General features: G+C 45.8%; 4 protein-coding genes across 4 annotated transcripts; 3 read left to right on the top strand and 1 right to left on the bottom strand.

The window, feature by feature from the left end:
- The first annotated feature begins 17,852 nt into the window (after nt 1-17,852).
- On the top strand, nt 17,853-33,756 carry LOC116645606 (aldo-keto reductase family 1 member C15-like). The gene is given in 10 exon segments (XM_032425942.1): nt 17,853-17,939; nt 22,363-22,530; nt 23,349-23,437; nt 23,439-23,463; nt 24,350-24,427; nt 25,466-25,588; nt 28,322-28,431; nt 29,907-30,072; nt 31,897-31,979; nt 33,714-33,756. Coding segments are annotated over 10 exon segments (972 nt in total).
- Nucleotides 33,757-56,331: 22,575 nt separating this feature from the next.
- LOC116645613 (aldo-keto reductase family 1 member C1 homolog) lies at nt 56,332-80,935 on the top strand. The gene is made up of 11 exons (XM_032425958.1): nt 56,332-56,390; nt 65,352-65,474; nt 67,433-67,600; nt 71,666-71,782; nt 72,467-72,544; nt 73,749-73,871; nt 76,739-76,848; nt 77,541-77,706; nt 78,230-78,309; nt 80,395-80,397; nt 80,590-80,935. Exons 2-11 carry the CDS (start codon nt 65,388-65,390, stop codon nt 80,630-80,632), a joined length of 975 nt encoding a protein of 324 aa, XP_032281849.1. The 5' UTR covers nt 56,332-56,390; nt 65,352-65,387; the 3' UTR covers nt 80,633-80,935.
- Nucleotides 80,936-85,711: 4,776 nt separating this feature from the next.
- Nucleotides 85,712-99,720, bottom strand: AKR1E2 (aldo-keto reductase family 1 member E2). Its single transcript, XM_032425753.1, has 10 exons — nt 99,600-99,720; nt 95,992-96,159; nt 94,040-94,156; nt 93,817-93,894; nt 92,014-92,136; nt 90,006-90,103; nt 88,079-88,151; nt 87,446-87,529; nt 86,339-86,421; nt 85,712-86,087 (listed from the first exon to the last, which is right to left on the bottom strand). Exons 1-10 carry the CDS (start codon nt 99,636-99,638, stop codon nt 86,045-86,047), a joined length of 906 nt encoding a protein of 301 aa, XP_032281644.1. The 5' UTR covers nt 99,639-99,720; the 3' UTR covers nt 85,712-86,044.
- A 12,957-nt stretch (nt 99,721-112,677) lies between these two features.
- On the top strand, nt 112,678-113,506 carry LOC116645552 (malignant T-cell-amplified sequence 1-like). Its single transcript, XM_032425857.1, has one exon. The coding sequence runs from the start codon at nt 112,816-112,818 to the stop codon at nt 113,359-113,361; it is 546 nt and encodes a 181-aa protein (XP_032281748.1). The 5' UTR covers nt 112,678-112,815; the 3' UTR covers nt 113,362-113,506.
- The last annotated feature ends 30,673 nt before the right edge of the window (nt 113,507-144,179 follow it).

Genomic DNA, 144,179 nt, shown 5'->3' with positions numbered 1-144,179 from the left:
CCAGGCTACTCTTCCCAGCTCAAGATCCTTAACTTAACTCACATCTTCAGACTTCTTTTTACTATATAAGGAAATGTATTCCAGGTTTCTGGAATTAGGATGTGGACATCCTTGGGAGAGCATTTTTCTGCCTACCACGAAGTTAACACAACTTTTTTATTCTGTAGTAATGCCTGAGCCTCTTTAACAAGGCATCAGTAGCAAGAGCTGGGGCAGGTTAGTAAGGACTGTGATTTCAAAGGAGGGGTGAAGATAGACAACATTGGGGATATCTGTAACAACTGAGAGAGGGTAGAGAAATGTTGACTCTGTTCGTGAGTCAGAAGGCCTGTGAAAATCACTGTGGTTTGTTTTCTATAGTTATAATTGAAAGAAAGGTGAGCTGCAGTTAAAGCTTAGTGAATGCAAGGATGTCGTTTATTCCCTTTTAAGTTTATGGACACCCTGAACTCTGTCTGCATGTGGTCTGCCAGCCCCAGATGAAGAAAGTGCTCTAGTATGTGTCCCAGAGATGAGGTGAGCCTGACGGATAGGGGCGTGTCAGAGACAGGTGAGGCTCATCAACACAGAGTGCATCGAGATGTTTATAAATTGGGAGATGTTTATAGATCGCACGTGAACTTGTCTGCTTCCAATAGCACTTGTCAAAATATCCTGTTTCAGCTGGTGCATGGTGAGCTTTCAATGAGTCCCACCGGTGGTTACTATCATATTGAGGTGCAAGGTCAAGAGAGAAAGGGGAGAGGGAGGAATGGTGAAGAAGGCCATCCTCACCAAAGTGACGATAAGCCAGGCCCGGCCCTGACACGGGTCTCCAATCCTGGGGAGAGCATTGCCTAAATTTTGGTGCTTCCGTGTCTCCCCCACTTCCCATCCTGTGAGCATCATCCAGAGCCAAAGATAGAGGTGGAGGTTTCGTCATTGTTGTCACCTTGTGAAGGCCGTGAAGAAGTAGGATGAGTCAAGATGACTATGTCATCTGAGTGTGTACCATCCTGGGGCAGCGGCTCCAACCAAAACATCAGCCTTGTCCAGATTGGGGAGAGTCATGGGAGTGAAACTAAATGTAGTTCTTGGGGGAGAAATGCACTCTGATGGCCCTGGAGGCTCTCTTCTGTCTTTGGAAGCTGGAGACCCCATGGGAGTAAGGCCTCGCTAGATGGTCTCCCACACACTCCCACTCTCTTCCCCTATTAACACGCAGAGCCTCACGGGGTAGGTGTCCCTGCGGGGCTTCTCCAAGACATGTCCATCCCCTGTGTTGGCCTTAGTGTGCTTCTCTGTGGGGTCGCGAGGGCCCAGCGGTCGGTCCACTGTGCTCTCCTACTGCTTTGCTCTTAAGGTTCTTTTAATGACCTGATACAGACGTTGCATGCTAATGAGTGTCCTTGCCCCTTCTGCTCCAGCTCTCCTGGGGGGAGGAAGAGGAGAGGAAAAAGTATGGCTGCTCAGTGTAGTGGTATCCACAGTTGGGTGGACTCTCTTGATTGACTGAATCTCATCAACAGCTATTTAGAAAAGGAGAGGGAAAGCACACAGACAGCCTTCACTTGTGGAGTGCAGAGATCCCATGCTTAGGAACCCTCTTACTTCGAACCTCTGTACAGATTTTTGTGTGTTCAGGTATTTTTTTACATGTTAATGGCCTGTCCCTCATTTTCCCCAGGTGAGTCATATTTCCTCTGGTGAGCAATAGAGAAGTGATTATTTCATTTACTTTATTTCTAGGATCTTTCCAAGGGAAAGTGGGTCTGTGAAATGTTTAGTGGCTCAGAAATTGATCTGAGGTATAAATTAGCACCGGGGGTGGGGTGGGGTGGGGGAGTGGGGACGCCTGGGGGGCTCAGTCAGTTAAGCGTCTGCCTTAGGCTTAGGTCATGATCCCAGGGTCCTGGGATTGAGCCCCATGTCTTCGGGTTCCCTGCTCAGTGGGGATTCTGCTCCCTCTCCCTCTGCCCTTTCCCCTGCCCACGCTCTCTCTCTCTCAAATAAATAAATAGAAAATCTTTAAAAAAATTAGCACAGCTGGAAGGTAATGAAGCGAGCTTCCCATGCAGCCAGCCTGGATAGAAGAAAATAAAGCCATCTTTACGATGCACATGGAGTGTTCCCCACCCTGGACTTACTGCCTGAATTTATTCATCCCACAGATGCTCACCAGGCACTCACTCATGCCAACCAACCATTGTTTTGAAGGTTTCCTCAGAATTAGAGCTGGAAGAAACACTCAGCCCTTTGCATGGACCAAACTGTTCTGTAGTCTTTCTTTTCCATCATCCCGTCAGTCTTCATCTATTTCTCCACTCTGAAATTCCAGCATTCCAATGAACAAATCCCAATTATCTCTCAGAAGGACACTGGCTTGCAGGAATTTGGATTGTTTTTTATTTGAGCTATGTCATAATCTTCTGTGTTTTAGATTGCACACTCCTAGGGGCAAGGACCGTGCTTTATGGTTGGTTGGATTTCGAAAGCCTAGCAGGAGATGCGCTCCCTGACCCCCACCTTTGTTACGTGGCTGTCTGTGCTGCCTCTTACCTGGGGACGGCAAAAGGTGGGGGACTGGGATCCTGCAGCTAGTTCCCTCTGCCGGCCCCTAGCTGTGGGACCTGGGGCAACACACCCGGCATTTCAATTTCCTTATGTGTGAAATACGCCAGCTGAAGGGAGTTTGGGAAGAGTCTCTAGGTTTCCTCAAACTCTACCTCTCTATGGTCCCAACCCTGGGCTAGTGCAATGCCAAAGCCACACACTAGAGGGAAGCATTGACTAAAATGTGCTGAGAAGCTCTCCTTCGCCGGAACGTATCTTGCAAGTTTAGTTTGCTGAGTGTTTAAACCAAGTAGACTCTTACAGAGAGGGTTTCTATTATGGATTCTGCCAATTAGAAGCACTCACGGGTGATTTGGAGGGCAGAAGCTATCGTCCAATGGCTTTTGGTTGTTGTCTGCTGGGCGTTAAAGTAACAGGTGGCAGGCTGCAGCCTCTGGCTTCCGAGGTGACCACAGGCAGTTGTGATGCGGAGGCTGCATCCGGGGGACCACCTTGCGGCTGTTTTGCGCTGTGAGGACCGACTCACTGGCGGGTGTGACTGCTTTGGTGTCCAGGGCACTGCGGTCCGTGGCAGTGGGTCCCTGATCCCTGGATGACGCAGCTGTGGAGGTGTGTTCTTGAACTCCAGAGTCGCCAAGGCCGCCTCCTGAAGGCCGGCTCTCTGACTGGGGACACCCCTGGGGAGCATCAGTTCTTGGGCTCATTCCTGGAGATCATGTCGAGATCCCATTTTCTGGCCCTGCCAGTGCTTTTCTGAGCACCCGATTCTTTGCATCGTTTCTGCCCAAAATGCACGGAAGGTTTCTGTTTCTGGCACGGAACGTGGCTAGTACGGAATTTGAGCTCACGGGCGAGGCAGGGTTCTGAGGCTGCAGAGACACGGACACACTCGAGTGTGTGTGTGCTGTGCTGTCTGTCCCCCGAGTCTCTTCCCTCTGCCGCAGGGGAAGAAAATGTAAGTCGGTTTTCCTTTCCAGGCTTTAAAATCAACAAAAGTAAGACCTAAATATTTAGGGTTAAATATTAAATACCCTACTTTATACCACTGCTTACTTGGCAGAGGTACCCCGTTGTTGACTTGGTGGGTAGCCTTCCACATCTTTACGCCAATTTACGTAACACAGAACACCCTGTGTGCATGTATATACCCTACGTGTATGTACAAAGCCCGAAGGTTGGTATAGAGCCAGGCTGTGTAGACACATTACTCCGAATGTGCTCTTGCCATTAGCCTATCACATTCGTTTCAGGGCTCCCCAGTACGGTTTGAACCATGATTTTCTTAAACGGAACTTTACTGATATATTTCAATTCATTTTTTGTGACTTTTTACAAACAATGCAGCGAAGCGTATCTTTGCTTATCATTGGACACGTGTAGATATTTCTGCGAGATGGGCCTTTTAGAAGTGAGATAGCTCGGTCAAAGGAAAAGAGCATTTTAAACTTAAATTGAGGTCACATCACCTTTAAAAGCACTGGTGACAACTTAGCCCTTCCAACAAAGGTCAGAGAGATCTTTGTAATGTGCTCAGCTTCCATGTGTTATCCTAAATGTTGTTTATTTATATACTCCTGTTTTCCTTAGTCAGACTTTCTAGATATGATGTCTTTCAAAAACTTTAGTCTAAGTTACCAGGACAAATCTGCATTACTTCTCTTTCCTGTTTCATTACTGGGATTTAATCCTATTCGTTCTTCCCTCTTTCTTCTTCTGTCTCTAAGTTTGTATTGTTATCCTTTTTGTCCCTCCTTTTGTTGTTTGTTTTTCTTTTTGTTTTTGATTGCTTGTTGGGGAGTTAGCTTTTTTTTTTTTTTTTTTTTTTGTGATTTTGTTTTGTTAGGGAATTTGGCCTGTATGAGTTCTGTTTTATAAGTTTCTCCTTTTCCCCTAACACGTGGCTGATCCGATCAGGTGATGCCAGGGCATCCAGCTTCATACGTGCAGACTTCTCCATCCCACTCACCCATTTCTGGGATCCCTGGCTACAACGCAGCAGGAGCTCCAGGGACTCCCCCCAACCTCCTGAGGGAAACCCGGAGTCTGGCCAAGGGCTGAGTGTCCAAAGCCAGCAGGGCAGGGGCTGGGCATCTCAGGTGAATGGGGTCCTTTGTGCTGTGGGCCTTGTTCTTTTCCTTCACTGCAGTGAGACATTCCCACGTGTATGTATGGGAGAGGAATTTAAGGATAGGAGCGAGTGAGCCCTGCTCAGGTTCCTGGGAATAAACACCTTCTCAAATTCAGTCTTTATCAGAGCTCTGCTTTGGACAGCCAGGGACTCGCCCAGATGGATAGAGTTGTATATAATGATGAGAGAGCAAAAGGCAAGCTGAGGGCAGAGCACGAGCTGACATCCCGCAACCCACCCCCTTAAGGTGGGATATCTGTTATGTTCCTCGGGCACTCCTTACCGCCTAGGAACAAAGGCCAGGGAAAAACAAATGGTCAGCTGACAAAGATCCCAGTCGTGTAGGGCATGAAACTCCACTGTAGTTTGTCACTGTCTTAATGATTTACAAGTAAAACACAACCTTACTAATAGACCTCCAGGAACCTATAGACTCAATTTCCTGGAGCCCTAACATCACCTTCGCCTCCCAAGGACAGAAAACCCTACATAATCAGTCACCCCGCACAACCCCAGGGCAGCAGCTCTTTCTGCCCACGGGTCCTGTCCCTGTGCTAGAATAAAACCACCTTTTTGCACCAAAAACATCTCAAGAATTCTTTCCTGACCGTTGTGCTCAACGATCCTGCATTACATAATATCCTCAATTACACTGTTAAAATAATAAAACCCAACCAAGTAAATTCAAACATCTAATCGGCTTTATTACATGATTCATAAATCGGACAGCACCCAAACAGACAGTAGAGACTTGTACATAATGGAAGGTTTTTGTAGAAGGAGGGTGGGGGCAAGAAAGTTATTAGCAAAAGAAAAGGGTTGGTTCCAGGCAAGGCCCTTTCTGGGAGGAGAAGGGTCTTATTACGCAGATGACTCATCTTTCTTTGTGGGGTGGAGAGGACCCGAGGTGGCAGACCCATGGGCCCAGACAGAAAAATCCGTGAGGGGCCCCATTCTTGGGGAAGGCGAAACTGCTGGTTCTATATGAAGCCCCAGTTTGGGAACTCATCTACATGACACCGTTTTGGACCTGTGGATTTGTTTGTTTGTTTGTTTGTTTGTTTTTTAACAACACGATACAGTTTTTCTTACTTTTTCATTCCTCGACTCTGAACGAGCCTTAAAACTGGGAAAGCCCAGCCACCTGAGGCCAATCGGGGCTTAAAGGTGTTCTTGAAGCTGGCGTGAGTGCGACACACTTTGGGATGATGATAATCATAGTTAACACTTAATAGCGTTGTCGAGGCACGTGTCACACGTGTGGAGGAGCTCAGGTGACGCCTCCCCAAAGTACGCCACTTTGGCATAAGGATTGTTTTGAGCTGAAGGCAGCTGAGAAGCAGGCACAAGAAAAGCTCTCTGCCAGCCCCACCCCCACCAGGAAGGACAGCAGGTTCTTAATCACCAGAGACACTTCTAGACCCTCACCAGCCTGGAGACCAGGGGGGTCTACACAACAACCCCACTGACTTTTAGCCTTTACTCCCCCTTGGTTCCCCAGAGATTCCCCTATATGTACCTCTCCACTTGTCTCTGTCTTGTCCCTTCTTTACAAAATGTATTGTTCTTCTGCTAAAATGCTCTACAAGCTTGAGTTCTAACCACCCTTCCGGGTTACTAATTCCTGAGGTCCCCCAGGTGGACATTGCTCCAGACACCTGTGTTGACAGACTCTGCTTGTTTTTCTCATGTTAATCTGTGTTTTGTTAATCTAATTTGCAGGACCCCAGCCAGAGAATTTACCAGGGTAAAGGGAAAAAGTTACCACAATTTTCCTCCCCAACACATTCTGTCAACGTTAGCTAATATCGCCATTATTTTAAAGCATTTCGATTCTGGCTGAATATTCAGCTCCTTTTAAACACTCATGCTCTGTGGTTAGAAGATGACCAGGAGGTGTCCAGTCGACAGGACTGAGGCAAATGTGACACCGCTGTATTACTCTAGCCAGCAAATATTTCCTGAGTTCATAGTCCATGCCTTGCACTGAGCTCGGCAGTAAAGATCGAATCTCAAATGGTGAACAGAGCTCACATTGGTAAGAAGTCTACCTCACGTGAGGCATGGGCTGTGAACCGCAAAGCTAGAGCCCAAGTCTGTGCTCACGGTTACTGTCCATAACATAGGATCTCAGCTACGGGCCTGAGAGTATCGATGGCTCTGGAAATTGTCATCGGCGGAGAGGCGGGAGAGTGTTGAGGACAAGCACATTGGTTCTAAATTCAGACGATAACAAAAACACAGCCTTCTATGTTTACCACATGCTCAAAACTGTCCCGAGGATCATACAGGCACTGATGTATCCTTGAACATCACTACTTTACGAATCAAGGAACTGAGACCAGGTCACACAGTTAGGAGGTGACAGAGCCCCGATATGCACCTGGGCCGTGTGGCTCATGCTTTTCACCCTACATTAGCTTCTGGTTCCAGGAAAGTAGCACGTCACATTTGGTATTCTGCCCTGCTTATGCAACCGAAAAGCAAAGGCAGTGAAAAAGAAGCAGACTGTCTGGGACCCAGCCTTCCGGAATCACCCATGGGCACAGACAACAAATGAGGAAACAAAGCAGAGAAGAAGGCTACTTTCTCTGGCTTGGGGACTAGGAAGGGACAGCACCTGGATATTGCTGGGAAATAGTTTGGCAGTTTCTTGACAAGTTAAACATATACTTATCATAGAGGAATTCCATCCCTGTGTATTGGAGGCATCTACCCAAGACAAATGAGAACATGTTTAAGACAGACTTGGGCACAAATGTGCATCATGAAATGGTTATTTATAATAGCCCCAAAGTAGCAACGATCCAAACACCCTTAACGGGTGGATGGAGAAACACAGTGTGGTCCTCCCCTATCATGGGACATTTCTCAATGATAAAAGGGAACAAACTGTTGGTAAATGCAGTGACATGGATGAATCTCAAAAATATTTTGGCAGGTGAAAGAAGCCCAACATAAAAGGCTACATATTGTATGATTCCATTTATACGAAATTTGTGGGAGAGGCCAACCTCTGCAAGCAGGAGGGAGGTTAGAGGTTGTGTTGAGCTGGGGTATGGGAGAAAGAATTGCCTTCCAATGGGCACAGGGAGACTCCTTGGGGGTGATGGAAGGGTTCAGAAACAGGTTAGTGGTGTTGATTGCAAAACTCTATATATTTACTCAAACTCCTTGGAAATACATTTAGAATGGATGAATTTCATGATGCGTAAATTATACCTCAATAAAGCTTCTGAAAAATACCAAATAGAGCTATTATTATTACTATTCCTATCATTCCAGGATTGATCTAACCTTCCTGTGGTGGGAAATCCAGGAATGAGTATGGTCCCTGTGTACCAGCACCTGCCATGCAGACTCTGCTCTTGGTCTGGACGGGCACTCTTGGGTTTGGGGCAAGAGACCTGGTCTCCTTAAGAGTGTGTCTCTTGATTACTCTTTTTTGGATGCTGGGGGCCTCCTCTCTTTCCTCAGCTCATGCATTGTAACAAGGCCTGGGAAAGAAGAAAGCTCAAGGGTGCTGAATCAGCTTGCTTTTTGGTATTAAAGGGGCAGCTCCAACCTCTGAAGTCTGAGTGTCTTCATTTTGTGGCTCATCCTCCAGAAACCAGCACAAATTCCATGATATGGGTTCTTAGGAGAACTGTGCTGAAGAATGTGGGATCTTAGACCCGTCCAAACTCTGCACTTGAGTACGGGCAGATAGACTCAGCCTGTAGGCGCCCCCCTCCTAGCCAGGTGTGCAGATGACAGAGTCATAGGCACTGCAGCTGCCCGTGTTTTTCTGTGATGTAATTATGGTGTAATCCTTGGTCTTCTGAGCCGCGGTTTGGGAAGGAGTTGACCCCTGGGACTACAGGCCTTAAGATCCAGCAATAATTACTCCTATGTCTATATTTCAAAGGAGATTAGGGATAGCATTTTGCATATAAGAGGGAAGGTAAATATTTGTTGAACTGAGGTCTGAACAGGACACGTTATGTGGCCCCCCCTGTGCTAATCCCAACTTTGGCAAAGGTGACCTGAATCTGGTGAATGCTAACGAATTTTAGCAGATTTGCAGGAGCTCTAACACATTCTAGTTACCTCACTCCGTTCCCTCTCTCACACCTGCATAATCTGACGTTCGGGCCCCATCTGCGTGGAGTACAGAAGAAGGCAATATTTCATCAATACCCAGTTTAGGGGGTGCGGCCAGGAGCAGCCTGGCTGGTTGAATGACGTTACACCACCAGCCCCAGAACACCCCTCACCCCCTTGTCATGGCCATGGTGGCCCGGGAGGCTTGGCCACTATGTCTGTGCCCTGATTTTCCTGTCTGCAGGTTTCCAGCTGGTTTGGGTACTGGGAGGGACTGGTGAGAGCATAGAAACAGAGGGGGGTGTGGGGGTGTTTCCTCTCCTTTTCTGGGGGATGCAGGCTCAGCCTCCACTTACCAGCCCTTCTAGCTCCGATCCACCCGGCTCACGGTGACTGCAGCTTCTGCCAGGGACCCCCAACCCCGGGCTTCCTAACTGTCCTCCCCCTTGTTTTCTTTACCCAGGGGGGCAGCAAGGAGGGGCTTCCTAGTTTTACTCATCACTGGGCTGCTTCCTTGTTCCTTAGTCGGCTTCCCAGATGCTCCCACTATTTGAATACCCTGCATGAAGTTTCCTCGGTGTAAATAACCAGTACCCTTTCTTTCTCGTGGCTGCTTCCTGGCTGAAGCTGCCCCTCGACGTCTCCAGCAATCTTTGTTCCTTCCCTGTGGCTGCCACGCCAGCCTGCCTTACTGCTGATTTCTCTGTGACTCGGGTGTCACTCAGCCAGGCACAGCTGTTCCTGCTGAAAGCTTTCACCGGCCTTGAGGGCAGGGAAGAAAAATGCTTCGCCACTCTGTTCCCTGTGTGAGATGGGCCCGTCCGTTTCCCAGAGTCAAGCGGAGTTTTAAGGAGTTAATAAGGATTTAGAGACAGTCGCACAGAACAGGGAATACGTCAACACCCGCAAATGTGGCTAATCCCAGAGCTCAATTTCATTCATTCCACAAAGATTTGCTGAGCACCAGCCATGTGCTAGGGAGCCTCTTCTAGGCGCGGAGTTTACAGTGTTGAACAATTCAATGCATGTGAACTCAACGGCAGCAAATAAATAGATAAGACCCTTTCAGAGAGTAGCAGTTGTTCTGCAGAAATTAAAGCAGGGTGTGAGACGGGGAGAGGCCGTGGAGAGCGGGGAGTTAGTTCTGGCTAGAGTGAGTGATGGAGCAGAGAAGACCTCTCCAAGAAGGTGGCTCTGGAGTGGAGCCCCAAGTGGCCAGAAGTGGGGCGCGGGGTGGGGCGGGTACTTGGGTCTGGGATATAAGTCTTGGTACAACTCAGATGCTCTCCTGGGCGAGAACTTGGCAAGAGCAGAGTGCCCTTAGACCAGGGAGTATGTCTAAGGAGAGCCCACCTAGAGCTGGAGCCTCTGCTTGTGGGGGCAGACCTGGGACAGGCGGCCCATGGGACCCCAACATGAGGGCGCTGGCTGGCATGGAGACCTGGCCCAGGAGGGAGGGGCTGCTTGCCAAACACGGGCAGGCTGCTGAGGATGACCCTGCTCACGGGGCTCCATGAGCAGCAGGTGTGGCTTAACCAGGCTCTTCAGGGGCCCCTGTACGAGCCTCCAAGGCTATCTTTTGGTCTGCTGTTTGTACGGGTGGTGAAGTAGGGGTGGAGTAGGTTGTCCCAGCCCGTGAGGCAAAGTTTCCTTTTGTTGCTTCACAATGGATTCCTACCTGTTCAGGGAGGATTATATACGTGCTTTATTCCCATACCCAGTTAATACTTTTCTCCTAATCCTGGCCACCCTTTCCTTCAGAATCTCAGGGACCTAATTGTATTTTGCTCTCCCTTTGCTCAAATCCCCTATAAATCCCCCTCTGCTCAGCTGTGTGTCAATAATGATTGTCCTTCCTTCCAGCAAAGTGTTTTCCAACAATCCAGCTTTTTCTCAGATGGCTCTTGATACTGAAGAGCTGGGATATTTCTTTTTCCTTTGGGGTGCCTGACTTGGTAGGGGAAGGAGAAATCCCTCATTCCGTCATCCTCTCTGCTGGGCCCTCATAGAGAAAAACCAAAAACCAACAGGGATCTCCCTCGGTAGAGCCGGAAGATGATGACAGCCGGGATTTGCTCTGAGAGGAGAACGAATCTCAGTCTGGGGGATCAGGTTCCTGTGGTTAGCAGTTCCTGGCTTCCATGGGAAATAGAAGAGGGAGAACGTGAGATGGGGGGGAAAGTGCACCAACATCCAGAAAAGTGAAACATGGGGAGGGCAGGTTCTCAGGGAAAGAGAGAGGTGAGGAGTCTGTGATACAGATCAAGAAATATCACAATGAGGGCCGCCTGGGTGGCTCAGTCGGTTAAGCATCTGCCTTCGGCTCAGGTCATGATCTCAGGGTCCTGAGATCGAACCCCGCATGGGGCTCCTTGTTCAGCGGAGAGCCTGCTTCTCCCTCTCCCTAACCTGCTGCTCCCCCTGCTTGTGCTCTCTCTTTCTCTGCCAAATAAATAAAATCTTTAAAAAAATTTAAAAAAAGAAGAAATATCACAATGAACTTCCTTCATACTTAGTGAGGATCTGGAGTAACTACTTCTCTTGACTTTTGATATACCTCAAAGGTGCCTCATCCCCCCAGCTCCCATTGCTTAACCTAACTTGTTCCCCTCCAGAAAACAAAGCAAAACAATAAATAAGCCAACCATCTAGACCCTATGAAGTGATGCACATTTTCTTTCGGATAGAATGGGATTACAAAAGCAACTGAACACATAAGTCTTGTTCTCCAGAGAGTCCCCACGTGGACGAGGGTGGGTCCAGATAAGGGTAAACCATGTCTACAGGGATCACAAGGAAGAGATCCTGTCAGAGGGCAAGAGGAGTCAATAAGAAAATAGGAGTCATAAAGATTCCGGGCGAGAAACTGAGGAGGCTTGGGGGGATGCTCGCTAGGGACAGAGCTGTGTCTCCCAGAGGCTCTAGGTTGAAGTTCTAACCCCCCATCTGACCGTATTTGGAGTTGGAGCCTCTAGGGAGGTGATTAAGGTAAATAAGGTCATGAAGGTGGAGCCCTGATCCAAGAAGGCTGGTGTGCTCGTGAGGATGACATGTGAGGATGAATGAGTTCTTTTTATAATTTAGTTATTAACCCTGTATCAAATTTGTCGATGGTTTCCTCTACCGTGCAGAAGCTTCTTAGTTTAATGTGTTTATTGTTTATATTTGTTTATTTTTTATTTTGTTGCTTGTGCTCTGGGTGTCATATCCATAAAACAATTGCCAAGGTCAAGAAAGGTTTTTCCCTATGTTTTCTTCTAAGAGTTTTATGGTTTCAAGCCCTACATTTAAGTCTTTAATTCATTTTCAGTTAATTTTTGTGAGCTGTGTGAGATAAGGGTCCAGTTTCATTTTTTTTGGCTTCTGGTATCCAGTTTTCCCAGAACCGTTTATTGAAAAGGCTGTCTTTTCCCCATTGAGAATTCTTGGCTCCCTTGTCAAATACTAGTTGTCTATATATGTGTGGGTTTATTTCTGGGCTCTCGATTCTTTTCTATCGGTCTGTGTGTTTGTTTTTATGCCAGTACCATACTGTTTTGATTATTATAACTTTGTAATATAGTTTGTAATCAGGAAGTGCAATGTCTTCAGCTTTGTTCTTCTTCCTCAAGATTGCTTTGAGTTTTTTGTTTTTGGGGTTTTTTTTGTTTGTTTGTTTTTGTTCTCATGGGTCCGCATGAATTTTAAAATTGTTTTTTCTATTTCTGTAAGAAATATCTTTGGAATCTTGATAGAGATTGCACAGAATCTACTTTGGGTGGTATGGACATTTTAACAATATTAATTCCTCCAATCCATGAACACAGGATATGTTTCCATTTATTTGTATCTTGTTTAATTTTTTTAAATCAATGTCTTATAGTTTTCTGGGTACAGATCTTTCACCTCCTTGAGTAAATTATTTCATAAGTATATTATTTTTTTGATGCTCTTATAAATGACATTATTTTATTTATTTATTTTTTGGTTAATTCATTGTTAATGTATAGAAATGCAACTGATTTTGCACATTGGCATTTGTGTCTTCAACTGTACTGAATTTGTTGATTACTTCTAACAGTTTTTTGGAGTCTTTACAATTTTTCATATGTAAGATCATGTCATTTGCAAACAGAGACAATTTTACTTCTTTTTTTCTGATTTAGAAAGTGCCTTTTATTTCTTTTTTCTTGCCTAATAGCTCTGACTAGGACTTCCAGTACTATGTTGAATAGGAGTGGTGAGAGTAGTACCGTGTCTTCTTCCTGATTTCAGAGGAAAAGCTTTTGACCTTTCCCCATTGAGTATGATGTGAGCTGTGGGCTTGTCATATATGGCCCTTTTATGTTGAGATATATTCCCTCTATACCTAATTCATTGAGAAATTTTATCATGAATGGATGTTGAATTTTGTCACATGCTTTTTCTGCATCTTTTAAAATGATCATGAGATTTTATCTTTCATCTACTAACGTGATGTATAACATTTATTAGTTTATGTATTTTGAACCATCCTTGCATCCCAGGGATGAATCTCACTTGATCATGGTGTATCCCTTTAATGTGTTGTGAACTTGGTTTGCTAATATTTCCTTATGAATTTTTGTGTCTATGTTCATCAGAGACACTGACCTGTAGTTTTCTTTTCTTATTGTGTCCTTATGTGGCTTTGGTACCAGGGTCAAGCTGGCCTAATAAAATGAGTTTGAGAGTGTTCTGTCCTTTTTAATTTTTTAGAAGAGTTTGAGAAGAACTGGTGTTAATTCATCTTTACATGTTTGATGGAATTTGCCCATGAAGCCATCTGTTCTTGAGCTTTTCTTTGTCCAGAGGTTTTTGATTACCGATTTGACCTTTGTATTCATTATTTATCTGATCAGATTTTCTTTTTTTTTTTAAAGATTTTATTTATTTGATAGAGAGAGCACAAGTAGGCAGAGCGGCAGGCAGAGGGAGAGGGAGAAGCAGGTTCCTCGCTGAGCAGAAGTCTGATGTGGGGCTCAATCCCAGGACCCTGGGATCATGACCTGAGCTGAAGGCAGACGCTTAACTGACTGAGCCACCCAGGCGCCCCTGATCAGATTTTCTATTTCTTCATGATTCAGCCTCAGTAGGTTGTACCTTTCCAGGAATTTATCCATTTCTTCTAGGTTGTCCAGTGTGTTGATGTAGAGTTGTTTATAGCAGTCTCTTATGATCCTTTGTATTTCTGTGGTATCAGTTGTAATGTCTTCTCTTTCATTTATAATATTATTTATGTAGGTTCTGTTTTTTATTGGTTAGTTTACTTAAAGTTTTGCCACTTTTGTTAACATTTTTCTTAAAGGGCTGGGACCCTCTCTCTTTGAAATGTAAACATCAGAGAAGACAGGTTTCTGTCCCTCTGGGCACCTTGCTCCAGGCTATAATTGCCTGTTGTCATAGAGGTTTCATTTTTCCTTCAGAAAAAGTCAGTTAATTAGCACAGATGGTTCTCCCAGTTACCATGCAAATTTAGAATTGAACTATACAATAATGCATTGCAAATGGTGGTATTAAGCCCTCTTACCTGAGGACAAGCTATCATTTATCTTGAAGATATATCTACTTGTTTATATAAAGGGATGAGATTTCTTTCCAGTCTTTGTAACCTTATTAGCAGATTACCTGCGATGTTCATTGCAGTCTGGTTTAATGTACATTCAATAATAAAACCATTTACTTTCTTTTCTGCATGCATGCAGAGGAGTTTTCTGTGTTGGCAGGAGATTTTACTTTTAATTTTTCCCTGAACATGATTGAAGAGAAGCTTGACAGTCAGTGTCCCAAACAAGGTAAAGGAAGATTGCCATTTGATGTAACCATGGGCCCATCCCTTCTACCTTCAGTGACATAATAAAGGACACAGAGCTACCTTCCCCTTCCAGAGTCCTCACTGGGGACTATCCAGTAATGCCCAGTGACATGGACACGTGGAACCCCGTTTGCTCTCGTTCCTACCCTCATCTGACTGAGTGAGCCATGCCAGCGTTGGCCTCCAGAACCACCTGGAGAATTGAGAAACCCCTCCTTCCTGTAGAAAGCTAAAAACAATGCATGGCATATCTGATTAGTACCTGGCATTGCACTCTGTAGGAAATACAAGGGGAGTGAGACTTTGACCTACCTGCGTATTTGGTATCAGGAATTTCTGCTTTGCTGCTATCAGAAATGCCACCCCAACCCTCTTTGCAAAATACTGCTGACTCACAGTGACCAGAGGCTTTTGGTGGCATGTTAGAACTGCTGAAAACACAAACCTAGCTTGTCTGTGCTCACTCGGAGCCACACGGCTTCTCTCTTTTGATCCCAGCTTATTGGAAAGAAGCTCATAAAATGAGGGCCATTCTTTTTTAAATCATTCTGTTTTTTGCACTGTTCTAATAGTGTTTCCGAGGCTGGTGTCCACCTTCTCAGGAGGCAGGGAGTGGGGCCACTGGCCAAGGGTCTCTTGGTACACTTACGTTTTTAGGGCTTACAGTTTAGTACGTTTGCATTTGGCATAGGAACTAGAGAAGGTACAGGAAAAGAATAAATGGCAGTTCTAGAAGTAGCAGACATTACCCTGGAAATGGCATGGGGAAACAGTGCACCCCCTGAAGATACCTCGATAATTGAGGGCCAGAGCTGGGGAACCCCTCATCTCTCCCACCCCCAGCTGCACATGACTACACAGAGGCAAAGACTTATAGCCACAGCAAGGGCTGGGTAAGGAGAACAGATTGGAAATGACTTGTGTATGAATATGTGTGTGAGAAAGTTAAGAGTTTTGTTGAGCAAAATCCTTCCTCAAGAAAATATATTTGTACAATCTTTTTCCTTGAACTGTAAGATTTCTTAGGTCCTACAGTTGAAAATGCACTGTGGTCCTCTAAAGGGATATTGAGTCAGAGTCCATCCATGTCTCATTTTGTCCTTAGGGCTAGGTTAGCTCTCCCCTGAAACTTACAGCGAGCAGCCTCCTCCAGGGAACACAATTGTTCCTGTGCACAGTTAGGCTGTGGTGGCCCTCGGCCACCATGGCCAACATGCTTGCATTGAATTGAAACTTTCCTCCATCATAAGCACTAGATCACCAAGGTCTCTTGGGAAACAGGCAGAGTAAAGAAGAAATACATTTTGTGGTAAAACAAACCTCTTGTTGACTCCAGAAAAGACTTTCTCTCAGCACATCTTTTAACCTCCTCAAGTCCAGCACTTTCTCATGACTTCCAGAAAGCTATCCAACTGTGTGTTGTTCACTAACCCCAACTCTGCCTCTTTTCCAGGGACTGATTCACAGAGAGGACCACTCCTTCTTGCCCCTTCCCCTGAGGCTTTCCCACCCAGCGTAACTTCTCCGTGTGGGCTCCCTCCCGGGCTGTGGCAGTGCCCGCCCTCTCCCGTTGAGTCATGCATCCGACGCTTGCCCTCCAGTGGGGAATAAGACAATTTGCCTTCTTCCTTTCTTGTTTCCTTCTGTCAGTTTTTCCTTTCAGTATCCAGCTCCCCAAGTTTCGAGAGAGAAGCAGGCATCCCCTGTATGGTGCATGATGGTTACTTTTTCACCTGGCAGGAATGTGATAGTTTACCATAGAGGAAAAAATTCTCTGCTGCTATCAATTCTCAAGATGTCTGGATTCAATAGAGGGGGTTTCTCTGTCTAAGGTGAGCCCTCTGCTCCCTGGGCCACCACGTCTCCTTTGTCAGTTGTCAAGAAAAAGTTCCAGAGCTCTGCCTGTGGCTAGCAAGGCCCTCACTGCTCTGTGCACAACCTCCCACCGCCTCTTGCCAGGATAACGTCAGAATTGCTGTCATCTGCTCCTCACCCCAGCTTATGTCTGTCATCCGAAGAGCCCGGGACTCCCAGCTCATCCCAGTCCCCTAAACCTTCTTCCCTGCGCTCTGTCCCTCCTACTTCATGAGCATGGCTCACTCCTGGCTCACTTGAAAGCCCTCCTAGTGTTCCCTCTGGAACTGGGGCTCCACCCATTGTCACAAAATTCTAAATCCTGGACTTCTGTCCGCATACCCCCCCCTTCCCTTTCTTTCTAGCCCAAACATGTTTCCTCCTCATGGATGCCGCTTTCCTGGCAGTGTGGAGATGGGGGTGGTGGCCCCCTGGAAACAGCCATGTCTCAGGCCACCTCTCATGGTTGTGGTCCCTAGCCTCCACCCTCACCATCATTCAGTCTCATTCCTTGAAGATTTTAACTCCTAGTTCTGGCTCATTCTGTAATACTGTTTCTCTCTTCATTCCTGGCGTTTTCAACATCCGTGCAGATACTACATCTGTGCTCTGGCGTCTTGTCTCCCCCACCGTCCCTGTTATAATGTAGGTTCTTTCCCTTTTTATCTTTATTTTTTTTATTTATTTATTCATGAGAGTCAGAGAGACAGAGAGGCAGAGGCAGAGAGAGAAGCAGGTTCCCCGCCTAGCAGGGAGCCCGATACAGGACTCGATCCCAGGACCCTGGGATCATGACCTGAGCTGAAGGCAGACGCTCAACCATCTGAGCCACCCAGGCGCCCAGTTCTTTCCCTTTTATACAACACTCTTCAACCTCTACCTCATGTCTCTCTACTTTCCTGGTTCAATTCCTTCACAGATCTTTCTCCATTCACCACCTCTAATTCCCGTTCTCTCACCCCACGGGGGTTTTCAGCCTTATCATCCCACTAAAACCGTTTTACTCAGGTCACTGGTGACTTCCATGATGCTAAATTTAATAGTGAAATGCTCAGTCCTTGACTGGTATAACCTACCAGCAGCATCTGCCATGGTTGGTACTCTACCCTTCTTAAATTATTTTTTATAACTAGGATCAATTAGTGAGCAATGCTGAAGAGAAAATTCAAACTCCCGTGACTTGCGTGACATTTCTGGGTGCAGTTCCTGCAAGAGATGTCTGCAGGGACCTGAAAGAAAGACATGAAAGTCATTGGATTGATTCCAGTTTCATCTTTCAATAGCTGGAATCTGTAAGGCCAGCCCCACCTATCTCATTGTTGTTGGTAGCAATAAAGGACACTGGAGCCTTGTCTTCTCTTGGCTCTCTGTCAGGGAAAGGGAGGAGAGACAGAGCCAGATTAGCCAGGACTATGGACAGTGATGGACCTCAACCGGAGTTGTTCCATGAAACTGAATGATGGGCACATCATGCCTGTGCTCGGGTTTGGCACTCTTGCTTCTAATGATGTAGGTGGAACCCAGGTGACCGGAGGGTTGAACATGAACAGCCCTGGAAGGGTGGTCAGCAGACATGCACCCCATGCCTCGTGCACTCCGGGTGATGAATCCTGGCAGGACTCATTTGGGTCTTCATTTCATGATCTCTAACTTTGCACTAAGTGGGATGGCGAGCTGTTGATTCTGGGGATCCAGAGGTGATCATTTTGAGGGTGGATTATTATTTATTATTATTATTATTATTTATTATTTTACTGCAATGCATACTGAATGCTTACTGTGTATTTTAAGTGCTTTCCATGCATTATTATTATTTTTTTAATTCCTCGACAACACTCCTGGGTAAGTGCTATTATTCTTTCTTATTTCTCACCTGTTTAAAATCTGAGCTGGGGCTGCCCCTCCTGCCGCCACCTGCTGCCTCGGTCAAAGCCACTCTGCTCTTTGTTAGAAGCTCCTGATGGGCAGTGGGTGCAGGGGGCAGGATGACATGACTGCTTCATAACCACTTTGCTGTAGGTTCATTGGCGCATCACCAAAATCTTTCATCCTAGGAGAACCTGCTGTTATTTCAAGCAGTAGGTTAGTGCCTGAACTATCACCAGCTAATGGCTCTCAGACAAGGCCAGTTTGTTTGCATGACATAATTATCTCGTGTCCACCATTATAGCTTAAGCAGAGGGTATGTTCTTCCATATTTATATCCAACCTACTGTTGTTAAAGACAGAAAAGTGCCACAGAGGATAGAATCAAAACAGCCCATTATCTCCACACTGACCCAAAGTAACACGTGCCTGTGCTTTGTATGGTGCAAAAGGTACAGAGTAAGATGGGAACTTCTCTTCCACCCTGAGCAGAGTTCTTTTTCTGAATGTGACCCCCCCAGCCCCACACTAGTGTCCTGTGGGTCATGGCAGAAGGAAGAAGCATGTTCCAGCATCTGTGCATGCAATTTCTTTCACTGAGGCAAGTGTCTTTTCAGCCTCACCTAGCCCCCTGTATGTGAAGCCAGTGTGTGCATTTTATCAGAGGCTGAGATAAATATTAGAATAAATAAACGAGCATTTGACACAGTGGGCAGAAAGGAATAATACCCCTTCTGATCTCATGAGTGAGGCTCTCAAGAAAGTACAGGTGGAATATGTCATTATTAATGAATAAATCAATTAACCAATTCAACAGTCATGATTAAGCTTCTACTTGGTGTTAAAATCTACCCCAGCGGTGGTGAGAGTTTGCACAGAAGATAGCTCCATGTCTTCGGGGCTTCGACAGCCAGAGGAAGACGCCTGATGCCCGGGACAACAGCCACTTAAAAAGGTTCAATGTTAGATCGCTAGGTGCCAGGAGAAGTGAGGGGTTCAGAAAGAGGAGGCTGATGGGAGCTGGGATGTGCTGGGAAGGCTTCCAGGAGGAGGTGAGCTGAGCTTAAGTGAGGCTGGAAGTCAGACTCAGACATTCTAACGGGCAGTGTGACGGCTCCATTTCAGTAGAAGAGGCCATTCCAGCATGACTGGAATCTCGAATGGCTGGCAGAGGGACGAGGAATACTCTGGCGGCCCGCAGACCCAGTTGGTGCAGCGGAGAGTGTCCCCTGTATAAGTCTTGGTTTTGTAGTTGTTGTAAAGACAGATCTTTAATGACAACATCATGAATAATTTTGAAATATTGTTCCAACTTTTTAAAAAGATTCCAGTCATGCGTCACTTCCGCTGCTCTAGGCTGCTGGCCTAACGGGGCAATCACTGAGGGGTCCGAGCACCTGCTTCCTGTGCCCTTGTCCAGTGGTACTTGCTCAAATTTTCCATTCACAGTTATTACCAGGTACAGAAGCACCCAGGGCTGCCCTAGTGACTTCTCTGAATTCCAGACATCCTCCTCCCTGCCGCCATTATACAGAGACCACTCTCTCTACTTCTGAAAAACAGGTGGCCGCCAGGGCATTAGTTAGGTGGAACCCTTACTAGGTCACCTGGTTGAAGGTTTCCCTCCTGGGAACCAGGATCATGAATCTGGCGCATCCTGAAGCTGAGCAAACGGGCAACAGAAACTCCCCAAGCGGATAACTAGGAGTGGGGATGATAGTGTGTGGCAGGTGCGGTTGTCCCACCCGTACGCTCCCCGTGAACCCCTGGCGCTTAGCCTGACTTCCAGCTGCCCGCATTTGCATCTCCTCACCTGAACGCCAGGGACTTACACAAAGCCTCCAGGAGCAGCCCGTAGCAATTTACTGACTGGAATTATCTAGGAACATTCTCGGTCCCTCGCTTCTTGGGAGCTATATGTTTCCCATGGGCATGGGGTTCATAGTGGCAACTGTGATAGAGCAGTGTTTACTGGCTCTCTTCCTTCTCCCACTTGCTCACACCCCTACTGGTGTACCCTTTGCCCCTCCAGTAAATTACTTGCTTTGGGATCCTTGCCTCGGTTTCACCATCTGGAGGAACCCACACTAATTCAAAGAGGCCACTTGTATTTCTAGCCCTTGGTCACTGAATCAGGTATGAGGATCGTGGCACCACATGATTGTTACTAGTTCAAAGTAATATATCGCATCTTCAATGACAGTGTCCTAAACCTACAGTGTCCTTCCTTGCAACCTGGCTCTTGCGGTTGTACCCTCAAGAAGCCGTTCGACATTCTGTCATGCCCGTCGCTTCTTGATGATGCAGTATCTTCAGAGAACCAATGCATTCTGTGGTCAGGAGCTCATTGGTGCATATCCTTCACTATAAAGGGGTCCAAGCGCTAGTGCATGAGATCCTGTAATGACGAGCCAAACTCTCTGAGAGCTCTTACATCGTAATGCTGGCCGAGGGACTGTGAAGGGGACATACATAGAAACTCATCCATAGAACGTGGTAGTCTCAGTAAAGATGAATTCCTTGCTTCCCTCCCCACTGGGGTGGAGTGTTTAATACAATCAACTTGCCACTCAGGGGCTGGCTTGCCTCCTCGAGGAATGGTACCTTACCAAGACTCGGTGTCAGTCTCTGCTGCTGCTGACGGGCCACACATTTACAAACAGTGGGGTCTAAAAGAGCTCTAGTGAGAAGTAGCACATGAAGTTGGCCCAGGCGCAGTCTTAATCCCTTCCAGCATGTCTGTTCCATTCATGGGCCCATAGTGTGAGGCCTGCAGTGGTCAGGTAGAGAGGCGAAGTCGCGTCCAGTGGTCAACACATCTTCTCTACCTGATGACTGAGAACCTCTCCCAAAGACTCTGGTGGCCACAGAAAGTCCCAGGCAGAGTCGTGGGTGCTTCCAGCTGGAAGACTTTGGGTGAGTGTGCACGGATATGTTTAGTGCCAAGTTCATAGAATGACAATTGTGTCACAATGATGGGCATCATGTAGTATATTTCTCCTTTAATTCTCTCTCAATCTCCCTAAAAATCAGCCATTATTTTCCTTTAATCCAATTGGTATACTATTGATTTGCTTTTTGTCAGCTTTACTGAGGTAAAATTCACAAAATTGTAAGATATTTAAACTGCACGACATGATTATTTGATATATGTATACATGGTGAGAATATTCGTCCCATCAAGTCTAACACATCCCTCACTTCACATATTTATGCCTTCATTTCTTTTCTGGTGAGAACATTTATCTTCTGTCTTCTTAACAAATTTCAATTCTACAGGACGGTGTTATCAACAATAGTTGTTACCATGATATACATGAGTTCCTCAGACCTTGTTTTATAGTTGAAAGTTGGCACCATTTTACTAATGTTTCCCCATTTCCCCAACTCCTGGCCCCTGGCAATCCCTTTTCTACTTTCTGTTTCTAGGAAATGGAATTTTTTTTTCAGATCCCATATATAAGTGACGCCATGCAGTAGTTGTCTTTCTCTGTCTGTCTGCCTTATCTCACTTAGCATAGGTTCATCCATTTGTTGCAAATGGAGGATTTCTTTCTTTAAAGCTGAATAATATTCTGTTGTGTGATATATACATATAAAGAAAATGTGATATATATATACATATATATGTATATGTGTATACATATATATGTATATATATATAATTGGATGGAGAATGGCTATTATGGCCTCATTTTCAATTCTAAACCAAAAATACATGCCGTCCCTTTTATCCTGTCTCTGTCTCCTGTAACCATATCTATGTACATCTATATACTTAGAAGTTCTCTCTAGTGTCAGAAGCTTTCCTCTTAGTAACTTCCATACAACGAATTCCTTATTGAGTGAGAGTTGATTTTCTGTGGTCCTTGGTGAAGCCTGTTTCACTAACTCCTCTGAGATGAGAGGTCTGTGCCCCCAGAGTACAGGTTTGTTACCGAGGCTTGCATTACCCCCCCAGGGGAGCAGGGGACACGCAGAAATAGCTGGCCAACATGCCATTAAGGAAATACATTACTTCTCTGTGTCAGGTGGATTACCAGCCCTCCTAATTTATATTTTATAGATTCCTAAAAGCAAGGCTGGTGAGGCCACCAAAGTGGCGATTGACGTAGGTTTCCGACACTTCGATGCAGCATATGTCTATCAAAATGAGGAGGAAGTCGGCAAGGCCATTCGAGAGAAGATTGCTGAAGGCACCGTGAAGAGAGAGGACACATTCTACACCACCAAGGTGCTGTGGGCCAGTGATGGGAAGTCACTGCTAGATACATTATCTTGCAAAACACAAAAAACAACCTTTGGTCTTGGTTTGAATAATTTATGTACCTTCTCACATCGTAGGGACCCATTGTAGAAAAGTAGAGAACGAAAAAAGCTTGCTTTGCTTGAAGCATGTGAGAGGTAGGAGAGCAGACCGCATTCACACGTGAAACATGATTAGTAATATGTATGTTTTTTATCCATTGTATGGCTCAGCTGAGCCACCACAGGTGGGGTCCACTCCTTTTATTCTTCAGCAGATTCTCTCAGGACATATCCATGTGTGGTTGACCTAGTATTCACAGAAGGGAGCCTGACTCAAAAATAGGTTCTTCAAGTCAGCATTGAATTTCCTGAGATTTGTAAAATGTTCTTAGGTGGAAAACGGTGCTTCCAATGTCAAGAGAGCAGGGGTCTCTACAGAATGACCCTATGAGTGTCTCCATCAGGGACACCCTGTTTCTAGAAAGTGGCAGAATTCCTTCCAGGCAGATTCTGTTCCCCTTGCATGACACTTCCTGACTCTCCCTTCAGAGATGACTTTTCTGACCTGTGGGATGTTTGGGCTGCTCTCCCTGGCCCATCCAAGTTCATTCAGTTTTCCTACCATCACTCGAATACAGCTCAGTGCCCCTGAAGGACCCCAGTCACACCAAGTGATGAATTTAGTCCCGGCGTTTCTTATTTTTAGACCACCCCAGTGACTTGCTACTCACTTCTCAATCTTGTAACTGAGATGCTTAATTTTGGTCCCCAAATGTGTGAAATCACTTCTTTTGGTCACTGCAGCTTTGGACTACTTTCCGTTGCCCGGAATTGGTTCGACCAGCCCTGGAAAGATCACTGAAGGCACTTCAGCTGGACTTTGTGGATCTCTTCATTACATTTGCCACTCGCCATGAAGGTCAGCTTCTGCTTTTCCTTGTTATGCCCATCACTGCTGCCACACCTCGTTTCCTCCTTCCTGATAGATTGTCGGGGTTCTGACTGAGAGGTAGGCTTGGGTGTGGTGCATAGAATTGCTCCATGACTTATGACTCTTGTTGACACTTCTGTCATCTCACCACTGAGATTTTTTTTCCTCATCCCATAGCCTGCAGAATGATTGAAATTCAATGATCTCTTTGTCTCTACCTCAAAGAGTTGAGGACAGTGCCCTACACGTCTAAGTGATGTGCTCCTGTCTGTGGTCCCTTAGCGATCAGTGTCCTCAAGAACGTTAAGTTATAACTGACTGCATTGATATGGGAAACCCCTACCTCTGTAGGGGAAGAGTCCCTCCCATATGGACCTCTCAGCCCAATCATGATATGGTACCGTGGGTTGGTCCTCACTGCACCCCTGGGCTTCTTTGGGCTTCGCTGATCCAACCTCTCATCAGAGTGGACATTCACTGACCATGTCTGGTAACCTCACCATCTCTGACAGGTTGTCATAAACTGAAGCTGAAACACATTGCTTATTAGTAAAGGGAGTTCCTATCATCCAAACCAGCCTGTCCTTGTGAAATCAATTCCAACAGTACGAAAACTGATTCTTGGCAGTTTAGGGGTGTGTGTGGATAGGAGGGAGAGGAGGTACTTAGTTACAGTCTCTCCTGATTCTTGTTCTCCTCCCTCTCCCCATTTCTTCTCCACAACACACACACACCTGCATGCACAAATTCACACATACACTCTCATCAGTAATCACAACTTTTCAAAGGTCATGTGACCAAGCTCCTTAGGCACCAGAAAGGTCATTCTTTAAACAAACCTTCTTCCTCCTTCTCTCTCCTCTCCGTATTCCAGCCTGGGGAGGAGCTTATGCCCAAGGATGCCAACGGGGAGGTTATTTTACAGACGGTGGACCTGTGTGACACGTGGGCAGTAAGTATGGCTACTAGACCCGAGAGGCACTGTGCAGTGAGGTAGAGGTCACTGGGTGGGGAGTCAGGAGACATGGGTTCTGGCTCCATCAATTGTCTGCTTTCAGACAGGTGGCTGAGCCTCGACGTACATCAGTGTTCTCATCTATACAGCAAGGGCGTTGAACAGGATGGCCTCTTAGGTCTATTTTTAATCTAACTTCTGTGGTTCTAAGTGGAGGTTTCTTTGCTCCATGGATCAGGTTGAATCTGCCAGCCCCATAAGGGGGATTGTCAGCAGCAAGCTCAAAAGGAGGTAGAGCTCTATCCAGCACAAGTAAATGCACCCACAGAGGGAGGGAAGGACTGCTGTCTGACTTAGCAGAAGGGTGGGCTGTAGGAGCGAAGCTTGCCCTTGTGTACCCCATTCCATACACTTTTTTCACCATTCAAGGAAAGAGGAAGCAGAAGGATCTTCCTTTGGTGGAAAACCTGAGAGTTCCTCTTTGTCCTTGACCCTGATACCATTTGTTAAAGAACTGTTATGGGCTTTTTTTTTTTTTTTTAAAGATTTTATTTATTTATTTGACAGAGAGAGAGACACAGCAAGAGAGGGAACACAAGCAGGGGAGTGGGAGAGGGAGAAGCAGGCTTCCCGCGGAGCAGGGAGCCCGATGCGGGGCTCGATCCCAGGACCTGGAATCATGACCTGAGCCGAAGGCAGACGCTTAACGACTGAGCCACCCAGGCGCCCCAAAGAACTGTTATGGGCTTAATAGCAAAACAGGTGCTGCGGAAGAGAGCGGGGAGCTGAAGGGCAACTTAAAAGCTTTTCAATGTCTATTTGTTGTCCTGGTTGTGCATGTTAATGGACTCAAGGAAACAAAACGTGTACATAGCGAATAAAGTATCATAGGAAATAATATATGTAAATGATAAAACTGGTTCAGTCAAATCATTATATATGTTAAAAACAGATTTCCTAGTTTTGAAATGTTCAATGTCAAATGCAAGGGCCAAAGTACACTAAAGATTTGCCTCATGTTTCCCTCCTCCCCAGGCCATGGAGCAGTGTAAAGATGCAGGTTTAACCAAGTCCATTGGGGTATCCAATTTCAACCACAAGCAGCTGGAAATGATCCTGAACAAACCAGGGCTCAAGTACAAGCCTGTCTGCAACCAGGTGAGCCCACAGCCCACAGGAGACTACCTTGCTTCCTGCCCTTCATACCCTCTTCCTTAATGTATGGGACCCAAATTTCTGGCTCATGTCCACTGCATAGGGGATTGTTCCTTTTATTACAAGAGGAAATGCCAAAGGATGAACAGGTTGAGGGCAGTGGGAAGGGTATGATTTCTACTTCTCAGATTCCTCTGAGACGTCCAAATGGGAGATGCTGAGTTGGCAGATGGCAGTGCTGGTCTGGAGCTCAGGAAGTCGGTCAGGGCTGGAGGTGCAGATTTTGGAGTCCTTGCTTTATGGGTGGTAATTAAACTCACAGAAATGGATTAGCGTTTCTGGGAGCAAATTTCCAGTTTATTCTGAGATAGGATAAACTGGAAGGGCAGGAAAGTCAACATTTAATTAAGGATCAGGCAAAGGGGCACTGGTTAGGAGACTGAATATGAGTTGCTAAGTTGGGAGAGAGAACATGGTGGAAGCCAAAGGAGAGGGTTGAAAAGGTTTGAGTGAGTCATCGGGGTGGGGGGGGCAGTCCTTGGTGAGGAGCAGCCAGTCTAAATAGGGGTAGAAAATGCCACTGGACTTCATGACACGGGCTGCATGGGAAAGCCCACAGGAGCAGTGGCGGGGCAGTGAGAGAGGAGCTGAGAAGAGAAGGAAAGAAGTGGAGAGTGAGGAAAGGGAGAAGTCATAATTAAAAGAAATAATTTTAAAAAATAACTCTCAACACCCAAAAAACAAATAATCCAATCAAGAAATGGGCAGAAGACATGAACAGACATTTCTCCAAAGAAGACATCCAAATGGTCAACAGACACATGAAAAATGCTCCACATTGCTCGGCATCAGGGAAATCCAAATCAAAACCTCAATGAGATACCACCTCACACCATTCAGAATGGCTAAAATTAACAAGGCAGGAAACGACAGATGTTGGCGGGGATGTGGAGAAAGGGGAACCCTCCTACACTGTTGGTGGGAATGCAAGCTGGTGCAGCCACTCTGGAAAACAGTATGGAGGTTCCTCAAAAAGTTGAAAATAGAGCTACCCTATGATCCAGCAATTGCACCACTGGGTATTTATCTCACAGTTACAGATGTAGTGATCCAAAGGGGTACATGCAGCCCGATGTTCATAGTAGCAATGTCCACAATAGCCAAACTGTGGAAGGAGCCGAGATGTCCTTTGACAGATGAATGGATAAAGATGTGGTTCATAAATCCAATGGAATATTACTCAGATATCAGAAAGAATGAATACTTACCATTTACATCGATGTGAATGGAACTGGAGGGGATTATGCTAAGTGAAACAAGTCAATCAGAGAAAGACAATTATCATATGGTTTCACTCATATGTGGAACATAAGAAATGGTGCAGAGGATCATAGGGGAAGGGAAGGAAGACTGGATGGGAAGAAATCAGAGAGGGAGACAAACCATGAGAGACTTACTCTGGGAAACAAACTGAGGGTTGCTGGAGGGGAGGTAGTTGGGCAGATGAGGTAACTGGGTGATGGCATTAAGGAGGGCACGTGATGTGATGAGCACTGGGTGTTATATGCAACTGATGAATTACTGGACACTACATCTGAAACTAATGATGTACTATATGTTGGCTAATTGAATTAAAAATAACGCCATATGTTGCCAATTTTCAAACACTATTATATTGTAAAGTTTTATAGCCCTTTTGTAAAAGAGCTTGAAAATGAGGCAAGAAACCATTCACATATTTATACTCTTCATCTTAGTTATTTTACTTCTAGGAATCTATTTGCAGAAAATAATTTAAAATGTGTTAAAATATGTCCTTCGGTCCTTCCTTCCTTCCCTTTGTCTTCCTCCTCCTCCTCTTTATCTCTCAATTTATTTGTGAAAGAAACTAAGCCTTTTTTCTTTTAAATTTTCCCACACAACTGGTTTTACCGACTGATGCCTGTGATACAGTTTGACATGTTACTCCGTCTTTTGTGCTTCCTGTAAACTGGAGGTTAGGTCTAAAGATGTGATCATATACACATGTCATCGTGAATTCATGAGTTTTAACAGATGGGATGTTTTCCCATCCAGTGCAGTTGCCGTTCTTATCCATGAGCAAATGGTTCACGATTTTGGTCAGCAGAAGCCTCCTCTTCCTCTTTGTCTTACCCATCTTCTTTACTCTCAGGACTGTAGGATGTTCTAGGATCAATTTGTAGCTTTTTTGTTCAGACCTGGAATCATCCAGGTTTCTAAGGAATCTTGGTTTCTTTTAGTAGGAAATGGCATTTAGAGGCCACAACCTGAGCATAATGGTCTCTAATCATTTTAAATACTAATAAAAAAATGAGAAGAGGGGCAACTGGGTGCCTTAGTCAGTAAAGCATCCCATTCTTGATCTCAGCTCAGTCTTGATATCAGGGTCGTGAGTTCAAGCCCTGCATTGGGCTCTGCATTGGGTGTGGAGCCTACAGAAGAAGAAGAAAAAGGGAAGAAGGGGAATAAGGAGAAGAAGAAGGAGGAGGAGGAGGAGGAGAACAGGAAGGGGAGGAGGAGGAAGAAGAAGAAAATTGTTTAATTACATTTGAAAATTGATAGCATCTGAAGGTATTTCAGAAGGACATGAGAAAAATAATCTGAAAATATAGTATATATGTTAATAGAGTATCAGATATTTCTTCAAAGGACTTTCCAAATTTACGTGTCATTGGCTTATATATTTTGACATCTTTTGGTCTTGGCAATTTACAGGTGGAATGTCATCCTTACCTCAACCAGAGCAAACTCCTGGAGTTCTGCAAGTCCAAGGACATCATTCTTGTTGCCTATAGTGCCCTGGGATCCCAAAAGGACCCAACCTGGTAATGAGAATATCAAAGTGAACCTATGTCAACAACTCTATGATGACAAAACACTTTTATTAACATTTTAATGTGGAAAGATTCAAACATCAGAAAGTAAACATGATCATGTAGCGAGTTCCCATGTACCATCACCGAGCTTCAAAAATCACCCACCTTCTTACAATCTTGCTTCATCCATGCGTCCATCTATTCCAAACTCCACTCCAAATGGTATTTATTAAGTTATTAATAATGTTGTTTATTAATTTGATGGTAAAATTTGCACAGCATATCATGCATAACTCTTAGCTGTATAATTTTGACAAATGGATGTACAGTATAACCCACACCCCTACCATGATACAGAAACTTGCTATCTCCTAAGACCATTCTTTTGTGTTTCTTCCCAGAAAGTTCTTCCTCACCATCTTTTTTTTAAAGTATTTATTTTAATTCCAGTTAGTTAACACACAGTGTTATGTTAGTTTCGAGTGTACAATACAGTGAGTCAACACTTCCATACAACACCTGGTGCTTATCACAGCAAGTGCCCTCCTTCATCCCCGTCACCTGTTTCCACCCTCCCTCCATCCCCCCTCCCCTCTGGTGACCATCAGTTTGTTCTCTGCAGTTAAGAGTCTGTTTCTTCATTTATCTCTTTCTCTCTCTCTTACTTTTTCCCCTTTGCTTCTTTGTTTCTTAAATTCCACATGAGTGAAATCATCAGGTATTTGTCTTTCTCTGACTGACTTATTTCACTTAACATTATACTCCCTAGCTCCATCCATGTCATTGCAAATAGCAAGATTTCATTCTTTTTTATGGCTGAGTAATATTCCATTGTATATATACACCACCTCTTCTTTATCCATTCATCAGCCAATGGACACTTGGGCTGATTCTGTATCTTGGCTATTGTAAATAATGCTGCTATAAGCATAGGGGTGCATGTATCCCTTTGAATTAGTGTTCTTGTATTCTTGGGTAAATACCCAGAAGTACAATTGCTGGATCGTAAGCCAGTTTTATTTTTAACTTTTTGAGGAACCCCCATAATGTTTTCTTCCTTACCATTTTTTCTGATTTCCTTTTTCAATTTGGATTAGTTTGGTATGTTTTAGGACTTCATAAATAAAAGAAGTCATAGAGTACACACTCTTTGTGTCCAGCTTCTTTGGCTTAGCTTAGTATCTGTGGAATGTATCTGTGTTGTTGCAAGTGTCTAGTTTATTCTTGTTTGCTGCTGTGTAATATTTCATTGTATGGGCACATATCCCACAAGTTGTTTCTCTAGTCATCTGTTGATGGAAACATTAATTGTTTCCAGTTTGGTGTAATCATGAATGAATCCCTATGAATATTCACGAAACTCTCTTTTAATCGTACCATATTATACCCACTGCTCTCAATCGTCTGGAGAATCTGGGGAAAGGTGACAGTACACTCTAGATGTTCAGTCCCACACCCTTCAAATCTGTGTTTTTTGTTCTCAGGGTGGCAGGGGGTAGCCCATCCTTCTTGGAAGAGCCAATCTTGAATGCCATTGCCAAGAAACACAACAGAAACCCAGGCCAGGTGGCCCTGTGCTTCCAGCCGCAGCGGGGGGTGGTGGTCCTGGCCAAGAGCTTCAACGAGAAGAGACTCAAAGAGAACTCTGAGGTATAGGCACAGCGGTATTTTTCCAAAGTGAGGAATGGGTGCTGTGTTGGGGACTATCTCTCTTGCTTTTCAGCAAGTGCCCATGTGCATTCATTCCCAGGCATCTCTCCCTGTGTGCCACGGGGCAGCTAGGCAGGTAGGAGAGAGAGTACGAGCCTGAGTCCTAGGCTTTATGGTCTTTAGTTCTGGCTTTACCTCTTCCTAATTTTGTGACCCTGAGCACATTTTACCTCTATGCTCCTTACAGGAGGCCTTCCATGCAGTAAAGAACTTTTAAAACCCTGGTTCCTCTCTTTTACCTTCTCCACCTGATGAACTCCAATGTATATTTCAATATCAAACCCAAGTAGGATTAGCTGCTCTGTTAAACCATCAGCAGTTTGACCACCATAGCACTTGGCATGGCTGTGTGGGTTTTTCCTTATTAAACTCAAATTGCTTGTTTATATGTCAGTGTGCTCTCCAGGCTGTGAGACCCTAAATGTCGTGACCCTCTCTGGGTCATCTTATAACACCTTGTCCCCAGCAGAGCTCCCGGCAGGTAGGAAGCTAGGTATAAGTTTATGGACTGGCCAAATTAACAAATGAATGAGTAGTGTTGCCCTAAACCCTCTCTCATATATCTCCTGGTGCCTCAGAACAGTAGTATTCTTCAGCTTACTTTGTTGTGAACTCCAGCGAATTGTGAAAAACTGTGGGAGCCCTAGCCCGTCCTAATGACAACAAAGATTTCATCCTGAGTATAGTATTTGCACAAGATGATATTGTGGAGCATATTATTTAAAAGCATTTGCTCCAAAACCTTGAAGCCATAGATTTAGTTCATTCAATTTATGGAAATATCCAATAGGTAAATCTAATCTCATTGTTAAACCAATCAGAAAAAGATCCCATTTTATTTTTCAATTCAACTCAATATATTAATACATATCCCCATGACAACATATCACTTCTGGAGTATATTTGTAACATGAATGATAGATGGATGGAGAGATGATAGATAATAGATAGATAGATGATAGATAGATAGGTGGAGAGGTAGAGGCACCGAGTTTTCTGTGAAATCATCCCCTGGATGAAATAATGAGTTTCCTGCTTTAATATTTCTTACCAAAGATCTGTCTGCTTTGCTATTAATTCCCTCTCAATTAGGTGCTATGTATCTTCAAATAAAAAATCTGGACGTAAGTAAGAGAGACTTTATTCAAAAGGGAGAACTGTCTGGATGTAAGATCAATCCCTAAGTGTCTCAGAGATCAATCAGAAAGATTTTTCTCTTACAGGGAAGAGCAAACACAACTAGGAAGAGAATGGTGTTTGGGGTTGGAATGAGCAGGTGGTTGACTGAACCGCAGATCAGGAAATGCCTTTTTCTGAAGTCAACAGATTCTTGAAGAGGCCTTTACAGGGGAGCTGCTCTTCCTTCCAGTGCTTGCTTAAGCTCAAGCTTGTGTCAAATTGTAGGTGGTTCTGGGGAAGGAAAAGCCTGATTACAGTTTGGTTGATTTTGTCCAGATTGTCCAGCTGTCCCTTTGGTTGGACAAAAAGGATTTTTTTTTCTTTTCTGTTGCAAGCAATTCACTTAGAACGATTTGGGATTGTGTGTTATGAGCCTTTTGTGGAGTGGAGCAGCAGAGAGGGGGTGGAGAAGAACGGGGTGGGAGGTGAACTCGGGCCAGCACCCCTAGGAGCTGATGGCAGGGATTGCCCCCCTCCCAGTGCACCCCTTTCCCACCCCCCTGCCCAGCTGTAAAGAACTGAAGCTCCCAGGTAGAAGCCAGCTGCGTTGGAGAGAGTTCAATTTAGTTCTTTCCTTCCTTTCAGGTTTTTGACTTTGAATTGACTCCAGAAGACATGAAAGCAATTGAAGGCCTCAACAGAAATTTCCGATATTTCAAACTACTATTGTAAGTGACTTGTATGTTGTATTTCACGGGTCGTTGGTTGTTTTCTGCGGTGTGGAGGTCAGCAGAGGAACTACACTCCCCTAAATCGGGAACAAAGGCCCGATTTCCACATAGCAGTGAAACTGGAGCTTCCCGTAGACTGCAGACTGGAGGTTTACTCCGGAGCTCAGGGTCTGACCTGACGGCATTGTGAGCAGGGACCCAGAACACCGGGAGCACAACTGCTAATGTTTGCATCATCGGGAATTCACTGCTTTCCTGCCCTAGTCTTGTGCCTGGCGTACCCCCACTCGGGGCTGACTGACCCATTAGACACAGAAGGCTCAGTGCCCACGGTCCACTCTACTTCTGGGGGGCCTATGGAAATGCTTCGTCTTTAATTCTTTTTAAAATCAGGAGAAAAAAGGATTCCATTAATAATGACTACGTAATAATGAGTCCCGCCTGGATTCTATTTATCCTAACACAATTGTAAAATGTAATGTTAATATTTTTATGGAGGAGTGTGGCCCACGAAGGCAAATGTACATTTTTTCCTTGGCGGGTATTTTTTTTTTTTTTTTAAGATTTTGTTTATTTACTCATGATAGACAGAGAGAGAGAGAGAGAAAGAGAGAGAGGTAGAGGGAGAAGCAGGCTTCCCGCAGAGCAGGGAGCCCGATGCGGGACTCCATCCCAGGACCCCAGGATCATGACCTGTGCCGAAGGCAGACGCTTAACCATCTGAACCACCCAGGCACCCCTTGGCGGGTATTCTTTTCCCTGTTTCTTTCAGATCCATTTGTTTCAAATGCATCTTTTTGTTGGCTTTTTCTCAGCTGTGTAATGTCACTGAACTGAATTATAAATGGGTCATGAAATTAATTGACCCTCAAGTTGGTGACTCATGTGTCCCCAGTGGTATACAGATAAGATTCTTTGGATTTCTCTGGTTTCTTGAGTCAAGACGGACTCCCGAGTTGCCTTTGTCCATCAGGAGGTGATCCTCTGGGAGCCCCTGCTTCCTTTGACTTTGACTTATTCATATTCCAGTTGTTCAGTTAGACTGCAGGGGGGTCTCAGGATGGAGGAGAAGGAAGACTAGTCAAATTGACAGGTGTTCGCAAGGGAGTTTAAAGATAAGGGGATTAAGATTTTAGTTACAGAATAAGAATTTAGTTTCGAACGAAAGATTGTCAGTAATACTGATTACTGAACAACAAGTATTCTCTTAAATTCTAAATTAGGAAGACAGTAATCACATTTTGTAGGTATGGTTATTTAGGTGTACATATTATCTCCTCAATAGACTGGGAGTTCCTTAATAGAAGGACCCTGTGTTGTCGAGAGAGCTCCTTATATATTTGCTGAACGCATGCGTAAAAAAACAAAAACAAAACAAAAAAGCAGCAAAATCCTCACTGTGACTATTCTCACCAATACGGGCCGGTTCCACCTGGGGATGAAGTGACCACAATATTCATGCCCCAGTACTTACCCTTCTTGTAAACTGCCACCTAGATCAGGCTCTGTGTCTGTATTACAGGTGCACGTGCACCGGGCATGCAGGTGGACTCTGCTCGGGGCTCGGGAGCTTCAGTGCGCGTGCGCCCCAGGGGACAAGAGGTTTGGTGGGGGGGGCGGTGTGTGGCTGCGGACTTGGAGGTTTTAGCCCGGCCTGCCTGCGTACCCAAAGAAACCCTCTGGAACCCTGGGAGGCAGAGTAACAAGTTCATGTCCTTCCTTCTCTTTCAGTGCTGTGGATCATCCTCATTACCCGTTTTCTGAAGAATACTGACCATGAGCTATCACCATTTGCTCTAGCAGAAATTCTCAACTTCCAGGGCTTGGAGAGGACTTCTGTGCGTGGTGAAGGTGATTAAAAGGAGTGTCTGTGGCTTTAGGCTGTTTGCCTTTCTTTCTTTCCCTTTTTCTTTCTTTCTTCCTTCCTTCCTTTCTTTCTTTCTTTCTTTCTTTCTTTCTCTTTCTTTCTTTCTTTCTTTCTTTTTCTTTCTTTCTTAAAAATATAAAACAATAAAGACTTCAAAATAAGCACGTTGTTTTTTCCTGATGATTAAAATGATACATAAAGGGGTGCCTGGGTGGCTCAGTTGTTAAGCGTCTGCCTTCGGCTCAGGTCATGATCCCAGAGTCCTGGGATTGAGCCCCGCTCCCTGCTCTGTGGGAATCCTGCTTCTCCCTCTCCCACTCCCCCTGTATGTGTTCCTTCTCTCACTTTGTCTCTCTCTGTCAAATAAATAAGTTAAAAATCTTAAAAAAAGATACATAAAAATTACAGAAGATTTGGGAAGTAAAGACAAAGGATAGAGAATACAGATAACCTATAATTAGCCCTTTTAAAAACACTTAGTTTTGGGGCGCCTGGGTGGCTCAGTTGGTTAAGCGGCTGCCTTCGGCTCAGGTCATGATCCTGGAGTCCCTGGATCGAGTCCCGCATCGGGCTCCCTTCTCGGCAGGGAGTCTGCTTCTCCCTCTGACCCTCCCCCCTCTCATGTACTCTCTCTCTCTCTCTCATTCTCTCTGTCTCAAATAAATAAATAAAATCTTTAAAAAAAAAACAAAACAAAAAAAAACACTTAGTTTTAAAACAAGTAAAAAAAAATAAAAATATTTAACTTTTGGTACATTTTCCTTCGTGATTTTCTTATATGTGTATGTGTTTATTTACAAAATTGAAATAATCTTCAACATACACACTGTATAATTTTTTTTAGTTAGCATAGTCTTTTTCCAAGATATTAAAATATTATTAAAAAGTTCCAGTATTATATTTGGCTTATGGTAAAGCAATGCATCTCAGTAATTAATTTCTCTATTGTCTTACCTGTGTTTTGGCATCGTGATTCGTTCTTGTGAATTTTGCCTTTCATCTATTTATTCATGCAGCACAACTTATTGATCATCCTTTGTTTGCTAGACATTGTTTTATCGGTAAATAAAACAGATGAGAATGAAATTAAAGTGGGAAATGTCTTGAGTTTGTAGTCTAGTGGAGGAAGAATTTCATGAGTGAAATAAGGGGTGTTTAGTTGTTAGAAATGGGTGAGTGGGAGAGAATTCTGCGCAGTCTCTCACGTTTCTGTACTCCTCAGAAGCAGGGGCACTGGCTACCCTTCATTCCACACTATTCTTTTTTTTCAAGAAGTTTGTACAGCAAATGGCCTTGGAATATAGAGATCATGGCCCCCACCAGGGAAATGGAAGGCTGTTTACAGCCTAGTGATATAAAGCAAATGTTTCCCTCCAGAGAAAGGGCAGGGATGTTTAGTCCCTACTGTACCTGATCCAGATTCCCTAGACTCAAGATTTTCCTCCCATAATTCAACCCACTGTGTGTTTAGGTATCACCTGGTCCCCTTCACTTCACCCTGTGGAAACGGGGGCTCAAGGAACCAGCAAAACAAACCTTACCATGGTACACATTTTTTGCAATATATACATATATCAAATCCCCATATCATAAACCTTATGCTTACACAATGTTATATGTCAGCGGTATCTCAACAAAGCTGGAAAAGATGCTGTTACTTTAGCTATAGCTTTTACTGTGAGTAATAAGCTGTCCTTTTTCTACCAGCGTCCATGAAACCAGGGCAAGCTAATTTGTTAGCTTGCAAAACCATCCTTGATGGTTCTTGACAGTGATTTGAAGAAAAATGAAGCAGGGAAGGAGAATCATAGTAGTGGAGAGGGAGAGCATTTGGCGCTCTTATAATACGGTTAGAGAAGATTCCACTGAGAAGGTGACTCTTGAGCAAAAATTAAGGCAAGAGAGTGAACTTTGTGGGAATGTGGGAGAGTATTCCTGGACATGGACCAGAAAATGCTAAGGCCAAGAAGAAAGAGTGTTTCTATACTATTTAAGCGACAACAAGTGGGCTGGTGTGCATGAAGTTTAGTGAGCAAAGGAGATAGAAGTAGAAGATGAGGTCCTGACGGCCAACAGAGAGAGGGTATGTCATCCAGGCTTTGAAAGGACTTTGGTTCCAAGAGAAATGGGAAAAGATACTGTGGGTTCTGAGCAGAGAAGCTACTTGTGCTGACACATTTTAAAAGGATCACCTGGGTGTTCACGTCGAGGAGGAAGAGAAGCCTGTTTCAGGGCTCCATGTAAAAATTAAGATAAGAGATAATGTTGGCTTAGACCATAATGTGAGCAGTAAATGTGGTCAGAAGTTGTTAGAATGGGATATATTTTATGGATAGAGTCAACAAGGCTGTCTAACATACTGGACATATGGTGAAGGGAAAGAAAAGAATCACAGTTGACTCCAGACATTTGCAGTTAAGGAACTGGGAGGAAGGAGTTGCTATTTTCTCAGAGGAAGATGATGTAGGAGGGGCAGATTTTTGTGGGAAGATGATGAGCTCAATTTGAAACATGTGTGTTTGAGGTACCTATTAGGTATCCAAGTGAAGAAGCCACACAGAGACTTGAACATACAAGTCTACAGTTAAGGGAGAGGTCTAGACCAAAGATATGTATTTGGGATTCGTCAGAATAGAGGTGCCACTTAAAGCCATGGAAGGAGCTGGTCAAAGATTAGATGGTGTGAGTGAGCGTGAAGAGAAGCACCATGAGGGATCCCATTGTTAAGAGGTGTGTGGGGAAAAAAGTGGAGGAGACAGGAAAGGAGGCTGAGAAGGACGGGCCAGTGAGGTGGGAGGGAAACGGAGGAGATTTTTCTGTTCTGGAAGCAAAGAAGGAACAGTTTCAAGAAGAGTCAGATGCTACTAACAGTATAGGTAAGACAAGGACTGAAAATGGACCACTGGATTTGGCAATTGACCTTAACAAGGTCAAGAGCAGTTTTGTTTTTTTTTAAAGATTTTATTTATTTATTTGAGAAAGAGAGAGAATGTGCACAAGCAGGTGGAAGGGCAGAGGGAGAGGGAGAAGCAGACTCCCCGCTGAGCAGGGAGAACAATGCTCTTAGGAACAATCTAGTAAAGAGCGAACATTGATGACCCAGGAGAGGGGTAGAATTGCGAATGATATCTGTATCAGTTTCCTGTTGCTGCTATAACAGATCACCACAAGTTTGGTGACATGAAAGAACATAGTTGTATTGTCTCACACTTCTGGAGTTCAGAAGTTCAAAATCGGGTTCAATGGGCTAAAATCAAAGTGTCTGTGTGCCTTCATTCCTTCTTGAGGTTGTAGGGGAGAATCCATTTCCTTGCCTTTTCCAGCTTCTGGAAGATACCTTCTTCCCTTGTCTTTTGGGCTCTTCCTCCATCTTCAAAGCCAGCTGCATAGCATCTTCCAATCTCTTATCTATGCTTCTGTCCCCACTTCTGATGGCAACCCTCCCCGGTCCCACTTATAAGGACTTTGTGATTACATTTGACCTCCCCAGATATTCCAGGAAAATCCTCTCATCTCATGATCCTTAATCACATTTGAAAAGTTCCTTTTGCCACACAGGGTAGCATACTCACAGGCTTCAGGGATTGGGGCATGGACATTTTTGAGGCCATTATTCAGTCTACTGCACTACCTCTGTGGTTAATTTGAGGCAACTAAGCCATAGTTTCCTAATCCTTCCAATAGAATAATTATATCACCAGCCGGCAAGTACTGAAGCTCTAGACTTTCGTCCCAGATTATCAAGTGGAAAGCAACATTAATAAAAAACAAAAACAACTGTTCTTTTAAGGTTGGCATCTTCTTGACCCCATTATCTTACCCACTTTTTGGCAACACTCCCTTTGTTCTCTTAGTTTATAATTCCTTCCCAGGGTGTGTTAACATCATCCTTGTTCATGCAGACGACACAAGCTTCTCAGTTTTTTGATGTTCTCAACTCCAGAGAGGCTCTCCTTGTACTGAGACCACACTAGGTAACTACCCCCATGGCGGTATCTGTGAAACCCTCACGCTGACATGGTCCACACCAGTCCCTTCTCCTACTGTTGTTTTTCCTGTACCTCCGTCCATCAAGTTCTGATTCATCATAGGGGCAGCCGATGAGACTCTCCCCTTTCTATCCTTCAGCTCCCATTGGAGTTAACATATTCAAATTAGGCTAAAGGGATACATTAAGTTGAAATTTATCAGATGTCACGCATTCTCTCTACATTTCTGCTTCAAACAGATTTGCCTCCTGGCTTGTTCATGTCTTTATCAGTCCTTGTATCAATCATACAAGACAAGTGTGCCTACAACCAAGACAAATTCTCTGCTTTTATTTTATCTAAAGCTGAGACTCCAACTCCTCCAGAGATTCTTAATCATCTGCTCTGTAGTAAAGCCTTGGTGTCAGTATGTTGTGAAAGCTCAATATGCAGTTCCAAGTGAGGCCAAGGTTGGAAACCTCTAATATCATGATTATATTCTCACTGTGCCTTCCTAATACCCATTTTACTTCAAATGATTGATTTAGGTCACTCTTGTTAATTCTGATTCACTTGACATGTAATCACTTTGGGAAGAGGACTGGCCAATGACAAGGGAGAGGAACTGTGTTGGGGGGCTTTTAAGGACTTGTTCCCACTTCTTAACACAGGTGGCCCCTCTCCTGCTGCTGGCTGTGTCCTATTGCCACTGGATGTCTGGATCTGCTGTGCTGGCTGTACCCAGCTCAAGGATGATGCCGATGCCCAGAGGAAGGAAGAGCTCAGAATATCAGAAGGGGACCTGGACCCCCCATGGATGACACCCAGTGCTTGCCTTGCCTCTGGACTTCTTGTTAGGAAGGTAACACATTTCCGTGGGGTTTAAGCCAATGGGAGGCTGGTTTTCTTGACCTGGTTGTATCCTAACCAAAATAGACATCAAAGTTAACAACCTTCTCTTGACGACTCCCCTGCACCACACACCTTGCTGGCAGTTTGGAATCTGCAAAAATTGCTGAGTCATCCTTCAAGAGCATGAACCCCAGGGAATTGGAAGGGTTTGACAATATTAAACTAAAAAATTATGCAGAAGATGCGGTGGTCCCCCAAAGAGCCTTGGATTTCTCCTTCACTTATCTTGAGGTCACATTTGGGACACATTTTGTTCTTCCAATGGAACGCACTTCATGACACACTAGTGAGTGAAGTCGATTTTACTTAAAACTCCATGGGTTATGGATTTCATCAAATACCATACTTACCATTTCATAAATATCTCTTTAAATATCTCTGTTCTTTCTCCCCAAATTCCCCCCAGGCCAATAGCAGTGCCTCACACCCTCTCTACACACTACCTCTCTTTCTTATCCTTCTGTCCATACAGCTTCCCATTTTCCAAAGCAGTGCGTTTCTGACCTTTGGTCTGCACCCTCCTACCATACGTCTGTCAAGTTCAAGCGCATTGTTTTTGTTCACCCAGAATGCAACGTTCGTTACCCAGTCCCACTTCAGAGAATTCATTAAAGGAAACAGGTCACTTTCTAGAGACAAATACTGCTAGCCACATAATTTTATTTATTTTTTAAACCATGTCAATATACCCTTTGTTGGGCAAGCATTTGCTGTTCTCTGTACACTGACAGTTCTCACCTAGGGAGTGAGTGAGGAGAAACTAAAATCAATTATTTGTGGCACACCTGCATTACTTACTTATGACTCACAGAGGCCCTCTGCTATCTCCTTCTTTCATTCCTGCATTCCTACTTCCTCTCTTCTCCCTTCCTCATGCCCCTCTCTTAGCTCTCTCCTATGGGACTAGGAAATCCTCAGATCTCTTGACAGTTCTCCCGTTCAGCCTGATTGTATACAGCTGGGGAAAGTTGGAATCCACACCAGTTCCTTTAACCCAGACTGGTCAAGCAAACAGCCCTACAGATCAGCCAGTTTCTCCAGGGAGCCCTGGGACGCTGGAAGATTCTAGCTGGTCACCGGATTAATAGGGGAACGTCCAGCCTGGGCCCTCTGTGATAGAGCCCCCCCAAAGCTACATGTGTTCTCTTTCTGGGGGTTTGTAGTCCAGGACACTGAACTTACTTCTTTATCTTCATTAAAACCGTAATCAGAAGTTCTACCTATTTTATTCTATTAGAAATTCTAATACTATTCTATCCTAACTCTTGCAGATAGTTCACTGATCCTCGTTATTTATAAGGCAATCCTAAAATAGCCTCCCGTTTAGTAATAAATGCAATAACGTCTGGAAAGGACTTAGCTTAATGGCACATTGACACTCAGATGTTGGTAAATATTTTTGCTAATATTTTATTAATATAGAGATGAATGAAGACAAAGGTAAGGAAATAATGCAAAGAGAGAGAGAATGGTGATCAGTCGGTAATTCTTACAAAAAAGTAGATATTCCAATAATAAGCAATCATTTTTCTATCACATTTTATTCTGGGTCACTACTCTGTATAAAGATCTCCTTACTTTACAGTAAGCCCTTCGGACATGGGGCCTGATTTTTATGTGACATTCTTTCCATTTCTGATATGTTGCATATGGTGGGCAGTTAATAAATAATTAATGAATTTTAAAAATGGGAAATGAAATTGCTATCAGTAACACGTATCACTCCAAAGTATGTATTAGTGCCAAGCAAGTGGCTGGACTTGTCCCATTCAAAACAAGGCAGAATCAGCCTCTTCTTCCACTGAGTATTTGAAATAAAAAGGACAGGCTTTCTGCCATTGCTTTACTGACAGATGTAGCTCAGGTGAGAAATATATTTGAATATTTGACTCTGTGTGTCCTGTGTATTCAGTGCTGGGCAGGGAATATGATTTGAATAATTTAATTATTATTTTTTAAAAACCACATTGATTATAAACTCATGTTTGTGAAAGACAGAAAGGCAGACTTCACAACCAGCTAGGTAATAAAATGTTTAACTTTTACTTTTTTTGAGATTTTATTTATTTATTTGAGAGAGACGGAGTCATTGAACCAGTATGACACATTGTTCTTTCCCATTTGGGTGCTGCTGGTCACTATAACCGTCTCCACTTCTAATGAATATTAACACAGGATCCTTTGACTTCTACCTGAAGCCCTGTGTGTGGCGAGCGGTGTGGGAACGTCTCAGATGTTGGTGAGCGTGGGGTCAGTCCATGCTGTTTAGTGCACACTCAGAGCGAAACCCAGAGGGGAGGAGGGGAGGGCGCTAAGCCTTTGTCCCTTTCGGTAAATATTAAAGAATTGTTTTCTTTAAAGACTCTTAGCTCCTCCAGCCCTCTGTCTTGTGTGTTTTGTTTCCTTCTAACTCATTAGAGCCCCAAACTGGTTTGGCCAGTTTGGGTTTGGGGTGGGGAAGAAGGGATAATAAAATGACACAGTGTCACAGATGTTCCTGGGGTGGGGTGGGTAGTTTTCATCCTCCAGGAAGTAGCAGTTGGCAGATACTCCTCAGTATCTTAGGCCCTTCCAGGAACAGGGAGATGCGTGGCATTCGGTCCTGACAGGGGCACACTGGATGACCAGCCGCCCCTGGGCTCCTTCCAGCAGTGCACAGAGCAAAGGGGATGAGATGCCTCCCGTGAGCCAGCGGCCCAGGGCGCGGGAGGGGAACCAGCCCCAAAGGATGCGTGGGACTCAGGTGGACAGAAGGCTGAGGAAGGAGTTGAGCACAGATCTGCTTGGGAAATGGTGGCAAATGCCTCTTTTGATACTTCTATCCTGCAGAAAAAGGGCAGCCCTCCACAGTCTTTTACCAAAGAGCCAGAGCTGACTGTCGGGGCTTGACTGTCATGTCCATCCAGGTAACAGTGGTGACTTGCTGGGGGTAGCGGGGCGGGAAGTCGAGGGAACCACTCACCGATCAGGCTGCCCTTGCTAAGGAACAAAAATGTAACAGAGTGCATTTTAAAGATCTAACTGGCTTTATTAAATGATTCATGAATCAGGCAGCATCCCATCTAGCAAACAGAAAGGAGCTCCATCAAGATGCAGAAAAGCAAGAGTTTTTAAATGTAGAGAGGGAGCAGAAAAAAGGGAATTAATGGTGAAGAACCCAGTGTTTTAGGCAAGGTCGCCCTCCTAAAGGGAATGGAAGGGTCTATCAGTAAATCTCCTGGTGACCAGGAAGTTTCCACATTGACCAGTTAGAGGTCACATTCCTGAGGGGTTGAAACTGCAGTTAGGTAGGGTAGTGAGTCTTGGTTTACTGACTTGGGGCCTAACCTACGTGGCTCCATGATGCCCTGGGGTTTTAATACCGTGCATACTAATTCCACATTTACCTAATTTTCTTAGGTCCAACAAATATTAATTTGATATACTTGATCCCTTTAAACATTCCAAACACAAAATAAGGCATACTTGCAAATACAAAGTGCAAACTATTCCTAAGCCATTAAATATTTTCGATAAAGCCAATATTTATATGGCTAATACATTTAGTAACTCCAGTTTGCCTGAATTTTAAAACACCGTTTGAAAATACATGCATGCAAAATAGCACACTGCTTCCTGCAAGTGTTAATTTTTAGGAACAGCTTTTACCAAAAAATGTACATTTATGTTCTATAATTTTTAAGACTATGTTAACTTTTAGGAACATCTTTTACAAAAAATATACATTACTTTCTATAATATTTATTTTTTAAAGATTTATTTATTTATTTATTTATTTGAGAGAGAGAGAGTGCTTGAGCAGGAGGAGGGGCAGAGGGAGAGGGAGAAGCAGACTCCCCGCTGAGCCAGGAGCCCAATGCAGGGCTCGATGCGGGGCTCGATCCCAAGACCCTGGGATCATGATCTGAGCCAAAGGCAGACGTTTAACTGACTGAGCCACCCAGGTGCTCCATACTTTCCATGATATTTAAGAATACAAACTTAATCATGTCATCATAAGGAACCAGATTTTTATGTCAGACCACTTTGTTAAAATTTGGGACAGTCATGGACCCAGCAGGGATAATGAAAGAACTTTGAGACAGACAGTTGTTCAAGACCCGGGTATACTTTCCAGCACCAATATCTCAGCTGCTGCCTCCTCTCATAACCACATTTGTCTGTCATAACTACTGGGCTTTCTAAAGCCATGCTCTTCAGCTGGGACCTAACCAACAAGCTGTGCAAGCCACGGTATTTCCTAAAATGACTCATCCTTTTAAATTAGAGGTCATGTTTGTTCTCAAATATTAATTCACATTTGTATGACTATGGCATAACCTTATGTCTTTTAGACATAGCACATAATAATTGGGATCGAATTCTTTACATAAGCTGAGATTGTATCTTTCTTATTTTTTATAATGTCTCATTGGACATTTATTTTTTTTAGTCAGTTTATTGAAATCCGTCTTTAAAAGTTGCTCCCCTGGGAAGACAGTTTATATGATGAAGGCAGCCAGGGAAACTCCCTAGGCCTGCTTCAGGCAGTAAAAAGATGAGAAGATGCAAAGAGTTGAGTACCTTGTCTAATGAGTTAAGAAGTGTTCACAGAGGAGGGCCAAATTTTAATAATATAGAAAAAGCTGGACCAGAAAAGTATCTGGACTCACAGGTTACAAACTTGGAAGTCATTACTCCCGTCCTCATAACAAGCAAAAAGATTAACTAAAATTCCATAGCTCTTAGATCCATCAGAAAATTGACATCACAGGGCAAATGGAAGACCCCAAAATTGGAGAGACAATGGACATAAGGAAACTCTGTGTCCTAAGATGGCCAATCGAGCCAGCGAGAGAGTCCCAGTCCTCGCCCTGGGGCTCTTCCGGGTTCCTCTCCCTGCCCCACTTCGCGCACGCGCCAAAAGTGACAAGTATGCAGAAGTAGAAGTGTATAAATTACCCCTTTGTTTGTGCTCAGGGCTCAGACCTTTGGGGACCCCTCTCCTCTGAGCCCGCCAGTGTTAAATAAACCTCCTGTCCTCCAAGATCTCCAAGTGCCGCTTGGTTCTTCCGTCGGGCGATCCAGTCCAGGTTCTGTAACTTTGGTTCCCTGACTGGGAAACCCAACTGCGCTGGCCCATTGTTGCCACCGGTTTGGGGGCAACGGCGGGGCAGTGACGGAACGAGGGGTCATAACGGAGAAGGCGCACCCTGCCTAATTTTCGGCAGTCTCCCGCCCCGGTCGCCTCCGGCGGCCCCACTCCGCTGTTCCCGCTGGACTCGAGGAGACTTGGCAGGTGAGGACCTGGTCCCAGCGACGGATTCCGGTAAGGCCTGGGGGCCCCAGGACCCAGACAGGCCCACCCCCACTGGGGTGGAAGGGGAACCTGATCACCTACCAGAGACCTCTTAGAGGTCTCCCAGCTAGGGATTCCCAGGGAGGGAACGTAGTAACTTCTGGAGTGTGAACGTGTGAGTGACTGCAGTCCAACCTGGCTTGCTCAAGCGGACTGATTCTGTGACTCCATGGGTGGACACTCTTAAGGTCCCCAGAAGCCTACGGAGTCTGAGTGGGCCCCTCTGCGATTCCGTGGTGAACGGCATACAGTCTATGGTGGCATCGGAATAGTTTCCGATCGTAAATCACAACGCTGAGACCACTTCGGCTAAGCCTCACCTAAGCTCCTTTGGGACACGGCCAGACGGGCATCTGATTGGTCTCCTCACCTCAGGAGGCACCCCCCCACCCCCCGGTCTGTCTCTGTGCCACCGCACACGGGGAAGGTCTGGCCAAATTGCCTAAGCCCAGTCATGTGTGAAATGCTTCAGAACACTTGGAGACAAAGCGGAGCAACCAAAATTGAGATCATGAGACAGGCCTGTGGGTCTGGAGTTTGCGGAGGTTGGAGGACCTGGGAGTCAAGTCGGCCTTCTCTAACAAGATGAGATCTCCAGCTGTTTAAGTTCTTTAGCTTCACAGAGCACCTTTCCCTCTCGTCTCTGGGTGGTAGGAGGTTGGGGCGAGCATCCCTCGGGGATGGGACAGGTCTCAGGTAGGGAGAGGCAGGGGACACTGGCTCTTCTGGAGAGGACTGGGGCAAAGAAGTCGGGGGAGGAACCCTACTAAAATGAAAACGGAGAAGAGGTCAGATCAAAAGCCAAGCTACCACACTGTTCAAAGGCAGATTCCGGTTGTCTGTCTGGGGTAGGGCTGACATTGTCAATTTAAACAAGATACCCCAGGCGATACAGATCCTGCTGGTCCCTGGCCGCACTCCGAATAGCAAGGCTTAGACATTGTTTCCAAACCTCCTTTATAAGAGTCACCTGGGAGGACCTTGTTAAAAAGGCAACTATTTGGGCGATGGGGTAGACAGGTGATAGGTATTACGGAGGGCACGTGTTGTGATGAGCACTGGGTTTAATACTATCCGGCCTATGCAAACCCACTGAATCAAAATGGGTGGGATGGGGGGAATATCTCAGAAGCTGTGTGTTTAAAAAGCAACCCCCGGGGGCACCTAAATGGCTCAGAAAAAATGGTCAGACTCAGGATACCGAGCCTCATGGAAGCCGATACCTTGGTTTTCCCCTCACCCAAGGGAAAAGAGAACTAGGGCCGGAGAGGAAAAGGATCATCATCTCCCTGCCACAGCCCAGAAAAAAGGGGCCTACGAGAATTCCTGGGGGCTGCAGGATTCTGCTGCTTCTGGATCCCTGGGTTCTCGGCAATAGCAAGACCCCTTTATGATCTCTTAGGGGGACCAGATCAAGAGCTCCCTGCTTGGACCGAAAAGGAAACAATAGCGCTCAGGGTCCTCACCCAGACTGTTGGACCCTGGCAATGGCCAGTTGCTTACCTGTCAAAGAAGCTGGACCCCGTGGCAGCGGGATGGCCGCCATGCCTCAGGGTGCTGGCAGCCACAGTCCTACTCATCAAGGAGGCAAACAAACTTACCCTGGGGCAGGAACCTAACGCACAGGGACACCGCTTCCTTTCCAACTCTCGGCTAGCACAATACCAAGGGCTTCTCTGTGAAAACCCGTGGGTCACCCTTGAAACAGTTCACCTTTGCTACTGTACATATACATGGAGCCGTCTACAAGGAAAGGGGCCTCCTAACCACAGCAGGAAAAGCTCTCAAGAACAAGGAGAAGATACTGAGACTCCTCGAAGCCATCTGGCTTCCCAAGGAAGTAGCAGTCCTGTACTGTAAGGGACACCAGAAAGGAGACGACCCCATAGTGTGGGGAAATTGTCTGGCAGATGGGCAGCCAAGACCGCAGCCAGCGAGGACATGGACAGGCCCCTTCCCTCACCATGGCCCTAACACCCCCGGAAGAAGTCCCTCCGCCCAGTTACACTAAAAAGGAAAAGGAATGGGCCATGGCTGAGGGGGCCACCCTGACTGAAAAGGGACAGTGGATGATGCCAGACGGGCGCATCTTTGTTCCAACAGTAACTGGAGGGCATCTAGTCAAGGAACACCGCCGACTCACTCATCTGGGAAAAACTGCATTAGAGGCCTTCTCAAGAAGCACCACTACCTCAGTCAGCTGCCAGCACTATGCCGAGCAATGAGTGAATGATGCATAACATGTGCTAAAAATAATGCTCTGTCTGCACCACGGCCCCCGCCAGGTGTCCAGAGGGTGGGAGCAACCCCCTTCGAAGATCTAGAGGTAGACTTCACAGATGTGCAGCCGAGTAGGGGGTTCAGATATCTCCTAGTAATAGTATGCACATACTCTGGGTGGGTCGAAGCCTTCCCAACCAGGACGGAGCAAAGCCGGGAAGTAGCTAAAGTTGTCTTGCGGGAGATCATGCCCCGGTTCGGCCTGCCATTAACAATCAATAGTGACAGTGGACCTGCATCTGTGGCAGACATTGTACAGGTCTTGACCAAATCTCTCAACATCACCTGGAGACTCCACACCACTTACCGGCCCCAAAGTTCAGGGAAAGGGGTTTTCGGGAGACTATGGAGTCAGGATGAACCCCAGCAAGTTGAGAACCCTATGTGAATTGGAATGGCCTACCTTTGTCGGGTGGCCTTCAGAAGGGACATTGGATGTCCCAACGATTCATCAAGTATGGCGAGTCGTAACAGGAGAACCAGGACACCCTGACTAGTTTCTGTACATTGACTCCTGGCTAGGAATTGCTCAGATGCTTCCCCTCTGGGTGTGATTCGCTTGCAATAGGGACAGGCCAGGGTCTTAATCACCTCATCCAAGTGACCTAAAGAAAATCAGCAAAAGCCCCAGTCTCCACAAATCCTAGCCGGAGATCCCAAGGACGACTCTGAGAAACCATAGGCCATGGCAGACCTCGTAGAATCCCTCTTCCAGACTCATCGGCCAACCTGGGAAGACTGCCAACAGTTACTCTGCACCCTGTTTAACACAGAAGAAAGGAGGAGAATAATGAAAGGTGCATGGCAATACCTGGAAGAGCACGCACCAGCGGGAGTCATCAACCCTGCTGCCTGGGCTAATACAGCCGCACCCGAAGAGCGCCCAGCGTGGGACTTCACCACAACCGAGGGACAGGCCCACATCCGCTAGTACCAGGAGGCGGGGAATCTAGGCAGGAGCTAAGAAACCCATGAACATGACTAAGGTATCCTCGGTCACTCAACAACCAGGGGAGTCCCCTGGGGACCACTACGAAAGACTATGTGAAGCCTACAGGGTATACACTCCATTTGACCCCAAGGCACAGGAAAGCCAACAGATGGTAAACACCTCCTTCGTGGCTCAGGCTGCCCCAGACATCAGAAAAAAAAACTTCAGAAACTAAGGATTTTGCCAGATGAATATCACCCAACTAATAGAGCTTGCCAATAAGGTCTACATGAACAGGGAGGTCACAGCCGAATGGGAAGCCGACAGAAAGGTGAAAAAGAAATCCTCCTCGCTACTGCCCTGAAAGAAAAGGACAACACAAAGACGGGAAGACCCCAACCACCGAAAGGGGGGAAGCCCAGAACCCCCTTGGCAAGGGATCAATGTGCCTACTGTAAAGAGAAAGGGCATTGGAAAATGAATGTCCCAACCGGAGAAAGGCTCAAAAGCCCAGCCACTACAAGGAAGAACCCCCGAGAGGAGGACACCATAGGCCTTGCAGGAATGGACTCAGACTGAGGGGGACCAGGCTCTTTCCTCCTTGGCCCCCATGAGCCCACAGTCAGAATGAAGGTGGGGGGCTAACCAGTGACTTTTATGGTTGATATTGGGGCCGAGCACTCTGTTGTCACCTCCCCAGTGGCCCCTTTCAGCAAAAGGACTGCGACCATCCTTGGGGCCACCGGGATGCGGGCGATACAATAGCCCTTTTGCCAGGCTCACCAGTGTGAACTCGGGGGCCACAAGGTCTGACATGAATTCCTTTATCTGCCTGATTGCCCCATCCTTCTCCTGGGCTGAGACATATTCTCCAAGTTTGGGAGTCAGATAACCTTTGAGCCCACTGGACACACTAACCTCCAATTGAACCCAAGGCAAGAGGAGATGGGGTCTCTGAACAGTAGAGCAAATGAATCACACCCTCAAGGGAACCTTAGCAAAGTTTTGTCAGGAGACTAACTTCCATGGCTGGATCTGCTACCCCTAGCTCTCCTGCGTGCTTGCTGCATGCCCGGGACATCAGGTTTATGGACAGCCTCTCCCGTGCTTGGGAAGCCCTCCAGGAAACTTGCATCAGGTTGGAGATAAAGGGATAAAGGAGCAGCTTCAAGCCCTGGGGGCCACCCTAAACACCTTTGAGAGGGCCCCAATCTCCTTAGGGTCTCAGGTACACTCCTTCCAGACAGGGGACTCAGTTTGGGTCAAAGATTGGAAGAAAGAAGAAAGCTCATCATTCAGATGAGGAGCCACACCAGTGGAGAGTCCAGCCAGACTTCATGAACCCAGTCTGGCTTCACCTTCGACGAGACCCCACCGACTGATGGACACCTGCTCACCGTGGTTCCTGGCTCTCATCAGCCTGATTTCCCTCATCTTGGGAGTCGGACTCTACACTGTTGCCCTTCCTGACTGGACTTTCCCCCAGAGGCTTCTACCTAAGGTCATAGATCCCACTTTTACTGGCCCTCTGCTGTCTACTCCTGAGCGCATTTCACCATGGTTTCCCTGGCCCCAGTCAGTCCTGGTCTTCTGCTACCTGGTGTGCTGTTAAGTTTATGATTAAGTCCGTGTTTGCCCCAAGCCTTAGAGTCAACCCTCAGAGTCAAACAGAATGATGCCCTCTAAACTAGGTGTTTAAAGGGGCATCAAAGAGGGGAATGATAAGGGAAATCTGTGTCCTAAGATGGCCGACTGAGCCAGCAGGAGAGTCCCAGCCCCTGCCCTGGGGCTCTTCTGGGTTCTTCTCCCTGCCCCGCTTCGCACATGCGCCAAAAGTGCCAAGTATGCAGATAAATTGCCCCCTTTGTTTGTGCTCAGGGCTCAGACCTTTGGAGACCACTCTCCTCTGAGCCCACCAGCATTAAATAAACCTCTTATCCTCCAAGATCTCTGGGTGCTGCTTGTTTCTTCCGTCGGGCGATCCAGTCCAGGTTCCGTAACAGACATAGAGAATCACGACATACCAGAAGCAGGAGAATAACATAGGCAGTGGACCGACCATTACCAAATGTTAAAGCTTACTGTAAAAGCCCCAGCAATCAAGATGGTATGGTAGTGGTGAACATAGACAAATCCATCAGTGGAACAGAGCAGACCCCACACAAATATAGTTAACTGGTCTTTGACAAAAGAGCAAAGACAATCCAATGGAGAAAGAATAGTGTTTTCAACAAATCCACATGTGAAAAACGAATCTAGACTCAGACCTTATACATTTCACAAAAATTAACTCAAAATGGATTGTAGACCTAACTGTAAAAAGTAAAACTATATAACCCTAGAAGATAACAGGTGAAAATCTAGATGACCTTGGGCACAGCGATCACTTTTTAGACACAACGCTAAATGCACAATCCATGTAAGAAAATCAATGTTAACCTTCATTAAAATTAAATTAAAAAATCTGCTCCGTGAAAGGCACCATAAAGAGAATGAGAAGACAAGCCACAGACAGGGAGAAAATATTTGCAAGACATATATCTAGTAGAGTATCGGTGTCCAAAACAACAGACCCCCAAATGGGAAGAGAACCACACTAGAAGAAAAAAAATGGTGGAGTGACTTGAAAATAATTTAGCCTTCTCAAAGAAATTAAGAAAGGACAAACATTTATGGAAGGAGAAGGAAAATAAGTAAGAAAAGTCAGATGGGAGGAAGACTTTAAACTATTTGAATAAGAGAGAAAACCCAGCGTACCTGATTGGCTCAGTTGGTTAAGCGGTTAAGCGTCTGCCTTGGGCTCAGGTCATGATCCCAGGGTCCTGGCCCGCCTTGGGCTCCCTGCTCAGTGGGGAGCCTGCTTCTCCTTCTCTCCCTCTCCCCCCTGCCTGTGCTCTCTCTCCCCTCTCTCTCTCTCTCAAATGAATAAGTAAAAATCTTAAAAAGGTTAACATAATAATAAATAAATAAAAATTAAATAAATAAATAAAATAAATAAAAAAATAAATAAAAATGAAAAATAAACAGTTGTTAATTTTTTATTTAAATTAGTGATTGCTTTTAGAACCTACCTGATGTCTTTTTATCTGCCAAAGCCAATGACAAAAGAGTCTATTTTGATGACTTCCATGTAAAAGAGGTGTTAATCAGTGTAATTTTCCCAATAAAGATCATTTTGCCTTTATAGCTTTTTCTTTGGCACATATCCCCTGCTTCTCAAAAGTTCACCTTACACCACTTCCCTTTTATGAAAGACCTTAGTCTTTCAACCAATTTCAACATTAGTACCTGTTTTCGTTAGCTGAAAGAAATTTGGAGAGGATTTTTGTTGTTGTTGCTTGCTTTTAGGAGAAAAGGTGAAAAGCGCAAAGAGCACGGAGCCTGGTTTTGCAGCCAGCTCGCGGAGGTGGCGCCACCCAGCGCCTTCCCCGGGAACTGCATGCGTCACCATTTCATGGATGCAGGACCAACTTGGAGCTGCCAGGTCCCCGTCCCACGTCTGCGTCCCTCTGCCTGGGGGCTTTCTCTGCTCTCTAGCATCCATCTCCACATCCAGCCTCCAGAGCTCTGAGCTGGGTCTGTGAGCCTCTGGGTTTGAGCTCCAGCTATTTTGCGTCTCCCTTCGCAAGATGTGCCCCAAGCCTCCAAAAGCCTAAGAGAGGTGATTTTTTTTTTACATCTGGGATGCTCAAAAATTGTTAAGTTGATTAGCCTAAGTTAATGGGAATTGCTTCTTCACTTTGGGCCATTAGGAAAGGTTTTGTAGGAAGGCTCTACTTTCAGATGGAGAGGAGACCCGTATTTGTACGTAATCCTTAAGCCACGTTTACAAACATGGGCACCTCACTGTTTCTATAACTGCTTTCAAGGTCAAGCCCATTCCTTTTATGCATGGCTACACTGGAGGCTCTTCCTTCTCCCTGACCCTCCTTGGTGAGCCTTACTTCTGCTCCACAGGGAAAGCTGAATCAGGCCAGTTCAGATTTCACCAGATAAATCCAGTGATTCCTTCACTTCAGGATTCCTTTGGCGGCTCTCTTGTTCTGTTGGGAAGATTGGCAGTCCGCATGCTCTTTTGTGTTTCCTCGTGGGTCACTTTCGTGCTCCTGCAGAACCCATAGAAACATTTGCATCTTTCCCCAATTTTTATTTTGAAAGATGTCAAACTTACCAAAAATTTGAAAGCACAGTATAATGAGCATGCATATGCTCCCACCGCCATTCACCTATTGTTAATAGTTTGCTATATTTTCTTTCTCTCTCCATTCTTTTCCCCCTGTAGAAACTCTTGAAAATAAGTTAGAAACAGCACACTTTAGTTTGGCATGAATCTCCCAAGAGTGAGGGCATTCTCCGGTGCAACCACTATGCCATGATCATGCCCAAGAATACAGTAATATCACCTGGCATACAGCCCGCATTCCGATGTCTCCAGCTGGATCTCCGTTTGGATCCCCCTGGACTAGAATGAAAGGTGTCAAGTGAAAATGGCTCATTCAAGAGGTAATATGAAGACACCAGAAGAGGGGTGAGGAAGTGAGAGAGGGAGAGGAGGGACCCCAGAAAGGTAATCCCACTGGGAACTCTGGGAAGCATTATAGAGCCTCTAGCTCCCGAGCCCTTCCAAACGGTGAGCACCAGCAACTACCTGTTGTTGGAGGGCTGCTCGCAGGGGGCATTTGTGTCCTGGCACTTCCCGCCCATGGTCACAGGCTGCAGTGCCAGTGAGCAGAGAAAGCCCTCGGGCAGAGGGGCGTGGACATGGCAGCTGCAGGTCGGTCCTGTATCCCAAACTTCCCAGCCTGAGGAAATGAGGAAAACTTTTCCCTTCTTCCTTCCTGGGTTCTTTGGCTGGTCTAATAATTAAATTGACCTAAGACGGATTATCAGGAGAAAAACAAATTTAGTTTCATACATACAGGTGCTCCTAGAAATATGGGACTCAAGGAAGTAACCAAAGCAGGCAGCTTTTATACCTTTTAGACAAGAAAACAATAAATTTTGAAGAATTAACAAGACGAAGGAGTTTGGGCTTGGGCTAGCAAATTACTGAAAACGTCCCCATGTCTGTTTCTACAACAGGCTCAGCCCTGAATTTCTTATCTCTGGTGGGAAGGATGCCTTTTACCCTCCAGGGGCTGGAGGGTACCCTTGACATGTGGAATTTATTTCCTGCAGGGGGACAGAGGAGGGACAGAGTGTTCTTGCACAGGCCATTTCTTTATATATATATATATATTTTTTTTATTATGTTAATCACCATACATTACATCATTAGTTTTGATGTAGTGTTCCATGGCATAGGCCATTTGTTAAGTGATTTTAATTCAAAGTAATCAATTTACCAAAGTGGCATATTTTGGGGTGGCCTGCCTCAAACCCATCACGTCACATTTGAAGGCACTCAGTCGACAGTCACCTGGTTTCCCGAGGGTGGTTCCCTGCTGTGGCACATGACGTCTGCCACCAGGGCTTGAACAATTAAATAATGCCGCATTTTGGCATTATGCGGACAGTATTCTGTGTGTGTGTGAGGCCCTGCTAGAGAACAGACTTTCCATGGGGAAGAGACCCTTCACATGGGCAGATCGACCCAGGCCCTGAGGCTCCTTGGTCCAATAGCTCTAACTTCAGGTAGGGCCAGACTGTAGGAGGATGACTTCTCCATCTTAGCCCCTTGCCTGAGGCCATGAGGGGGGTGGAGGTACCCCTCAGCTTACCCCCCTTGGCAGAATGGGGAGCCCCCTGGGACAATGGCAGTGGTACCGTTTTGCAGAATGGAGCTGATGGAGAGGGGTGGGCTGCCACCCCCCTCACGCGCAGCCTGACCTGGGGTGATCCAAGGGGCTCTGGGCAGTTGGGAGGGTTGGAAGTGCTCTGTCTGGCTCTTCCAAGATGCCCCAAGGAGAGGCCAACCCCAGGTCCCTGGTTTTACTTACCCAGGGTGGCTGCTGACAGGCTTGTAACACGGTCTGGAAAACGGAAAGAAGCATCATTTTTATCATGAGGGGAACTGCTTTGAGGAGCCACATTTGGCAGGTGCCGGTGGATTTTCTCCTCCCGTCTGGGTCACCCATGTCCCAGCTCACACCCAGGTGTGCTCACCAGTGCCTCCACTTAATGCCACAGCACGCGATCCATCAAAAATTCCAATGGCTGCATTGGCTTGCCGCAAGTCCCAGGGTCACCGATGGGGCCACGCCAACACTGTTTTGCCTCCGCTGCTGGCCATCTGGGCTCACGGGACTTCCAGCCATAGTGGTATCCCGCCTCTGCCCTTGGGACCATCCTGGACGAAACAGCTGTTGATAACTGTCTTCTTTGTAAGATAAGTGAACACTGGAACTCCCTTGGTGCGGAGCTGTTCCCCGATCCCCCACAGCCGGGCACCCTACTCCCGATGGCACGTCTGTCGTTATCGGTCCACTGCCCCTCTCCAGTGCCCTGCCCTATGCTCTTACCGCGGGAGACACACACCCCAGGCTAACGCACGCCAGTGCGGACCCCATACCACAGGCCTCAATCTACGTTGCTAACATGTGGTGCCCCAGATATTACAGACTCTGTTCAAGGTTCCTGTTCACTTTGCGCGCATATGAGCATGGGAGGGAGAACATAGCATATGGTGGATTTTTCAGGGGCCCACGGCTTTCAAGGCACAGGTAAAGGCCTCCTTAAAGGATTGCTATTTAAGTTATAATCAGGCAAATGGCCCCCCCACCAAAGTGCATGAATGGGTCTCTCCTGCCTCAGGCCATGGTTCTATTAAGTTCTAGACTGGTAGGCCTTAAAAGACTGTAAGCTGCCATGGGTCCCCCCCTGTTAATTTCCAAGGGAGACATAAAAGGATTCCATGTCTATGGAGATTCTATTTTTCTATTTACCTCCTCACCCACCATGTAGCCCTCTGTCCCACCCAGGCTCCCACTGTTTGCTCCCATGCCCCCCAGAGGACAGCCCCCGCTAGACACCGTCCGTGTCTGTGCTCTCCCGCCTACTGTCCTCCTCCCTCCACTGCTGACTCTCAGGTACTTCCCTTAACGTCACCCTCTCTCACAAATCCCCGCGGAGACCGGCTGACCAGGTTGTACTGTGGAACTCAAGCCTCCCTTCGCCCCTCCATCCCACCATATTGTGACCCCCTTTCTCATGGACCCGCTGCCACTCACTGGCTCCCTCCTCACTCTGGGATCTCCACCCCCACCCTGCCCGCATCCTTCTGCCAACACCACGCGCGCGCCTCATCCAGCTCAGGGTGGTTCATCCAGCGCAGGTAGATTCCTGGGGAAGGGGCATTGCCTGTTCCAAAGAGGATGGCATGGCAGCCCAAACTTGCAGAGGTCAAAGGGCAAATGTCTGAGACTTTAATCTCTCGCACGACGGAGACACCCCAAGCCTCTTAAATCAAGGACAAGGCTCATTCGTTAAAATGGTGTAGCTCTTGGGGCGCCTGGGTGGCTCAGTCGTTAAGCGTCTGTCTGCCTTCGGCTCAGGTCGATCCCAGGGTCCTGGGATCGAGCCCCACATCGGGCTCCCTGCTCAGCGGGAGGCCTGCTTCTCCCCCTGCTTGTGTTCTCTCTCTCGCTGTGTCTCTCTCTGTCAAATAAATAAATGAAATCTTTAAAAAAAAAAAAAATGGTGTAGCTCTTGACCTCGCCCCCGGCGAAGTGTTTGCAAAATTCTTGGAACCTCCTATTACACGTACGGGAAGGACATGGGTCGAGTCACCCCGCGACTGACTTGCTGTACCTAAAGCAATTTTCACTGGCTTCATTCTGCATCACTCCAGGCTCCGAACATTTCCCAGGATGTCGTGGATTTATTTTCATACTCGCCAAGTGGGCCACCTGGCTCTGCGATGTGCATCAGGGGGTCATAATTACTATCCTAAGAAGAGACCCATGCTGTGATTTTCTTAAATGCTATGGATGAATGGCGACCAGATCTCACCCTATACTCTACAGGTGTCTTGCATTTCCGAGGTCTCAACTACCGAAATCTCCCTGGTGATCTCCACGCATTCCCTGGGTATACCTAATGTCAACAGTGGTGCTAAAGCATGATGGGGCCAACTGCATTAAACACACTTTATTCTATTTTATTATTATTCTTTTTAAAAGTAATCTCTACACCCGACGTGGGGCTCGAACTCATGGCCCCGATGTCAGGAGTCACATGCTGCACCGACTGAGCCTGCCCGGCGCCCCAAACATACTTTAAATTTTGGTAAGCTGATAATTTAACACCCACACAATAGGAATTAGGTGCTCCTCAGTAAACCTGGGCCCATCCAAAAGCATGTCGAGGCTCTCAATAGCTCCAGGCCACATGCTCTTCTAGTCATAGTGAACACGGGACCACGTTCAGGGGAGCCAGCCAATCCCAAGCCTGCTCACCTGCCTCGCCTGATCCTTTCCAGAAAGCCACAATATAGGCTGTCTGTGCCCACCGCTCCGCTCTTAGTGTGGTTTCAACCCCAGTGCTTCTTCCGAGTGCCCCGAGCTGCACGTTGTGTGCTCTTCCTCCACTGTGAGTATGGAAAGACCTTTAAACTCTCGGGCTCTCTCTCCCCATCTGTGGTCTGCGTCTTTGATTTCAGTTTCAGTCATTGTTGCTGGGCTGCTTTTCAAATGCAGTTTCCAATACCTCACTGCAACAGTTGAGATCACTCTCTTCTCGCTCCTACCCACGATGGATAGCCTGAGGCATTTACATTTTTTGCTACTCAGGTGGCTTTAAGCTGACATCTCTCGGGACTTGAATTAGCTTTTCCCTAACTACTAGTGAAGCATAACGTCCTTTATCTCTGTGGACGTTGGGCTTACTCTTCTGTACAATGCATTCTTCTCAACATGTCTGAAAACTATTTGTCTTTTTCTGGTCAATTTCTAAGAGCTCTCGGAGGCTATAAATATCAGCTCCCTTTCATCCAGTTGATAAATATTTTCCAAATTTATCGTTTGCCTGTTAACTCTGATGAAAGTGAACTTTGCCATGCAAAGGTTTAATGTGTGTATGTTCAACTACGTTAATTTCTTCTTTCATAGCATTTGATTTTCTGGTCTACTTAACAAAGTCTTCTCACGCACAAGACTGTGCCCTGGAGTTTCTTGTAAGTATTTTTCTTCTCCCTTTTTATACTTCATATTGTTTATGTATCTAGAATTATTTACACATATGGTGTAAGAAGGGAAATCCAATCCTATTTTCTTTGAGGTGGATAGGCGTTTATTCCAGTATCATGTGTTAAATAATTCATTACTCTCCTCTGGATTATACCCCCCTGTTAATCATATCTTAAATTCTCATATAAATAAAACCTAATTCTGAATTTTCTACTCTGCTCCACGAGAAGTTTTATGTAACCTTATACCAATACAATTATTTTTTTACTTTTTATTTATTTAAAATCAATTTAATTAACACAACCTGTATTATTAATTTCAGAGGTAGAGGTCAGTGATTCATCAGTTGCATAGAACACCCAGTGCTCATCACATCACGTGCCCTCAATGCCCATCACCCAGTTACCCCATCCCCCACCCCCCTCCCCTCCAGCAACCCTCAGTTTTTTTCCCTAGAGTTAAGGGTCTCTTATGGTTTGTCTCCCTCTCTGATTTCATCTTATTTAATTTTCCTTCCTATCCTCTATGTTCATCTGTTTTGTTTCTTAAATTCCACATATGAGTGAAACCATATGATAATTGTCTTTCTCTGATTGACTGATTTTCTCTGATTTTGCTTAGCATAATACTCTCTAGTTCCATCCACGCTGTTGCAAATGGCAAGATTTCATTCTTTTTGATGGATGAGTACAATATGATTATTTAGGTAATTGTGGCTTTGTAATAAGTTGTGAGGTCCAGTCAAGAAAGTGTCCATCACTGATACTTTCTATGAATTTTCTTTTCAGGAATTTTCTCTCTGGCATTAATTTTTTTTTTACATACACCAGAAAAATTTGTATATGATTTTAAAAATTGGACTTTTTGGGGAATTTGAATTATAATTGCTTGGGTATATGCATTATTTTATGGGAATTTAAATTTTAATAAACTGTCCAAAAATTTTGCATACATTTTCACTTGTTCAGATATTATTTTACGCCTTCAAAGATGTTTTCCATAGAAGTTCCATCACTCTTGTTAAATTTAGTCCTAAGTATTTTGAGGTTGTTATGATTAGAATGCAGGTGATATTTTGCTCATTTCCATTTTGTGGTGCTTTGGTGCAAGTTTTGTGTATTTGTCTTGTACCCAGTCAATGACAGAAGTCTCTAGGTGTATTCTAGTATATTCTTTTCTTTTGTATTATATTTGCATCCTTTAGGACAATTATACTATAGTTAGTGACTTCTAAAGTATGTCTATTTTCACAGTATGACACCTTTTTTATTATCAGAGTTTAGTTAAATGACTGTAGCATTTTGTAGTACAGAAAATAACTGGTTTTTGGAAAATTCACACTACTTCTTTTAAAATAATTTAATTTATGTATACATTTCTAGTTTATTGATGTAATTGATAGGTAACCTTGTGTAAATTCAAGGCAGTGTGATGATTCGATATACATATGTGTTGCAAAATGATTGCTACGGTAAGGTTATTTACTACATCTACTACCTCACACAGTTACTTTTGGGGGAGGGGTTGTGAGACCTTTTAAAATTTACTATCTTGGCAATTTTCAAGTGTACAATACAGTATGATTAACTAGAGTCACCATGCTGTTTTGATCCCCAGAACTTATTCACTCGACAAAAGAAAGTTTGTGCCCTTTGACCACCTTTACCCATTGTCCCCCACATAGCTCTAGCCTGGCAACCACCAACCTACTCTCTGTTTCTGTAAGTTCGGCGTTTTTAAGAGTCTACATACTATATTGGAAATTAAACTGAGGAAATTTTAAATATTTATGTGTTGTATCAATAAAAAAATAATAAGCCTATGACATATTAACATGAAAAGTACATTTTATGAAAAATAAAAATATTTTCCAAAACAAAAACCCATTAGGGACAAGAGTGATACTGTTTGATATTTTTGAAAATCGAATGAGTAGCCAAAGAGAAGACAACTGGAATATCAAATCTGCTTCTGCATTCCATCTGGTACAACATCCCATGCTGTGTAAACCTCTGGAAAACTCCACTGTATACATATGAGATAGTGAGGATGAAAAAGGAAAATAGTATCTTGGTATCATGAAGATAGTCTTTTTCTTATGCCTCAAAAAGGGATTTTGGGGCCTCCGTGGGGTCTGTGACTACACTTTGAGAACCATTGTTTTGAAGTTCAGATGAAGCCACCTTCCTTTGGTCCTTGGCCACCAGAGCTCTTCAATATTTGAAATTAGCAGGTATGTTATAGTGAATATAAATAACGTAAGAAAAGGAAAGAAAAGTGGTGGGAAAAGGCTACACAGTGCTTGATGTCCATTACCATGAGGATAAGAAAGTCTGCACCAGTGACATAGGGCAGGGTTCATGAGAGAGCCTGGTTCTGACACAGTCGGTGGTTGAGATTGAACCAGCTACCTTGGCGTGATGCCTTGCCTTAAGAGTCTGGATTAAGAATGTGAATGTAAATTAAGATAATTGTGATCTTGGATTTTGCATAGATTATGGAAGGGACCAGGAAGAATGTCCTTGTGTTCTTAAAACCCTTAGCCTGGGACCCATTGCTTTAGCCATGGGGAAGTACATAATTGGTTTATCTGGAATTAGTTGCTCACCTCATAACCAATAATTGTGTCTAAAGACGCAGGCTCTGTAAACTCCAACTCTGTAAATTGGAACTCCTTATGACAGAGCAGGTCACGTTTCTCTTATGGAATCCATACGTACAAGGAATTATCTTGCTCTCCAAACACATTTCTTTGCAATCGGAAAACCACAAGGATGGGAGCAGCAGTTGCTCAAAGATAGGGAACCAGAGGGACACCTGGGTGGCTCAGTCGGTTAAGTGTCTGCCTTCAGCTCAGGTCATGATCTCAGGGTCCTGGGATCGAGTCCCGCATCGGGCTCCCTGCTCAGCGGGGAGTCTGCTTCTCCCTCTGCTGCTCCCCCTGCTTGTGCGCACGCTCTCTCTCTCTCTCTCTCTGACAAATAAATAAATAAACACCTAAAAAAAAAAAAAAAGATAGGGAACCAGAATGCATGAAGGAAAGTTATGGTGCTATTCCAGGCAGTTGTGACAAATGTCACAAAGATGCCAAGTATTAGGTTAAGTCTCCCCTTGCCAGAGAATCATTTCTGCCGGTTGGTTAGAGTATGTCTAAAGCTCTTTTATGACTGGAGAGGAATAGCATCTACAATGAATTGTCCTTAGTTTCACGCTAAGTAGATTAAGCTTACTCTACCAATCAAGACATGGGAACCGATTTTTATCGAGTATCTAAAAGTTGGTTACATTTTGGAAAAATCATCTCTGAAACAGTTTGCATTGAAATCACAAATTTAACATCACTGATGAGACAAACTGCGGAAAAAAACATGCAAAAGCAATGATTGTAAAAATGTTATTACTAGACCAACACCCAGATTTCCTTCAAAAAAGTTTGGAGCTCTGGAGTCTATCTGAAAGCTTGCCACATTCAGGGGAAAGCTTGGCCGGTGAATCGAGCTAATATTGGTCGATTAGAGCCCTCAGAGTGGTAGTTCCTAGAATCCCCAACCCCGCCGGCCTGTGGCAGGTAGCTGTGAGGATGGAAATGAGAGGTCCAGAAGGGTTTGTTGGATCCAGGGTGGTCAGTATCAATGTTCTGTGTTTCGATGGTAGGTTGCTGCTTCCGCCTGCTGCCTGCAAATACAGAGGCTCTTGCCATTGTTTTATACCCCAAAGGGTATAAATCTTAATGTGGATTCCAGGAGATTTCAAGGAGCCATCTCTGCTTTTGGAGGCATTCAAAAACACTGTTATCTAGGGCATGAGTTTGTGGGAGGGGCTAGCATCATTCAGTTCATTTTGTACTTAGCCACACGAAAGGGATGCTGAGGCAGTGACAGCATTAGTGGTTTAGCTAAACTCCCGGCAAAGCCATACATTAAAAACCCACAGCTGACATCCTACTTAATGTTGGAAGGCTGAAAGCATTCCTCCTGAGATCAGGAGCAAGATAGGACACCCATTCCCACCACCGCTATTCAACATTATACTGGACCCTCTAGCCAGAGCCATGAGACAAGCAACAGAAACAAAGGGCATCCAAATTGGAAAGGATGAGGGAAAACTATTCTCAATCACAGATGACGTGACCTTATGTACAGCAAATCCCAAAGGGCTCATAAGGAAACTCGTAGAGCCAATAAACGAGCTCAGCAAACTTGCAAGGAGCAAGGCGAACACGCAGAGATCAGTTGTGTTACTACACATCGGTAGTGAACTCTCCCAAAGGAAATTTTTTGAAAGGTACAGAGTTTTTGTTGGGGATGACAAAAATGTCCTGTGTCGTTAGTGGTGATGGTTGTACAACACTGTGTATCTATTTAGTGCCAGTGGACTGTGTAGTTATGCATGGTCAAAAGGACATTGTTCTGCAGATTTTGTCACAGTTAAGACAGAATCTATAGAAAGATAATCATAGATATCGTAATGTCTACTAATTATATGGAGCAGAGATCCACAAAGTGAGCACGGCTCACTGCCTGTGCACATATAGCCCCCAAGCTAAACATGACTTAGACATTTTTTTTAATGGCTGAAAAATCCAAAGGACGAATAATATTTCAGGACACTTGAAAATTATGGGAATTCCAACTTTCAGTATTCAGAAGTAAAATGTTTTGGAACCAAACAATTAGCGGGATTTGGATGATTGATTTATCCTTAGTTAGGGCCCTGATATGGTTGCCTCTCCTTAGGTGATTCAAATCCAAGCCACTGATCACCGAAATGACCTCTTTTTTTTATGGTAAACCTTTACTTTCTACACACTTTAGAAAGTGCCCGCGCCTTTGCCTTCCTTATAGGTTTTAGTATTTTTGCACCCTGGTGTCTCATGAATGGACTTGCCTTTTAGAGGTTCCGTTTACTAGTATTATGGGATCCACAGGATTTATTCTCCTCTCTTCCACACTGTGAAGCTCTTTCTGTACTTGAGCGTCGGACCACTGACTCGTCACTTGTGTGGCCCCTGGTGGATCCATTGTTCCTGTACTTGGCACACTTCCTGTCCATGCACCTGCCACCATCCTTCCCACCTGGCGCCCTTTCAGAGCTGCTGGGCTTGCCTCAATGTCCTGCTTGCACAAATAGACACATTCAGAGCTCTACTCTATCACCTGCCATGGATATAAAAGAAGAAAAAGTAGTCACGTCCATTCACCTTCCCTCACTTATTAAAACCGGTGACAAACTCAACATATTTTATTTGTGTTCATCCTGCTTTTATATTTCAACTGCCTTTTCCTAACCTTTATATTAATTTTCTGTTTTTCACTGTAATTATGAACTCATAGCTTTTCATAGAATCAACTTCTTCCAAATAACGATAATGTTATTTTCATTTTCAAATTGTCACAGGTGTCTGGCAGGATTCCTTCCTTGGATGCCTTGTTTTATCAGCCTTGCTGCTGGCTTGATTTCTGGCAACAACATGGTATTCAGGTCTGTCCTGAATTTTCCTGATGCAAGACACAAATAGCTACTCTCTAAGAAGACAGATTTCTTTTCGGAGGAAACAGAGCTAGGGAGTAAACTCTGGTCACTGGTATCACACAAGAGAATTGGGGGTAGGTAGAGATGCTACTAGGTCCCGTTTGCCTCCCTTAGGAGAGACGGAGCCGGAAATAGTATCTTAAACATAATTTTAGAAGTATGAGCTCACATCACGTTTCCGATTGAATATATTTCTTAAAGGGTGAGATATTGTCAACCACTAATATCTTATACTATGTTGACAGTTACTTTATTAAAGGAGTTGGTTAGAGGAAATTAAAATAAAATGGAGAAACCAGGCAAATAGAAACAGGTTTGAGATGGTTGAGAATCAGTACTGAGGGGGAATTGCAGATGCCGATTCAAGGTGGTAGTCCGTATCAAAGTCCAGAAAATACCAACGAGTGTTTCATAATTAAACAATCCCTGGTATGAACTATGCAACCCAAGGAGAAGGTGCCAGTCACTGAGCTGGCTTTGGGCAAGCTCAAAGGTCTTGGAAGAATTTCTAAACTCAGTAAAGGCAGAGACGGAGCAGTTCTAGTTAGAGGGGCCAAGACAAGACATCGAAGGGAAAGGACAGGAGACGTCTGAGCAGAGGAGGCCAGGAGGGAGCAGGTTGAGAAGGCATTTGGGGACTCTAAATCTGGGCAGGCTGAACACCTGCTGGTAAGTTCATTGTGACCAGTTATGCAATAAAATCTACAAACCCAGGGACTTTTTAAAATAAATTTTAATCTGTTTCTTCAAAATTAATATATTTTCATTTAGGGATCTGAAAAATTGGCTACTCCAGAACAGAGACCAAAATCACAATAAAAATAAATATCACAGTAATTGTCAACATTCTGGAGTTTCATACCCCATGTACGCATTGTTTATGTAGTGTAATCTTACTTTCTTCACCATCTTTGTAGCTGATCTTTTCATGGAATACAACAATTTAAACAGACTTATGAAAATGGTATTTCATTTTTAATGCATATTTTATTTTCCCCCCACATGTTTTTAATATTTATAATGCATACTTTTTTTATTGAGATATAATTGAGGTATACCGTTATGTGTTTCAGATATGCAGCGTGATGATTTGATATTTGGATAGATAGTGGAATGATGGCCACAGTACGTCTAGTTAACATACATTTCATGCATGTCTCCTATGTGTAAGCAAGGTGGAATAGACTTACTGGGAGTCTAACGCCTTTTTGAGAGGAGAGGAGAAGGAGATGCCTTAATGCACCTGATTTAAGCACGAGAGGGAAGGAAAAGATTAACAGAGTCAGAATCCAGAAATTAACCTAATAGCGTTAGTCAGCCTCTTGTAATGAGACCTGCTCTATTTATTATGGATAATACATGCTAGAAAAGGAGTGTGACAGCCCAATAGTCTGTTCAGAAATTTTTCAATGAGGTATCACAATACTGTCACAGGGTCAATGAGCTAGGAATTTTCATGCTCTGTTGATCAGAATGTAAACACTGATAGGGCAGAGCCTTTTGAGAAATTGGTTTGGAAACATCAGATAAGAGCTTCAAAATATATATATTTAATAATTTTCCATAGCATCATAAAATCTGAATAAACATCATTATAATTTCTTTTTTCAAAACTGTTTAGGTAGTCTGTGTACTTTCTATTGCTACATATCATGAAGCAGATAATGCCTGGATTTCAATTGCTCTTTTATTTATTTTTTATTTTTATTTTCTTAAAGATTTTATTTATTTGAGAGAGAGCACAACCAGGGGGAGGGGCAGAAGCAGACTCCCCACTGAGTAGGCAGCCAGACATGGGGCTCGATCCCAGGACCCCGAGATCATGACCTGAGCCAAAGGCAGACACTTTACCGACTGAGCCACCCAGGCACCCCTCAATTGCTCTCTTAATTTATCAGTTCAAACTTAGAAATGGAGGTAGGCCCAGAGTTAGAGCTTCATTAAATAATTTAAAAACAAAATTAATCAAAGATTAATCATTCTAAGACCATGTTAGAATAATACAAATGTATTGGGGTTGTCAAATTCAACTCAAAATGGATTAAAGACTTAAATGTAAGACCTAGAACTTTAAAACTCTGGAGGAGGGTGCCTGGGTGGCTCAGTTGGTTAAGCAACTGCCTTCGGCTCAGGTTGTGATCCTGGAGTCCCGGGATAGAGTCCCACATCAGGCTCCCTGCTCAGCAGGGGATCTGCTTCTCCCTCTGGCCCTCTTCCCTCTCATGCTCTCTGTCTCTCATTCTCTCTCTCTCAAATTAATAAATAAAAAAAATCTTTAAAAAAAATAAAATAAAACTCTGGAGGAAAACATCGGAGAAAATCTTAATGACATTAATCATGATTTCGTACCAGAAGTACAAGCAACAAGACGAAAATAAACAAGTGGGACTTCATCAAACCAAAAGCTTGAAAACAGCAAAGGAAACCATCAACAGAGAGAAAAGGCATTCTTTGAAATGGAAGAATTTGGCATTTGCAAACCATGTATTTGACAAGAAGTTCCTTTCCAAAATATATAAGGAACTCCCCCAACTTGTTAGTAAAGGAAACTAATAACCAATTCAAAAATGGGCAAGGACTGAAGTAGACATTTCTTCAAAGAAGATATGCAAATAGCCAAGAGGTACATGAAAATATGCTCCACATCACTCATCATCAGGGAGATGCAGATCAAAACCACAATATCACTTCATACCTGTCAGGATGGCTATTAACAAAAAACAGTGGGTAGCAAGTATCGGAGAAGATGTGGAGAAACTGGAATTCTCAAGAATTGGAATGTCAACGTTGCAGCCATTTTGGAAAACACTTGGCAGGTACACAGAACGTTAAACCTGGGTTTGCTCTATGATTCAGTGATTCCAGGCTTATGTATAGACCCAAGAGAATTGAAAATGTATGTCCACACAAAAACATGTGCATGGATGTTTACTTAAGCATTATTCCCAGTAGGCAAAAAGCTGAAAAAACCAAATGTTTGTCAGCTGATGAATGGATAAAAAGCATGTGGTACATCTCTACAAAGGGATGTTAGCCAGTAAAAGGAGTGAAGTACTATTACACGCTACGACGTGGACTGGCCTTGAAAACATTATGCTAAGTGAAAGCAAGCAGTCACAAAATGCCACAGAGTGTATGAATGCATTTATATAAAATTCCAGAATAGGCAAATCCAAAGAGACAGAAAGTGGTTGCCAGGGGTCGAAGGGAGAGAGGAATGGGGAGTTGTTTCTATGAGTATGGGGTTTTGAAGGGTTATGAAAATGCTCTAAAATTGTACATGGATAACAACTCCATGAATATACTAAAAACTGCTGACTTGGGTAATTTAAAGGGGGTGATTTTATGGTATGTGACTTATATCTCATTAAAGCTGTTAAAAAAATAGCAATTATATTATTTTCTCCCCTCAGCAGATTTCTTTTAATAAAAAGCCAGAAGAGTGCAAAGAGATGAACCGAATGAAAGCTTGCTCTATAAAGCTGAATGATGGACACCTCATGCCTATGCTGGGATTTGGCACCTCTGCTCCTAGTGAGGTAGTTGTAATGACATTGGAGATGGAGAGTAGCAGACATGGGTCCTTATCAGAATCAGAATTTAGGAAATGCAGGAAGGCCTCATTTTCTCCATTTGTAAGCTGCTTCTCTCCAGGTTAGGTTGTTTTCTGCATTAGGTCAATGCTTTTCAAATTTTAATAGGCATACAAACACTGGAGGATCTTGTTAAAAATGCAGATTTGGGGGGCGCCTGGGTGGCTCAGTCGTTAAGTGTCTGCCTTCGGCTCAGGTTATGATCCCGGGGTCCTGGGATCGAGCCCCGCATCGGGCTCTCTGCTCTGCGGGAAGCCTGCTTCTCCCTCTCCCACTCTCCCTGCTTGTGTTCCCTCTCTCGCTGTGTCTCTCTCTGTCAAATAAATAAATAAAATCTTTAAAAATAAAAAAAAAATGCAGATTTGGGGGCTGCACCCACAAAGGTTCTGAATGAGTAGATCTGGGAATAGGGCTTAAAAATCCACATTTCTAATGAGCTAGCCAGTGACTCTGATGCTGTTTATCCAAGGATCACACTTGGAGTGGTGCTCTATCAAGGGACATGGAAGTGTGTCATCTATCAGCAGTCCAGGCATGGGCAACGCTGTTTCTGTTCCTTGCACCTGCTGTCCAGTTGTAGCCATTCAAAGTCTGTTGGAATCAGTAAAACCCAGGAGTCAGGGACTTCGCAGCAACCTTGCTTGTCATGAAGTTTCTCTGTAACGCCGAGGGTCCAAGAGCTCTCTGTCCACCCACGCTCGTAGAATATCTAGAGAAATCTCAGCCGCTGAAGGATCTGGAGAGAGGCAAGATTCACGTAGAGAGAGTGTTGGTGGTCTGGAGTGGAAATACTCTCTTAGAGGCCCGGTTGTTAAGACTGTGCCATGGGGAGAGCCACGTGGCCCTTGGACATTCTCTCTCTGCTTGGAAAACTGAGCTCCATGCATGTTTCTTGTTTGAACATCGCGAATTTACAAGAGCACATCTTCAGTGGTTCTTGGCAGAGGAGCTCATAACTATTTAGAGCAAGTTGTAGGGCTCGTTCGTTCCCCAGCATGAGAGTCACATGGAATGTCATGCTGAGGACTCAGCAAGGACGCTAGCACAGAGTGTTGCTTTTCCTCGGACGTGGCTTTTAAGTCTGTATCATTGGGAGTTACAAATGAAAAAGTAACCCTGGGAGACATTTTAAGTGAGGGAGAGGAGGGGCACAGAGAGAGGAAATTATGGATAACTTTAAAAGTCCAGCCTGGTAAGCCAGCAGAACAGTAGGCAGCTAAGAAAAATAACCAAGTTGTCTATTGATTATAGGAGAAAGTATCACCTACAGACACCAACTTAGTAATAACCTCCACCATAACAACAAACTTAATGACGAGCTATTTTTGCGTAAAAGAATAGTTTATTTTCTTTTACCTCTTTGTCCTTCCTCAAATGTTGTTTGAAGTGTTTCTCCAAGTTGACATAGGTAAATCATTAATTTATTCTGTGTAAAGTTATACCTTCATTGCACTGATAGATAATTTTGAGCCTTAGACTTCTGAATTGCAATCAGTGTAATAATCTCTTACCAGTGAAATAACTTGGGACTGTAAATCTATAGACTGTATAAAACCACAGATCATGTAAACCCAGAGGCAGAGGGTTAAACCAGTGACGAGTGGGGCCAGCTCATGGGCTCACGAGATCCGACGGTGAGCACCTTCTCCTAATATTCATAGCTTGAAGTTAGCGGTGGTGGGAGTATTTATACCATAGAAACTGGCAAATATTCTAAATCAGGACTTCTTTTCTTCAGAGAGTCTGTTGTTAAACATTTACCACTAAGATTATAAGTCAGCATTTAGCTCTGTCACCTCTAGCTCTCAGCCCTTAGAAAAACAATAGGTCCTGCTGAATAGCTCTGCTTGTGGAACTGGCCATTCCTGAATCCAGTAGGTCCTTGTCTTTTTATGGTCTTCTAGGTTGCGAAGAGTAATGTAGAAGAGGCTGTCAAGACAGCAATCAGTGTAGGCTACCGCCATATTGACTCAGCTTATTTGTATCTAAATGAAGAAGAGATTGGGAGGGCCATCCGGAAGAAGATTGCCGACGGCACGGTGAAGAGAGAGGACATATTCTACACTTCGAAGGTTCTGTGTATAGTTTCCTATGTATCTGTGAATAATAGACATGTTGGGTCTCTTTCCTCTGAAGTAGGAAAATAGAACTGCTCCAAGGATGAAAATATTTGTAAAAATACTTATGTATTTTGTTAACTTTTTAAAAAAGATGTACTTATTTATTTTAGAGAGAGAGAGTGTGCATGTGCACCAGCAGGGGGAGGGGTAGAGGGAGAGAGAATCTCAAGCAGGCTCCCCACTGAGCACGGAGGCTATGCGGGGCTTGATCTCATGACCTGAGATCTTGACCTGAGCCTAAATCAAGACTTGGATGCTTAACTGAGTGAGCCACCCAGGCACCCATATATATATATATATACATATATATATATATATATATATATTTTATACTTTTGAGCATTTTCTCCTACTATTCCTCATATCCATGGATATCATATCTGAAACAAATAAAAGAACTTATATATTTAAGTCAGACTAGAAAGAGAATCCAAGAGGCATTTTTCCAGTAGTGTTCATTGAGCTGACTACTACTAGAGCCAAATATATATATATTTTTAAAGATTTTATTTTATTTGAGAGAGAGAGAGAGAGGACAAGTGGGGTGAGGGCCAGAGGGAGAAGCAGACTCTGTGCTGGGCAGGGAGACCAATGTGAGACTTGATCCCGGGACTCTGGGATCATGACCTGAGCCAAAGGCAGACGCTTAACAACTGAGCCACCCAGGCGCCCCTAGAACCAAATATTTAAATGTGAGGTGAAGTAGCCCATGAAGAGAGAGTTGAAGTCCACGCAAATGAATCCTAGGCAGGTCTGTGAACAGATATCTCTTCCTTTTCGCTTCAGAAGATGAAGCTTTCTCTGTGTGTTAGATGCGGTATCACCATCTTACTCTCATCTGTTTATCTCCTTTCCATTAGATCCTTTTGTTTTGTTGGTTTTAGCAATTTTGATTGATTTTCCTTAAATTATTACTTCTTTAAAATAAGCTGACTAAAGTACCCTCCCCACCAAAATCCCGATAGGGCCCAATTTTCTTGGGAACACTGAACCATTTAATACAGTCAAGACACAATTTCCTGAATCACAACTGCTTGAGGTTCTTGTTTAAAATGTGATTTCCCAGCTCAGTCTCCAGATACTGTGATTTATTAGGTTTGAGGTAGAACTCAGGGATGCGTTCTGTACAGCGAGACCAATTAATTCCTTTATGTTCTAAAGTTTGTGGGGCGCCTGGGTGGCTCAGTTGTTAAGCGTCTGCCTTCAGCTCAGGGTCCTGGGATCGAGCCCCACGTTGGGGCTCCCTGCTCAGCTGGAAGCCTGTTTCTGCCTCTCCTACTCCCACTGCTTGTGTTCCTGCTCTCGCTATCTCTCTCTCTGTCAAATAAATAAATTTAAAAAAAACTTTAAAGTTTGAGACCCTCGGTGTAGGGCCATACTTGTCCATTTCTACCTCATTGTCTTAATTCAGTATGAAACAGAAGCCATGAGGATACGGAACTTAGGAGCTTGGCAGGATGACTTCCCAATGACGGCACTTGGAATTGTGGTTGTTGTTGTTTACTTGCCATTTTATTATTTTCTCCTAAAGATTCTTTTTTTTTTTTTTTTTTTTAGCTGAATCAAATAGTTTTATTTGGTTCCGCTTAGGCTAGAACCAGGCAGCAAGCCCCTGATGACTCAATCAACTAAGCCATATTAAAATACAACAATTTTTTTTTTTATTGAAGTGAAGTTAAAAGAGCATTTTTTGTTACAGAAGTAGAGTTGAAATACAATATTCTTTTAGTTCCAGGCATACAACAGAGTGGTTTGACAAGTCTATACATTACACAGCACTCACCACGATAAGTGTAGCCCCCATCCGTCTCCATGCAACGCTGTTGCAACATTATTGACTATATATATTCTCCATTCTTCATGACCTACTTACTGTTTAACTAACTGGAACTTCATACTTCTTGATCTCCTTCACCTGTTTCACCCCTCCCCTGCCTCCCGTCCCTTCTGGAAACTACCAACTACCATTTTCTCCTCTGTATTTATGAGTCTGTTTCTGTTTTCTGTTTGTTTTTTCATTCGTTTGTTTTGCTTTTCAGATTTCACATATAAGTGAAATCATATGGCATTTTTCCTTCTCTGAGTTATTTCACTTAGCATAATATCCTCTAGGTCCATCCATGTTGTCACAAATGGCAAGATTTTGTTTTTTTATGAATAACATTCCATTTGTATATATACATATGTACCACATCTTTTTTATCCATTCATCTATCAATGGACATTTGGATTGTTTCCATATCTTGGTTGTTGTAAATAATGCTGCAATAAACATAGGGGTGCATGTATCTTTTTGAATTAGTGTTTTCATTTTCTTTGGGTAAGTACCCCAAAGTGGAATTATAGTAGTAGATAATATGGTATTTCTAGTTTTAATTTTTTGAGGAACATCCTTCCATGCTGTTTTTCACAGCAGCTGCACCAGCTTGCATTCCCACCAACAATGTAGAAGGGTTTCCGTTTCTCCACATCCTCGCCAACACCTGTTGTTTCTTGTGTTGTTGATTTTAGCCATTCTGACAGGTGTGAGGTGGTATCTCATTGTGGTTTTGATTTGGGTTTCCCTGATGGTTGATGATGTTTAGCATCTTTTCATGTGTCTGTTGGCCATCAGCTTGTCTTCTTTGGAAAAATGTCCATTCAGGTTTTCTGCCATTTTTAATCAGATTATTTGTTCTTTTGGTGTTGAGTTGTATAAGCTCTTTACGTATTTTTGATATTAACCACTTATCAGATATATCATTTGCAAATATCTTCTCCCATTGTGTAGGTTGCTTTTTTTGTTTTGTTGATTGTTTCCTTCACTGTGCAGAAGCTTTTTACTTTGGTGTAGTCCCAACGGCTTATTTTTGCTTTTATTTCTCTTGCCTCAGGAGACATATCCATAAGTATGTTGCTGAGGCCAACATCCAAGAGATTACTGCTTGTGTTTTCTTTTAGGCTTTTTATGGTTTCAGGTCTCACATTTAAGTCTTTAACCATTTTGAGTTTATGTGTATGCATGTGGCTGTCCAGTGTTCCCAATACCATTTGTTGAAGAGACTGTCTTTTTTCCATTGCATATTCTTTCCTGCTTTGGTGAAGATTAATTGACCATACAGTTGTGGGTTCATTTCTGGGTTTTCTGGTCTGTTCCATTGATCTATGTGTCTGTGTTGTGCCAGTACCATGCTGTCTTGATTACTACAGCTTTGTAGTGTAACTTGAAGTCCAGAATTGTGATATTTTCAGTTTTGTTTTTCTTTCTCAAGATTGCTTTGGCTGCGCAGGGTCTTTTGTGGTTCCACACACATTGTAGGATTGTTTGTTCTAGTTCTGTTGGTGTTTTGAGAAGGATTGCATTGAATCTGTAGATTGTTATTGGTAGTATGGACATTTTAACAATATTAGTTCTCCCAGTCTGAGAGCATGGTGTATCTTTACATTTGTTTGTGTCATTCATCTTTAATTTCTTTCATTAATGTCTTATAATTTTCAGAATCCAGGTCTTTTATCTCGTTGATTAAATTTATTCTTAGGTATTTTATCCTTTTTGATGCAATTGTAAATGGGATTGTTTTCTTAAGTTCTTTTTCTACTGTGTCCTTATTGTATAGAAATGCAACAGATTTCTGTATATTAATTTTGTCTCCTGCCACTTTACTGAATTCTGAATTTACTAGTTCTAATAGTTTTTTGGTGGAGTCTTTATATGGTATCATGTCTGCATTACAAATAGTGACAGTTTTATACTTTATTAATTTCTTCTAAAGATTCTTAAAAAAAGGGGGTGCCTGGGTGGCTCAGTCATTAAGCGTCTGCCTTCGGCTCAGGTCATGATCCCAGGGTCCTGGGATCGAGCCTGGCATTGGGCTCCCTGCTCAGCAGGAAGCCTGCTTCTCCCTCTCCCACTCCCCCTGCTTGTGTTCCCTCTCTCTCTGTGTCTCTCTCTGTCAAATAAATTAAAAAATCTTTAAAAAAGAAAAAAAGATTCTTAAAAAAAATCATCTCATACCATTTCTCTTTTAACCACTGCAGGTGTGGGGAACCTTCTTCCGTCCAGAATTGGTTCGAACTGGCCTGGACATGTCCCTGAGGAAGCTTGGGTTGAGCTATGTGAATCTTTATCTCATTCATTTCCCAGTAGCTTTGAAGGTTAGCAAAGTTATTTTACTTTGATGATCAACATAACAATTAGTAGCTGAATACAGCAGAGGATATAGTTTATAAAAATGAGGAGAAAACATACATAATACTTTGAGATTCCCTTTTTTCTGCTACATATTCCCATCCCAGTCCCAGAGTGACAAGAGCTCACTGGCTTCCATGTCTTTGCTTCGATCTTATGAATCCATTGTCTGTATTTTGAAGATCCCATGCTCCTAAATCTCAGCCTCTGTCCTCTTGTGTCTGGGGAATGTCCCAATGTGGAGACCAGTTGAGGTACCTGAGATTTAATGAGTCTGGAGCTCAGGCCTTGAGATGCTGATGAGTCATGCTCTCGTATGGCCACCTCCAGGTGGAAAGCAGGGGTGGGAGTGGCCTATTCCAGAAGGGTCGGGGGCCAAAGGGCCTGTGGAGTCCTGGCACCACCCTCACTTCTCTCTAGGATGTTGTCCTTGACACAAACAATATTCATTAAAACTTTAGCAGTTAAAAACATACTTTCTAGGAAGTATACTTCCTCCACGTACTTTCTTTCCCTTTAGCCTAACCTTCCCATTCGTTTCAAGAATGAGAATAGATTGTTGCATTAGCCTCAAGGTCTGTAGGCTCTAGACGGCTTGGCTGGGGCCAAACATAGCTTTATACAACCTCTCATTCTTTTCTGTGTCCCAGCCTGGGGAGGAACTTTTCCCAAAGGACAAAGATGGAGAAATCATTTTTGACACAGTGGATTTCTGTGCCACATGGGAGGTGAGTATAACTCCAAAGATGCTATCTATGTCTCTGCATGTTGGGAGACAGAGGATGGACAAGGAATCCAGGAAACATGTGTCTCGTCCAATTCTGCTCCCGTGTAGACTTGGGCGAGTCCCTGGATGTCCCTCTGCCTTGGTTCACATCATCCCCATTTAATAATTCAGTAAGTACTTATTGAGTGTCTATGGTGTACTCAGTGTGGGGAATTTTTAAGTTCTCAGGCTACATCAGTGAACAGATCAAGGTCTCTGGGCACATGGCGTGGAAGGTGCTGTGGCATGAGGTTGGAATGGGAAGGGAAGGCTGACTCATGCAACTGAGAATGCCAAGGTAGCTATGGGATGCAGATGGGCAGGGTAGGCCCTCCTGAGCAGCTAACATGGGGCAAAGATTTGCAAGAAGTAAGGGAACTGATCATGTGGGCATCTGGAGGGAGAGTGATACAGGCGTAAAGAAAGCCAAGGCCCAGTGTCGCTTTTTTTCTTTTAAAGATTTCATTTATTTACTTGAGAAAGAGTGAGAGCGAGTGAGCGAGAGAGAGAGAGCATAAAGGGAGAGGGAAAAGCAGACTCCCTGCTGAGCAGGGAGCCCGATGTGGGGCTCGATCCCAGGACCCCAGGGTCATGACCTGAGCCAAAGGCAGATGTTTAATGACTGAGCCACCCAGGCGCCCCCAAGGCCCAGTTTTTAAGGTAAGAGAGAACCTATCGTGTTCAAGAACAGCAAGGGGGCATGTGTGACTGGAACAGAGTGAATTTGGTAACCCTAATAGGAAATGAGGTCAAAGGGAAAAGAGGGAGCCAGTGGTCTGGGGGACATGGATGGCCTCCTCCCTGCTTCCTGTGCTTCCCAGGCTCCACTTCCTGTTCTCCTGGAGCTTGTTTTGCCATCGCTCAAGGTTTTTTAGCTTTCAGCTAAAAATCGCATTAGCCCCTTTAGCTCTGTCATGAACCCCTTGCCTTCTTTCCTTACTCTATCTTCTTACTCATTTTTTTTTCTATTATTTTCTTTTTCATTCTCATACTCGGTTAACCAATTCCTATCTCATTTATTGACAAGGGCACCTTTCAAGGCTTTCTCTCTCCTGCTGTGTCTCACCTTCTCTCCCAGCCCCAGCCCCCAGGCTGAGCACGCTACTGTTTATCATGCTTCCCCAGCCGGTTACACAGATAACTCCTCACACCCCCTCTGTTCACAGGCCATGGAGAAGTGTAAGGATTTAGGGCTGACCAAGTCCATCGGTGTGTCCAACTTTAGCTGCAGGCAGCTGGAGATGATCCTGAGCAAGCCAGGGCTCAAGTACAAGCCTGTCTGCAACCAGGTGAGCCTCACCAGTCCGCCCCCCCACGCCCCAACCTCTTCTCCCTCCTCAGCTTCCTCTTCCCTCATTTCAACAAGGTCACCAGTGGCCTCTCCCTCCCCTCTAGAGAACGGAGTGCATTGCAAGTTGTTGAAACAGGTCCCAAGGCCACATCGCTTTATAAACAAACATCGGAGGGTCAGGTTGGAGTGTAATCAACTAGAGGTGCTATGGTGGTTGGTCCTAGAAAATTAAAGCTAACCAACTACTGGGCTTTCTCACCTCCGGTCAATAAAGTTGGAACACCCTTGTGTAAAGGAAAACGGGGAATTCTGTTGAGTTCTGTGTCACGAGATAACCACTGAGACTCGAAGGTACAAAATCAGCCTGCCACAATGTGAATACATGAACGCCATTGAACCCTACACTTACAAATGGTTAAAATGGTAAACTTATTTTTTTTATTTAAATTTTTATTTTTTTAAAGATTTTATTTATTTATTTGACAGGGAGAGAGTGCACAAGTGTGGGGGAGGGGCAGAGGCAGAGGGAGAAGCAGACTCCCCACAGAGCGGGGAGCCCCATGTGGGGCTCGATCCCAGGACCCCGGGATCATGACCTGAGCCGAAGGCAGACGCTTAACCAACTGAGCCACCCAGGCGCCCTGGTAAACTTATTTTTTATAAAAAATGGTAAATTTATGTTATGTGTATTTTACCACAATAACAAATTTACAAGTAAAAAAAAAATTAAGAAGTCCACTTGTTAAGATAAACCTGCTTTAATAAGCCACACATACAACTTGCTTATTTTAGGGAATAAAGTAAGAAATCCTATGAGTAGGGAAGTGAGCGGCCGCCCCTCTGCACTAGGCAGGGCCCACACGCACCCTGGGTTTATGTCATCTCCTTTTAAATTTCTGACCTGCTGGCTGACAGAGAGGGATAGGCAGTCCGTGTATTAAATATCCGGGAGGCTTATTTTTAGATGAAAATACAAATAGGAGTTCTAAAAAGTTGAGGATAACTAGGGAGGTTTACCTCCACTTTGGGCATCACAAGTTTAGAGGAATTAAAGAAACTGGTTCTGACCGGGGTAGTGGTGACCAATTAAGAAGCCGAACGTGGCCGTGAGCTCTATAGGGCCAGCAGAACTCGGCCAAGTGGAGGTCATTGGTCGGCGGGGCATCTACACGGGCCTGAAGAGCTGGTGCGGAGTATAGTCCCTGGTGACCTGTGAGGCAAACGGGTTATCGTGGACGGTGGTTGAGGTCAGGTGTACCCGGGTCCAGGTTTGGTTTGGGGCCCCGCATACAACACATCCCCCTTCCTCCCCACCTGAGCTGCAAACAGGAGTGGCCGTGACACAGAGAGTTAATTTGCACTTCCTGCCTGAGCCAGCCCCAGCAAGCCAGCTCATTCCGGATCTCTGCTCCCTCTGATCTGACCCCCGGAGTCAGAGGAAAAGCAGCGAGAAAGGTGTGCAGCAGAAAGTGCTTCTGCCGCACTTCCGGTCTGGGCTCTGGCACATAAGGAGCTGGGGAGTTGTGCCTTGCATCCGTACAATAATGGAAAAGCTGACCCAATAGAGAACCAGCCACTCTGTTTCGATCCCTCAGAGGATTGGGGTCCAGGCAAGCTGTTGCCCCCAAAATTGGAGAGGCAGGCAGGCAGATGCAGGGAATCACAGCTTCCCAGGAACACAAGGGCTGCGAGGGTCCCTTTGGGGCAGGAGAGTGTCAAACAGCAGCTGCTGAGTTGCTGGAGGCTCAGTGTGGATGAGTCTGAGAGCTAAAGACTCCAGGGGGTGGTCCCCACACTTTTGTGATTTTTACCTCCAGAAGCCCTACCAGGTTTTCCCAATGAACACTGGAGAAAAAATTCCCTCATGCTTCTAGCCGGGGGAAAGGAAAGTAGTCAGCTTGAAAAATGGTTAGAACATTCTGTTTCTGTTCGGGCCCACCCCACAGCGAAACCACTACACTGCGGCCTAACCACCTGGGGTTTAACTCGAGCCCAACTGATGTGATGGAAGGGAATAGACCCAACCCCAGCCCAAGAATCCACAATTGAGCTGAGCTGGCCCCTAGCCCACCCGTCCCATGGCTGGGTTGACGGTCTTGGCCCACATATACCTGGACAAGAAGGCAGAGAAGACGTGGTTAGCATTCTGGGTAAAGGTTCTGGATTTCCTGCCCTCCAGGTGCATGGAAGGAAGACAGATGGAAAATAAGGAGACAGCACCACTGAATACCTTTTAGTGCACAGAAACCTCTCTCACTAGCTGTGTGTGTGTCATAACACTAATAACAGTTTCTGATGAATAACAACTAGCCATTTCTTTCCACTTGATGGCAAAGGGGCCAAAAGTCCCAAATCCCTCTACACCCGGGACAAGACTGAGCTTGGGCAAGGGAACAGGTGCAGGGATGCAGAGCATTGCTGCTGTTTGAGGCTCCAAGGATCACGCAGAGACATCACAATATGATGTGGTGGGAAAGAGGAAAGCACTCTGGTTTCGGGAGCCAAAATTACTCAGATGTGGAGGATGAGGCGGGGCGGCTGTGAAGAGAAGAGATCAGTGTAAGGCTGAGGATAACTAGGAAAGGCAGAGCTGCTCCTCCCTAGATATGAGCAATGCATGAGGAGACCCAAGTCCTCCCACCCCGATCTTGTCTCTCCTGAGCCCCGAGCCCATTTCTCGGTACTCGCTGTCTCTGGGCAGTAATCCAGAGGTCAGCCTCTGGCCACTCCACTGGCACAGCTGTGGGTGATGATCCTGTGGGACAATTAAATGCGTTTGTGACCATGCGACACAGCCCCGTATGTTCCTCATCAATTTGGTGGCCCTGGTCCTGTGATCCAACCCTTCTGCTTGGCACTCTGCAGGTGGAATGTCACCCTTACCTCAACCAGAGCAAACTCCTGGAGTTCTGCAAGTCCAAGGACATCGTCCTGACCGCATACGCTGCCTTGGGGTCCGACTCCAGGAAGGAATGGTAATGATCTCTGTGTACTTTTTCTAACCACAGACGCCGTATCTTCTGGAGTCGTTGTTGCTCAACCCTCAGGGGGAGGTTGACGGTAGACAGCAGGAATAATCCATCCTTGTAAACCCTTTAACTATCCTACGTTGTAACGACTCAAGAACACAGTATTAGGTAATAAAATCACTGATTAGAACGTTCACACAATTCAAAAGCTTTGGCCTTCGAGAGTGACCAAGGGAGCCCACACCGCGATTCTGACGCTTGATAGTTGAATGATAGGAGACAAGTAACAACTTCTGTAAGTCTTAGTTTCTTTATCTCTTGAAGAGGAATATAAAAATGCACCTTTCAGCACTTGACAGAACAGATCATTACTTGAAAGCACTTTTGAAGTTGTTATAAAATAATTGGATTATTTATTATCTTGGAGATTATTGGGTCCTACTTTGGACAAACATTTTATCTTCTTGACTCATCCAGTCTTTTACTACATTTCTCAGAAAAGTTTAAGAAAAAAGAAATAATACCTGAGAGTCCTTTTCTGCCTTCCTTTCTCTGGTCCTTCTCTGGATTTACCAAAAGTAGCGAAAACAGGGCTGGAGACAGCCAGAGGGTAATGAGGCGGATTTCAGAGGATGAAGCCCCCGTAGCGTGAGTGGGTATACGAGCTCAGGCACACGGCACCTCTGCCTCTCTTCCAGGGTGAACAAGAACACCCCTGTTCTCCTGAAGGATCCAGTGCTCAAGGCCATTGCTGAGAAGCACAGGTGCACTCCCGCCCAGGTGGCCCTGCGTTTCCAGCTGCAGCGGGGAGTGGTGGCCTTGGCCAAGAGCTTCAATGAGAAGAGAATTCAGGAGAACTTCCAGGTTCGTGGTAGGGCTGTGGGCAGCAGGGGACCAACAGAGGTGCCTCATTTCCCTCGGGTCTGGGTTATCTGTGAGGCCCCCGAGGTCTGTTTGGGTGTATACTGTGTGCCTCTAAGTGCTGTATGTAACTGCTCTATCCTCCGGCTGAGGCAGGGAGGGAATGTGGGAAAGGACTCCAGAGGGTCAGGTTTGGGTCTCGATGTTGTTTTTTTTACCCCACAGTATGGCCTTGATTTCTTCAGGGGCAGAATGGAGGAGTTAGATGAGATGTGATTTGGGCTTAAACCTAGGATTCCTTTGTCTAGGATTCCTTTGTTCCAGCCACACCCACACCCACCCAGCAACCCCGAGGGTGGTCTGAGTTCAGTGGACACACTGCCACACAGCGGAATGAGCCCCAGGTTCATGACCACCGTCTCACAACACCTGCATACATCCCTACATAAATATGTGTTTCTCCAGGGGGGACGAGGGCAGTCAGGGACACAAGGAAAAGGAGCCAATCTTCTCCCATTTCTGACAGGTTTTCGATTTCCAGTTGACACCAGAGGACATGGAAACCCTGGACGGCCTAAACAAAAACATTCGCTATTTTACAGATACGTAAGTAGCTCGGTGTGCTGTAGACGCTGGGGAGCAGGACGGTGATGGGCTCCACTGGTCCCAATCCACAGAGGGATGCCTCATCTTTTAGGAAAGTGGCTGGGAAATGTTCTTCCTTCTGACCCCCTGTTCCCTGTGGCTCTCCTGTCCTCTGTCCCCACCCCACTTGCATCCCAGGGGCAAGCGGGGTGCTGGCATCCCCTGCAGATACCCTTGACTTCTGCCCTTCTCGCTGCCCTAATCCAGTGGGCTATATGAAACCTGGGGAAATCCCATACTCTGCATCCCCAGCAATTTTTCCCTCCCCATGGGATGGTTCCTAGAGGCATTCAAACATGCTCCCATCTTTAAAACCAAAACCAAAACCAAAATCTTCTCTTGAGCTGACTTCACTCTGCAGCCACGCCCCCTTCCTCCTTCCGCAGGGAAACTTCTGGAAGAAGCATATTCCTGCCACCTCGAGGCTCTCTCTTCTGAACACACACAGACTAGGCACCTGCTCCCCACTTTGCCAAAACTCTTCTCATCAAGGTCAGCCATGACCTCCTCTCCTCATTCATCTTGTCTTAGCTGGTGAATTGCTCTCTCTTCCTAGGAACTCGTTCCTGGCTTTCCTTTCGCACAGGCCGTCTGCGTTCCCTTGGTCTCCCTAGCTGGTCCTTCTCATGTTCTTTGCAGGCTCCTCACCATCCACCTGACCTCTTAACTTTGGAGTGACTCAGTCCTTGGACCTCTTCTCTTTCCTATCTGCACCCACCTCCTCGGGGATTTCATCCAGTCTCATGCTTTAAACACCATCTAAATACACACTCCCCAAATTATATCCAGCCCAGACCTACGAGGATTTGTGTATCCATTTGCTCAGCTGCACTTAGGTGTGGAATACGTATCTCAAACCCGTCACGTCTACAGTTGAGCTCACGATGGCATGTGCAGATGCCCCCACCACACACACACGACACACAGTCTCATCCCAGAGTCTTCCTGCTCAGGTAGCTGGCTGTCGTCTGCTCCACACCTGGAGGCCAGAGTGAACAGGCACTCCTCTCCTTGACATCTGTTAGCCTGTCCCCTCACTCAGAGTGAAGGCCAAGTTCCTTACCACAGCTGCAGGGCCAGCAGGATGCTCCCGCCCTCGCTGTCTGCGTCCGTGTCCTTCTACTCTCCCCCTGCTGACTCCAGTGCAGCCCTGTGGCCTCCTGGCTGTTCCTCACAGACGCCAGGCCCATCCCAGGGCCTTTGCACTGACTGTTCTCTCTGCCTAGAATGTTCTTCCTCCCGATAGCTGGATGCCCACTCCTTCGCCTCCTTCACGTCCTCCCTCAGGGGTCACCTCTGTGATACCTTCTCTGTCACCTTACCTAAGAATGCAACCCTGACCAGCAAGACCTTTCTCTCTACTCGACTTTGTTTTTCTGTTGGCACATATTCCTAATTAGCATACCATACGGTTTACTGATTTATGCTGTTTATTTCCCATTTACCTCATTCGAAATGTTAGATTCCTAGGGCAGGATTTTTAAAAATCTACTCTCTCCCTGAGTGATTACTAAATGCTGGTTGAAGGAATAATACCATCAAATGATATAGAAGGAAAGGAAGGGAGAGTGGAGAAGCGGGCAATTAATATTGGTCATTTTAATCAGTAATTAATTATTTAGTGATTTAGCACTTCCTATCTCAAAATTATTACTATATATATATATATAGAGAGAGAGAGTCTACCTCCCTTGCTAAAATGAAATCCCCCTGATGAAGTGACTTACATCATAATCACTGTATCCATCCCTAGGTCTAAAAAGTAATTTCTTACTGAGTAAAGGGGTAGATGAATTACTTCTGAGTGCTTGAAAGAAATTGAACAACAGTGACATTCTTATCACCTTCCTCTTCATTGCCTTGAAATATTTGTTAACTTTATGTATTAAACCAGGTTGGCATGGTTTTAAAAAAGGCAGAATTCATTTCTGCCCTCTTGGGAGTTTAAAATAGCAACACAAAGAGTTTATCTCCTTAAGTTGTAGAATAATACAGTACCTGCAAAAATGCAACATATTGGTTTATTTTTGTACCCGTGTTCATGAGTTTGTAAGTGTATTTTCTACATTCTATTCATTACAGTGTCAAGGAGGGGTACATGGTTATTATAAAACTGGGTGCCTTTGTACCTGTCCAAAAGAAAGTTCCATTAATTTTCATACTTAAGCCAGTTTAGAAGAAACCTCTCTTTATCCAGCCCAGAAACAGTTACTTGACTAAGTCTCTCCCTTTGCCTTTTAGATTTGTTAAGCATCCAGATTATCCATTTTTTGATGAGAATTGACAACAGCGTCTGGTTGCTCCAGAGTTCTTTGACTCTGGTTGATGACCGGCAAACAACTCACCGATGAGAAGGTATCTCGTTTATCCACGTTGCTTAGCCTGACAGGGTGATATGTGGCTTGATTCCCCAGATCTGGAATTAAAGTCTCTAAACCCAGTCTCCCCCTCCCCCCAAAAGTCAAGGAAAATACATTTCAAACAACCTAACCTTTCAATGCCTTGGTTTTTAGTCTGTTTTGCTTTTTCTTGTGTCACAGAGGTTGAAATGCTGATCTTTTGAAGTGATCACAGGGAATATTAATCTCCAAAAAAACCTAACCATTTAATATACTTTCAAGCTTTTTATTTGTCTGTAAGAATTTCTTTTCTCTTTTGTTCTGTGAATTTACCACACTATACAATTTTATCAGACCTTTTAAAGGGATCTAAAACTTAATTAAAACACAATACAAAAAAGGCCATATTTCAATTAAAAATTACTCATAATGCCAAGGACAAGATTATCAAACTCAATGAAAAAGAACAAGCAACGGATGCCCTACACCAAGACGACCAAGATATGAAAATTATCTGAGAAAGATTTGAAAACAGCCATCATGAAAATGTTTCAACAAACAATGGCAAACACATTTGGAACAAATGGAAAGACAGAAAGTTTCAATAAAGAAATAGAAGATATAAACACAAAATGGAAATTTTAAAACTGAAAAATACAATAATTGAAATGCGAAACTCAAAGGATAGACTCGATAGACATTAAGGGACAGTAGAAATGATTAGTGTACTGGGTGGGAGGTAAAGCAACATAAATCACCCAATGGGAATAAGAGAGAGAAAGTAACTGGGAGTGGGGGGGAAATGAACAGAGCCTTGTGGACCCTGAACAATAACAAAAAATCTAACATTTGTGTCATCACAGTGGGGGGAATGCAGAGATGTTGGTCAAAGGCACAACTTCTATTATAAGTTCTGAGGACCTAACATTCAGCAGGGTAATTATAGTTAATAATACTGTACTGTAAAATTGGTATTTGCTTAAAGAATAGATCATAAGTGCTCTCACCAAAACAAAAAAATATTAGCCATCTGGGGTGATGGATGTATTAATTAACCTGATCGTGGGAATCATTTCATAATGAATATGTTTATCAAATCATTGTGTTGGTACACTTTAAATACATACAGTTTGTCAGTTATATCTCAGTCAAGTTGGGGAAAAAGGAGGAAGTGGGAACAGAAGACAGAGGAGAGTATGTTCTGTGTCTTGATTGTGGTGAAGGATTCCTGAACACACACATGTGAAAAAAATCACAGAACACAAATCAGCATAAATCTGGGAAAGTCTGAACAAGATCAGTGGATTGCATCGATGTCAAAACCCTGGTTTTTGTGATTCTGTGATTCTGTGTTATAGTTTTTCAGGATGGTACCACTGGGGGAAACTGAGTAAAGAGTACATGGGATATTCCATATTATTTCTTACGACTTACTGTGAATCTACACTTATCTGAAGATAAAAGTGCTTTATAAAATAAGAAACCAGAAAATTGGTTTCAGCTCCATATATTCCCTTTCCTTTTGGAATCTTTTCTAACCCAGTGTCAAAAGAATTTGGGTGAGGCTCTAGCCATAGGCCCCTCTACCAGTCCTTGAGTAATCCCAAGAACAATCTTCTCAGAGCACAGCCCAGAGGAAGTGGAATTGAAAACAGGAGTGATTTAGCCCAGCCAGTGAAGCCAGTGGCTCGACACACCTCCTCCTCTGAACTTGAATGATGGGGATTTCAAGCCAGTCATAGGACTTGGCATTGTTAGTTACCAAGTGGTGGGATAATTCAGAATTTGGGGTGAGGGATTCAAAAGTCCAAATGAACCCCAGGGGAAGAACAATCCTTTCTGGAAATTGTTGTTAAATTCAAATTTTAATTTCCCCCTACATTCAAATGATTAACCATAAATACTTTTCTTTAGCAACATACACTCTTCAACTTGAGAATATGGGGGGGGGGCTCTTTTTTCCTAAACTTCAATATCTAGAGGTTCAAATGCTATCAATTCATAGACACATTTGTAAGGACTTTGGAATATAATCCCAACTTTCCTCCAGGAGAAACAGTTCTCCTAAAAGTTACTGAAAGTATAATTTTTCAAAAAACTTAACATATATTGGAGAGTCCAAATTTCAGAAATGGCATAATTGGTAAAAGGGACTGAGAAATGAGTGCCATGATTAATTAAGAGCTTCCAAATTTGTGCTTTCTTCATTTGCATCAATGCATCTTTGTGAGCAATTTCCAGCCCCAGCTGCTTGCCATAAAGACCATGTTTCAAATGAAACTGAGTTTAGAATCAGAATTTCAAATTTCTATATCACAAAGTATTGAATCAAGATTGACAAAAAAAAAGTATATATATATATATATATATATATATATATATATGTAAAGCATAGTCAAACTATTGCTTTGAAAAGAATTTGTTAGTAATCAATAAATTAGAACAAAGAGTTTGGACTGTGATTAAAGTTCTTATTTTTCAATTTTTTATTTCATCTCTGGCTTGGTTTAATTTTTTTTTTTTCTATTTTGAGGCATATTTTATAATGTACATAACGGACAGTAAAGAATGCATTTATATAATACATAAAAAATATACATGTATTTGGGTGCAAGTTCAAAAACTGTTACTAATAGTAGAGGTTCCGTCAAAAAAGATGGACCCCATTGTTCAGAGCTCACATTGCCCTTGTGTGCACGAGTCGGGAAAGCAATGGCGTCCTTTTTCACCAGGGCTGTCCACAGCACGGAGAGAGAGACCCCCCTGGCAGCCCTCCAAACCACTGTTGGTCTCCCTGTGAACCAGGCGGGACGGGGCCATTCCCAGACGGGGGCAGGCGCCACACCTGCGGGGAGCCGGGGCCGGGGTCACACCTGCGGGGAGCCGGGGCAGGCGTCACACCTGCGGGGAGCCGGGGCAGGCGTCACACCTGCGGGGAGCCGGGGCCGGGGTCACACCTGCGGGGAGCCGGGGCAGGCGTCACACCTGCGGGGAGCCGGGGCAGGCGTCACACCTGCGGGGAGCGGGGCAGGCGTCACACCTGTGGGGAGCCGGGACCTGGGTCACACCTGAGGGGAGCCGGGGCAGGGGTCACGCCTGCGGGGAGCCGGGGCCGGGGTCACACCTGCACGGTGCCTCGCCGGAACCCCTGGGCTGCCTGGGGAGAGGTCCAGTCTCAGAAGCTGGGTAAACAAACAGGGCCCAGCTGCCTGGTCCCTCCCCCCCGTCGGCTCCCCTGCTTCGCCTTCCCAGCCAGCGCCCCCGATGTCGGTCCGGGCTCGGGAACGAACCCCTGCCGCCTCCCCTGAGCTAGCCCGTGCGCTTTTGCCGTCCGTTTCCGTCCTCGAGCCCGGCTTCCACGACCCCCACCCCCGGACGACCCCCCAGGTAGAGCCTCCAATCCACAGGCGGGGGAGCGGCGCCCCCTGCCGCCAGAGCCGCGAATGCGCCGGCGCCCCCCGCGGACCCGCTTCGAAATCCTCCCACGCAGGCGAGGCCTGGGGTCGCCGCTGGGGTCCCTGCCTACTCATGGACAGTCTGCGCCCTCGTGCTTTGCGGAGCGTCCTCGGATGTGCACAGTGCGACAGAGCCTGTGGGCCGCCCGCGCTGGGCCCAGCGGATGCAGGCGCAGGACTCACGGTGTGCACGCGTCCTCCACCCCAGCTCCGTGGGGCCAAGTGTTTCTCATCCTCCCGGTGTTTGCCATGGTGTTGCTCTTCCAAGTGGTCCTAGTCAAAAAACCACTTACAAATGTGTAATCCTTTTTTTTCTGTAGAATATAAAGTGATGGAACTTACAGTGTGTGGTCCCTCAAGGGACATTTGTTTAAGTTTAAGGTGTAGAGATGAGAAGCAGCACCCCCCCCCCCCCCCCCCCCCCCATCGAACAGTGCCTTTGCAAGGCTGGAATTATGGTGATAAGGATTCAGTGTAAGATGTGGAAATCATTTACACTAGGCAGGAAGCTCGGATGATCAGTTAAAATTATTTGTCAAAATATGAAGTGAACAGTTGCATGAACTGTGTACATGCAGTATATACATTCATGCGTTTTTAAAAAGCAAGTTACAAATGACACACGCTGTGGCAGGTTTTGTGAAGTGTTTATGTCCATTTTTTAGATGTGTATATGTGTTGCATATATTTTTTTAAGATTTATTTATTTGAGAGAGAGAGAAACAGTGTGTGGGGGGATGGGCAGAGGGAGAGGGAGAAGCAGACTCCTCCCTGAGCACAGAGCCCCACTCGGGGCTCAACCTCACAACCCCGAGATCACGACCTGAGCCGAAACCAAGAGTCCCACGCTCCACCGACTGAGCCACCCAGGCGCCCCTGTGTTACATATTTTATGTAATTTGTTTATCTACATATGTCGTGGACATGGGCAAAGATTAGAAGGAGCCACTAGAAAGATGATTCTTCTTAGATACTGCTATTTTAGGCCATTTTTACTTTCTATAATTGAGCTTTTTTCTGTTCTCTTTGCATTCTGAATCCGGTAGAATTACTTTGTTACATAGAAAAATTCTGTAAATATTAATAGAAAGCATTATTAGCCAGTTGTGTAGAACTTTTCATACACTTAACAGAAACAGGGAAACACCTGGCAATTAATTCATGAAAATGAACCTTTTTAATCTAACATAATAATTGGTCCGAAGCTTGGTGCCGAAGTGCCACCTGGTGAGACGACTCACATGCTGCCCTGAACGAGCCCATGTGGACACGCGCCCTCATGCTCTTCCTCACGTGGCACGTGGACGGGCTGGACCCTGAGTGCATGAGGGGGATGGGCCACATGTCCTCTCTGAGCTGGGTTTTCCCAGCTATATTTAAATAAGAAGAGCCTCTGTGTTGAACTGAGACCTCTCCCACGTTCAGCCAGGTGTTCTCTGGATGTGTGAAGGTTAAGGATTTTGGGGGGATTGGCAGGGACAGAGAAGCACAGATGACACAAGGCGGGCCCAGGGTTGGTGAGGGGACTTGAGTGACAGATGTAGAGACTCGTTGACACCCCATCTCAACTCTTGTATTTAAGTATTTCCATAATACAATCTTTATTTCGAGAGTACAGGCCACATAGCTTATCTTGTAAAAATCCCATCACACTGTGCTCAAAGGATCCTTAGGACTGAGGGTTCTCCATGGAGAGTGATCACCACTCCCATGGTGTTTGTCTCCATCACTGAGACCGGCTGAACCGTGTGAATTTCTCAGGGAGCTCAGCTTCTGTTCCAGGCAGGAATCCACCCAAAGCGAACCCCGTCCCTCCCCTCCCTGGCCGCCCTGTGCAGAGGCGGGGCGGGTCAGACCTGGGGCATCTGTCCGGCAGCAGGAGGAGGAAGGGGGGAGCCATGCTCAGTAGTCTATGTTGAAAGGATAGTCCTTGTGGTTTTTAGCTCTGAAAAACAGGAAAACAAATAAAAAATAGAGATGTTCATTCTTTTTAAAAGAAACATACTAAAAGCTACAGTCATGTACTTTCAAGCTCCCCGATGTATTAAATTAAATTAGTCTTTGGATTCACTCAGTGGCCCAGCCTCAAACAGGAAAGACTGATGAGAAGGTTTAATTTAACCTCAAACGTATATAATCAGCACCTCTTCAGGAACCAATCCCTGTCGTGAGAGGAAGTAAAGGAGACACATTTACATGGGTAAGCTGCACATTCGGAAGTTCCTGTCCAGGCCGAGGATGTCATTCATATCCTGTTCTGATAATTCGAAGTCAAACACCTGCAGCCAAAACAGACGTTCACAGCCAGTTCAGATCGGTGAACATTTCGCTGAGCACGCGTCACCTGCAAGGCACCGAGCCAGGCCCGTCGGGGACACGGCGCTGCGGATGAAACACTGCGTGTGACACCTGCAACTCCCCCAGAGCATCGGCCTCCGCACCCGCACGTGGACTGTGAGCCGCCGCCGCCGGACGCCGGCTGCCCAGGGCTGGGTGGGAACTGCACGCACCCCTCGGGAGTAAGGACATCCCAGAAGGGTTAAGAGGTGCAGCAAAGCATTTTTTCCCCACTGCTCAAAAAAACTAAAAAATGAAAAACCAAAGCCCCAAACCATTTGTGCCCCACACCCTGCCAGCCCGGAGGACACATGGGCCCCGGGACCGTTAAGTCTAACAGTATCCGTAACATGGTGTGATTTTTGTGTCCTTTCCTTCTAAAGCAGAATTCTAAGCTGCCTCCCGCCACCCTGCCCGCCCTTTTGCTCTTAACACACTCGAGGACTAGGACTCACTCCTAAAATAAGAGCTTTTCTCCCAGGAGAGCCAACCCTAGTTGCTGCTGAGGAGCTGGGAGAGAAGGTGCAGTGGCCAGGGGCCCGGCCTCTCCCCACAGGGGATCCTCCACCCCAGTCCAGCAGAAACCAGGGACTCGGTGTCCACGCAGTTCTGACTGGAGGGCGGGCTGGGGCCCCGGGGGAGGCTGGGTTCAGTTCTGGAGGGCTCAGGGCAGCTCCGGGGCCAGCGGTCCTGAGGGTTGGGGAGCAGGCTCCTGGCTGGGCGGGCACCCTGGGCGCCTCTGGCCGACTCCCTGGTTCATCACCTCTCTGTTCCCCATTTCAGCTGGTTTGCCAGCTCCTAGGCCGGTGCAGTCACCCTCTCGGGTTCCTTGTGCTGTGGCCGCGGCTTCATCCCGCCCCTCTGCCGTGTCAAAGCCACAGGGGGCCCGTTTGCTGCAGTGGTCAGACCCCCAGCTAACTAACATATGATCCCAAACCCTCCGAGTAAAAGAAGAAAAGCACTTTCCTGGATATTCTCAAGAATCCGCTTTGGGGTGACCGATTTGGGGATCACTATCACATTCCTCTGGATCTGAAATCGGAGCAAAATCTACAGAAAAAAAGTTTAATATCAGACAAGGGGAAATCCCATGGAGTTAGCTGTTTCCCGCGCAGTTTACGTTATATTGTGCAATGAAGTCCAAAAGTCAGGGGCAGCTGGAGCTTTTATTACAAGCTCTTCTGTTCCAAAATCCTTCAGGAACCAAACCGGCGTTTTCTGGACGGTTCTTCCAATGTGTGTGTAATGACTGCCACTGGCCCATGGAGAATTCAGTGAATTAATGAGAATTCACTGAGGCGCCCAACCCCCAGACGTCGGACATGAGAGCACGGAAGAGAGTGGTAAAGTCCATCCCTGTCCCATCGGGCTGGCGGGCCGAGGGACACGGCCCCAGAGCCCCCATCCGGAGTCCCGCCCACGGCGGCTCACAGCCTCAGTGGCTGGGAGCACGGCCCCGGGCTGGCGGGCCGAGGGAGCTCCGGGCAGGGGTCATCTGGGCCAGCGTGAGCGAACCCTTCCTCCATCCAGTCCCTGGCTCCCTGAGGAAGCGGGCACGCCTCCCACCCCCACCCCCTAGCCCCGGCAGCCCCTTCCTACCTGGGCTGCAGACTTGTTGTACTTCCGGGCCACCCTCTGAATCACGGGGTCATCCCGCAGGTCCACCCCCTCACTAGAGAGAGCAGGACCGGGCAGGGAGTTAGGGGGTCAAACGTGTGCTTCTTGCTTCAAAACACACCACGTAAAAGCCAAATTTGTGTTTGTCTGAGCACAGTACTTGCTCCCTGTAGGGAAGTTAAATGGTACAGGAGAGCTCATCACCCAAATCCCACCACAACCAGTGCTAACACCCCCGTGGAAACAGCCGGATGCCCTGCTTTCACGGTCATTCGGTGTGTCCTTGAGAACGAGGTGGCAACGTCGGAGGGCCTGCCCATGCTCTGGGGTGTGCCCTTCTGACACTTGCCGCAAGGCCTGGAGTGTGCCCGCGGCACTGTTCCTAAGTAGTTGTTGATGATGGCGAGTCGAGAAAAGTTCAACTCAAATACCAGCACAAGCCCAAGACTGGGGACGTGTTGGGCTCCAGTGCAGAGAATGGCCCTCTCCTCAGCGTGGGTCCCACGGGCCCTAACCTCCCCGGAGAGACATTTCTGCAGGAACATTCTTTAAGCCGCTCGTAGGTTCTGAGCACTGCTCTAGAAACAGTGCTCAGCATCTCCTGAAGGAACTAAACGGCTGATTGCCTTTGCCGTGGGCCCAGCACTCAGCTGGTTCCCCTCCCCTGGGCGACTCCCACCTCCCACTGTGGCCCCGGGACCCCACGCTCAGCTGCACACCACCACCCGGCCTTCCAGCAACTCGCTTGCTGCTACCAAGTTCAAACACCTGTGCCTGCTTCCCACGGGAGACACACAGAGAATCAGAGTCAAATGCTTCCAGCCCTCCCGGGGCCCCTGCTCTGTCCCAGGCACTGAGCCAGGGGCTGGCAGAGTCACACATCACACGCTGTCCCTGCACTCAAGCAGCTCTGACAAGTGGGAAAAGGAATTAATGACAACACAATGTGACAAGGGCTGTGGACAAAACCTGACTATGGGGAGTCCGGAGGGCTTCCTGGAGGAGGTGACGCTGAATTAAACCATATACTAGACATCAGTTAGCCAGATTTAAAAAAAAAAAGGATAACAGCAAGATTCTAGGTAAAGAGAACAGTGTGCAGAGGCACAGAGACTGGAAAGAATGTGCTCTATTCTGGGAGCCCCGTGTAGTTTAAAGTGGTTGGTGCGCACACTTCCTGCAGGAAGAAGTGAGGCAAGAAGTAGGCAGAGGCCAGACCAGTTGGGACTCCTAGGCCATGCCAAGACCTGAAGAGTTTTAAAGCAGGAAAGTGACATGATCGTATTGAGGTGCTCCCTTCGGCTACCGTGAACATGAACAGGGCAAATCTGGCCGGAGTGAAGAGGCCGCAGAATTACCCGTGAGAACTCCCAGTTAACTAAGGCAGGGATGGCGAGAACAGAGATCAAGAGACAGATCCCAGGTCCTCTGGCAGAATAATCAGTGGATGTTGCTGATGGATTGGAAAGGCCGGATTTCCAGGTGTCTGGTCCAGGGGCCGCGCGAGTCGGGGCTCGTTAGCTTAGCTGATGGAGGGAGCACACAGTTCAGGTTCTGGGGAAAGAGGACGGGTGGAGTCTCTGTTCTGGGGAGAAGGGGATGTCTGTGAACCCGCCCAACAGAGAGGCCTAGCAGAGGACCCTACGTGCCAGTCCAGAGCTCTGCAAGAGGCTGCTCCCAGCTGCTTCTGTCCCTCAAAGTGACTCTCCTCTGGCTCCCAGCACCAGCCCCCTCCCTCAGCTACAGGGTCCAGGGGGGGCTGTGAGCGCCCCCTGCAGGTGCCTGTGGTCCCTGCACGCCCTGCCCACTCCCTCCTTCCTGAGACCCTCTGCCAACTACCCAAATTCAGCCGGAGGGTGCATCTCTTTCCTGCTAGAGCCTCGACTCAGCACCACCGACGCAGCCCTACCTGGAACCACCGAGGGGCCGGTATGCGGTCACGGACACATCTCTGGACTGGCAAAAACGGATCAGATCCTTCTGGGTAAGATACGGGTGGCACTCAATCTACAAAGAGAATCCCAGCTTACCAAGAAAATTCAGACCAACCGTACATCAGGAAACAGGGCACGCATTAATGTCTCGGCTCTGTCACTGAGGAGCTACATGACCCGCGCCTGTGAAGTGACAGGCCACTGAGAATGGGCAGGAGGGACCCCTGCGTTCCCTGGACGCTCAGACAGCGCCTGCTCGGTGAGGCCCTCGCTCTGGTCCTTTACTTTCCGTTCTAGCCCGCGTCACTGACATCCTCGATGTTGTACTGATTTGCCATCGTCTGTCTCCCTCCGTGGAGGCACGGGTTTGGCCTGACTGTTGCGCTCCCAGACATCTCCCCAGCATCTAGAATAAGCTAGCCATACAGAACGTGCTCCGGCAACACTTGTGAGGAGAGCGAACGAGGCTGGGGAGTCACGGGGCACACACGCTCCAGGGGACGCCAATGGACATGAAAGAAACTGGAGCGCAGGATTCCCGTCTCCACATTCTCTAAATTCTCAGTACGATTCCAGGTTCTCAGTGGGCTGAAAACAGATGCTGGGTTAGGGTGAATGAAGAGCTACAACAGTGCCTCGTGGGCTCCAGGACAGAGCTCAGGGGCGTGCGGGGCACGGCCAGCAGCAGAAGGAAACACAAAGCCGCTGGGCTCTCTGAAAACCCTGCTGAGCCCGCGTTCCTGGGGGCTCAGAACCCTAACTAGGAAACATACCCTCCAGCCCCTCTGCACCCCACAGACGAGGCACCAACCGGCCCCTGGATTTACAGTGCTGCCCCAAACCCTGACGGGACAGGAGCTATGATGCACATGAACAGATTCTAGGCGCGCAAGGTTGTAAAGCAGGGAAACTAAGCTGTGCCTCACGTGGGGACAGCAGCTAGAAGAGCTTCCAGAGGCAGAGGCTGTTCTGCTTCCTGCTCTGGGTGCTGACCACTCGGGCACCTCACCTGCGGAGACTCACCAAGCGACACCCTTTCCCGCATCCATGTGGTACTTCAGCTAGGAAGGTTTTTTAATAAAAAATGGAACATGATGCTCTATTCTTAATGTCCCCAAACCGGAAACTACCCAAGTCCCCATCAGCGCTAGAATAGATAACTACCCTATGCTCTACTCATGTAATGGAATACCATGCAGAGATCAGAACGAGGGACAATCATACACGAACACGGAAGCATCTAACAAATACAAGGTTGAAAGAAGCCAGATACAAACGAGCACATAATGTGTCACGTTACCTACATAAAGTTCAAAGCTACTCTGTGCTTTAGTAATCGGCATAGAGGCTGCCCTTTGTCAGGGGCTGGTCCATAGAAAAGAGTGTGGTGGGGCTCCCAGGTGCTGGCCACACTGTTTCTAGACCTGGATGCAGAGCACAGCTAGGCTCCTTTTAGGAGAGTCTATCAAGCTCTACTGTCATGTGTGTGCACTTTGTAAATGTACATGACACTTGAGCAAACGTCTAGGTAAAATAAAGTGCTACAAAAATGCCCTTTCCTCACGAGCCAGCTCTCTGCACAGAAGTCCTGGGAGTGTCTGTGAACGTGGTGGTCTTTCAGCTGCCCACCCTGTGAGGCTGGAGAGAGGGGAGGGGGCCCTGGTGCTTTCCCAGGAAGCCCGCACCGCTGTGAGCACCACTGTTAGTGAGGGAGGAGGGCGTGCCGGGACCCTTCACCGCTTCTGCACAGAGAAAACCCAGCTCAGCCCCCGCCCTGCCTTCCGAGGGCACCACCTGTCCGGACAAGCCTCTGGAGCAGCTCCCCTGCCTCGGCGCCAGCTACCTGCCTAACTGCTCCCTAAGTCACCCATTTGCAGCCACAGGAGAAAAATGCCCACTGTGTGCCCCACCCCTTCTTCCGTTTCCCATTTAGCCACATGGAAGGGACAGGTGAAAAGCCAACTCCACCTGTTAAAGCCTCACCTGGTTAGTCATTGGCTTGAATCTCAAGTTGGGTTTATTCAGAAGTCTCTCAAGCTGTTCGTGGTTGAAGTTTGACACCCCGATGGCTTTCACCAGCCCCGTAACCACCAGGTCCTCCATGGCCTAAAGAGAACAAAGAGTAGTTCTGCTCCGCTGATAATCCACGCCCCTCACTCCTCTGCACACTGCAGGAACCAGCTGCATCCAGGATCCCTAAATAGTCCCCGGACGCCCCCCAGGCATTCTGCCCCCAGGGCCTAATCCACTTCCACCTCTCCCTGGCTGGGCGAGCTTGGGTGCATTTATAAGATCGCACTAAACCTCAGTGTCCTCACCTGCTAGCCTGGACAAGCTTGTCCATGTCACAGGATTGTTTTAAAGATTCCATCAAATAATGCAGGCACAGCATTTAGCTCTGGGCTGGAAAGTGGTAAACGCTCAACATTGTAGCTGTTATTATTCCTCTTACTCTGAAAACCTGTTGATACGGTGTTGGGGCAAGGACATCCACTGCTGTTTGCTCACCCCTCTTTCTACCTAGATTATATGCTCCCTAAGCACAGGGAGGGGCCGTCAGTCTCCGGCTGGCCCCAAGCCGCGCATGCGTCAGCAGGAGTCCACAGTGGCCACGGGCGGGCGACCAGTGAGCGCACAACAGCTGCAGGCTGGACAGCTGTACCCCCGGGCACCACCCAGAACCCCGCTCCTGTGCACAGACGGCCCAGAGTTTAACCCACGGCTTCCCGAGAGGCCATGCGGTGGGTCAGAAAGGGCTGGGGCCGCTGGCCCCCGGCCTCACAGCCCAGAGCGCTCAGCCAGTCTGTTCCACTGAGTCCCCTGTTTAAGAGGAATGGGGGGAAAGGGTGGCCTGGCTAGAGCTCCTCCCCGTCTGTGCACCCCCTCGTTCTGCTGGTACTCCGAGGCCAGCTCCCACGACTCTCCCTGACTCAGCGTGACCTCACCTGCTTCCCACGCCTTACCCCTGCCCTCCTCTACCCCGCATCGGTGCGCAAGATTACACGCGCCACGTGGCCCGGGGCAGCGGGACCCCCGGCCCCCTTCCATACCAGGGCGCCACGTCGGCCCAGGGCAGCGGGACCCCCGGCCCCCTTCCATACCAGGGCGCCACGTCGGCCCAGGGCAGCAGGACCCCTGGCCCCCTTCCATACCAGGGCGCCACGTCGGCCCGGGGCAGCGGGACCCCCGGCCCCCTTCCATACCAGGGCGCCACATCGGCCCAGGGCAGTGGGACCCCCCGGCCCCCTTCCACACCAGGACAGTTGGCACCCCTCGCCCCAACTCCCATGCTCGCTGCTTTGCTCGAGGCCTCTTCCTCCCCTCGTGTCTGGACTCCAGCAACAGGCTGTAACCCTCACCACCCTCCAGCTTCCCCCCGCGCCCCCCAGACCTGGCCGTGCTGCCCGGCATCGCTCCCACGAGCCCTTACAGTCGAGCCCTCGGCAGCTACAGACCAGCAGTGGTCATTACCACCACGTAATGGAAAAATGGGATTATTAAATTTTCTTTTTATCCTCTTCCGTATTTCTGTAATGACCGCGTGATGTTTTCTAATCAAAAAACAAGTCCACACTGAGCCTGACAGGGAGTCTGCCTCAGTAACCCCTCAAACAAACGATTCGGAGAGCAGAACCAGCCGGGACTAAGGAAGCAGACGGCCGCCCAGGTGTCTGAGTGTCTGAGTCAGGTGTGCGTTCCCCATTCATACTGCACACCTGTGCTGGAACACAGCCAGCTCCCGGAGGCCCAGCACCCTGCCTGGAGGCCCGCCAGCCCATGGCTCACCTCCCACGTGTCCAGGAAGTCGGTGTCACTGGGTATCGCCATGCCGCTGTGGTCCAAGGGCATGTCTTCCTCCCCGGGCTGTGAGGCAGAGAAGTGAGCTGATGGGGGCCCGCAGGGGTGGGGGGGGCCTGGAGCCCAGGCTTCTGCCGAGCTGAGGCCCACGCTCCCTGCACCACCCGACGGGCATGACCAGGAAGGAAGGTGCCGCTCACACCTGTCATACCTTGAAACCCATGGGCCAGTGTATGAGGTAGAGGTCCAAGTAATCCAGCTTCAAGGCCTTCAGACTCTTGGTGCACGCTGCTTTCACCAAGGACTTCTTATGGCTGGTGCACCACAGCTGTCGAGGGGAGGAGGGAAGCCAGGGTTAACACGTCTGCCCCTTGGCCCCACAAATCCAGTATCAGGAAGACAGACAACATCCAAGACCAGATGGCAATAAACACAACAGGGCTGCGACGTTATCCTCAGATGGTTCTGGGACTCCCTCGGGGAGGGATCTCCAAAACTGGGCTCTGCAGCCCAAGTCCTACTAAAGGGAAGTTGGAGGTACTATGAACTATTTGGTGGGGGGGCCGTCTGGTTATCTGGATCCACTGGGACCAAAAAAAAACCAAAGCCAAACCAAACCAAACCAAACCCAGCGCCTGGGAGCGGAAAGGGGAGGAGGGAAACTCAGAAGATATTCTGCATTGTCTTTCCCACTTCAGCGCCGTGGTGAAGTCCTCGGGGACGAAGGCCTCACACTCGTGCAGTTAAGTTAGGTGGGCGAGTGAACATTCACCGGTACTGACTTGGGTATTTCCCTCCCCGCCCTCTGGTAAGTAGAAAATCCGTGATTGGTTTTTCCTCTCGTTACTTCCCATCAGACTGTTTAGTATTAACTGTGACGGGAGCCAATCTGAAGGCTCCGACAAAGCAAGAGAAAACACAAAACAAGTACAAGAAAGAGGATGCAAAGATGTAAAAACATACTGTAAACACAGTGTATTGACAAAAGAGAAGAAAAACAAAAAAAAACTAAAAATACCTTGTTAACAACAGGACTCTCTAGATGGTGAATACATAAAGTGATTTTTTTTTTTAAATTATATTTCCATGACTTTTGCAAATGTCTAGAGTAATGAGCACAGCTCCCCCCCGGATCTTGGCTGGCCTCAGCAGTCCCGGCACCCACCTCCCTTCCTGGGGTAGCAGGAGAGACGTCTGTCCCTCGGCCAGGTGCGTACCTAGGCATCTCCCTTACTCGCCCTTTGCTCCAGCTTTAGAAGCAGCGACGAATTACAGAAATCATCAGAGAGTAAAACAGAAGAGCAAATGTTCTACAGAAACAGCAGTGAATTGTGCAATTATGGACATCAGACCTGGAAACTACTCAGGCGATGATCAAATCTGAGTCTCACTTTACACACAACGACACTATGACCCCGCGCCATCCAATGACTGACCCAGGCTCTCTGGGCTTGTGAGAGACAGCTTGGAATGAGGGCCCGTGGCTCCTGGCCACAGGGTGTTAACGTTTCACTTCAAAGTCAAAAGCAAAGGAGTTCTTGAACTCTGCTGTCTGGGTCTGCCCCTAACCGGCTGCACGGCTGTCCCCCTCCTCCACCGTCTCCACTGTCCACGTCCAGGCCACCCTCCTCTCCCACCCACGCTGCCCTCAGTGTCTCCTGTCTTCTGCCTCCTGCTCAAACACACGCTCCGTTCAGTGGCTGTAATCGCCTAGATAGGACACAAGTCTCACTGCTGTAGAGGATAAGCTCCCTACGTAAAAACCTTCAACTGTGCGCCTTTATCTATGGGAAAAAGAGTAAGGCCCTTAAAAGGCATGCAGGCCTCTGTGATCTGGCCCGTCCCCTGCTCCAGCCTCGTTTCTCAGGACTCCGCTGCCTACCATTTTCCAATCCAGGAACACCAAGCTTCTTCTAGGTTCCTGTACCCAAGGTGCTGTCCCACGCCTCGTGCCTCTGTGCAAGCTGTCCCCTCTGCTCGTCACCCTGTCCTGGACGCCTTCACCCACACGACTCCCAGCACGTGTACCAAGCTGCCCAAGTCTAGTCAGGTCTGGTTCCAGCTCCTAGGAGACCAGAAACCCCTCCACACACTGGGTCAGCCGTCTTGTTAACCAAGCCCCGCGTGGTCGACACCCTGCTGGCCCTGTATGTAAAGTCCTACCTTACTGACGATAAACAGGTCCTCTCGTTTCACCACACCCTCCTTGATCTTGCACTGGATCCCGGCTCCGACCTCACTCTCATTGTGGTATAAGTAAGCGCAGTCGAAGTGCCGATATCCGGCGTCGATGGCCAGTTTCACTGCCTCTGTCACTTCCCCTGGAGCCGCCTGCAGAATGAGCACGACAGAAGCAATCCACTCACATTCAGGAGACCCCACCTTTTCACTCTAAAATGTAGACTCAAACGGTGCGTAAGTGAGGAGGTCACGGAATTGGTGCAAGTATCAGTCAGCACTAAAATTAGGGAATGTCAGAGTCAGAAAGGATTTAGACACAATCCAAGTTCCAACTCCTTTCCTTATTTGGGGAAAACTCTATGGGTATTTTTAGTGCCTGCAAATAACGGAGCCAGACGCTGTGCTTCCTGAATGAACAGAGGAATAAAGAAATGGAGGAGGAATCATAATAGTAACTGAGATACTAGAAGGTGTAGACTCACCCTCTACCCAACAAGACCAGAAATCCAGGGGTAAAGGTGAACAGGTGTGTACTCACACGAAGATAATCCACCACCCTTGCAGCATCTCCCCAAACCCACAGGAACGGTATGGATTCCATCAAGACTGTGGAAGTTCAGAAACACTCACTGTGAACCGGGGCTCCTCAAGCAAGCAAAGGGATGGAAGCAGGGAAGAAGCCTGGGCAGGGCTCACAACACATCGCACCGAGCCTTCCCAAAGGGCTTCGTGGTTCACAAAGCACCTGCTCACTCGACCTTCGTGGAACCCCATGCACCGTGTGTAATGGTCTTCGCTTGACGAGCAGCACATTCAGAGGGGCTGAAAGCTAATGAAGCATTCATCTCAAGTCAGGAAATAAACCGCCAAGAAATTAGAAGGAAAGAGAAAATTTGAAAACAAGAACGAACATCCAATAAAGACATGACAGAGATCAACAAAGCTGGAGGCTAGTTCTTTGAAAAATCTGAATAAGGTGGACAAACTTCTGATGAGACTGATGGGACCCTTTTTTTTTTTTAATGATCTGAATGAAAAACAGTCATACAGATTAAACAGAGACCCAAAATCTCAGAAAATATTATCAGTAACTATAAGCTGACAATTTGGAAAGATGAAAAGAATAGGAAAAGTCCCTAGAAAAACTTACTTGAGAAGAAGTAAAAGCTGACTTGTCCTATAATTATTTTTTAAATGAAGCAATTAGTTAAACACACACACAGTTCTACAAAATTTTCAAGGACGAAATCATCCCAATTTAACATAAAATCTTTCAGAGAAGGGAAAAACAAAGAATACTCCCAATTCATCCCACTAACCCAGCATATCCCTGGAATCAAAAGCAGACAAAAATATTAAAAGGACAGTCACACATTCATCTCACTCATGAATAACAGTTGCAAAAACCCTAAGTAAAATAACAGCAAATTGGATGCAACAATATATTATGGAAAAAAACCATACCACACCCACCCTGAGTTTATCTGAGAAAGCCAAGGATAGCTTAATATTAGGAAATCCATAATAATTCGCATTAATAGACTAAAAAATAAATCATGTCAATCAATGTTGCATAAGATTCAACACCCATTCCTGATTTAAAGTCTCAGTGAACTAGGGCAAAAGGGAACTCTTTAACCTGGTAAGGAATACCCACATTTAAAACAACAATGATAACAAAAATATCAAGAACAAACACAACCCAAAAAACCTAGGGGCAGACATCATCCTAAACGTGTAAGTATCAGAAACATTCCCTTTAAGATCGGGAACAAAACAAGAATGTCCACGGTAATGGAGGCCCTAGCTATCACAATCAGCTCAGAAAAGGCAATTTGAGACTTAAGGATCAGAAAAAAGGAAATGAAAGTAGCATTATTTGAAGCTGGTATGATCATTTATGTAGAAAACCCAAATGAATCTATAGGCAAATGAAGAGAACAATAGGACATTTTAGCAACGTGGCTGGAAATGTGTTGAATATACCAAAGAAGATTGTTTTTTTCTTTTAACTAGGCTCCACAACCAACATGGGGCTTGAACTTCTGACCCTAGAGATCAAGAGTCCCACCCTCTACCGACTGAGCCAGCCAGATGCCGGAGAAGATTGTTTTTCTATGCATCAACAACGAATGAGCTGAAGACATAATTTCAGAGAAGTTTCATTTCCAGTAGTATCACAGACTGTCCAGTATCCAGGAATAATTCCAACAAATGAAGGGAAAGCTGAATATACAACCAGATGAAGAGACAGTGAGAGATGCAATCTAGGACAATTTATTAACAGAGAAATATACTATGTTTGTAGAAAGCCAGATTTAATACCATAAAGTTGTGAGTTCTCTCCAGATTGATCTATGGATTTAATGTGATTCCACAGACTCAGAATGAGCTATATTCCCCCGGCTCTTGAACCTGGGCTGTCCTTGTGTTTTCCTGCGCCCAACAGAATGCAGCGGAGATGCTGGTTCCAAGTCTAGGCTTCAGGATGCCTTGTGCATTTCCCTGGCTCCCTTGTGCTTCAGCCGTCACCAGGAGAATATCCCAGATTAGCCTGCTTGAGGCTGAGAGTTAGGTGGAGCCAGGTGGAGCAGCCCCAAAAGTCCCAACCGAGACCAGCCAAACCCCAGACATGGGAGTGAGCTGCACCAAGATCCCCAGAGCTGCCCAGCTGACTACCTGCACGCAGCAGTAATAAGCCACAATCCAGTGACTTTTTGTGCTTGGTTGTTGATAAGGCACTTCTGGGGCATTAGACAGCTGATGGTAGTAGCTCTGTGACCTTACACTACTGAAAACTACCACATAAAAACAAGACTCTGCATGATCAGGAAGGGGTGACTAAGACTGATCCAAGTCTGTGCACCTGAAGTCCAACAATAACAGAAAGGAATGTTTTGGCCTCTGAAGCAGTGTTTGCAGGTTTTCCTTGCACTGTGTGCAAGACAGGGCTCCCACACTGAGCCGCGTGCAGAAGACAGCCAGAGAAGGCGGGCAAGGAAGTCAAAGCATTTAAACCGGCTGAGCGCTTACTGAGCGGCTAGATGCGGAGAGCCACCATGAATAAAGTTACATCCTTGCTCTTTAAGAGTTGGAAAGTATTTAGAAGAAATCACTTGAATAATACTTGGTTGAGCAGGGGTTGATGATGCTAATTCCTACTCATCCGATCGCTTCTTTTATTAAACACGACGTCTAAGTAAACAGGGCAAGCAGGTGCGGAGGGCTCTCGGTGAGCGCTGGGTCTCACGTCCCGGACAGCGGTGACAAAGTCCGAGGACACGAGGGCGCACAGTGCTCCGCCCCCGGTTCGCACAGGTAAGTAAGTTCTGTCCCAAACCGCACTAGTCTTCGGGATGCAGGTTCCCTGGCTCAGGGCGCCCGCGGGCAGGTGGCCGCCGGTCCTCCCCCGACACCGGCCTGACCACCGTCTGCTCCCGCCTTTCGCCGACATTTACTGGCTAATGCTCGGGAGGGGGCAAGGGCGGTGGCGCCGGGGGGTGGGGAGGGAGGGCGGCAGATGGCCCCGCGGATCCCCTCCGCGGCTGGGGAAAGGCCCCGCCCGCCCCGGGGCGCGAGGTCCACCTCACCTGCCAGGTGCCCAGGCCTAGAGCCGGGATCCGCTGCATGCTCGGAGCAGCTAGACGGCCGCAGCTCAACTACCCCCGCGCGCCGCCGCGCCTGCTGTTCCGAAAGGCCGCAGCGCGCGCGGTGGGCGGTGCTGGGGGGAGGCGGCCCTGATTGGCTGGCGGCACCTCGGGCCAGGGGACACGCCCACATCCCTGGCGAGCCCGAAAGTCTGGCGTTGGGGAGTGGTTGTGCGCAAGCGCCGGACTCGGCGGTTTCACGGCCAACGGTCCTAGGCGCGCGGCATTGCTAGGGGCGAGGTCCCCGGCTGGTGGGCTGGTGTTCCGAGGTTCCCGGGGTCGGCAGGGCTGGGCCATCCCCAGGGCGGAGGGGAGACGACAGGTCTGGGGCCCTGTCCGCCGCTCTGGGCGCCTGGAACCGGGGGAAGCCCCTAGGACCCACCCCCATGGCGAGGGGGCTCCAAAATAGAGAGGGAAGGCCTTCCTCCTCAGCAGAGGTCCCGGGGGTCCCACAGGCTCCTAGAAGTCTGTCGGCCTCGGTTCCCCATCGATGACACACCTGGCTAAGTCCCGTAAATGCTTTCTACTCCCTGGGGTCCCTGGGAGTAGAGGGCGGCCTGGGACTGAGGACCTGGGTAATGCAGAATGTGGCAGAGCACTGGACTGCTCCTCCGGGGTCCGGTCCAAGGACCGACCCCCTTGCTGGAGCCTCAGGTGCAAGTGGGCGGAGTCATTGCGGGGGCTGGGGTGAGTAGACTTCATGAGTGAACTGGAAACCCCAGAACAGTGGCCGGAAACTGGGGGACCTGGAGGATCCGAGGTCCTCCTCATCCCCCTTGGAGCCCCCACGTCCTGCCCCTTTGTCCCCTGGGGCCTGGGAACCCCACTGCCTTGATGACCCCAAAGGTGTGTTTTAATTTCTAGTTTCCTGCCTGGGGCTGCAGTGCTGGCACCGATGGGGGGGGGGGCGTGCTCACTGCTCAACGGAGAGCAACTGGACCTTTCATTATGAGCTTCTCAGAAGTGGGAAGGCGCTCCAAGTCCCTCTCATTGACTCATTTGGCTACTGTGCCCCTGCAGTCATCCAGGGTGAGTGCTGAAGGGACCACATGGCCCCTGCACACTGGGAGCTCACCGCCTACAGTGGGAGATGGACAAAGACAGGAAGAAGAGCAGATGATATACGGAAATGAAGCAGGGCGCTGGAGGGCCAGCCAGGAGCTCCTCAGTAGGTCTAAAAGGCCTCCAGGGTGGCATTTGTGCTGTGACCAGAAAGACAAGAGGAGCCAGCCTTGCAGAGGTGTGGGAACCGTGTGCTGGGGGAAGCTCCCAGATGCAGAGACTCAGGGGTACAGGAGCATTTGGCCAGAGATGCTGAGAAGGAGCCAGTGTGGCCGGAGAGAGCTGGGGAGGGCAGAGGGAGAGAGGGAGGAGGGCAGGCCGGAGCTGGCCCTGGAAGGATATGCTGGTGGTTGATGCTGTGAGACACATTAGCCTAACTAAGTGCTCATCAGAACAAACGTTATCTCCCGCGTCTCTGATTCGGATCCAGGCTCGGCTCAGCTGAAGCTGTGCCCCACGGTCTCACAAGAGGCTGGGCTGGGGTTTCAACTGAGGCTCGGTTGGGGCAGGGTCCACTTCTGAGCTCATTCACAAGTTATTGGCGAGGTTCAGTTTGGACCGAGATTTCAGTTCTTTTAAGTCAGCTGATCCGATCTGAGCCCTCTTTTGGTTCTTAGCAATGGGAACCAGAGAGACACACACGGAGGGACAGAGGGAGGGAAGCAACACAGGAAAGAGCAAGCAAGACGGAAGTCACAGACCTTTTGTAAATCACCTGTCAATCATCTTGCAAGTGCTATCCCATCACTCGTCAGTGTCCTACGAGGGCCAGGAGCCATGAGGGAACAGCTGGCTCTTCTGTGGCCAACCACATACTCGGAAAATGTCACCAGTGGAAAGGCAGACTAAAACTAGAAAGCACTAAAGCATTCCTCAGAAGCCAATGCCAGAGAAAGGGTTAACCCGCCAAAGTCCCATCAGTGCATACATTTGCCTAGCAGTGCTGATCCTAGGAATTTATCCAAAAGAGATTCTTGCACAATTTTTCAAAGATCTATTTAGAAGACAACTCACACAGTGTCTGTAGGCTGTTCACCGCAGGGCTGTAGCCTGGCCCCTCCTGCTCCCTCCAGGCACAGAGCTCCTTCCTCTCAGGGAACCCGGCATATCTAGGGCAGCTCAGCCAGGCACAGGGACGACCTTGGACATGCTCCATCCAGGGGAAGTTCCCAGTTGCAACAGCAGGACCCACTTGAGCTTGTGTGAACACAGGAGGCTTTTGCCAGGTATACAGAGGGGGCTCAGGAAAACTGCTGAAAGGGCAGAGAATTCAGCTTGGGCTTTAGAGAGGGAAAAAGTGCTCAAACCACATCTAAGGCTCTACCAAGAGTGGCCACTGCGCTAGCCCCCATCCCACGTATCCAATACCCTCAGCTTCTACACGGGCCTCTGGTCAGTGGAAAGGAAGGGGGGAGCCCTCAAGGCAGGGTCAGGTGGAGTTGGCTGGGTCTGAGGCTGTGGGGTGAGGCCACAGTCAGCAATGTGTCTGCCCAGACTTGGAGTCCACTGAGCAGAGAACATCAGTCCTCAAGGGGGGATACCAAAAGCACAAGTATAAAAGAAAATATAAACTGGCTTCATAAAATTTAACATTTTTTGCATCAAAACATATTGTCAATAAAGAGAAAGACAACCCACCAAATGGGATAAAATATTTGCAAATAATATTTCTAATAAGGGACTTATGTAGATTAAACAACTCTTACACCTCCATAATATAACAATATAAACATTCCACTTAAAAAGTGGGGGAAGGATCTGAATATGACAAATTTCCCTAAGAAAATATACAGGGGTGTCTGAGTGATGCAGTTGGTTAAAACATCTGACTCTTGGTTTCAGCTCTGATCTCGGGGTCGTGAGGTCAAGCCCCGCGTCGGGCTCCATGCTCAGTGGAGAGTCTGCTTGAAATTCTCTCCCTCCCTCTCCCTTTGCCCCTCCCCCCACACACTCTTTCTCTTTCTCTCAAATAAGTCCTTAAAAAAAAGATATACAAATGGCCATAAAAAGAAGGTATACACATGAAAACTGCTAAGCATAATTATTCATTAGGAAATGCAAATCAAAACCACAATGAGATACCTCTTTACATGCAAAAGGACATCTATTATTAAAAAGACAGATAAGTTTTGGTGAGGATATGGAGAAACTGCTGATTGAAATATAAAATAGCAGTCCTTCGGAAAACAGGTAGTTCTCCAAAAAGGAAAACATAGAGTTACCACGAATCCAGCAAGTGCACTCCAAGGTATGTACCCAAGAGAACGAAAAACATGAAAATCTATGTACATTAATGGTCATAGCATCATCATTCATGATAACTAAAAGGAGGAAACATCCCAAAAATCCACCCACTAATGAACAAGTGGACAAAATATGGTATATTCATGCAACAGAAAAGTGTTCTGCCATAAAAAGGAATGATTTACTGATAAATACTACAAACATGGATGCCTTGAAAACATTAAGCTACATGGACTGTCAATCACAAAGGACCACATATTATTGTAGGACTCCAGACGTACAAATGGTCTAGAATAGGCAAACTACAGAGACCAAAAGAGTAGTGGTTGTCTAGGCTCATTGCTTTCCACAAAAAGATACCTGCTGAGGCATTTTATGGGGATTACATTGAATCCAAAAAATCAAACTGGGGAGAACTGAATATTGTGCAAGGGGAGAAGACTCCATAACTTAAAAAAGGAAGGAATGGTAAGCTGGGACAAATGTCCACAACTCCTATCTTGGGCAAGAGCCTAACAACCCCCTGTAAATAAAGAGATCCTAGAAACTTATAAGAAAAAGAGCATGGAGCGCCTGGGTGGCTCAGTCGGTTAAGTGTCCCACTCTTGGTTTCAATTCAAATCATAATCTCAGGGATGCCTGGGTGGCTCAGTCGGTTAAGCGTCTGCCTTCAGCTCAGGTTATGATCCCAGGGTCCTGGAATCGAGTCCTGCACTGGGCTCCCTGCTCGGCGGGAAGCCTGCTTCTCTCTCTCCTCCCTGCTTGTGCTCTCTGTAGCTATCTCTCTTTCTCTCAACTAAATAAAATCTTAAAAAAAAAAAAAGAAAAAGAGCAGCCACACAATATAAAACAGGCAAAAGACATTAAAAATACACTTCACGAGAAAGAAATATGAACAGCCTTACACACGTGATGTATACTCAGTCTCAGTCATGACAAAATGACTAAATCCAAAAGATTACAGGGATAGTCGGAAGCTGTGTAGAAAGAGGAACTTTTTATTCATTGTTGATGGGAACCCAAGCTGCCCTCCCATGGAGGCGGTCTGGCTGCACGCAGTCAAATTACAAATGTATTTCCGCTTTGATTCAACAGCCCAGCTCGGGGCATCTATCCCAAGGAAACGCTTCTCCACCTGACCTTCATCCGTGGTTGTGCACCACAGCCTTCTTCATATGAGCGAAGATTGCAAACCACCCAGCTCCCTTCATTAGTGTCCTGTGAAATGAATGACCCCCTTCCACGAGATGAAACGCAATGCCGCGGGGGGGGGGGGGGGGACGACAAGATGAGAAAGAAAACGTGAAGAGTGAAGCTTCTTTCTGATGGTTTGCCAAGATAGCAAGCCCCACGGCCCCTCCAGCCCCACCCAGGTTCGTCCCGAGCTGCTGGACAAGGAGACGCGGGCAGCCTGCTCATCATGGTTGCGGCTCCCAGCTGAGCCCAGGCCCCGCGTGCCCTCATTTCAGCGCTGCGTCCGTCAGCTGCACCCAAGCTGCTTTATTCCCAAGGCTCCGGAAGTGTCTAGCACGCAGTAGGCACTTAGCCGTGTACTGACGCAGGGTCATCCTCCCAACGGTCCTAGGACGTGGCTGCTGTTATGTTACAGATGTGAAAAACCAGAGATACAACGGCCTCTTGGGTTAGCTGACTCATTCGTTCATTCGTTCGTTCGTTCATTCATTCATTCATTCATTCATTCATGTATGTATCCAGCGCCTGTGTAGTGCTCCCTTCAGTGTGCAGGCAGATACTCCCCTGACCCTCAGAGCTCACAGCTGAACAGGTGCGACAACGTCTACCCCACCGCCAGGAAGGGGGCGCGGCTACAGAGCTGCCCCCACCTCTAGCACAAGATCCGGCACGGGGAGGGAGGGGGAGCCTGGAGCTAGGACCAGCTCCAGAATTAGAGCTCCCTCTGGCGTCAGCACTCGGACCGCTCGAGCTCGAGACTTAGCCCGCTCTGGTTCTAGATCCAGACCGGAAGCACACCTATCACGGTTCTCTCCCCAGTTCTGGTACCACCGCCACAATCCAGGGCCAGCCACAGAACAGAGCAATTCTAGAACCAGCCTTCGCACGACTGCCTGCGACGGAGCCAGCTCCAGCTCTGGAACCCAGTCCTGGGCTAGTTGCCGAGCCCCGGGCCAGGTGCGTCTCCAGCTCAGCCGTGGCGCCCCCTCCCCTGGGGAGCCCCCTCCCCCCCCCCGCGCCCCCGCACCTGCTCCTGAGAGCCAGTGCTGCTAGAGCTGTCCTTCCCTCCCTTGTGATGACACCCTGGTTTCTAAATCTTCTTCTTCTTCTTCCTCTACTTTACAGCCTATTAGATTTTGTTTTAAAAAGTACACAGTGAAATTTTACCTTTTACTCATTTTAAATTCAGTGGCATTAAGTAAGTTCAATATGCTGTGCACCCAGCACCACTATCTACTTCTAGAATGTTTCTAAAGACAAATCCTGTATACAGTACTGCAGACACCCGGACTCTGCCCGTCTCCCCAGGCCCGCTTCCAGCTCTGGGGGATTCTAGAAGCTCTGCTCAGGAGCTGGGGGTGCAGAGTGGGGAACACTGGCACCAGGAAGGGGTCCCAGTGCCCACACCGCTCACCCCTTGGCCCCCACTAATCTCCTTTCTGTTTCTATGCATTCCCTTCTCCCAGGCCTGCAGCCACCTTCTGAGCACAGCTGATCCTTCCTCAGTCCCTTCTTCGGCCCGTCCCCCACCAGAGCTGAAGACCCCTGACAACGCCAACCTGTTCTACACCAAGACCCCTACTGCCAACTGTGTCTTTGTCCTGAAGAATCAGACTTTCACCAGGAGGGCAAAGGCCAGGCACGGAGCCAGCTCAACCCTCCCTCACACGAAGCAGACGGGACTCAAAATTGCCAAGGATTCCTTCTCATTGGTCCCCTAGCGCCAGCTGGCACGGGGCCTGGCGGGTCAGGGAGCTAAGTACTTACAGACCGCAGTGTCCCGGACCAGGTGGGCATCTTCTGCCCAACCTCCAGCCCAGGCCACTCCCAGGGTCCAGATCCACCCCGAAGCTCGCTGGCCGCCACCATGAATGCCTGCCCTTCAACAGGCTGGCCTCCCTTGTCCACTCACAGCCTCAGGTGTCTTCTGTTCCCTGGGAACCAGAAGACCGGCTGCCGCTTGCCCTGCTGCCCCCTGTACACGTCCCCACACGTCCTGAGTGCAGGTCACAGCCACGGCGCCCACAGGCATGTCTCCCACCCCGCCGCACGGCTGCCGATGCGGAGCCCAGGACCAGTGGCAGCTCCACTCTCGGTCCTCGGACCAGCTCGGGGGTGTCGTCTACCTCCGCGACATGCTGCTGCTGGTGTGTTCAGCATGCAACCCGTCACCTCCTCCAGTTCAGAAGGGGAGCAGATCAAGGTGAGCATTTCCCTGGAGTCCCCACTGGCCAGCCCGTGAAGCTCCTGCCTCGTCCCATTGCCTTAGCGATTTTCTCCCTCCCCGTCTCCCCCTTCCTGCGGCCAGTGTTCCCCACTCTGCACCCAAGGAAGAGCCAAGTTCTCCCGGCTCCTGAGCAGAGCTTCAGGAACCCCCCAGAGCTGGAAGGAGCCTGCAGCTCTTGCTGTCCCCACCGTTCTGGGGACCCACGACCCTGTCACGCCCAGGTCATCTGGCACAGGCCCGCCTCCATCAGCCCCTCTTCCTCTCCGGCTTTAGCACCCCGCCAGCCTGCGCGTGGACGACAGGCTCATGTGCAGGAGCATCCTGGGGGGCTGCCCAGCGGCAGCTCCAAGTCCTGTGCCTGTTACAGATGCAGCCCCACCTCAGCAGTGCGGGTCTGGCTGCTGTGCTCGGGGAGCCCTGGACTGGCCCCTCCAGCCCTACGGTGGAGGACAGCAACGGAGCACCATCCCACACTCCTCTGATGGCCTCCCTTCCCCAGGCTGGCGTTCCCTAATCTGCACCCACACGAAGAGCCAAGAACCCAGTTCCCAGAGGCCCCGAGCTGCCTCCTGGCGTGGGGTACTCTGAAGAGTCTGGGGCTTCTGCTCACCTTGCCACCTCCCACCGTTCTGGAAGTTGAGCTCCTTACTGTCCCCTCAAAATCCACAGCATCACTTGGGCCTCGAGCAGCATGTCCTCCTCAGCTCCCACTGCAGCGGTGCCCGCCGCCGCCAGCCACGAGGCTGCAATCACAGCCCCTTACTGCTCTGTACTCCGCAGGGGGGCTGCGCTGCCTCCTCCTCCTCACCCCTGCAGGAGGCCAGCAGCAGCATTTCTGGAAGTGCCCTCCTGGGTACGGGCAGCCCCTCTGGTCCCACCACAGCCCTCACTGTGCAGGAGGACACTGGAGCAGGCCTCCTCATGTCTGGGTGCCGCTTAGACGTCCATGCTCTGGCGTGGGTGATCACATGCCCACTAAGCTCCCTCCAAATCTAGGACGCTGTGGCTCTGAGAAGGTGGCCTGGATTGTGTCTCCTGCCTGCCCTGCCCTGCTGTGCCCCTGACTCTGTGGGGCACTCAGAGCCCCTCCCAGTGTGTACGCCTAACACCCCACTCCAGCCGCCCTAGAGCCCTCCTCACCCAGGGAGCCCACCAAGCCCTTGCCCCCACGGAAACCCCTGGCTGCACTGCCCCTCTGCGTGACCCCCATCCACGACAGACTCCCGGCCAAGGCTGGGCTCAGAGGCCACCTCCTCAGGCTCCTGTGCGCAGTGCACCTGTGGGTCCGACTGCCTGGGGCTGTGTCACAGCCCTGTGACAGGCAAGCTTATGTCACCACTTCTGAGAGCCTCAGTTCTGCTACACTTGGTCACTTGAGTGACCTTGAGCCCTGGTGCCCCCACTCATCTAAAATGGGGTGAACTGAGTGACCAGGAAGGGCCCCCCTCCTTCGCCTCTTAAACCAGCAAGGGAGCTGGACCTGTGTGCCCAGGGCCTGCCAGAAAGACAACGAGAGGAGGTGCAGAGGAAGAGGGGGAAGGGGAGGCCTGACCTTCTCCCTGCCCGGACTCAGGTTTTCCTGACCCAGCCGTGCACCGAGCTGGCCCTGGGGTGGACCGTGGGGACCAGCACACCAAGGCAGGAGGTATGCCGGACTCTGGTCGGTCTCCGGCCTGCCTGGCTGGGCTGGGGCGGCCTGGGGGGTGCTAGGGATTGTGAGGTCTCACTGCAGCAGCCCCCAGGGACTGCAGGGGCCGCCGGGCGGGCAGCCGTTGGTGAGTTGAATGCGCACGCGTGCTGCAAGGCGGGGTCTAATGCACGTGCTGTCAGTGCTGTCCGTGGGCCCGAGGGTCGGCCGCCCCAGGGGGTCCCCTCTGGTCTGCATGTGGGCAGAAGGCCCTGCGCATCCCACAGTGCACCCCACCAAGCCCACCCAGGGTCTGAGAGCCCACGCTGCATCCACACCACCAAGGGGGAGGCCGTGAAGTTCTGTGTCCGGCCCTCCTGAGACAATCGGGAAACTGAGGCCAGGAGAGGCAGGAACTGGCCCTGAGCACATCCGATGGCCAGAGTTTAGAGAAGTAGGGAGGGTTCTGGCCACCCAGGCCAGGGCTCAACCCTCCTGTGGGGTTTGCTTTGGAAATGAGAGCCCCTAAGATTGTGGGGGACCTCTGCTCACCTCCCCCGTGTGGGGCCCTTTCCTCTGTGCATGCCCATGGGAGCACCCCTCCTCCCTATTCGTCTGCATGCCTGCTATGGAGAGAACATTGCTTGCCCTGCTGCCCCCCCATGAGAAACTTAGCAGCGTTACCTGGGGGAATGGAGCAATGAGGTGGAAGACATAATTACAGACATTTTGGCTGTCGTGAGATTATTTTTATGATATATGTAAATTTTTAATTTTTAAAAATAGTTCATAAATTGAAGCAATGTGGAAAGAGGTATTTTATAAATTGAAGTATAATTAACATACAGCGTTACATTAGCTTCAGGTGTACAACATGATTCAATAATTCTCTACATTACTCAGTGCTCATCACGGTAAGAATAGTCCCCATTTGTCACCAAACATTATTACAATATGATTATATTGCCTATGCTACTTGTCATCTCTGTGACTTATTTTATAACTGGAAGTTTGTATTTCTTTGTATTGGCCAATAATGTAGGCTAGCATGTATTTTTTAATAGATGTCATTTTAGAAATAATTGTTTTATTGTTGATTATAGAAAATTACAGAGAAAATTCACAAATTATAAATCAAGTAGATGACTATTTAGAATGTGCTTCACCTGAACTTGGGAAATGTCTTGTAATTGTAGAAATGGGTTTATTAATTTAGGAAAAATAATTGTATGGTAAAAAAAAAAGTTACCTATTAGTTGAGAATACTCCTAATACAACACCAATTACGGGGATCTGCACGCAGACTTCAGCTTGGCTCTCCTGCCCTCTGGTGGTCATTCCTCAAAATGCAGACACAGCTGTATGCAGGTGGAAGGTCTGAAACTATTCGGACAACCCACGTGTGTGAACTGCACTCCCAATTTTTTAGATTTGAGGAACCTGAGAAATTTTCTCATTCAGGTTCCTCACTTTAATTTTGCCATGTCATCATTGTGTCTCGATTACACAGTCCCTTCAGATTCCTGATACAAAACTGAATTCTGGCATCTCTTGACTATTTGACTTAGCAGCTTTATCCAAAGCTACAAACATTTTCGGTAAAATTTTTTACATATATACTATAATCTTAGGCCTTATAAGTACCACACAAAAGGTGTTTTGCAAATAAAGAAACTAGTAAATGTACTTATTCTGTCTTACTATTAGATAAGTCCTTTGCATATTGTATTTTTTTTTATTCCTCGTAACCACGCCATACACCTTGTGAAGTATACACTGTATGTTTCAGATTTCATGGAAATAAAGCAACATTGGGGGAGGCTGACAGAATGTAGGAAGTAGTACAGCCTCGGCCTGAAAATCAATCTGACTTTAGATTGTGCCGTTAACTTTCCTCCTTTTTAAAATCCATATAGTTAATTAATTTTCAATTGATTGTAAATTACTTAATGAGAATAAGTTGGTAGTGTGTTTCAATGTTTTAACATGCTCGTTTGTTGAAAGCAACATTTGTGTATATTTTTTCATACGCTGATGTGAGTCGCGCTCAAAGACCTAGACTCCTCTATAAAGTTTAAGAACCAGGCTCCATGATTTGATTTGATTTATTTTGTTTTTAAGATTCATTTATTTATTTGAGAGGGAGACAGAGAGAGAGAGAGAGAGAGAGAGGAGGAGAGAGCGCAGGCAGGGAAGGAGGGGCAGAGGGAGAGGGAGAAGCAGACTCCCCTGCTGGGCAGAGAGCCTGACAACGCGACAACGTGGGGCTTGATCCCGGGATTCTGGGATCATGACCTGAGCCCAAGGCAGACGCTTAACCGACTGACCCACCCAGGCGTCCCTAGGCTCCACGATTTTAGAAAAGGGTAGATTTTAGAAAGTCTTAAAATACAGGTTTTTCATTTTTAACCTTTCAACTTCTTTAATTTTTCAAGAATTTAAGGAGAAACCTCAGGGAGGCATATGAGAGACTCGGCCATAAATAGGAAAGCTCAAGTCTGGCCAGTTGTACTATGTCCTGTGTGAAAGAGTATTAAAACAATCATGTAACTGGTTTCATGTTAATTTAATAATTGTAGCTACATGAAATACTTAAAACCCAATTATTCTAAGTTCTAATGCAAGCGATTCCCACCTCTATCCCCAGGAGATGGGTATTCTTGTTAACCACACTTTTGTAATGAGTAAACTGAGACGCATACAAGTCAGTAATTTCAAGATTTCAATCTAGTAGATGATGGAGCAGGATTCATCCTGGGTTCTAGGTCAGGACACATCAACATGTTGCTCTACCACCTCATTTAAGATGGTCTACGCTTGTGATGGTTAATTTTATGTGTCAACCTGACTGGTCCACAGGGTGTGCACATATTTGGTCAAACGTTGTTCTGAGTGGTTCTGTAAGGATGTTTCTCCATAAGATTAACATTTTAATCAGTAAGGCAGATTACCTTCCCTAATGTGGACAGGCCTCAACCAAGGCCTGAACAGAACAGAAAGGCTGACTCTTCCCTGAGTAAAAAGGAATTCCTCTTGCCTGATTGCCTTTGAGCTAGGACACTGGTCTCCTGCCTTCAGACTTGGACTCAGGCTGAGTTACAACATTGGCTCTCCTGGGTCTCTAGGTTGTTGTTGACTGTTGATGTTGGGACTTCTTGGCCTCCATAACTGTGTGAGCCAATTCCCTACAATAGATACATATGCTGTTTATATAATACACATGCATTCTATATATTACTTGTACATATACATAATTCCATAAATTTATACATATAAATATATATAATTTCTATACATATATATATAATTTTATAATATAATTTATACGTATATATTCTCTGGAGAACCCAGACTAATACAGATTTTTGTTCTGAGAATGGGCATGGGGAGATATATATATATATGTTATATATATAACATATATATATATATATATTACCCTGATGTGTTGTAAGCTCCCAAGAATGTGGAAATATGTGTTATCTTTCCACTGCATATCCAGCACCTGTTATAATTTCTGCTGCAGGGTAGGCTTCCCAAAATTATGCATGTATTCATTGGAGAGAAATGCTAGATGAAAGAATACAGAAATAAAATACACAATTCCTGGGGTGCCTGGGTGGCTCAGTTGGTTAAGTGTCTACCTTTGGCTCAGGTCGTGATCTCAGGGTCCTGGGACACAGCCCCCCACTGGCTCGGCACTCAGCAGGGAACCTGCTTCTCCCTCTGCCTCACCCCGCTCATTCTCTCTCTCTCAAATAAATAAATAAAATCTTTAAAAAATTACTAGTTTCTGCCTTCAGGGGCCTCACACTCCTTAGGATGACATGCAGAATCTACATGGATAAAATCTAATTAACTGGGTGACTTCCATATTAATCTTAAATGAGTATGGACCTAATAATGGAGTTTCACAAAGTATGAACCTGAAGTTGATAGAACTGTAAAGGGAAACAGATCCACAATCACAGTTGGAGATTTCAATACGCCGCTCAGCTACTGATAGAATAAATAGAAAACAACTCCATCCACCAGTGGGACACAGTTATTAGCATGTACAGAACACTGAACCTAAACAAAGCAGAACGCACATTCTTTTCAGGAGCACTTGGTGACGTTCGCCAGGAGAAACCATATTCTGGACCGCAAACTGAGTTTGGATGTCTTGAAGAGGACAGAAGAAATCCTACAGCATTCCTCCTGGCCTGGAAGCCTCCGCCCCGGTTCAGGCGGAGAGAACCCAGAAGGGAGAGGGCTGCATCCAGGGGTGACAGGCGGCAGGCAGATGTCTGCGATGACACGTCCCTGAGCCGGACGTGTCAGAGAGCGTGGGGGAGACGCAGGGTGTGAGACGGGGAGAACCGGGGTGACGACAGGGACTGGGCTCCTCGCGGAGGCAGGAGAGCCGCACCTGCTCCCCCGGCTTCCGGCGTGGGTAAGTGCAGGGACGACGATTCGGCTTACCAGTAACATAAGTAAAAATAACAGGCCCCTTCCGTTCCTCCCTTCTCGCAAGAGGAACGCTGCCTCCCGCTCCTCTTCCTCAAGTCCCGCCCCTTTTGCCCACCCGCCGGGGAAGACGAATCTGCGGCCGCGGAACCGCCCGCAGCAGCGCGCGGCGCTCTGGCGGGCGGAAGTAGATCTTTACGCGGAGCCGTAAAGCGCGCTCCCTTCCGGTTAACGACAGCCGCCGCGACCGTCCCTGCCGGCCATCCTCCGGTAAGCATCTCCGCCGGACCCTGGGCGTTTCCACAAATCTTCCCAGCTCGGGCTCTTCGCTGGGGGCGCCCCCTTCGCCTTGGATCATGTTCAAGAAGTTCGATGAAAAGGAAAATGTGTCCAACTGCATCCAGTTGAAAACCTCAGTTATTAAGGGTATTAAGAACCAATTGATAGAACAGTTTCCGGGGATTGAGCCGTGGCTCAATCAAATCTTGCCCAAGAAAGATCCGGTCAAAATCGTGCGCTGCCACGAGCACATAGAGATCCTCACGGTCAACGGAGAGCTACTGTTCTTTAGACAGAGAGAGGGGCCTTTCTACCCGACCCTGCGGCTCCTTCACAAGTACCCCTTCATCCTGCCGCACCAGCAGGTGGACAAGGGGGCCATCAAGTTTGTGCTCAGTGGGGCCAACATCATGTGTCCCGGCCTGACGTCCCCGGGGGCGCAGCTGTACCCCGCCGCGGTGGACACGGTCGTGGCCATCATGGCCGAGGGCAAGCAGCACGCGCTGTGCGTCGGCGTCATGAGGATGTCCGCCGAGGACATCGAGAAGGTCAACAAGGGAATCGGCATCGAGAACATCCACTACTTGAACGATGGGCTGTGGCACATGAAGACGTACAAGTGAGCGTCCGGAGGGGCGCCCCGGGACTGGAGCTGTGGACGTGGTGCTGTGTCTGTGTTTGTGTCTGTGGGACGGCATGAAGAGCATTCCTCCGCGCTTACGACAGATGCTCAGAGGAACAAAAAACCAAGTAAAGATTTGGAAGGAGCCCAGCTGTCTGTATCTGTGTCCTTTCGCGCGTGTGAGTACGGGTGTGCGTGTTGGCAGCGGGGCGCTTCGTGGGGAGGCGCCGTGTCCTCTGCCCCAAGCGGATGTCGGTTCAAAAGCAGGTGCATCATCTGTGGTAGAAAAGTGGATTTTTCAAAGCGAAGAGCATGCAGTTGGGAGACAGACCCACAGTTGGGATCCAGGAGTTGGGAGAAAAAAATGACCGGAGAGGGGCCCGAGCAGCTCAGTTAACACAACACTGGAAGGATAAGCAGAAAGTCCAGTACAGAGTGTCCCGCAGGCATTAGTGACTGTCTGCCCGACAAGCATCATCCCATCCCCCCTTGCTGGCAGAACTCGGTCCGTCCCGGTTCTACGTGAGCCAGGAAAATTCCGATTAGGTTAGGCCCACCGCAGTGCTCCGTTTCCCAGTGAGACGGAGTCATTTGTGGGTGGTCACGGGACCTACGGCCAAGTAGAATCTTCCTGTTTAGGAATCCCTAGGAATCCGTAGGTCCTTCCTCCCACGGTTTTGAGTTATTTACCTGGGTGGCCATGTGACCTGTGTTAGGAGGGGCTGCTTGAAGGTTTCTGGGAAAGGTGTGCAGGCTCTCAAAGAAAGATGCCTGGGGAGAAACAGTCTCCCTGCTTTGGGTGGACGTGGGCATGTGTGATTTTGCTCTTGCCGCACACATACACGCACACAGACTGACATACACACACTAACATACACACAAAACCTTGATGAGCGTCAAGTCTGAACATGGAAAGCAACCATGCCCTTGCTGATTTATGAGCTGATGATTAATCAGCTGTTTAGATTCCATATACCGGGACTCTTTATTAAGGGATGTGGTGAAGTTATGTGAGATAAAACAGTTTCCTTATCAATTACTTCATCTTGACTTGGGTTTTCTGAAATTTAAAGCCAAAGTTATCTCAGTTTTTACAGAATGGCATCATAGACACCCAACTGAAAAATTGTGTAAAGGAGAGGAAAACAGGTCAACTGAAGGCTCATCGGCGACTTCGCCATGATCGGTTTCAGTGTCACTCCTATGAATGCAAGATAAATTGCGGTAGATTTAGGGGTGAATGGAAAGTGAAAAGGTAAAATGTGGATATTTAGACTCATGTTATTCCTTACAAAAGTTTGGTTGTGAATGAAAAGATACTGGGTAAAAACTAGAGGAAGGTTATAGTCAAGATATTTTGTTTTGGAGTCCAGATTATTTTTCTGTTATTTTTATTGTTGTTGTAGGTTGTTGATGGGATATCTAAGTATGTCTACTTGTTGAGGAGAAAGATCACTAAGAGTAGGAATACTCGATGGGGATAGAATCAATGGGCTAGAAAAGTGGGAAGGAATGGCTCCAAAAGGAGAGGAGGGGCTGATCTGCCCTCCTAAATCCGCACATCTGGATTATGTCCGTTCATCACAGAGTTGTTGTGTAACAACTCAAACTCTCCTCATTAGAACACTATTTTTTCCTCAGAGGATTAGGGCTTTTGCCCCGTTTAATTGTCTACCCCAGTCAGCACCACTCTGGCCGTTGGTGGACACCTGAGGAGGCCCTGGAAGCATCTCATGATAATATTCGGGAGCGGCAGTGACTCTGACGAACACGGACGGAGACACTCAAGGTAAGAACCCTACAGTTCTTTCACTGTGTCGCCACCAACTATCTCCAGAAATTGAAAGAAGACCCTCTGCATCTATTTTAAGCCTTCTTTCAGGACTCCTCACTCATGCACATGCATGCTATCTTCCATTATTGGACAGTGATGCTGATCCTTGTATTGATACCAATCCTACCAAACAACTCACGGTAGAAATCCTGCATACACATTGGAAGGGATGGAGGGCAAGAGTTAACATGACCTTCCTGGAATGTCATACAAAATGTGTGTATATTCAGAGATAGATGTATTTATTAAAGCCTTCTCTACATTCATCATACGTTTAAGGTGATCTGTGAGCCAAAAGGTTATTATGAACAATTAAAGTAGAAGAGGATTGTCTCTACTTACTCTTGGCTAATACCAATGTCTAATTCGATGGTGAGGAGACTGGCAGATACAAGTGATAGTCACATCTTACCTCAAGAATCCGCTCACTCCAGTGCTGTTTCATCCAGAATAGTTCAACAAACATTATTGGGTACTTGCTTTGGGGCTAGATACTGGGCTGGAAGTAAGATGCAGAAATATAAAATACCACCCTGTTTTCCAGGAGCTTAGTCTTGTTAGGAAGGCAAACATGTAGATACATAATTTAATTTCAAATATGTGTGTATGTATATACACCTACATATAGTAAATGTATGAATTACTTATTGAAATATGGTATGAATGAGTGAGGGAAAGTTGTCTCTGCCTCGAAAATCAAAGAGGATTTCTTAATTAGAGGCTGTCTCAGTAGAAATGTTAAAAAAAATGATTAAGGATGTTTTCATAATGAAAATGGTGAAAAAAATTCCAGGAAAAGAAATAGTGTGAGCAATGCAGTAGAGTCACAGAAATAGAAGCGGCTTGACTCCTGTAGGTCATCGTTTTCCAGGAGAAGAGATGAAACTAGAGGCTTATGGTAGAGACCCACTTTTAACGTGCTAAAGGATTTATGTGCTTACAGTTGAAATGGGTCTTTACAAGAGTGTTGAGAAGGAGTGTAGCATGAGCGAGATTACAGTTTGGGTAGATGATAGTGGGAGAATGGATTCGAGGGGACCTGGGACTAGAGGAAGTAACTAATATTGCAGCATCGCAGATCCTGCAGGCAAGAGACGAGGACACTGATTCAAGGGATTTGAATTATTCTAAACATTTTTGTGGAGGAGAACTTCAGACATTTACTGGGAAAAGGAAGTCTCCACTTGGTGGAAAATGGCCCCATAAATAGAACAGGAGCCAGGAGGGGGGTGGTTAGGGCAGGGCAGCAGAAGAGGAGAGGGACATCATTCAGGTGACGCATATGAAGCATTCATTTCTTACGGGACCTCCAAATGGGACTACCCAGCAGGCGTACAGGTAACAGGTGTCTGGAGAGCAGGCCGTGCCAGGGCTTTGATGCAGATTTCTGAGCCGTTAGTATGCAGATGGTAGTTAAAATGATGAAAAATAAATGCTCGTGAGTTTTAAAACGAGGAGGCTGGAGATGGAGTGTGTGAGTGGAGGAAGATCTAGCCACTTAGAGAACGAAGAGGACAAGAGTCAGTGGGACCATTAATCCTATGACCCACTAATTCCTGGGAGGAGTAAAGCGGTTTCTTTCAGCTCTAGAGAACTAAGTAAATACCTAGAATTGGTGACTTACAGTGTCTGGAAAATTTTGAATGGGACTCATTGGGACAGAAAGAGGGTTGTCCGTCTTCAAATATACAGTGCCCACTGGTGGCAGAAAAGGGGGACCTGTGCGTTTTCCCAGCAGTCATTCTTGGCCAGTCCCACTAGACTTGGGTTGCTATTTGGACAGTTAATGTTCCTAATTCTGGCCAGCCACCTTGAAAATCTATGTAACCTCAGATTCAGAGGAAAAATTGTTGGGCAGGCTATGCACTCTGGCGCTGAGGACCTGGCAAGAATGCAAGGCTCTGACCACGCAGAGTCACTTTCAGCGTTGTATTGGCAGGTGTTAACCACGAGGGATGAGGTGACCCCTTCCTCTGGAGAAGGAGCAGCTTTGCTTCTGCCCGTAAGAGCCGCGGATGCAGCAAGCTTGGACCCCCTCCTGCAGCATGAGCCCCTGTGTTTGCAGTCATCACCTGTGGGGTGTGAAGGTCTTGGGGAGTCAGTGCAAACGAACATGAAGCTCCGGCTGCTGCTTTTCTCATGACTCCTCTGTCCTTTGTCTCTGGCTGCGCAGCCTCGTGCCTTCTGCCCGCGGTCATGAAGCAAGCTAGCTTGCTGGTGTGCAGGTCGGGTGAAATTGGAGACCCCGCACAGTTCTTGACAGTTTGGGGGATGAGGATGGGATGCTAACTGAGACATGGCTTCTGGAAGAGAGAAAACAAGGACCCCCCACAGGCCAGGCAAGAGGACTTAAGACCCCTCAGGATCCTGTGACAAAGGCCCTTGTTGTACCAGCAGCGGGTGAGAAGGGGAAGCGGGGCACTGCCCTCTCCTGTCTGTTCAGGAATGTGTAGAGGCCGAGCAGCAAGAGGCAGGATTGAAACCAGCCTTTCAAATGGCACCTTGGTTGTCACTCCCTCCCTCCCGAGTGAAAGAAGAACGGGATGCTGTCACTACCAAGGGCAGGCCCCCGACTCTAACTGAAAGGTGATGTGGTTTTGATTGCAGAGTCAGGGGGTCTCCAGCGCTGAATTAAATGATGTCCACAAGGGGATGGAAGGTTTTGGAGGGAAAAGGTTGTTTATTGACCTGAACAGGCAGCCTCTGGAGACCAAAAGTAAATGCAAAACCTTCCTTCCTGTTCCTTGCTTCCTACACTGTTCCCTGAGGCCCTCATGCCTCCCTCCCTCTCTCCTGCTTCAGCTGCTTTAGGAACAAAGCCAAATGAGTTAGCCCCTGAGGCACAGGTGTTAAATCCTTGATCCGTGTTAGCATTTTGGGGGTGGTTGTGGGGAGCAGCATCTGAATTCAACTGATAGGTCTCAGAAAATTCACAAAGAAAATGGTAAGAACCAGCTCACTTAAGAACTAGGTAACTAGGGGCGCCTGGGTGGCTCAGTCAGTTGAGCATCCGACTCTTGATCTCAGCTTGGTTCTCGATCTCGGGGTCATGGGTTCAGGCCCCATGTTGGGCTCCATGCTGGGTGTGGAGTCTACTTAAAAAAAAAAAAAAAAAAAAGGTTGCTAGAAGAGTACTGTTGTACAGGAACAATTTTACTTCTACCCTTCTAGCTTCTGTGGCTGGTCAAACAGTTACAATGGCATAACCTTTATACGACAGGTTAACAAGAGAAAACCAAATTTAATTATGTATGGGAGCCCCATAAAGATATGAAGTCTCACAAGGCAGCTCTGGGCAATTGAAGCTTATATAACATCCTGAGCGATAGTGAGGGTTGGGGGCCTGGGGAGACAAAGGGAAGGAAGGCTGTTCACAAGAAGGCAGAGGAGGTGTTTGGAGAATAAAGATTTCCCTGTTATCCACACAGTTTCTTAGGTCAACTGGCTATCTCTGGTTAAAAGCTCTCTTCCTGGTACCAGACCCTCTTTCCCATGTAAATTTAGGCAGTTGAGAGAAAGGTGAAGAGCTTCTCCTGAATCTGCTGGGTTTTGATCGCCTTTAGCTCAAAATAATCCTCGTGCCAATGTGGCATATATTGGGGAGACTCGTCCTGAAACCCTTAGTTCTGTACTTATTAAAGTAATTAAATTTGTAGTTCAAGTTCTTCAAACAAAGAAAACTCCAGACCCAGAAAGTCTCACTGGTGAATTCCACTAAACATTCAAAGAAGAAATAACAAAAATTTTACAGAGTTTCTTCTTTAATAAATAAGTTTAGGGGACACTTCCCAATTCATTTTATGAAGCCAGTGTTACTCAAAAATTCAAACCAAAGACATGACAAGAAAATAAAATCAGACCAATATCCTTCATGAACATAAACACAAATATCCTAAAAAATATTAGCAAATTGAGCCAGAAATATGTAAAAATAGCAAAACATGGGGTTTATTCTGGAAATGGAAGGCTGGCTGTCATGAGCGAGCCATAAAGTCGCATACACGAGTTGTGTCTTTCCACAATGTCAGCTGTATTCAATCATAAAGCAAAGTTAAATCACAATTATAGAACAGGTTCAGGATTCCAAACTCAGTGACATTTCACCATGTGATTAAACTTGGCTTCTTACACGGCACACAAAGCAGGACATGAGACAAGCCACACAACAAACAAGACGACAGAAGGGTGCAGGAAGTTACCGAACCAAACGCCAAGTCAGTCTGTGGGCGCGCAGTTGAGATGAAGCCTCGGTCTGGCCGGGTCAGCTCTCGGCACTTACTGCTGCTTCTGTTCAAGCAGTGCCGGGTCTCAGTTCTGTTTGGAGATCCATCGGGCAGAGCCTTTGGCCGCAGCTGCCTGTTTGAAGTGGTCGGACAGAGATGGGTCAGGTCTGAAGAGTCTGACAGTTTGCTGCCCAAGTCCTTCCCTTTTTAAAGGGATTTAGTTGGTTTTGGGGTCCCTACAGACCTCCTCTGGTTCTGATCGTTACCAGTTGTGGGTGTCAGCTGATGCCGGTCCCGTTGATATCTCTTAGCTGCGGTACCTTAACTGCTCGAGTCATTGCTTGTCACAGGCTCCTGCTTGACGTGAGAGACTCCATTTTGCTCTCTACACTGGTTCAATGTTCAGAACTTAATTAATGTAATGAACCGTATTAGCAGGTTAAAGAAGAAAAAGCACATGCTTATTTTACTAGATGCAGAAAAAAATTGATATAATTCAATATTAATTTGTTCAATAAAAGGAAGTTTCCTCAATCTGGTAAAATAGATCTACAAAACATCTACAGCTCACATTATATTTATTGGTGAAAGGCTGAATGCTTTCTTCCTAAATCAGGAGCAGGACAGAGATGTCCCCTATTACCACTTATATCAGTCATTCTACATGGTCCAATAGGGGAAGAAAAAGAAAAGACATACAGCTTGCAAATAAAAAATAAAACTGTCTATTCACAGACAGTATGATTGTCTAAGTAGAAAACCCAAAAGAATCAATAAAAAGGTTTCTAGAACAGATATGTGAGATTAGCAAATCAATTTATTCCAAAATAATTGCATGTCAGTATGCTAGCAATGAATATTGGAAATTGAAATTTAAAAATAGACCATTTTCAGTAGCATGGAAAACTTGAAATAATTATGTATCAATCGCACAGAGTACGTGTATGATCTGTATGTCAGAACCACACAAAACACTTAGGAAAGGAGCCCAGATTGAAGGGAACCCTAGCAAGCACAGAGGTATGCTCTGTTCACAAACTGCAAGACTCAATAAGGTGGTAATTCATGTGGGAAACAAAAGCAAAGGAAAAAAACCTCAATTACCTTTCTGGCTACAGCCTATTGACAAGTCCTTGAGTCAGGCAGAGTGACCTTCCTGTATGAACTCAGCTGCCTCGATGTTGATGCTTTGCTAAGGGCAAAAGGTAATCTTAGCCTGACCCCCTGGGATCCTGAAATTCAACATATAAAAATTACTTTGGAAACTTCCTTTATATCTACCCTCCAAGATATATGTTGGCAATCATCCCCCAAGCATACGACCCACCGATATACATGTACAGGGTCTCATGACTAGGGTTTTACTAGACAGTAATAAATGACCCTTTCCTAACAACAGCTAGCCCCTCAAGGTCCTGGAAACCTTACTTCCAAATTCCTTAGAGGCTTACGCTCTCCCCAACCCCCTTCCAACTTGAAAGTATATAAATAGTCACCTATCACAACCCCAGAGCAGCTCTTTCTGCCCACGGGTCTTATGCCCATGCTTTAATAAAACTACTTTTTTTGCACTGAAGACGTCTCAAGAATTCTTTCTGGACTGTTCACTCTGAACCCCAACATTTCTACATCAGTAATGTCAATTCTTCCCAAATAAATGTATATGTTTTATATAATTGGAGTCAAAATCACACAAGATTTTTCATAAGAATTGACAAACTATTTCTAAAGTTTCAGGGGCTGTTAGAGGGCATGGAATAGCTGAAAACATTTTGAAAAGAGAAAAAGGTTGGGGGCTTACACCACCTGACTGAAGGCTTACTATAAAGTGATGATAGACACGTCAGTAGGGTATTAGCAAAAGGATAGACATGTGAATTAATAGAACTGAGAAGAGAGTCCAGAAACAGACCCACTAAACATTGTCAAAGGGCTTTTTACAAAGCTGCAAAGGTAATCCAATTGAGGAAAAACAGTCGTTGCCATAAATGGTGCTGGGGACATCCCCATGCAGAAATATTGGCCCTCAGACCATCCCTTGCCATGTAAACAGGTGTTAACTCAAAATGGATTATAGACCTAAACGTATTAAATTTCTAGAAGCAAACATAGGAGAATGCCTTTTTGACCTCGAATTCAGCAAAGACTTCATAGACATAACACTAAAAGCACTATCCTTAAATGAAAAAATAGAATTGAAATTAGGAATTTCTGAGTTTTGAAAGACAGCTAAGAAAATGAAAATACAAGCCATATACTAAAAGAAAATATTAGCAAAACATATGTTTAATAAATAATTAGCCTTAGGAATATAGCAAACTCTCCAAATGGTGAAAAAGCAGAAGCATTAAAAAACTGGACAAAAATTTGAACAGATACTTCACCAAATAGGATATATACACGTGAAAAGATGCTCAGCACCTTTAACCACGAGGGACATTCAAATTAAACCACCGTGAGCACCACTACATATCTGTTAGAATGGACAGCAACAACAGAACCCTGACCACGTACGTGTTGGTGAAAATGCAGAGTTACTGGTAGGAATGCAAATGGTATGGTCACATTGGAAAGGAAATGTGTAAATGGGTTTATTTGTAACCTTCCCGAACCAGAAAAACAGGAACATTCCTACCATTGTCACACGTTTACCTGCTCCCTGCTCTCAATCTGTATTTTACTGGGAATCTTGTAGTGGCCCCTAATGGCCAATGAGGATTTTGAATATTACAAATCAAGGTTTTCAAATTCTGAGGAGTAACGATAATGTACATGTTGGCACATTTTTCTTTTACGTCTACGCACTTTCTCATTTTTTTAAAAAATCAAAGTCTACATTTACTGTGGGGCCCCAGTCCCTTCATTTCATCCTCACGTGATAAACTCCAGGAAAACTTTAAAACATTTACAAAGAGCATGATTGCAATTCTTGCATGCTCTTTCAGCAGAGCTAAATTCAGGATATAATTATTTTCTTTAAAAATTCAGTTGGCTCAACATATTTTCAAAAGAGGAAATTCCAAGGCTTTGGAAAAGCACATCTGTGTTACAGAGAAAACATTTTCTAAGCGGGAGAAGTCTTTCTGACTATGCAAAATATCAAATTTTCAATCGCATGTTTTGGGGTTATTTCTATCCAAAGACTTTTTCCTTTTAGTTGGAGCGATTTAGAAATGTGGGCACTCAAGTCATGGTACTGTCAGAAGCTTAGCCGAACAACTGTGAATACTATATTAAATGATTTTCTTAGGGCAAAATAGAGGCTTTTTAACGTGAGCTGTGCACTTGGCGTGTGCCTGAAGATATCCTTGTCTTTCAAAAGCATGAAACCTGCAGCTCTTTCAAGGGCTCCTTGCGGACACATGGGCTGTTGGTAATGATGTCTCTGTTCCTTTGAGGTCAAATGTCAATTGATTCTCTGAAGTTTGTGTTCACCTCTGTATCTCCTTAAAAATCGACAAGAGTGTACAGTAGAATAAAAAGATCAAATGGAAATTGTCCCTTTTGCAACAACACCGGTGAACCTGGCCCTCTGTCATGCTGAGTGAATGGTGTCAGTCAGTCAGAGAAAGGCAAATACTATAGGGTATCACTTACACGTGGAATCTAAAAAAGGCCAACTCGCAAACAATGAATCATGGAACACTACATCAAAAACTAATGATGTCATGTATGGTGATTAACATAACGTAATAAAAAAAAAGTAAAAAATAAATAAATAAAAAACCGTGAATGTTGGGGGAAAAAAAAGCCTACCAAAACTAACAGTTGATTTACCTGAAATCTAATTTTGAAAATAAATTTTATGTCATAACAATTAAAAAAAGAAAAAAAGTCCAACTCATTGAAAGGGAAAGTAGACTGGTGGTCGCCAGGGGCTGGGGGTGGAGGGAATGGGAAGGTGTGGCTCAAAGGGAACAAGCTTCCAGTTATACGATGAAGAAATTCCAGGGATCTCATGTCCAGCATGGTGGCTCTAATGAATAATCCAGTACCACATACTTGAAATTTGCTAAGAGAGCAGATTTTAAGCAGTTGCATAAAAAAAGGGTAATTATGTGAGGTGATGGGTGTGTTAGCTTGATTGTGGTGATTGTTTCAAATCGTATCAAATCATCATGGTGTACACCTTCAATACATTACAATTTTATGTGTCAATTATACCTCTGTAAAGCTGGAAAAAAAAAGGAGTAGTGAGATGAAAAACTGGTGTGGACAATGGACTCTATTACTGAAACTTTGGAGCGAGCTGCCTCCCCCTGCTGGTCACTGGTCTTCATTACATTTCTCCTGCCCCTTCTGGAAGGAGGTGTGGTCCACACTCCAAGCCCATTGGAGGCCCTTGTGTTTCCTGATAGCAGGAGCTGTGAGATATTCCAGTCCCCCAGTCTGTGTGTCCTGGTGTTCCTTTTCCGCTCCTCAGAAGGAACCAGAACCCGGAGCTGTGCTGTCACAGCTGGGCCTAAGAGGCACAACTCGATAACTGCCATAGACCGTTTTGAAAAAAGTCCCAGTATCATAGTTTTTGTAAAGAATACAGAAGTACTAAACCTTGTTCATGTTGCAAGGTGTTGGAGATAACCTCCCTTCATTTAGAGGATGAGACTACGGAACCATGGGAAGATGAACAAAGTTGGTCCTGGGTTTGGACATCCTGAGCTGTGGAGACTTCTGGAACCATTGGATTAGGTGGTGATTAACTCTGCATAGCTGCTACCACCATTACTCCAGCCTTCCTTCCCTGGTGCCCCTTCTCTAAACACCTACACAGTCTTCCCTCTGCAGCCTCCCTTTCTCCCCATACACCTTTAAAAACATCAGGAGTTTATGAGAAAACCCCTCTGTGATAGGATCATAGCCTCTTTGGAGATGACAAACTCGAGGCGCAGAGGGGCTAAGCCAATCAGCCAAGGTCACAGGACCTGTGCACGGTGGGGATGGGTTGTCCTCCAGCATCTGTGAGCTAGTCCGTGGACGGCACCACGGTGTTACCCTTACTGATTCGTGTTGTCATTTCACTTGTTAACTCCAGAGGCACGAGGGCACTTCCATTCGTTTCTTATTGCTTACTGGGGGAAAAAAAAGTGCTAGAGATTCTTAGTTTTCAATATGCTTGTCTGGAAAAGCTTAACGTTCTCCAGTCCGGCCAACCTCTTTTCCCCTCTCTCTCGCAGACTTTGTATGGACATTTTGGAGTCTGTTTGATTCCAGTTATTCTTTTATCTTGAGTTTGCTCTTCCCTCCTGACCTAATTACATTATTGCTTTTCTTCAAAACTTAATGGAAGTTCTACATTTCCTCTATTAGATTCTCTTTTCTTATTTTGCTCACCCAAAATCAAATCTTCTGAAATCTTACCAGAACTTAATGTCTGTATATCTCATTTTATCACATTGGCCTCAAGGAATCAAATAAAAGCTGCATTGATTGTCACCCAGTTGCAAAACCACGGTGCTGGGTACTATCAGGACTGCAAAGTGGGACGAGCAGAGTTCTTGCACTCACTGAATTGATATATGTGAAGGCAGAATATAAATAGGATTTTTTTTTCCCCCGAAACTGAAGATATGAGCGATAAGACAAGATGACAGCAAAGGAGCTGACGCTATGCAGAGGGTGTGTGAGGGAAAAACCACTTTATGTGTGAAGAGGAGGAAGAGTAACTGGAGTCTGACCAGTCAAGCAGGATTTATGGGGGAGACCCACGCAGCCTGGATGGCAGAAAAATGTAACTTGTAATCCTTGAGGGCAGAAGTGGAAGATCAGAATGGAAAAGGTGGATTGCAACCACCCAGGAAAGGACTTTGAGTTCTCAATCACTGAGTTCACTAAAGGCAAGAGATCACCTATTCTTCTGATCCTACCAATGGAATGTTAATTTTGAGAGTGCGCGGCGGGAGAGACTAGGGAGAGAAAACTCCCAGTGCTCCAAACGGGGCGGGGCCACGGAGGGCTGGAGCCCTGCACTTGGAGGGAGAGGGACAGGGAAGGAAAAGGGAAGAGGGTGACAAAGTCATGACTAGGAGTTATCCACACATGGCTGTGTGTGTGTGTACATGTGTGCGTGAGTGTGTGCGTGAATGTGTGCACCCGTGTGAGTGTGCGCGTGCATGTGTGTGCGCGCATGTGCACGTGCCTGAGAATATTTATATTCCGAGAATTGCACAGGACAACTCGATGTGGACTTTTTCCTACAGAATCCCCAAATAATGACCGATTCAGTAGGAATAATAAAGTGTGTTATCTGACATTTCTCACCCAGGAAGAACTACTCTTTGGCAGACATTCTTCGCTCCCTTACCTGACCTGCATTGCCTTAGTATCTGAACTGTCTTTTTTTTTTTTTTTTTAAGATTGCATTTATGTATTTGAGAGAGAATGAGAGTGAGAGAGATTACAGAGGGAGAGGGAGAAGCAGATTTCCCAAGGAACAGGGACTCCAATATTCGGCTTGATCCCAGGACCCTGAAATCATGACCTGAGCCGAAGGCAGACGCTGAACCTACTGAGCCACCCAGACGCCCCTGAACTGTGTCTTTTTAACACCATCCATACTAAACACTGGAAAGAACAAACACCACCCATATGATTAGGGAACAATTTGTTTGCTTGTTCTTTTTCTTTTTTTTTAATGGCAATGTGAACTACAAAATCATAGATTCTTTTAGCACTAGAAACATGAATGATTTAAAACATGTGGTTGAATTCAGGTAAAATAAAATTGGTGCAGAAATCTGGCTGTGAAAAACAGCACCAAAGAAGAACACAATATGATATGCAGGGTTTTTCCCCATAAAACTCTAGTTCAGGGACGATCATACATATGTTCATATATATTTAAATACCTAAAAATTAAGAAATATATGAAATAAATGTGCACAGAAGCTGAAACATGAAATTATGGTAAAATGGGTATGTAGTATAGTTTATTCCCTTAGAATATTTCAAGGCTTGAATTTAATAATGCATTAAATTATTAATAATAAAACATTTTTGTAAAGTACATGTCTCAATTTTAATACACAATGCAACAATCCAATAATGGAGAAGGCCTCAGCATTTCTTATAGCTTTTAAAACTTATAATCTTTCATTTTACACCTACAGGCAGATCTTTAAATAAGAATTAGTTATTTTAAACATTAGGAAATACAATTTTTATAAAGTACTGCATGTTGGATACTTCCTGCCTAGAGAGTTACACGGGAAAGGACCGCTCCCCCCCAACACAACGTACTACACAGATCAAGTCTTTCCATTTGTTTTAAAGGTTTTATTCATTTATTTGAGAGGGAGAGAGAGCTCGAGCACGAGTGGGAGGAGGGGCAGAGGCAGAGGGAGAAGCAGACTCCCTGCTGAGCAGGGAGCTCCACTCGGGGCTCGATCCCAGGACCCCAAGATCGTGACCTGAGCCGAAGGCAGACGCTTCACCGACTGAGCCACCCAGGTGTCCCTGAGTCTTTCCATTTAAAACAAATATTTTGAACAAGGTAATCATAACAGTGCCTGAAAGACAAACTGCTTCTTTTGAGGAGGGAGGAGGATGTGATTAGGAAAGAAAATGTAATAAACAGATTTAGATAATTAGTTGGAAGAAATAATCAAAAGCCTTATGTTGTTAATTTTCAAAATTCATCTGCAGTCATCGGCTTAATTTATGCATTCATTTATTCTTACATTAATTCATTTAATAACTACTAATTAATACCCACTCTGAAATGGAAATTAAAACACTTAGGCAAGTCTTTTTGGTTCAATTAACAAAACCCCATTGCTCGAGTAGGAGCAAAGCACTGTGGGGTGATTTTAAAGATTTGAGGATCTAAAGGAAGTCACAGGCTGGGGGGGGCGGAGTTTGGTTCTCACAGGGGACTGGGCCTGCACACCTGTCCTGACCCAAGGTGACAAAAGATTCTCTCCGTCTCTTCTCTGCTTCATTGTGTTCTCTCCTAGCAAACCAACTTTCTCTGATTTCGGCGTGCATGAGTCAAAAGTACCCAGACCATTCTTCTGAATAGCCATGGTCACCAGTCCAGGCCATGCAGGGATGGTGATTAGTGTCTGAAATAAAAATCCAAATTCTAGGAAGAATGTATACAGTCGGCACTGCTTTGCTCTCATCACCCCTCAGGCTCATCAATTACATTTAGGAGCAGAGTCATGCAGTGTAAGCACTGCCCCAAGATCCTAGCCCCATAGATGGGTAAGGAGGTGGAGAGTGGGGCTTAGAACCCTTCGGTTTCCAGCACCATCACCAACATCCTCCTTTATGAGCTTGATATAAAATCGGCAGATAATGTTATATAACCAGAAAGAGGACTTTTAAAAATTAACAGACTGCCCTATATTATAATGTAGAGGAAAATAAAAGGAAGGCAATTTAAGCTAAGATATGATTTGAATATTTAAATATCCTGCACAACTATCCTGAAGACATAAGTAGGCACTCAGATGCTTACATAATATACACAAAATTACTGTGAGTGTGGTAGTTATAGAGACAATTCAATTCAGGCGAGTTACATTGAATCCTCAACTCAAGCCCCACAGGTAGTAACATTCCCTGTGATGCGGTTTTTCTGAGATGTGGAGAGTTTGGGGGACATGTCTGAAGCAAAGGACAATCTTCTCTCGATTTGCACATTAATTGAATTTCTATAAAATTCAGTGTGTATTAAAACTGTGCAAAAATGTGTATGTGCTTTATTTCAGCAATCTGGGTAGGTTTTGCGGGCTCTGTGAGATGTTGGAGGCTCTCCGTGCACTGCAGGATATCCAGTCTCTGGCATTGTCCACTATGTGACGGTAACATCAGGATCCCTGTCACAATCCAAAACTTCTCCATGAATTCCAAGCTACTGTTCCCATTTCAGTACCTAGAAATATATTTCTTGAAAGAGTCCAACATAAAATTCCATCTCTCATCTGCCTTCCGGTTCACAAACCGATACACTCCTTAAATACATTGGCAATGTTCCGCCCTTATTGTGTTTGACCTACTCTTTCTCTGCCCAAATGCAAGCAATTTCTCCCCAGATCCCCTGTTTCTAGTGTTGGTGTTCCTCAGAGCTCAGGCCTAAAATTTCTTCCCTTCTCATTCCACACACTCCTTGGATAGTCTGTCCTCTCGCAGACCTTTCTGGGATGAACTCCGGGCTGATGGTTCTAGTATTTATACCTTTGGCCCAGATCTCTCTTTAGAAATTCTGAGTATGTTCTACTGCCAGGCAAAATGGCCCTCAGACAGTCCTACAGGGACATCAAATGCAACATGTACAAACCCAACCTTCCATGTCCCCACCACCCTGTCCCTTCCCGCCCAGTGATATTACTGGGGTTTCATGGAGCAGTAAGCATAGTGAGAAGCCTGGAACGAAGATGTTATCTGTTGCCTTTCTGCGTGGGAGAGATAGATGGTCACATTACAGCACAATTATCTTTAATCCTCTAATTCATTTCAATGATTCTCTGGGTTATTTAAACATTAAGACTAGTAGAGACCAGGCTCTGTGTATAGAGAATACTGCAATCTTCTGGTTATAGCAAATGGTCTTAGGAAAAGCTGAATTTCCCTGTGGTATGTGGAGCCCGTGGGGAGGGTGGGCAGTGTGGGTAAGAAGCAAGGGAAAAAGCTCTGACATTCCCATCCCTTCTCCCCATGACGGATGGAGGGGCACCTGGACGGTTAAACTTGGGTGGACCAGGGTCCCCTGGCAGATCAGCTTTAGCTGGGCACGTGGCTACTCAGGCTCAGACCCTGTGTGCCAGGGTCCTTTCATCCCCGTGACTGAGTGCCAGCCACTGGAATGGTGCAGAAATGCCTGTGTATCTGGTCACCTCGGCGTCGCAGCTCACTGCTCTGGACTTTCTCGTCCCTCCCAACATGGCACGTGGACATGGCTGGGACCTGGCTTCCAAACGGCCAAGTAGCACGAGTCACCAGAGCAGAGATGCTTCCTCTCGGTTTCCAGGGACTAATCGTGGAAAAACGGTTAAAATGTTATTTTCACAAACTTCTAAGAAATTTACCATTTCCTGTAAGTATGATTTAGAAAAAGCCCATGACGGCATCCACAGCGCTCTGTCTCTGTCACCAGTAACAACCGTGGATAGTTTCATGCTTTATCACAGTAGTTAGTGACATCTGAGGATGAGCGCACTGTCCATGCTCTCGCTACTTCAGAGGGTGGTGCTAGTAGGTCCTTTCCTGGACTGTGTCCCTGAGTGTCTTATTAGGGACACACGGATATTACTGTATGGATACGGTGCTCCAACGGCCATAACAAAACAGCGCAGACTTGAGGGCTTAAAGAGCAGACATTTATTTTCTCAGCTCAGGAGGCTGAAAGTCCCAGATCCCGGTGCTAGCTCATTTGGTTTTTGGTGAGGCCCCTTTTCTTGGCTCACAGATGGTTGCCTTTTTGCTTCTGTGTTCAAGTGGCCTTTCCTTGGTAAGTACACATGCAGAGAGAGCGAGCGAGGAAGCGAGCAGGGGAATAGAGAGAGGGATAGAGAGAATGAGAGAGAGGGGGAGAGAGAGAGACAGAGAAAGAGAGGGGAAGAAAGAGCAGGAGAAAGTGAATGAGCTCTCTGGGGTCTCTTCTTGTAAGCACACTAATACTGTAAGATCAGGGCTCCACCCTCCACCCTTATGCCCACATTTAACCTTAATTACTTCCTTACTCCAAATACAGACACACTGGGGGTGAAGGCTTCAGTGTGTGAATTTTGTTGGTGGGGGGGTCGGGGGGCGGGATGCTCATGGACACTAACATTCAGTCCATAACACCGTACTACAATTTTACAAAAGGTTTTGTTTTTGTAGTTTATAATTTGATAACGGTATTCATATATTGTGTCCTTTGTGGTCTTCTGTATTTTATGATTCACTCTCAAAATAATTTTTGAGGAGTCTACAGGCCTGGTCACACTGCCATGGAGAAGATTATATAAAACAAAGTAAGAACCCTTGCCTAGAGCACTATTTAACAATATTGCAGGAAGAACCTGAGTCTTTAAATGACTCCATGAAGCACCATGATGTACGCTGCCTTTGGGTTTAATCTCTCTGTTTTCTCTGCATGGAACATACGCCCTGACTTTGCCTGGTGAACTCTTACCCTCCTTCTGAGTTAACTGCACATTGGATCCTGCAGACTCTCCTACCCCAGGTCTGAGCTGACACCCGCTGTGCGCTCCCCTCGTCCCAGCTCGGGGCATATACACCGTAGTTGTCTGTTCCTGTGTTTGTATAATCCATGAAAACTTCTTTCCACCTATAACATACTGGCTTCTCAATTAATACTGATTAGATAGGTAAATATTCAAACAAATGGATTCCACAGGAGGATAAGGAGAGTCCCAGAAGGGAAGCAGACCTTAGTATTGACCGCCCCTCCCCCCATGCTAGGCAAACTGTCAAGGAACACTCTTGTTTAAGGGAAATAAATGGATGATTTTAACTCAGAAGAAAACAGGGTGGGTGATAGAAAACAGGGGTAACTTTAATATGGTGGGTGTTTAAAAAGTGCAGTGTCTCGTCCTGGTTCTTCATTAACTCATTGTGCAAAATGAGTCAAATCCCCTATATTAGAGTCCATTTACTCAAGGATAAAATAGAGCAGCCTTACCAATATCACGAGTTGTTATAAAATTTAAATAAAATAAGTATTTAGAAGCTGTAAAGAGATCTCCCTAAATGGTATAAAGTCTAACACAATTATTTTTTAAAAATCTGTGTCCATCAATAATATAACAAGTCTAAAGGGTATCTGAGTAACTTGGAGATCAGCATTTACGTAACACCTAAGGTATTAGCTCTTTTCTTGGAATCCCAGTGTTGAGATGGCCAACCTCATGCTCATTCTGTGTGATAGCACTCAGCACCCGTTTTCCCGTTCCCACTCTGCACTGGGAATCAACTGAGAGACAGACAGACGGGGATCCGTATATTTATTACTGCAGAAGCTGTCAGACAACGTGGCTTAGTTGTGTGGCAACAGCATTCTTACTGATACTATGACAAGCCCACAAAATTTAGGGTCAACTGTTGGAATTAAGGCTTTGAAACTTCTTAGCTCAAGTCATACGTTCTTGTGTGAACCTTGATTTCATTATCTGTAAATAGAAATAAATGTCATCCCAAACTACATACAATTTTGTAGTTTTATGTGTGTGTGTGTGTGAGAGCCACATCGAAAGCATGTGAATATGATCCATATATGTTTTTTGTTGCCAGTTTTATTATTTTTTTTCTAATTTAAATTCAATTAGCCAACATATAGTACATCATTAGTTTCAGAGGTAGAGGTCAGTGATGCATCAGTTGCGTATAATCCAGTGCTCATCACATCACGTGCCCTCCTTCATGCCCATCCCCCAGTTACCCCACCCCCCGCACCCATCTACCCTCCAGCAACACTCAGTTTCTTTCGTATAGTTAAGAGTCTTATATTCCATGTATTTTTAAATGATGTAAGCATTTTATTAATTGAGCACTAACACAGAAATAACACATAGTAATATCTCTGAGATGATAGATTTAGTAACTCAAGACCCTGAGAGGTATGGGCACCAGGCTCTCTCTCAGTGTATACTTCCGGTGACAAATTTATAGTCCCAGAATTTGAAATTTGAATACTTTTATGTGTATTTGCTCATTTTTCTTCAATGTTTCAGTCAACCATACGTTTGAGTATCTTTATTGTCTAGTTTTATCCTTTTATCATATTGTATAATGATAATTCATTTGGGTTGGCTTTAGTTGTTTTTTTTTTTTTCTAAAACATGACCTAAATGTATTTGCTGAGCTAGAAAATCTTTTATTGTTCTTGTAAGCACTCTTTCTGCCTACGTCACTCATTTTATCTTCTTTCTTGCTTATTCTGAGCTCCAGGTTACTGACTAGTTAGGTAAGGTCTGACTTCAGAACCCCTCGTCCTCCTCCTGGTCCAAATACAAAAAGGTTCTGACCTGTCCTCAGTGAGTGCAGAAAGAGGGACATTCAGAAAGCACCTGAGTGAGTGAGAAGTCCAACATCTCTCTGGTACCTGGTGTATTCTAGAGAATCATGGGTATAAAAGGTGCTTGACCTTCTTATCCACCCCAACCCCTTCAGCTCTTGAATGGGAAAAGGTGAGTGAGTAACTTTAAACCCTGATTCTCAACCACTGAATAAACCAAACTCCAGTGGTAGGTTTTGTGAGCATACAACATTCACAATTAAATGACAGAGATTTTATGGTGAATGGTTTCCAAATCCACCAAAAGGAAAAGCAACTACGTACTTTTTATAGAGAAAGTATATTGCTTATACACATTAGATACCTACAGAAGCTTGCAGCTTCTATAAATACACTGTTGCTTGAGTAATAGAATAATCTTGTTAAGGTAACATGCTTGAATCCTGCTGTAAACCAGACACTCCTCACCACGAGCTCTACAACGAGGTATCTGCCGAAATCCAGCCTAGGAAAGTAGAATGATACGTCCTTCCTTATGGATCTGTGACCCTCAAATCCAGTGCAAAATCCAATACAGAACGTCACTATTGAGCTGAGCTAGTCCTCAAATAACCCAGATCCATAGGATTCTGAAATCTTGCTTCAGTGATTGACGCTGGAGAAGGTTCTTCTTTCTGGATTCAGTGCTGTCATTCCAGGCAGGGATTACTTTTAAACCCTAAACTTAGAATCTTGTAGTCAACTGGCATTTTTTATTTATACTTGCATGCGTTTGCATGTGTATAGCTACAGAGGTAAGAAAAGTCTACTAGTCTTGAGAATGAATGACTCTCCTAGGTAGAATTTCATCATGCACATTAGGGTAAGGAAAAAATAATGTGAAGAGCAGTTATTATATATGAAAAACATGAAACAGAATTTGTCACAATTAGGTATCTTTATTTCTCCTCTCTCTTCATTCTGATTATATAAGTAACAATTTATTTGTGATTTTCCTTGAAGTATTTTTTCTCTATTTATGAAAGCCAAGGTTATTTTACTTAGAAAAATCTGTTCAAAATTTTCTTGGATGGTGACCCCCAAAAGGTAAGTCCACAAGGAACCTCAGAATATGGACCCTTGGAATAGGGTCTTTGCAGATGTGATTAAGGGAAGGATCTGAAGATAATATCACTATGGATTAGAAAGCTTCCTAAATCCAATGACCTGTGTCTTGTAGGAGGAAAAGACGCACAGCCCAGGGGACAAGGACATGTGGAGACATAGGCAGAGATTGGACTCTTGCAACCACAAGCCGAGGAAAGCCATACATTGTTGAGTCACTGGAAACTAGGGGAGAGGCATGGACCAGACCCTCCCTCAGAGTGTCCACAGGGACCCAACCCTGCTGACACCTTGATTTTGGACTCCTGGCCTCCCAAACTGTTAGAGAACACATTTTTGTCGTTGTAAGCCATGTTTGTGGTCATTTGTTACATCAGCTCCAGGAAGCTAATAGAGTGGCTAATCGTAACATTCAAAACACAATTTTATTTAGGTTATTTTCTATTGACTTTCATTAAGATAGCTAAAAAAGAAATTGTTGTTTAAAAAAAAAATCACTTTCCTGGGGCACCTGGGTGGCTCAGTTGGTGAAGCGGCTGCCTTCGGCTCAGGTCATGATCCCGGGGTCCTGGGATTGAGCCCCGCATTGGGTTCCCTGCTCAGCGAGAGCCTGCTCTGCCTACTTGTGCTCTCTCGGTCTCTCTGTCAAATAAATAAATAAAATCTTTAAAAAAAAATCACCTTCCTGTCCTCAGATCTTCTTTTTGCATTTTTGAAATGTATGTTCTGAATTTTTAAAATTTCTGTTTTGGTTAGTTAGGGTTTCTAGCTTACCAGCATATAAATTATGAGTTGGAAAAAGGAACTCATAAAAGCTCCTTGAACAGTGAAGAATGGCTACTTGAACTTGGCCTTCTTAGTTCTTTTGGGCAATAAAGTGTAAAGTTATTACATTCCTCTTGAGAAGTTGGGGCGTAATTTACATGATCTCAACATGTAGCCAGCCATCTGGAGAGAAGAATTTCGGAGATGCAAGACAGAAAAAAACCATCAGAAATGGAAGGATTTGCTGTCATCATCATCAACATCATCATCATCATCAAAATGTTATTACTGAGGTCATATCATGGAAGTAGGTTCTAGAGGGTCTAATATAAGATTCTGCCCTCAAGATGGACGTATCTTAGAGAAAGATAGATGAATAATTTTGACTTGTCGGAATCTTGCCTGAGACTTGTTTGCACGTTTCCAGGTGGAAGGCAGACCTGTAGAAATCCAGGTCAATCTCATGTAATCTGAGTCGCGGAGAGAAGGCTTTGCCCGAGACCGAGTATTCTGCAGGCCAGTACCTGCAGGGGGCGCTGTGTGCTCTTTCGTAGATGTGCGGAGTTGAGGGGATAATGGGGCAGGGAAGTGGGAAAACCGCCTTCACTTGCAGATTGCTGTGTGAATCTGAAGACAGGTGTTAGAAACGGAGGTGCAGCTTTGCGTGTGGTCAATGCCCCCTTACTATTCCTCCACTTTTAAAGAAATAGCTTTCCGATGCTTACCTACTGTGACCATCTTGTGGGGTCCCACTTACTCTCTAGTTCTCTCTTTTTAATAAAAGCACCGAGATTTTTGTTCCTGCAGGTTTGGGCTCAGCCCTGCCTTGCCTCCAGCCCGGGGCAAACGGATTGTTTTAGGGATTTGAGCAAGTATTCCCATTAGTCCCCATCCAAATGCTGCCTAGGACTTCATATAATGATCAAGGCAGCGGGCTTGGAACGGGGGCCATGCAGATATTGCTACCAAAGAGGAGTCAGACACAAAATGGGGAGGGCCATTTTGGGAGCCCCCCCCCCCCAAGAAGCTGCTCTGACACTTCACGTTCCTCTCACCTTTTAGTTATGCGTGTCTATAACTTTCCTTTTCAGCTTGAGCCAATTCAATTTGGGACCTGCAGGTTTTATTTTTTGTTACATTGTGGCATTTGCTAACATAACTGATTCATAAGATTGGATTTACAGATTGCTCCAGATATTCAAACCATGCGTTCGCATCACGTATTTCTACCTATAGGCCGGGACAACCTTGGTAATCTCATCTGAGAACCACACACTCTCTGGGGCCTCCAAAATCATGGCATTCAATCCCTCATTTTATAAATGAGAGACTGAGGCCATCAAGCATCAGTGAAATTGTCCAAGTGAATAGACTCGGATCACGGCACGGTTAAGGGTGAAAATCAGTTCTCTCAGCACCGAAGGCGCTTCTCCTAGAACAGAGCATTTTTCATTATGTTTTCCATGCACTGTGACATCCCCGAGTCAGGAGCCAGGCTGAGCCAGCTGAGAGTGCCGTGCAAAGGTGGGGGCACAGTGGAACAAGGGAACGAGCCCCGATGGGAGGAGGGGAAACACGAGGACCCCAGAAAGGCTTCTACCACCTCCTAGAACAACGAGTGCAGACACAGAAGGGAAGGAGAGGTTCACACGCCAGTCAGCTGCCCTTCCACCTCACTGGAGAGGAGCCAGCTCCCCAGCAGAGACGGGAGCATGCAGGAGGCTGGGCCCGCCCTGCAAGACCACACCCGTGAGCCCTTCCTTGCAGGAAAAGACAGTCTCCAGGTCTAATCTGGAGAGCGATTTTGCAATGTGGAAAATCATTTTCAAGGCAACCAACCTTTAAAAACCTTAAAGCCCATACGCTGAGCAGCATTCAAAATAATATGTTTTCGGTGTTTGCTTATAGAAGCATGACAGGTGGCTTTCCTTTCACGTAGCACGAGGCAGTTTTAGGTTTAGAGAACTGGAATGCATAACTGAGCAAAATTCCTGTGCACAATCATTTATCCATCCGTGTCACTGCAGAAACAAAAGATTGCCCTCTTTAAAAATCTTTATTGCAGCAGAAGTTGTCTTTTCTACAAAGAGATAGTTAGATCACTTGAGTATTTAAACATTCCATTCCTGATAGAACCAAGTCTCATTTGTTTCAATAACAACATTTTTTTCCTTATTGTGTACATATATTTGCCAAATGATGTCACGGGTTCTCTTAGGGTGCTCGGAGGAAAAGTAACAGGTGTCTCTTATTTTCCAGTTTTCTGTGGATCCTTAAAACACATGCAATTCCAGGCTCCATTGTGGTTTTCTTGATAATTAAAAGTATTTGTTGGATACACGTTTTCATAGAAAGCTATGTGTGCCTTATGTATAGGTTCTCTGGCCTCCTTAAAATAATATTTCCATAGTATTTGTGGTTAACCGATCGCTGGGCAAACATTAGACCTACTAGCAAATGGTCAGTCTACTCTGAAACTCCCATGTTCCCAAAGATTTCAGTGGCATCTGGACAGAACATTTTATTTCCTTTTAAACCCCCGTTAGCCAGCTTCAAGGTTCCCACCTTCCCAAAAGTAGCTGTCAGGTAGGAAGCTTGAGTTTCTCCACATTTATGAATTCCATGCCATTATTAGGAGCACCTCCCGGGACAGGTTCTGTGAATACCTTTCATTACCCCTCATGGGCACGCATCTGAAACTCAGCGTGTAGAGCAGGATGAGCTCGTTGTTCAGAAAATGTCTGAGAAAAATTGAGCAAGCCTGACGCTCTCCCTCAGAGTGGAATGGACCAGAATGTGGTATTTTATTAAATGTTTGCCAACTTTATGAGGTCTAGTATGTACCTACAATGTATGGGACACACACATTGGGGGTGCACAGCTCTCTGAGCATCCCCCCTCCCCTGACAGCAGCTTTCTCGGGGTTTCCCTGTCTCCAGTCTGGGTCCCCATTATCCTCTGTCTGCCACCACAGCTCAGGGCAGGGGAGTCATGGACCAGGAACAGAGCAGCTCACACAGTTTTCTCCTCTTTTATTTCTGGCCTACTTTTCTCGGTGTCTGTCTGAGATCCATCCATGTTGGCGTGACTCTGTCACCTGCTCCTTCTTCGCTGACCAGCGCTCGACAGCCTGCATTCGCTGCCATGTCTTCATCCATTTGCCGATGGATGGAGCACTGGGCTGTTTTCAGTTTGGGGTTATTACAAGTCTTGCCACAGACAAGTTTTCCCCCAGCAGTATGTGTTATTCCTTTTGGGTAGACACCTATGTGTGGAATCGCTGGGCCATGATTCTAAGTTCCCAGCAGCCGTGTACGAGCTCTCCCCTGGCTATACATCCTCAGCAACATTCGACAGCGTTTGCCTTTCATGTCAGATGTTATATTGGTTACAAAGTGTTATCTAATTATGGTTTTAATTTGCATGTTTCTGATTATCGAGGACACTGAGCACCTTTTCATATATTTATTGGCCATTCTATTGTGAAGTACTATTCAAGCCCTTTGCCCATTTCTTAGTGGCTTGCTGGTCTTTGTTTTATTGTGTTGTAAGGGACGCCTGGGTGGCTCAGTCCGTGAGGCGTCTGCCTTCGGCTTGGGTCATGGTCCCAGGACCAGGGGTCGAGTCTGCATCGGGCTCCCTGCTCCGCGGGAGAGCCTGCTTCTGCCTCTGCCCCTCCCCCCGCTCCTGCTCTCTCTCTCAAATAAATAAATAAAATCTTAAAAAAACTTTATTGTATTTTAAGAATCATTTGTATATTCTAGATAAATAATCACATACACATATATCACTGTGTGTATACTATCACTTCTGACTCGAGCTGAGGTGGGTGGCCCTTCCGTTTGCTGTGCGAGTTTCGGGACACCAGAACGTTCTCTAGCCGCGTGAATAAGATCCCATGACGAGCTTATCCTGCCTGTGTTGCTCCTGCCAAGTCCACTCATTGGACCGTATGACCGGTCACTGCAGGAAACGCAGCATTGACTGTGTAGCGTCCTGCGGGCCTTCTCAGTTTTCCTTTTCTGGATGATCGTAGGGACTCAAAATACATGTTGTATCTATTCTGCGCCTATTGTATATAGTAAGACACAATCCTTAACTTTAAGAGGCTTGCAGTTTAAGCGGAGTCAGAATGTATGTACATATAATTGTGATGCTAAAATGTAATCTAAATGTAAATCGACGGCACAATGCGAGATCCAGGTCACCTGAGCGCTGCTGGAGCTGTCCAGAATAAAACATCCTTGGAGCTCATGGACCGTGTGGTGGGTGAGAGACAGTAACAATCGTGAATGGTAAAAAGTGTGGGTGTGCCCACGCGCGTGCGTAGTTTGACTCCGAAGACTTGGCGGGAGGACCGGGAAGAGGGTATGGGTGGGAACATCAGAAAGAAGACTCTATGGAGCCAGCGTGCAGCAATTAAGGCCGGAGGCGCTGGGGAACTTTCCATCACCACAGTGGAGGAGAGGCAGAGACTGAAGGCTGTTGCTTGCCCTGGTGATGGGAGATGTGCGGGGTGCAGGAGAGGGAGAAGGGAGGAAGGACAGCGGGCGGGAAGAGCTGTGCAGTGCATGTCGGCCGCTGTCCCTCAATCTGCGCCATCAGCAGCCACACTGACCTCGTGCACTCAGGGGTCAGAAGTCAGCTTGGAGGCTGGAGACTCCCTATAGTGCCTGGCTGGCCCGAGGCCAAGCAAGCGGGCTGAAGTGGAAAAGTCGTTTGAAACTGTGCTTGACATTCACCCAAGGAGCTAGAAATGTCAATTGCTGCTTGAGGTGATCATTTCTTTTCCAGGGTAAATGTGACAGCGTCCACCTGTCGCGACCGCGTGTCATTCAAGCACTTGCCTGCAGGACGGCGAGACATCTTGGAAATCGTCTTCATTCCTAATCCGTATTTGTGTTTAACTACAAAACCATCTAATCCACCAGCTCACTGTCATACCAACACAGAGAGCACATAGAAACATTTCCTTCATTATGAAAGTAAAACAAAACCAAGGACTTTGCTTTAGATTCCTTTTGAATACTAATGCACGAAAGCTCAGATTAAATTAATCTCAGCTGTACAGTCACACTTGGCAAATGAATCATAAAATAGTTTCCTCTTCATATGACAAGTTGCCCTTGACAGCAAATTAAAATCTTAATAAGGGTTTCTAAAATACACATGCATATTTACATGCATAAGCTCACTTAGTGGAGCTCAATGTCAAAATACAAATTATTTTGCTTTGTATTTCAGAAAAGGTGAACTTTTAAGAACATCTTTCAGACCTTTTTATCTGGTGGCTTCATATCCTCCGTACACTTGAGTTCCATTCATTTACCTTCAAAATGATTGTTTTGGAAATCTTGTTAGAGTCGTTGGCTAATGTTTTGTTCTTTAGAATGACATAAAAATCATTTGTTAACTCTTTACCGAAATAATACACATGGTCATGGTATAATTCTCTACCTCCCACCTTTCCTCAATAACAGTGGCTTCTGGGGCTCTGACATAACAGAGAGAGATCAGAGGTCAGTTATGGATGCAGTCGCAGCCCAGGGACAGGCTCACTAAGACACTGTGACTTAATCACGTGGTAATAGAATACTTGCCCTCTCCCGAGCCTGCCACCATGTGTAATAACAGTAACATGTAATGGGGAGAGCTGTGGGACACAGAATCTAGGGAGGACCTCTTGGGGAAGCCCCAAAGATGTCACAGGAGATGGAACTAGAAAACTTTGAAGCCTCTGACACATTCAGCTAAACAAGTATTAAACACAGCCTAGATCTCCCATGAAAGGTCTCTTTACTTCTAGTTCCTACTACACAGTAGGTCATGTCTGGCTTTCAATAAAAACAAACAAACAAACAAACAAACACAAGGCATGCTAAAAGGTGAGAAAATGTACAATCTGGAAAGACAACAGAAGCATCCGATGATGTCATCATTTCAATTTGACACAGATTTTTAGATTATTTAAGTAACTATGATTAACATGTCAGGAAAAAGTGACAACCTACAAGCAGAGACAGGTGAGGTCAGCCAGGGGGAGGGAGAAACAATTTGACGTGCTTCTCAGTGGAGTAGACGAGGCCGGGGAGAGATTCATTCAACTGGAAGATAGGTCAAGTGAAACTTCCCAAACTAAAATGCAAAGAGAATTAAAAAAAAGGGGGGGTGGGAAGGAAACTGTGGAAGGAAGGAGAGACAGAGGGAGGGAAGAGAGACTAAAAGATGACTGATATCTGAACTTTATAATGTGTTTGGCCATTTGGGGGTTGGGGGAGAAATACAGGACAAAGGTCGAGTCAAGATCACATGATCTTGGGATAGATCACAGATGAGCAGATGCTGAAGGACGATGCACATAGCTTATGCCCAGCTCCGAGGGACGCATTTTGACCAAAGATTACACAAGACACTTTTTCTCACTGCAACATCTTCCTTTGCTTCCTAATCTTGAGCCTGTCCTTTCTGGATCTGGGAGGGGACATCAGTGCTCACAATCCTTACGTGCTCTCCGGTTCAGGCTCCTCAGCTTCCTGGCACTTGTGTCCAGACTGTGAGTCTACATGAGTAAGAGAGCTTGGCAATGTTCTAGTAATTGTAATAGTCTCTTAATACTGTCTGCATATCTGAGATAATTAAGAGCAGACTGTAAACTATTCTCTGGCCCATTGTTCTCCATTTCAGTATTCCAGTATTTTTATAGATGTTTAAAATAAAATCTCATTTAGCTAGGTACTTTGCATATGAGAAATGTGGAATTATTTCAAAATGGTTGTGTTTTTAATAACCAATATTATACTATTTGCAAGCTCATGTTTGCTTTGCATAAGCTTAATGCCTGGCATTTCTATAAACCTCCCTACAAAATTGCATTTGATACTTGATGGTTCGGCTTTACTTGGAGGCTTCGCAGTTCGGTCCTATGACTACTGAATTTTTAAATGGAATGTTTGGCAGCCATTTCTTGACGATCTATTGTCTTCACTCTATTTGGGTCATCCTAAATCAATAGACTTGTAACTAAAGTTTTGGATCAAAGACTGGTTTAGTTTGAAACACTGAAACCTTACATGACCTTTGCTCAGAGGCAATAGATACATGAACGGGTTTGCAGTCATGGGCTCTGGAATAAGTTTCTGGAGTGGATGAGTCATCACCTTTACCTTAAAACCGCCTTTGGTCATAAAAATTATCCTGCCCTGGGGCTACACGTACATGTTGTTAAAGCCAGTTGTTCTATTTGGTAAAATCATTTGTTAAAAGATAGACAAGTACTCGTAGTCCTGAAAAACACAGCGGTGTCTGACTAACGGGGGTTTTTCTTGCCACCCATGGATGCAGAATCGGATCCATGTGCGCAAGCCCTCCTTCCCTAATTGTGAGAAATGTATTTTGGTAAGTTCCCCTGTCTTTCACAGAGTCCTCTGTTCTCTCAAGTTGACTCATAAACATGGAGTTTGTTTGTGAAACAGTGATTCCTATATCTCTCGCCCGATGGTCTGGAATGTGGCACCTCAGAATCTATAGTTTTAATAAGTACCTCAGATATATTAATGACTAGCTTAGTTGGAGAAATATTAGTCTAAAAATCTACATGCCAGTTGATTTCTATCTCCCAAGACAGTTGGAAACAAGCATACCTTTCATACATATTGGAAACCATGTTAGAAAAATTAGTCTCTGAGATTCTTGAGAACTCTTTCTGTTTTGTGTTATATTGATACGGTTTAACTTGACTCTCACTTGTTAGGACAATCCATTCTTTTTCATAACGGTGATGTGGGAGGCAGAAGAATGCTCCCCCCACCCCCCAAAGATATCCACAACTAAATCCCCAGAACCTACTAATATGTTATGTTACCTGGCAGGGGAGAGTTAAGGTTGTAGATGAAAATAAGATTGCTAATCAGTTGACCTTAAAATAAGGAGAGTCTCCTAGATTATCCAGGTGAGCCCAGTGTAACTACCAGAGTCCTTTAAAGTAGAAGAGGGAGACAAAAAGGAAGGGCAGAGACAAATTTGAAGATGCCCTGATGCTGTCTTTGAAGACAGAGGGAGGGGCCATGAGCCCTGGAATGCAGGCAGCTTCTAGAAGCTGAGAAAGGCATGGGTATGCATCCTTCTTAACATCTCCAGCAAGGAACACAGCCCTGCTGACCTGAGCTTAGCTCAGGGAGAACTATTTTGGAATTTTAACTTCCCAAAAGTGTGAGATAATACATTTGGACAGAATCTCCTTGACCTTCAGTTTGGTTATGAAAGTCTACCTACAGCACCAAAAGCATGATCCATTAAAGAAAAAAAAAATGAATGACACCCATACCCCACACCCACACCCAATCCTCACAGGTGAATGAGAGATAAACCTTACTATTTTAAGCCTTTCAGATTAGGAGTTATTTGTTACCATAGCATAAGAATAACTTTGTCCCTTCTCACTGGTAAAAGCCGGAAGAATCGACCTGCTGTGTGTCAGAACCAGATACGAGACCAAAGCTCTTTCTGTTAGCTCAGTTAGTAGATGCTGACCTTTGAAATGCTAGAAGTAGATCCTAGGACTAAGATGGCCTGGAGGGGGCGCTACTCCACCTGAAGCTATTTTATTGGAAGATGAAAGGCAAGAATGAACTCTCATCTTGAAAGACACTTGCTTTTAGCTGGTAAGCACTTATGTTGCATTCACATTTTGGAAGGAGGACATACAACAGACGAACAACAAAAACATTTACAACAAATTCAAAAATAAACTCGAACTTGAATTTTGCACAGCACATTCTGGTGAAAACATTTTCCTAATATTGGTAGTTGTACAAGATTTAAGGTCCATGTGCAACACCTGGAAATCTCGTTAAATGAAAATCCTGATTCAGTAGATCTCAGGTAGGGAATAAGACTATGCATTCCCAGAAAGCCCCGTATGATGTGGAATAATATATAATTGGAATTATACATTATTCATTTAGAAATGAATGATGTATCCAGGCAGGTAATAATGGTAGTTGTAGTTTCTCAAAATATGATGAATTAGCCAGCTAAATTAAAATGCTTTGTCTGCTACGTGTTCTCAACATTGACTTAATATTTGGCTCAGAAAGGATTCCTAACTGAAATCTATTATCACAGATAAAAAAAGGGAGAGAGAAAAATGATGTCAAAATATAAATTAAGAAGAAAAGCACAATGTCAAAATTATTCAGGTTATTTCTTTTTTATTTTGCTTTGTTGGATGGAAGAAAATAAGACAGTTTATATTTACCAAAGAAGATTTACAGTGAGGATTTTGAACGTTAAGTATATTACTAACCATTTGTTCTTACCTTTAGCATCAAGTAAGATGCTCAGTGGACAAGTACACATTCAGTTGCAATAGTAATGTTCATGCCAGGTTAAAACTCAAAACCAAATGCTAAGACATTTAGAAAACTAAACGCCTAGCTATTATCTCTGTACTTTTTTTTTGGTTACTGGTGCACTGACCTTTCTCTCTGGTGCTAGACTCAAATGATTGTTTTAAAAGCAATATTCTTACAGCCAAACGACACATTCACTTACTATTTGAATGCTTCCTCGCAAACTTCTTTTATAGATTTATTAGAATAAAACCGTTTGTTAACTATCAGTTCTATTGCTTTCCTTATTTATAGAATGGAGACTAGAGGCACAAAATCCTGAGACTTCCAAGATCCTGCTTTCAGTTAAGGAAAGTTGAAAACAGAACAGGAGGAGTCCCTTTAGCTACTTATTATTTTCCATACTGGAAAGACTGGAATAAGATCTACTAGAGGTTGAACTTAAGTTTTGTCTGAGTTACTAGGATTTAATTTTAGAAATATATATTTGAGAGCACCTGGGTGGCTCAGTCGGTTAAGCATCTGCTTCAGCTCAGGTCATGATTTCAGGGTCCTGGGATCGAGTCCCACGTTGGGCTCTCT

The sequence above is a fragment of the Phoca vitulina genome, unplaced genomic scaffold, assembly GCF_004348235.1.
Source record: "Phoca vitulina isolate PV1807 unplaced genomic scaffold, GSC_HSeal_1.0 scaffold33, whole genome shotgun sequence".
Lineage (NCBI taxonomy): Eukaryota > Metazoa > Chordata > Mammalia > Carnivora > Phocidae > Phoca > Phoca vitulina.
This window is presented reverse-complemented; position numbering and strand designations above follow the sequence as displayed.

Bases quoted from the DNA above. Each gene is read 5' to 3' on its own strand.
- LOC116645613 (XM_032425958.1), top strand. From the start codon at position 65,388: ATGAACCGAATGAAAGCTTGCTCTATAAAGCTGAATGATGGACACCTC. The intron at 71,783-72,466 runs GTTAGCAAAGTT...TCTGTGTCCCAG, and splicing joins ATTTCCCAGTAGCTTTGAAG to CCTGGGGAGGAACTTTTCCC. The intron at 73,872-76,738 runs GTGAGCCTCACC...GGCACTCTGCAG, and splicing joins ACAAGCCTGTCTGCAACCAG to GTGGAATGTCACCCTTACCT.
- AKR1E2 (XM_032425753.1), bottom strand. From the start codon at position 99,638: ATGCAGCGGATCCCGGCTCTAGGCCTGGGCACCTGGCAG. The intron at 93,895-94,039 runs GTATGACAGGTG...TCTGCCTCACAG, and splicing joins ACTGGCCCATGGGTTTCAAG to CCCGGGGAGGAAGACATGCC. The intron at 87,530-88,078 runs GTAGGAAGGGGC...TTTTTTCTGTAG, and splicing joins ACAACAAGTCTGCAGCCCAG to ATTTTGCTCCGATTTCAGAT.
- LOC116645552 (XM_032425857.1), top strand. From the start codon at position 112,816: ATGTTCAAGAAGTTCGATGAAAAGGAAAATGTGTCCAACTGCATCCAG.